Raw genomic sequence first — 144,179 nt, forward strand, 5'->3', positions numbered from 1 at the left:
GTGCTGAGGTCAGAGTCCAAAGGATGGACCCTTAGGAAAGGCTTTCAGGTAGGTGTGGTTTTAATCTGTATTGCCTCTATTCACAGTCCAAATCCAACTACATTTCCTTTGAAATTTTCCTGACTCTGGGATGGCCTTAAGAAAGTCCAGGCAAGGCTCTCCATTAGAACCTCATTATTTTCTCACATAAACCAATCTCCTGCTGAAATCCTAAAGTGGGATACATTTTTCCCTGGCATTTCAGCCTTGGTCATGTTGGAATTACAGAAATAAAGTCAGATAATCAAAGTCTGTAGAATTACTAAAGACATTTTTGTAGATTTTGGAGGTTTAGTGATGAAGGAGATTGGAGAGTCATCATTATTAAGGAGTATAAAGATTAATCATTTTCACTTAGCAACATATGCTAAAATATCTTGGTGAGCTTTGGGGTACCACTCTTTAGAATTTGTTTTAAGGAAAAACACAAGAATCAAATTTTGTAAAAGTTTTAGGGGTAAATAGCACTCAGATATATATTTTTTCCTCCAAAGATTGGTAGACCTAGTGTTTTAGTATGATGAAGGAAGGCAACTAGTTTGAAAATAATCACAGAATGAAGAAAAAAATAGATATATGATTTGTACTTTATAGCCACATCTTGCTAACCCTTCCTTGACCATGAAAAGAGAAAAGATTGTTTAAATCAGAAAACCCCAGAGTCTCTTCCACCCCCAGTTCAGAGACTTTCTGTGACTTGCCCAGCCCAGATAATATCTGACCCTATTAACCCCTCTCATCTCAGATCAGGTTCCCAAAGAAAGATCCTGAAAATATGCAGGGAAATAAGTTACATTTGAGTTGCAGAAATTTATTAGCTCTGTAATCTTAAGCAAGTTATCTTATCTCTCTTTGCCTCAGTTTCCTGGTCTATAAAGAGCAAAAAAAATGATACCCACTTCCCAGGGTTGTGAGGATCAAAATGATATGATTGTGAAGTGTTTAGCACAGTGACATATGGCAGGCACTATGTAAATGTTGACTATTGTAATTATTATTATTTCTTTAATTAAATAGAATTACTCTATACTTGATAAGTCTAAAGTGGATTTTAGACATGATTACTATAAAATATCAAAGGAAATAAGATGAAAGATTTCTAGATGGGATGATTTGGAAATGTACTGAGCTGAAATGATTATCATTTGACTGGTAATAAGTTTTGTTTCAAGTGCCATACTAGATGCCCTGTAAGGACTCTTCCAGCTCTAAAACTATACCCTCTGTGGGACTTCCTCTTCCCCAACTACAATGACTATAATAATTAACAGCCTTGTCTATCTTTTCCTCCTTTCATCTCCACCTCCGGTTTATGGTGGGTTTAGTTCCCTTTGTCTGCCCAACAATGGATTAGGTGGGGATCTGATCCTAGAAACAACCTTGATGGAGGTAGGTCTTTAATTGCTCTGGGGCTGGTTCTATCTGACCAGCTACTGAGTTAGAACAGGGAGTATAGCCAATGGAGCTTTATTCCACTCTCCAGTTACTGGGTCTTGATTCAGGGAGGCAGCAGGTGGATGAGGCACTAAAAAGTTGATCTGAATCTTATACACATACAATCAGCCCATAAGTATTCTGTAATTTTTATGCTTTAAAGTCTTTAATGTTCATTTAAACCCAATTTAAACTCTCTCAATGAGGCTGCATAATGTGGGATAGTAGTTTTCAAAGTGTGGTCTGAGGACTCTTGGGGGTCCCTAAGACCCTTTCAAGGGGGTCCATCAGGTAAAAACTATTTTTATAACAATATTAGATATTTTAATTGTTTAATATGGTAAATATTGATAGTTAGAAATAAACTGAAGCTCTTTGGGTATCCTCAGTGATTTTTTTTTTAGTGAGGCAATTGGGGTTAAGTGACTTGCCCAGGGTCACACAGCTAGTAAGTGTTAAGTGTCTGAGGCCGGATTTGAACTCAGGTACTCCTGACTCCAGGGCCGGTGATCAGGAGACCCAGGTTCTATGGCTGGCTTTTCTGCTAAGTACATAAGTGAATACTAGGAGGTAGGGTATTCCAGAGTTAGGGAATAGCTTAAGCAAAGGTACAGTGGTTTGAGGGAAGGCCACAAAGTCTGGGCAGAAAGCAGTAAAATTTGGTTGGAATATAGAGTCATTTATTTCATTGCTCATAGGATATAGAGATGGAAATGACTGTAGAGATAATCTATTCTAATGCTTTTATAAATGATGGAAGAAACTAGCTGCTTGAGCGTGTGTGTGTGTGTGTGTGTGTGTGTGTGTGTGTGAGAGAGAGAGAGACAGACAGACAGACAGACAGACAGACAGACAGACAGAGGCAGAGACAGAGACAGACAGAGAGAGACAGACACACAGAGTATTAAGCCAAGGATTAGAATTTAGGTCTTCTGATTCCAAATCCATTGCTTGCACTAAAGCTGAATGTCTAAACCAACCCTTCACCAACTGATGTACGTGTAGATGCTTATTAGTTCAGCCTAATCTCTCAGATCCTAAAACAATGAGAATTCTCCAGCAAGAAAAGGTCCTGCCCAAGTCCACTGATTTGAGCTGGTCAGACTGAGTAATGAAAGAAGCCATGGACAAGGAGTCCATGACATTTTAAAAAAAAAAGTTCTCCTTGTCCATGATGTGTATTGGGAGTCACTAGAGGAGTCCACCTTCATTACAGGTACATTAACGTTTACAAAACACTTTGCTAATAATCACTATTTTACAGATAAGAAACCTGAAGCCCAGGCAAGGGAAATGATTTGTCCACGGTTACATAATTGGTAAGTATTAAATCCAGGCCTTCTTCCACAAAGTCCACTGCTCTTTCCACTACATGAGGCTGTATTTTACAAGACACTTTAAGAGGTAGTAATTTGACTTCAGTCTTAGAAGTTCCTGGAGGCCAAAGAATGGAAATTGTCATAGAGAAGGCACTTTTCTTTCTTTCCTGTTCAGCTTTAAGAGTGGTCAGGAAGGGACAGCTAGGTGGTGAGGTAGATAAAGCACCGGCCCTGGATTCAGGAGTTCCTGAGTTCAAATCTGGCCTCAGACACTTGACACTTACTAGCTGTGTGACCCTGGGCAAGTCACTTAACCCCCATTACCTGCAAAAAAAAAATGGAAAAAAAAAAGAGTGGCCAGGAAGCAACAGACCTGGGTTCTAGTCCCAACTATCTTTCTCTGTCTTTGTTCACTACTCTCCTCAGTGCCTTAGTCTTTCCATCATCAAAAGAGAAGGGTGAACTAAGTAATCTCTAATGTGTCTTCTTGCCCTGGTATTCTTAGAATCTGAATTTTCTGAGTAATAGTGATGTGGGATGGAATTTAGGGTCAAACTGATTGTGAGTCATCCCAAAAGAATTACAAAACTCAGTGACTCAGTTTCCCAAGTTTTATTGCAATACTGTGAGTGACCACAGGGAGAAACCAGAAAAGTAGAAAGGTATCTCTCAAATAAGGAAAGAAAAGACAGTTATATTTATAGTATGGATAAATTGATTATCAGTATCATTATAATAATCTCCTCCTTAGGGAGGGCTTATCCTAATTTGGACTTCTAGGGGTCCTAAACCAACCCCCAGGTGGGTACCTTTTTCCATGGAGGTGTGTTTTGGGGGTTTACATGTCATAAGGTGAATCTGGGGACAAATTTGGCCTTTTCTATGCATGTCTCTTTTTGATTCCCATGTCTAGTTTCAAAATATTTTTATTTATCAGTTTGAATTTCTGTACACTGTCAGTGTATCATTGTTATAGTTAAGGTCTTTATGACCTGCCTCTTTATGTTTTTGTTATGAGCGCTGATTAATGTAGGTGGCAAGAACCTAGACTTGACTTGTATTAATGAAGAATCAAGTCTTAAGTTATTCATTAACTGGTGTCTGAATCCCTCTCAGAGCTCAGATCTAAATTAGAGCTTGGATCTTAGGTTTTTCTGTTAACCCCCCCTTTTTTTTTTTGCCTCCAACATCAATAGAGAGCCAGGATAGAAACAAGTAACATTATAAATTAGTTTTTGTGATAGCAAAGATGAGATACAATTACTACCTCTTGCATTGGTGATCAAAGATACATTGTAGAGATAGTTTCTGCCTAATTCTTTAAGATAAAATGGGGTAGGGGGCAGCTAGGTGGCACAGTGGATAGAGCACTGGCCGTGGATTCAGGACAACCTGAGTTCAAATCCAGCCTCAGACACTTGACACTTAACTAGCTGTGTGACCTTGGGCAAGTCACTTAACCCCAACTGCCTCACCAAAAAAAAAAAAAAAGATAAAACGGGGTATTTAGATATATCTGTGATTGTAAGTCCTTGAAGGCATGGACTGTCTTATTTTATCTTTGTTTAGGGAACCTGTTTATATGTGTTGTCCCAGAGTCTTGGCTTGTTTCCCCCTCTCCCCCCCACTACCTGTACTATAAGGAAATAAAAAATGTCGCTTATTACTGTTGTTGTTATCTCTTATACTTTCTACATATATATCTTAAATCCTGGGGCATGATTACTGATGTTCAGGACCTGCAGCCCTAAAAAGGTCCTCACTGGGAAATGAAAGATTTGTTGACCATTTCTCAAATTGGAGTCCAAAGGCAGAGCAATGGCTCAATCTCAGAGATGAGTCCATGACCCCAACCCATTTTATGTCATGAAGAGTCTAGTTTTTGGGATCTCTACATAAGATAAGTAATGCAAATAGTCCCTTGGTCACAGGGCATATGAAGTCAGAACCTTGTGAAGCCTGTAATAAGATATAATAGTGATCAGTCCCATTTATGTTTACCTTGTCTGTCCTCAGATTCATCAACAACTTAATTTGGTTTCCAAAGGGGGAGCAGGAGTACATTGTCATGGGGAAAATGGGGTAAGGGGTAAGGGATAGGGGTTGGGGTGGGGGGATTTGGGGTGGGGGTAGGGATTTGGGGTCCTTAGGAATTCCTCTTTAAAGAATTACACCCTATTGCACACAAAAGCAGTTAGAATAAGATGGTAGTTTATTTAGGGGCAAGGGAAGGGAGGGGAAGGGAAACCATGAAAGTCCTTGGACTTCTCATGGGGCAAAAGGCATGGCACAGAGAGAGTGGCTCTGAGATACCAATCTCCTTGAGCAGGAGACAGGCAGGTATGTTTATAGAGGACCGATGGGGGTGGCCATCTGACTGGAAAGTTCCCTTAGTGAGGGAGGACCATCCCCCACTGGTGGTGGCTGGGGGAATTGGGTGAGGGGTGGCTGCAGATCTCAAGCCATCTCCTCAGGACACAAAGGAAGCAGCCACACCTAATCTTATCGTTCCAGGGTGGAAGGAGACTAGAATGAAGGCTGGGGGTCCCAGAGCTAGCTCAGTCCTATCTGGTTCCACTTATCTCTCTAGGCCTGTCTGTCCTCTGGTTTAGTTTCTCAAGGAGAAGGTTCTTTGATGTGCCCATAACAACATGAAATTGTCAAAGAACAAAACACATGGGAGAGATCAAGAATTCAGCTTGTGGCTCAGAATCTTGAGGACTTCCTGGAAAACTCAGCTCCTTCCTTGCAGATTTGGCGCTAGAAAGAACCTTAGGCATCATTTAGGCCAAATCTCCACTTTTACCTAAGTTGAAACTGCAGTGAGGTTTAGTGATTTGTCCAAGGTCATAAAGGTAAGCAAATAAGAGTTCACAGCTGAATAGTGACTCCTTTCAACTCAATGCTTTTTCTCTGTTCATTCAGGGTGATTGATTTCTTTTAGATTTAAATTTGTGGACCACGGATAATGTACATTGCTGAATAAGAGACAGTGTGGTGTCCTAGAAAGAGATTTTGGGCTGCAGGATACTTGATCAGAAAATTGGATTGGAAAAAAGGCTCTGAAACCTAGGGCACAACATCTAACTTCTCTGAGTTTAGTCTATAAAATGGAGGATGATAATCCTTGTCTCTCTACCACATGGGATTGTAAGGAAAGTCCTCTGTGAAATGCAAAGTGCTGTGGAAATGGGAGTACGGCAGAAGAGCCCATAGGTAAAAGGGCAGATATATCAAAAGCAGTCATTCTAACAGGTCACAAGAGTAAGGGGACAGATGGAGAAAGGAAACTGGGAGGGGGGAAGGAAGGGGAGAGGTGAAGGGAAGCAAAGGGTGGGGACAAGAGGAGGGCAAGCAGGCGGGAAAGGAAATATGGAAGAAGGGGAGGAGACTGAGCCGGAGCCCGGAGGAGCCCGCACCCGGGGGCGGGTCCGCGCCGCCGCCTTGGTCCGCGCCCCGCCCCACTCCCCAGCAGCTGCTGCGGCCCCTTTGCCTCTGTGTCGGTCGCCCGCTGCTGCTCACGCTGTGTCCGCCGGGAGAGGAAGGTAGGGACGCCCCCCCCCCCCCATCTTCTCCAGCTATCCTTCCCCTGTGGCCGGGAGGCGTGTGGGTTGAGGCATGGACCCGCGGAGGCTGCTTGATTTTGTGCGGAGCTTGGGCTGCCGCTACCCCTGCCCATGCTCGGGTGAGCTGGCCTAGAGCCTCAGTCTGGGGCGGGGGCCGCAGGCACAGCTCAGCCCAGCCTGGTACAAGCCAGCCCGACCCCGCTGGGGTAAGGGAGCGCAGGGAATGAGTGGGGCTGCTAGGTCTGAAGCGGAGTGTATTGACCATGTTACACTGTCACCGCTGCCCTCTTGGTAGCCCCGGCCCGGGGTAGGGAGGGGCCTATGCCGGCGCCCCGTTTTCTGGCCCAGGCAGCCTTGCGCGCGTGCTTCTGGAGACCCTGCTTGGGGCTGCCCGGGGTAGGGGCCCGCAGTGGGGAAGGAGGCTGGCAAGCCGGGGCGCGGCGCCACGCCGCGCTGCTGGGGACGTGACCTTCCCGCCGGGGAGCTGCGAGGCAGCGCGTGCGGACCCCGCTGCCCGCCGGGCCGGAGGCCGCCGCTGGACCACCACGTTCTCACCGACTTGCTTCCCCTCTTCTTCATATCCCCAGCCGTGGGGACCCAAACCCCACCTGCGCTTGGCCTCTAGCCGGGCCTCTGGCGCTAATATTCCGTTACTCAGAGCACCCCGTGGACAGAGACTCCTCTTCCCCCCACCTCACACTATCGCCCACTCTTTGACCCTTCTGCGCATGAAATATTGCCCACAGGGTTAACTGGTGTTAGGTTGGCCAGCCACTCTCTAAGGCTGGCCCTGGGCAGCAGCAGCACATGACAGCGGCCCAGCGACAACAGCGGCACAAACAGCAGGCCACATGGCCTACTGTGAGACCGGGTGCGATTCTACCTCTGTGGAATCAGGGATGGCTTAGCTCGCAAATTATACTATGTTAGAGAGAGAAGGGATCCTAGACATAATCGGTTTTAACCCCTTCTTTGGTCCGGATGATGAAACTGAGGCCCAAGAAGGAAAAAAAGATTGGCCCAAGGTCACACTGTTCTGAGAAAGAGCAAGTCTCCAGCCTGGGTCTCCCGGCTTCCTGTGCAAGGCTATTTGCATTATCGGAAACGTTCTCCTTGTGCCTAAAGTGATTTTTCCTTTATGAAACAGGTCCCTAGAATTATTAGGGAAGATTTGCTCATCTAAATATTCTAACATTTTCTAGATTTGTGAATTAGTTAGAGATGCTCCACGGGTTCACCGAAGTCAGTTGGAGGAGGGAGAATTGTTCAAGGGGAAATGACTACTTGAAAAGAACATTTCTCCCCGACTTCCCCCTCCCCCTTCCCCCTCCTTCACTTGCTTAATGAGGATAACCTATTAAAGTGATAACTGCCAGGCAGCTGGAAGGAATACCTCGGACCTGCCGGCAGCAGGAGTTAAAATTCCTAAAAGCCCAGAAAAGTCCTTTGAAAGATGGTTTAAAAAATTCATTTGGTGGCTCTTGAGGAAGTTTCTAACGTGGTCAAGTCATACTTCTCTCTCTCTCTCCCCCCCCCCCCCCACAATCTCCCTCTCCCTCCCCATCAGTGCTTGACTCTATATATGTATTCAAGATCCTGTGGTTGGAACTGGGTGTAAAAAGATATATATATATATATATATATATATATATATATATATATATATGCGTGTGTATATGTGTGTGTGTGTACATACAGACACACACATATTGCTGTCAATAATGCTACAATCTAAGGGAGAAAGAAATTTACACAAATAACTAATGCAAAAAAGAAAAAAGATAAATGCAAAGAAGAAGGGTGTGCATATGAGTGTCTTGTGCACTTAAAAAATACTTCTGACCTCCTCTTTATCCCAAATATACTTTCCATGGAAAATTGAAAATAAATTACTGCTTGGTCAAAGTCACTTAGATTTTGGTGAGTAAGGTCAGAAACATTGAAAAAAACTACTTAAATTAGCTTGGACTGTCACTAGCTCATTTTATGACCTTGAGTAAGTCCTTCTCTGGTTCTCTGCCAAGGCATTGGACTTTGTGGTATTTAAGGTCCCTTTCTGCTCTGACACCCCATGATTTCACAAATACCTCCTCAGATTGTAGTGTTATTGATCTAGAGATACACACTTCTCTACAGTTTTTGAGTACTTGGCAGGATCCATGATGCACTAGTTTCAATCAGATGAGCCTTGGGTTGCTAGTTGGGTCAGTTCTTGAACTACTGGGGGTGGAGGGATCTTGCCTGAAAGGATAATCACATAACCAACAAAGATCAACTATACTCTTGAATAAGATGCTAAGAACCCAAATTCTTTTCAAGAATAGGCTACATATTTCCCCCATAATGACATTGTCTCTCTCTTTTTTTTTTAAGTGAGGCAATTGGGGTTAAGTGACTTGCCCAGGGTCACACAGCTAGTAAGTGTTAAGTGTCTGAGGCCGGATTTGAACTCAGGTACTCCTGACTCCAGGGCTGGTGCTCTATCCACTGTGCACCTAGCTGCCCTCAATGACATTGTCTCTTTAAACTAAGTGAAACACTAATTCTACAGACCTTCCCCAGGCCCCAGCCACAGTGGGGGAACTTGGTGGAACTGAAGATTTTGAAAGAGGCTAGTGAGTTTGGGTTTTGTATTCTCCCACTCATCTTGTACACCTGGAAATCTCTCAACCACTCTGGATGGCCAAACATCTTTCAGTTGAATCATCTTGAAACTAAGTATCCAGGTTTTCAAAATTCTTTTGCCTATCTTTCCTTTTTAAAATTTTATCCTTTCCTTAATCCTGTCACATAGCATAGTATTATTGTCTTTCTGCACATAGAAGGTAAATGATTTGCCCAACACCTCACAACAAATTTGTGGCAGAGCCAGGAGTAGGATCTTTGTCCTCCTAAGTACCAAGTTTAATGCATTTTTTGCTTTACAGTGTTACTAACTTAAATCTCTTATAAGAATATTCTCAATGTCTAATCAGAACTGGACTTGCATGTGGTTTTTTTTTGTGGGGGGCGGGGCAGGGCAATGAAGGTTAAGTGATTAGCCCTGGGTCACTCAGCTAGTGTCAAGTGTCTGGGGCCGGATTTGAACTCAGTTCCTCCTGAATCCAGGGCTGGTGCTTTATCCACTGCCCCACCTAGCTGCCCCCTTGAATGTTTTTATCCTGTAATTTTTTTTTAAGTGAGGCAATTGGGGTTAAGTGACTTGCGCAGGGTCACACAGCTAGTAAGTGTTAAGTATCCAAGGTCAGATTTGAACTCAGGTACTCCTGACTCCAGGACCTGTGCTCTATCCACCACACCACCTAGCTGCCCCTATCCTGTAATTTTGATAGACCTTTGCAAAACCCGTGCAAAGCCTCACTTTGCTCTTTGGTGATTGTTGGGGAAAAATGCTTCATCATCAGCATCACCCTCTGCATATTCTTCCAGCAGTTCCATATCCAGGTGACAAATCAGAATGGAGAATATCAGACCAGTTAATTAATAGATATTTGCAACCCTCCCCCCCCCACCTGTTCGAAGGCAGTTCTGCTTGTAGGCAGAAAAGGTGCCTTTTCATAAGAGTTTCTTCCCATGTAGTCCAGTGTGGGCTTATACATGTGTGAGCAAAAGAATGAATGGTCGTAACTTGAAAACCAGACATTTGAACCATTGACCAGCCTGACTTTTGGGGTTTCATTGAAAATGGGAGTTCAGCAATGACTTGGCCCACATTTTTTTGTCCAAAGTGCTTGGTTTGTCCATATTTTATAAGCGAAGATATAAGGATGGAGTTAGAGCTTCATGCTAACAGAACTGGAGGTAACTCATGGTGTGATTTTGGTAAAATAATTGTGATCTCTGAGCTTTGGTTTCCTTCTTGATAAAATATTGGAGTTGGATCAGAGATCATGGATCCTTAATTATTTTGTGTCATGGACCCCCCCAGGTAGTTTGGTGTAGTCTAGGGGTCCTTTTTCAGAATAATGTTTTTAAATGCATGAAGTAAAATGCATTGTATTACAAAAGAAACCAATTATACTGAAATACAGTTATCCAAATATATTAAAACATTTTTTTAATAGATCCCCGCTTAGAAATCCAAAGACTAGTGCAGTAGTCTGCAAACTATGGCCCATGCCTGTTTTTGTACAGCTGTGGGCTAAGAATAGTCTTCACATTGTAAACTTTTGTTGTATTTTAAAATGTAAAAAACATTCTTATCTTGCTGACCAGCCAAAAAAATAGGTAATCCTGCAGGTGCATTTGGCCCTTTTGCTGTAGTTTGGGGACCCCTGCACTAGACTTTTGCCTACCCATAATTAATAATCTATGAGCCTGGGCAGCTAGGTGGTGTAGTGGATAAAGCACCGGCCCTGGATTCAGGAGTACCTGAGTTCAAATCCGGCCTCAGACACTTGACACTTACTAGCTGTGTGACCCTGGGCAAGTCACTTAACCCCCATTGCCCCGCAAAAAAAAAAATAAATAAAAATAATCTATGAGCCTGTGAAGAAAGACCCGCAACTTTGTTGGTTAGGTAGTTTCACTTTAGTCCTCATACTGTTTCTTGATTCTATTCAGCTTTCATGAAAATGTGCTCTATTCACAAAAGGGTTGCACACAAAGCTCAAAGAGATCTAGATCAGGAATTGGGGAAACCTAGGTTTGTGTCTCAGGGATTATTCACCTTGCACAAGTAATTTTTAAGTCAACATTAAAAGTCTAACATGTATAGAGCCCTAAGCTAGGTGCTGGAGAGATCAAAGAAAGAAATAACATTTAGTCCCTACTATCAGAGACATTTCACAATTGAATTGATTCTAAGTTATTTCTCTTTCCTGTGCCTTGGTTACCTCCTCTGGGAAAATAATCTCTTTGCTGTCTGCCTTACAAGGTTTTTGTGAGGATCAGATGGGACAGTAGTGGTTTATTACCTTTCAGATTTCTTTTGCATTACAAGTGTTATGTCCCATGAACACTGTTCAACAAATATTTCATGTCTTGTAGATTCAAAGACGAACAAAAATTTTTGCCCTCAAAGCTTATCTTCTCTGGGGAGAACACAACATGTATGCAGATATCTATATTTGTGTGAGTGTATATATACACTAACTTCAGGAGGGAGAGAAAACTAACAACTGAGGGAATCAGTAAAGGGCTGTTGTAAGACAGTGCACGTAAACTATATTTTAAAAGAAGTTAGGGATTTCTTGAGGAAAGAACTATGCATTCCAGACATGGTAGGAGTGGGGGAGGGTGGGGAAACACCTGTGCAAAGGCGATGAGGACAGAGATAGAATATCATTTGCAAGGAACAGTTAGCTAACAGACCAGTTTGACAGGAAGAGAGTGGGTGAAAGGGAGTAATATAAGAGACTAGAAAGTTAGGGGAGAGTTATATTGTGGAGGGTGTTATATTTTAACTTAGGGATATGTCTTTAAAGGTGAAAGACAGCATGACTAGATAGGCTACTTTTTCTTTAGACTAAGAGACTAGAAGTATTAGGATTTGTATAAATATTCCATATGGCAGAATGGCTTGGATGTTCAACTAAGACACAGTCCTTTTCAGCCTTTAAGTCCCATTTCTTCCTACAGCCTTATGGAACCTGCCCAACTGGTTTACATTGGACTTTCTCTAGAACCTTTCAAAAATGTGTATTGGCTAGTTCTTGGTTCCAAAGGTGTTTTTTTCCATTTTTTTGTGGGGCAATGAGGGTTGAGTGACTTGCCCAGGGTCACACAGCTAGTAAATGTCAAGTATCTTCCGGATTTGAACTCAGGTCCTCCTGAATCCAGGGCCAGTGTGCCACCTAGCTGCCCCCCAAAGTTGTTTTTGAGATAGAAGCAATTTCTCCAAAATTATTTGTTGCTCATGTGAAAGAGATGGTCACTTGGTGGCTCTGGGCAGCTTCATCTAGTCCTTCTGGAGCCAGGAGGCCAATTCTGGGCCTGTCCTGGGGAGTTGCTCATGGCCTTATAAATTTATAGCCATTAGTGTGTCTTACCTTTTCTCCCCCTGGCTTTCCCAGGCTTGACCCACTTGAATGATTAGGTCATAGAATTCGTGGAAAGGTGGTATTAGCTGTGCTGAACTTACTGACAGGAGACCTAGGCTGTCAGATTGGGTTTCTTCAGTGGCTCATGTAGAAGTCTGCAATGGGAAGACACTGTTCCCTGCAGGCCTGATCCCCAGCATGCATGTGAGGAAGCCTTTTATGGTGAGTCGGATCCCAGCTGCCTCTGTTGGAACATGCCAGTGGTTAACAACCAGCCTGCTCAGCCTTCATTTTAAATTAAGTTGACTAAGGGAGGGGAGACACACCCACTCACATATCCACACACACCCATAGATTTGAGCAGCCCAGGCAGTTTGGTAATTGTAAATCCATTTGAGTGTTCACCTAGCATTCAAATATAAATATAAGCATATAAACACACATATGCATATGCCTGTGTGTGTGGTGTGGTGTGGTGTGGTGTGTTTAATTACAGCTGTATCTTGACAAGAGCTTTAGAGCTCCCTATTGTCCCTATAACCCACATTGTGTTGGAGATGATTCATTAGGCATGACTACTTCCTCCCATATGCCCAGGGGATCCTTGGGTAATCTAAAAGATAGTTTGTCCTCTGTAGTGTCACACAAGAAATGGGTAGAAGCCAAGGTTCATAGGTTCTGGATGGTGCTCAATTAGAGAAGGAAGCAAATTAATTTTAAGACTTGTCAAAAGTACAGACAGCAAATTAGTCTGGGCTGGCAGGTGCTTAGTAAATTTAGGGTATTTGTAGTATTCAGAGCTGCAAAAGGCACCTTAGAAATCATTGAAATCAAAACTCATTTTACAGATGGGGAAACTGAGGACCAGCAAGGATAAATAACTTGCCCAAAGTCACACACTAGTAAATAGCAGAATCATTTTATTTCCTCTAGCTCAAATCTAATTCCTTCTATTCCAAAGCCAGTGTTATTTCCATTTTAATAACTTTTTGAAAATTATTTTTCTTTATTTTTCACTGTTTATAAGATTTGATTTTTCACACATGTAAATTCATTTCCTATATATGATGCTAAGGTATTGTAAGTTAAAAACAAAAAAAATAAAGGCGTTATTAAATATTGAAACTCCCTTTGTGACTTTTGGCCCACACTGTACCAGGTATCAAGCACACTTCAGTATTATCTTTTTTTTTTAAGTCCTTTGAGCGATTTATTTTCTGAGCTGTCAGACGGTGCCTTTTTAGTATAGAAACCACTTCAACCCCTAGACACCAGAGTTTACTTATTTGCACCTACTTGAATTGCCTGTGTAGTATCCTGGAGTAAATAAACAGCCAATCAAGAGCTGTTTTGTAAGCCCAACTTTTACAGTAACTAGAGACAGAGAAAGAGAGAATCAAGATCTCCTCAAGGGAAAGATATTTGTAACCCAGGGCAAGTGTAGGCAGTGCTGTATTCTATTCTCTTGAAGACTAAAGGGTGCCAAAGGAAAACATGGTATCCCTTATTGGCATGAAGTTGTCAATTAGCCTTCCTTGTGAGGGGGATTTAGATCTCATTTTCTTCTGGACTGTGAACCCATTGAGGGCAGAAATCCTCATATAAATTTGGGTTATGTTCTATCTTGTAACACCATGCTGTGTATACAGTAAACAGTTTAATACTCAAAATGAAGCTTCTAGGTCTGTTCTCCTTGGTTTTGTTTTTTCTGTTTGTTTGTTTTTTAGTGAGGCAATTAGGGTTAAGTGACTTGCCCAGGGTCACACAACTAGTAAGTGTTAAGTGTCTGAGGCCGGATTTGAACTCAGGTCCTCCTGACTCCAGGGCCGGTGCTCTATCCACTGTGCCACCTACCTGCCCCTCTCCTTGGTTTTGAAGTGATGCTGTTTTTATCAGTACTCATTGGCACTATCTCATGTGTTTTGGATGCATGTTCTGTGTTAACAATAGCATATGTTGGGGCAGCTAGGTGGCGCAGTGGATAGAGCACCGGCCCTGCAGTCAGGAGTACCTGGGTTCAAATCCGGCCTCAGAAACTTAACACTTACTAGCTGTGTGACCCTGGGCAAGTCACTTAACCCCAATTGCCTCACAAAAATAAAAATAAAATAAAATAAACAATAGCATATGTCATAAGATCATAGATATAGAAGTAGGAGGGAACTTAGAGGTCTCTGAGTCCAACCCTTCATTTTACAAATAAAGAGATGGAGGCTCAAAGAAGTTACTTGCCCATGGTAACTAAGATAGTAAGTGGCAGAAACATTTTGTATGTAATTGGAGAGCCAGGTGGATGGGACCCAAGGACTTCTGACTCCAAATGCAATATTCTTTTTATAGTGATTTCATGGTTTACAAAGCATTTTTCATCCATTGTTTCATATACCTTAGTACGACCCTTTTAGGTGGGTAGTGCAAAGTGTTATCTCCATTTTTCAGATGAGGTCACTGAGAACGATGGTCATACATATATAATGAGGAATCTGAACTTTGACTTGAATTCATATCATCTGACTCTGAATCTAGTGTTCTTTCCAGGAAACCTCAGCTGCCTGGACATCTGTGTAGGTGAAATGCTGGCTCTTTTTTATGCCTTCCTGAGGCCCCTTGAGATCGTGGAAGACTCTACTTCAAGAACACCTAGGGTAATGAAATTCAAAATTGAAAAAGTCCTTTTGGGAACAGTCCCAGGCCTCTTTTTCCTCCTGTGTACAATTGAAGAAACTGGACTAGATGATCTCTGGAGGCCCCTCCAGCTGGAGCTGACCTTTGATGGTCCTTTGTTCTCTCTAGTGTACCTTCTTAGACAAGTCAAAGACAGAGAGCACAGTCACCTGTAAGATGACTGTCATAGTCCCTGATACTAGCAATACTTGTGATAGAGGGAAGAGGAATATTTATGAAATCAGCCTTCTTATCTTTGAAGAGGTTCCTTTATATTTTACCTAGGAGCATCTATAGACAAAATAGGCACTAATGATATTGGTGATGATAACATTTATATAGCACTTTAAGGTTTGTAAAGCACTTAACATACATTATCTCATTTGATCCTGTGTACAACCTTATAAGGTAGGTGCTATCAGTATCTTCATTTTAAGATGAGCAAACTGAAAAGTCAAGTGACTTTGCCTAGAGCTAGTAAGTATCTAAGGCAAGATTTGACTCCAAATACAACTGTTTGCCAGAAGCATGTTCTCCCCCCCCAACCCTCCAGGGTTAAGTGACTTGCCCAAGGTCACACAGCTAGTAAGTATCAAGTATTTGAGGTCAGATTTGAACTCAGGTCCTCCTGAATTCAGGGCTGTTGCTTTATCCACTACATCACCTAGCTGCACCCCAGAAGCATGTTTAATACCTCTAGTCTAGACCTCTTAATGTTACTTGGGCACCAGTAGAAAACATAGGATGTCCATCAATTAGGGGGGATAATTTATCTTTACAAAATCATCATTTACTTAACAAATGACATTATTGCAGGGTTCCTGTAAATCATGAGCTTTAACATTGAATTCAGTTTGCAAAAAATGTAAATTAATTCAGTTTTGCTCACAGGTAGGTGATATAAGTAGGTAGAGAGCTGGACCTGGAATCAGGAAGATTAATCTCCTGAGTTCAAATCTGGCCTCTGTGTGATGTTGGGCGAATCCAAATGAATTGGAGAAGGAAATAGCAAACCACTCCAGTATCTTTGCCAAGAAAACCCCAAATGGGATCCTGAAGAGTCAGAGTCAGACATGACTGAAAAACAAATGAAAGAAAATATTAAGTACCGACTAATATGCCTAAATGTTTGGAGGAACATATTTGTTCTGCAAAGTGAGGTACCTGTATCCTTCTGATCTCTCTAATAGTATCTCATTCAGTGTTGCAGGAAGCTTTCCAGTCATTTAGGGGAGAGGCTTGTGCAGTAGTGTTTTGGGGGTAGAGAGGGCTAACAAACTATGAAAACAACTTGTTCAGTGAATGTTAAACTCTGATGCTTACCGAGAAGAATTTTTGTATTTAAATCAGATTTTAAATTTTATTTTATTTTTATCAAGGCCTTAGTGGTAGAAGCAGGAAAGACTAGTTGTACAAACATTTTTGCAATAGATTCTCTGAGCTGAGGAACTTGCCTGGTATGCTGTAAAGGACTCTGGGAAGATTATTGATAGAATATAGGGGGTTATAGGTTCCCCATTTATGGGAGGATATACTGTATTACGGTAAGATTTGCAGGGATGGTTTAATTTTTAGGTTACATAAGTTTAGACAGAGCAGGCCAGGTGCTGCAGTGTCTCCCTTTAAGCTTTAGATTGGAATGTGGTGATGCCATTTCATATACCACTTTTGAGCCAGCAGATGGCGATTACGTGACTTATTTTGGGTCACTAGCGACGTGCTGCTGTGCAGGGAATGCCTTGAAACAGAAAATAATTATACTGGCCTTATCCACTGACTAATGCCGCCCTTGTCCTTCCCTTTGCACTCATATAATGCCAGTGCCTTCCTGCAGCAAGTTCACTCGGATGCCACCCTTCTCCCCGGGAAGCCAATAAAAGTCACACAGAAAGAGGACAGAGAGAAGAGATCTGTACTTCCTATCTGGACTATTGCCTGATTTGATTTTAAAAAATCTATCTGATCTTGCCTTGCCTCAAGTTAAACCTCCAGACTTTTTTTTTTTCCCAAACTGAAGGAACATCATGCCCATAGACATTCCTTTAGTGCAAATATTCTTGTGCTACTATAGGAACTGCTTAAGGACAAGAGATTAGTGATTCAGTGGTAAGAGCCCTGCAGTAGGAATCAAGAGACTTGGGTGTAAGTTACTTGGCACTCTTTGGGTCTCAGTTTATTACTATATAAAGTGGGACAATTGGACCAGATGATCTCCCTGGCAGTTCTAACATTCCAGGATTCTGCAGCTCTAATACAAGATGTTTACACAGGAAGGCAGCATAGAGCAGTAGAAAGCAAATGGGATTTAGAATCAGAGAATGAATTCTGGCTCTGCTTTTTGTTATTTGTTGGAATTTGGGCTTCCTACCTCTGGGCCTTTTTCATCAGTAAAGGGGACTAGACTAGATAAAGAAGATCCTTTTCCAGTTCATACACAATGATTCTCTCCCCCACCCCCCCAGGGCAATGAGGGTTAAGTGACTTGCCCAGGGTTACACAGCTAGTAAGTGTCAAGTATTGGAGGTCAGATTTGAGCTCAGGTCCTCCTGAATTCAGGGCCAGTGCTTTATTCCCTAGTTGCCCCTATATTCTATGATTCTACAACTGGATTATTCAGTTGAACACACTTTTTTTTCTGTTTATTTTTTAAATTTAAGAATATTTTATTTAAAATTTTTTTAGCAGGGGCAGCTAGGTGGTGCCGTGGATAAAGTACCGGCCCTGGATTCTGAAGGACCTGAATTCAAATCCGACCTCAGACACTTGACACTTACTAGCTGTGTAACCCTGGGCAAGTCACTTAACCCTCATTGCCCTGCACAAAAACAAACAAACAAACAAGCAAACGAACAAATAAAAACAAAAAACAAAAACAAAAAATAATTTTTTTAGCAAATAGTATTTTTCCAATTATATGTAAAGATAGTTTTCAGCATTCATTTTTTATAAAATTTTGAGTTCCAAATTTTTCTCCCTCCCTTCCATTTTTTCCTTCCCAAGATGACAAGCAATCACATTAAATATTCCCACATCAGTCATGTTTTGAAAGGAGAAACAGAATGAAAAGGAAAAGCCATAAAAACAACAAAAAAGTGAAAATAGCATGTTTCAATCTGCATTCAGATTCCATAGTTCTTCCTCTGGATGTGGAGAGCATTTTCTGTCATGAGTCTTTTGGAATTGTCTTGGATCATGGCATTGCTGAGAAGAGCTAAGTCTATCACAGTTGATCATTGCACAATGTTGCTGTTACTGTGTATGATGTTCTCCTGGTTCTGCTCACTTCACTAAGCATCAGTGAAGAAACATTTATTAAGCCTCTACTCCGTGCAAAGCACTGTGCTCAACACTAAGGATATAATATTGAAAGATAAGCCACTGACTTTAAGGACTTTATTATCTTATAGTGGAGTATGACTTATCTAAGTAAGTATGATACAAGGTAGAATATTATAAAAGGAAAAGAGAGAATAATGTCAGTTGTGGATCAGGATATGGATCCAAGAAAACTTCATGAAGGAGGTAGCCTGTGAGTTAATCCTTGAACTTACCTCACTTCCCACTACCCCTTTAATATGTTACTAGATATTGCTGATTTCTACTTTGTAAGAGTACGCTTTCCCTGCTTATACTATGTTCTAGTTCAGGCCCTTATTTATTTTTCTTTTTTTTTTTTTTTTTGTGGGGCAATGAGGGTTGAGTGACTTGCCCAAGGTCACACAGATAGTAAGTGTCAAGTGTCTGAGGCCGGATTTGAATTCAGGTCCTCCCGAATCCAGGGCCAGTGCTTTATCCACTGTTCCACCTAGCTGCCCCCAGGCCCTTATTTCTTTATTGGATTATTTCATTGGCCACCTAATTGGTCTCCTTTTGAATCTATTCTTCACCCTGCTGTCAGATTAATATTCCTGTATAACTTTCTTGCTTAAAAATCTCCAAGGACTCCCTATTACCTCTAGGGTAAAATAGAACATCCTCAGCCTGACATTTAAAGCCCTTCACAATCTGACTCCCACATAACTTTCCAGTCTTCTTCCCTATTATTTCCCTTCTCCCACTTTTATTCTAGTCATGCTGCCCTGCTAGCTATTTTTCTGTCCATGACAATCCATCTCCTGCCTTCATGCATTCACAGGTGATCTCCACAAGTCTAGAATATGCTTCTTCCTCATCTCAGCCTTTAGCTTCCTTCAAAACACAAAGGGCCACAGCCTCCCAGTTGTTAGTGCCTTCTCCTTGAAGTTATTATATATATACTTTGTGTTTACATACATATACACACACACACTTTGTATTTATATATTGTATCTCCCCCAGGAGAATGTAAGTTCTTGACAGGAGGGACTATTTCATTTTGTTTTTGTAAAGTCAGTGTTTAGCATAATACCATATTCACAGTAGTAGGCTGTTAATAAATAATAAGTGTGGAATTGAAGAGACAGAAATATAGAGACTTGAATTACAGGCACAGGGGTGACCTATCAGTCAACACAAATTTCTTAAATGCTTACAATGGCTCAGGCACTCTATTAAGTTTTGGGGATACAAAGACAAAAGTAAAATGACCCTTGCCCTCAAGAAGGTTACATTCCAAAATAGGAAATAACTTGTACATTTATAGGTATAAACCAGGTGGTTCAGTGGACAGAACATATTGCCTGGAGTCAGCAAGACCTGAGTTCAAATTTGTTCTCAGGAATTTACTAGCTGTGTAAAACTGGACAAGTCACTTAACCCTGTCTGCCTCAGTTCCATTCAGTAGAATGAGCTGGAGAAGGAAATGGCAAACCACTGCAGTGGTTTTCTTTATAAAGAAAATACCAAATGGGATCATGAAGAGTCAGATAAGACTGAAACACCTGAAACAAAAACAATAGCAATAACAAGAAGATATATACAAATCTTACAGTGTTACTCTGGAAGGGAAGACACTAGCAACTGGGGACATTAGAAAAAGTCCCTTGCAGTTGGTGGTACTCAAGCTGATATATGAAGGAAATAATTTCATTTTTTAATAAATGCATACAGTTAGATAGTACAAGAAAGGGAAGAGTTAGTGGTCTAATTTGACTGGAAAATACAGTATGTAGATGACTAATCCAAAATAAAGCTGGAAAGTTATGTGGGATTACAATTTAACATAGTTCTTTTTTTTTGCAGGGCAATGAGGGTTAAGTGACTTGCCCAGGGTCACACAGCTAGTGTCAAGTGTCTGAGGCCGGGTTTGAACTCAGGTACTCCTGAATCCAGGGCCAGTGCTTTATCCACTGCGCCACCTAGCTGCCCCTAACATAGTTCTATAAATGATAGCTATAGGAATGAGACAAGAAGGAGAAATCAAGGGAATATTCATAGGTAAAGAAGAAACAAAGTTCATTTTTTTGCCAATGATATGATTTATTTAGAAAATTATAAGGAGGGGGCAGCTAGATGGCTCAGTGGATAAAGCACTGGCCCTGGATTCAGGAGGACCTGAGTTCAAATCTGACCTCAGACACTTGACACTTACTAGCTGTGTGACCCTGGGCAAGTCACTTAACCGTCATTGCTCCATTCCCCCCCCCCCAAAAAAAAAGAATCATAAGGAGTAAAACCAAAAGTTAATTGAAATAACCAGCAAAGTTGTGGCATATTTTCCTTATAAATGTTAGTATTTATATATTACCAACAAAACCCAGCAGGAAAAGCTAGAAAGAGAAATTCTATTTAAAATAATATATGGAAGACAATACATTTGGGAGTATATTTACCAAGATTTGTCCAGGAAGTATATGATTACTATTAAACAATATTTGCAGAGATAAAGATAGACCTAAGTAATTGAAGAAATGTTAATTGCTTATGGGTAAGTTGAGTTAATATAATAAAAATGACAATACTACCAAAAATAACTGATTCAGGGTATACCAAAGTACCAAGGAATTACTTTTTAGAACTAGACAAAATAGTAATGAAATTCATATGGAAGAATAAGAATTTCAAGGATAATAATGAAAAAATCAAGAAGGAAAAGGGCCTATTAGTGCCCTATCTCAAATTATACCACAAAAGAGAGGTTGATCAGTGAAACAGCTTAAATATAATATAACAGAAGCAAACAAAAATAAATAGCATAGTTTTGATAACCCAAATAGCCCAATTACTGAGGGAAAGCCTCACTATTTGACAACAACTGCTGGAAAACCTTCATAGCAGTCTGGCAGAAATTAGGTTTAAACCATATATTAAGATAAACTCCAAGCTGATCTGTAACAGACATAAAAGGTGACATCATAAGTAAATTAAAGGAACAAGGAAGAAATTACCTTTTAAATAGGGGAAGAATTCATGACTAAGCAAGCAATGGAGAGGATAACAAGATAAAATGGGTAATTTTGACTATATAAAAAAGTTTTTGCACAATCATCTAATGAAGTTAAAATTAGAAGGGGAAAGTGGCAGCTAGGTAGCGCAGTAGAGCACCAACCCTGGAGTCAGGAGTATACTTGATACTTACTAGCTGTGTGACCCTGGGCAAGTCACTTAGCCCCAATTGCTTCACCAAAAAAAAAAAAATTAGAAGGGGAAAAAGGTAACTGAGAATCCATCTTTATAGAAAGTTTTTTTGATAAAAATTTATTTCTAAGATGTATAAGGAATTGATTCAAATTTAAGACTAAGATATTCCTCAACAGAAAAACAGGTAGTTTTCAAAGGAAGAAATCCAAGGTATTGACTCCCCTCCCCTATGAAGGAGTGTTCTAAATTATGATTAATTTGAGAAATATGAATGAAAACTTCCATTTCTATCCTCATACCTGTCATATTGGAAAAATTAACAAAAAAGGAAAATTACAAATGAGGTACACTGATCCACTGTTGGTGGAGCTTTGAATTGGTGTAGCTATTCAGGAAAACAATTTGGAAATATGTCTTCAAAGTTATTCAGCTTTCATCCAGTTGTACCACTTCTAGGTACAGCTCAAAGAAATCAATGAAAATGTACAAATGTGCAAAAAATTGCAATTTGTACAAATATTTATGGCAGCTCTTTTCTTAGTGGCCAAAATCCACAAACTAAAGGGGAGCAATTGTCCTTCTATTGGTGAATGGCTAAACAAATTATGGTATATGAATGTAATGGAATATTATTTTGCCATAAGAAATTATAAAATGCAGTTTCAGAGGAAACTAGAAGACCTCTGAACTGATGCTGTATGAAGTGAGCAAAAGTTTATACAACATCAAAGGGAAAAATAACTTGGAAAGATTTTAGAACTCTATCATTGCAATGATAAACCATGAATCCAGAGGACTAAAGATGAAACCTGTTTCCCCTCCTCCTTCCAGAGAAGTGATGGACTTAAAATGCAGAATATGATAAGCATTTTTGAAGATGGCCAGTTTAGGAATTTGGTTTGTTGAACTATGCATATTTTAATATTTTCTTTTTATTTTTTTCTTTGGTTGGAAGGGGCAGTAGGAGGGAGAGATAAAAAATACTTGTAAAAATAAATAATTTTTTTAAAAAAAAGCTATGTGGAAGCCACAAACCAGACTAAGATACATATATTTTATTCTGTAGACATCAGGAGGCTACTGGAGGTTTTTGAGGAAGGGAATATCATGGCAAAGCATTGACAACAGGGAAGTGATAATTGTGAAAGGCAGAGAGAGAAAGGGACAGGAGCAGATGATGATAAAAACACAACAGTCTGGAGTCAATTAGTGAAGGGGCATAACTCCCACCTTCAATACCCTAGTAAGGCAGTGCACCCCAGAGTTGTAGCATAGGACCAAAAAAGATATATTAACACTGATTCTTAGTCAGGAAGATGTCTGTGGATGTTCAGTCGACAAATGCAAGGGAATGATAGACATTTGAAAAAGATATTTCATTCCAGAGATTTAAACTAAAATCATTTTGGTGGTTAGAATTTTTGTTAGTCTGTATGTCAGTAAACATTTACTAAGTGCCTACTATGTGTCAGGCACTGTGCTAAGTGATGGGAATACAAATACAAAAAGAAAGATTGTCTTTGTTTTCAAGGAGTTTACAGTCTAATTGGAGAAAAGAGAACACAAAAGAGGGGGAGAAGGCAAGGGTACCTAGTGTGTGAGGGCATGATGAAGTCCAAAGGGTTGTAGCCAAATAAAAAATGACCTCATTTCCTGAGATGTTTGGAATCGCTACATGTCATTAATACTACGTCCTCCAAAATGTTTTTTTTTTTTTTAATAGCTATAGAAAACAAAACTGAGGGGAAAAGTGACCAGTCCGTGATCCTCAAGCATTCTTGGTGGTTGAGCTGGGGTCTGGCATGGTATATTGTATCTCTTTTTTGTTGTTCTGGGAACTTGGATGTTCACCTTAAGCATCTGCTTAGCTTTGGCTTATTGCTGGAGTTGGAGATGATGTGTCCGCAATTTTAGGGGAAGACAGGTGGTATTTTGGGGGGAATTTGGTGGGGAAAGAAGGGAGAGAAGGTGCAGTTCAGAGAACAGCAGAAGACAGAATTTCACTCAGACTTCTAGCAGTGAAACCCTTATACATCTGTCTGGACAAATCACTTAAACTCTAGAAACCCGTTTCTTCAATTGTAAAGTGGGTATAAATAATACTTGTACTAACTTTCTCATCTATGCTACTGGCTACTCTGGCTTCTTTCAGATCCCACCTAAAATCCCACCTGCTTCAAGAAGACTTTCCCTGTGTTGATTTATCCAGTCTATATCTCATTTGTACATGTTCACATGTTGTTCCCCCCTTTAGACTGTGAGCTCCTTGAGAGCAGGGACTGTCTTTTGCCTTTTGTTGTATCCCCCAACATTAGCACAGTATTTGATACATAGTAGGCACTTACTAAGTGTTTGTTGACTTGAGAGGCCTATTGTGAGGAAAGTCTTATGTAAACCATAAAGTGCTTTATAAAGTGGAGTTTTTATTGAAGAAGTCTATTGCCCCAATTAATATTCTTAATAAAGTATTTTATTTTTTTCCCGTTACATGTAAAAATAGTTCTCAACTTTTGTTTATACAAGCTCTCCAATTTCCGATTTTTCTCCCTCCTATATCAGATTACCTGCTAACATCTAACTGGATTTGCAGAATGAGAACCTAGATTTCAATCTTGGCTCGGTTTTACTACCTGCCAGTCAATAAAAATGTATTAAGCAATTAATAACAACAACAACAATTATCTTGCAGGGTTATTGTGAGTCTCAAATTAGATATTTATAAAGTACTTTGTAGATTGCTGGCACATAGTAGGCACTATAATAAAGTTTATTCCCTCCCTCCAAGTCCCACTTTTGTGGTGTCAGCTTGGAGGGGCTAGTAGACTACACTAATACCCTTCCTTTGCTGCTCTTGCCTCTTCCTTGGTGCTCCCTTGGATGTCTCTAGTTAGGCAAAATGATGTGGCCATCTCTTAAATGTTCTGATCTCACTGGCTCTGGCCAGTATTTCTGTGTACACACACACACACACACACACACACACACACACAATAACACCCAATCAATATTCTTAGAATATGTTTGGGTCTGTTGCTGGGACTAAAGGGACATTGGAAAAGAAATACTGGCCAGAGCCAGTGAGATCAGGAGATCAGAACATTTAAGAGATGGCCACATCATTTTGCCTAACTAGAGACATCCAAGGGAGCACCAAGGAAGAGGCAAGAGCAGCAAAAGAAGGGTATTAGTGTAGTCTACTAGCCCCTCCAAGCTGACACCACAAAAGTGGGACTTGGAGGGAGGGAATAAACTTTATTATAGTGCCTACTATGTGCCAGCAATCTACAAAGTACTTTTATAAATATCTAATTTGAGACTCACAATAACCCTGCAAGATAATTGTTGTTGTTATTAATTGCTTAATACATTTTTATTGACTGGCAGGTAGTAAAACCGAGCCAAGATTGAAATCTAGGTTCTCATTCTGCAAATCCAGTTAGATGTTATTATTATCTTCATTTCTGTGTAAAGGAAACTGAGGTAAACAGAGGTCAAGTGACTTGCCCAGGGTCACACAGCTAGTAAATGTGTGAGACCATATGAGTCAGGATTTCCTGGCTCTAGGCCACTGCTCTGTCCACTGTGCCAACAACTGCTTCTTTGGAAGGGCAGGAAAAGTTACAACTCGGAACATCTAGTTGTAACTAGGTATTAGGGAATGTCAAGGAACATGTTTTTCAGGCCATAGAAAGAGGAAGATATCCATGATAGTTCTGTGAAAAGACTTGGTGCATTGTTGATTACTCTCAGATCTTTTGCCCCCTTGTCCTTTCATCACTTATCCCTGGATTACTCCCACCATCCGCCTCCCCTGCTTCTATTCGAGTACTGCCAAATAAGAGAGCTGGGAAGTCACAGAGCTGTGCTGTCTGGAAAAAATAGAAGTTCATGGTATTCAGCTTCAGCTGGGAGGTGGGGGGGGGGCCCTCCCTGCAGCAAGAAAATCCTTTTATTCTTCATTAATTGATTTCCTTTTTCACTCCTTATCTTCTCTCCTATGAAGGAATTGGACTCAGTGGCCTTCTGAAATCTCTTCCAGCTCTAAATCTATGCTATTCTCATCCTATGAGATGCAGAGAGAAATGATTTGTTGGTGCCGTTAGCTAGTGGCAGAACTGGAGAAAATATATGTATGAAGCATTTAGTAGATTTAATTTTAGTTCTGTTTTCCATTAACAAATAGATTTCTACAGTTAGAAAACATTTACATTCTGATCATTGTTTTTATTCCTGCAGAAGATGGCTGTGCCACCTACTTATGCTGACCTTGGAAAATCTGCCAGGGATGTGTTTACCAAGGGCTATGGTGAGTTCTCTCTGGAAACCGGCCATTTCTGCCACTGGGTATCTGAGGCTTGGGCTGTTTTCTAGATACATTTTTACTTACCTTAGCGTATAAAACACATTCCAACTGCTCAGAGTTGAGAATTATTTTCCCAATCCACTTTTTTCCCCCCAAGTTGCCCAAAATAACTTATAATTGGATCCATGTTTTTATTGATGTAGGAGCTTCTTGTGCTACTACAAATTGTAACCCTTCCATGTCTTCCTAAGCATTTCTTGGCCATGTCTTTCCATAATTCCTCAATCGAGGCTCTACTAATGCACTAGAAGCTTTCCTCTGTTTTTAGAAGTTTGTCCATAAGAGCATAGCTCTTGAGTTGTCTATCTTCTATCTCTCATTCTTGCTACATGACCAATTTTTTCTGGTTCTCCATGTCTTTTATATTTCCTGCACTACTTTGTTCTGAAAATAATGTGTCCAAATACCCTGAATATTGGGTACATTAGTGATGATTAATGTCAACTGTTAAAATAAAAATTGAATTAGATGGATCTTAAGAGATTTAATGGTTCCATCTACCTGTGATAAGCATTCCTTCTATGTATTTGAGTAGGAAGTCCTTGGCATGTTCACTTTTTCTTCATTGGCCTAACCTGCGGCCAAGCTTTTCAAACTGGCAGCCAGAACTCAGTTGGAAGAAAAAAGCAAGGTCTGTCTTTGCCTTGAAGATAGTTATATGCAGAGTGCCAGAGGGAGATTTTTTTTTTGGGGTCTAAATTTAGCTTGTCATTAGACCTATGATCACTGGGCCCAATGACTGCTGCACAGCAGTGCCAGCTTCCGCCTGGGCCAACGGGGGAAAGCAGGGGTGGGGCAAGGGACCTCCCTAGGCTGGTGTTCTCTGCTGACAGCCCATTAGCAGTGATGGCCTGAATGTAAAATTATACAGTAGAAGCTTAGTACATGCAGTGTTGAAAAACCCAGTCTTTATGGTCCCTATTTTAAAAGGAATATTTAGAATGTCATTAAAAGAATTATTCTTTCTAGGTAATTCATCCCTCTTAATATCTTTCTTTTTCCTTTAGGATTTGGCTTAATAAAACTGGATCTGAAAACAAAATCTGAGAATGGGCTGGTAAGTCTTTCAGTCCCAATCAGCTGGATCCTGAAGATCTTTCCTAACATAGTCCCCTGTTATCAAAAGTGGCATCTTGGAAATGGTCTATAATTCTAAGTGGTAATTTCAGTTGTTGTCTGTCTCACCTCCCGCAAACATGAACTGAATCCGCTGCAAAGTTACCATTTTGAAATCATTTAGTCTCTTCATTTTGAACAGCTAATGAGGTGTGTGTGCGACGGGGCAATAAAGAACTAAGGAGAGGGTGGGCAGGACTTGTGGATAATTGGGCCATTTATTCTTTAGAGCTAAGAGATTTTGTCAAGTGCCAAACACTAAGGAATTCTGCCTGCTCTGTGAATAACAGAAGACAACTTTGATAGGGGGAAATATTACAGATTTTCAAGTTCTAGCAGATTTTCCATTGTTTAGATTCTCCATGCTTAACTTTTGGGGAGGCCTGACTCTGTGGGCTGGATTTCAGGCCAGGTCTCCTTTTCTCTGAAAACCATGTGAAAAACAAAACAAATTCCCAAGAACATAGATCTTTGATCTAGACTTGAGAGTAACCCAAACCATTTAGTCTATCCCCATCATACAGATGAGGAAACTGAGAGCCATAAGGGTTAAGTGACTTGCCCAAAGTCATAAAAATAATAAGTACCAGATGTAGGTTTTGAACCCAGGTCCTCTGACTCCAGTGCTAGTGTTTTTTCCCCCCACATCCTTCTAAGTCACCGTGCCTGCTCCCCATGAGGTTCTGGCCAGGCCACAGGAAAGAACACTGTCCAATCCTCTAGGTGAAAGTTGGTTAATATTTCTATTCTTTGTTCCTTCACTAAAATTGACCCAGAGGCATGGGTTTTTTCCAATAGGGGATTAAGTGAGGTGATTTTATTTTTGAAAAATTTTTTTCAAACATCACTTTTGTTAAAGTCTAGAAGAACTAATATTTTAGAAATTCTTGACTAGTTTGCATAGTGTGGTGGGGAAGAATGAGGACAGGTACTAAAAGAATAAATTCTCATCTGCCTTTTTTTTTTTTAAGTATTCATTTAAAAACTTTTTTGGTTGCAAATTTTCTTTCTCCCTCCAGACCCCTGAGAAGACAAGCATAAATGAGGTCGCTCAAATTATTTCCTTATTAGCCATATTGCTAAAGGAAAAGAAGAAAAACTTATCTTTTTTTGAATTATTTACAGAAACATTTCTATCCTAGGCTGACTTCCCCAGCCTCTCCAACATATTTCTAGGTCACTGTTCCTTCCCATTGGTTAGGATTTGCCCAGGGAACATGAAAACACTGATGCTAAACAAAACAAAATAAAATAAAACAAAAACCTCACATCATACATTCCAAAGCCAAGTCAAAATGATTTTTGGCCTACCTACCACTTCAGTTCTTTTTTATCATGTGTCCCTTGTGATGAAGGGATCTTCAAGGGTGGTCTGTACTCAACATGTTTTGCATTAGATACTAATTAATTTTTTATTTATTTATTTTTTGGTGAGGTGATTGGGGTTAAGTGACTTGCCCAGGGTCACACAGCTAGTTAGTGTCAAGTGTCTGAGGCTGGATTTGAAGTCAGGTCCTCCTGACTCCAGGGCCAGTGCTCTATCCACTGCGCCACCTAGCTGTCCCAGATACTAATTAATATTTAACCAAAAATTTAACTTCCAAATTTTTACTTTTCTTCTTTCTTTTTTAAATTATAAAACTTAACTTCTTTACATATTCTAATATGAGACCCTGTTTTTGATCTATACTCTGACCTAGTGAACTTTTTGAGGGCAGAGACAGCATTAAAAAAAAATATTCCCAGTGTTTAGCACCCTGCCTGGCACACAGTAAGGACTTAATAAATGTTTGTTGATTGATTGCTTGATATTAACAGTCACCTTTGTCAGGCATATGACTCACTTAATTTTGAATACCAGGGGGTTATTCACCAAAATTACCCTTTCATGTCTCTCAAGCAATGTTGCATGATTTTTGACCTGTAGCCAAGAACCAACAACTGAGTCTTTTTGTCACTTGTGAGACTATAAAGGTCTACCCTGCTCTAGTATAGAGTTTGCAAAAGCCTAGATGTTTCCTTCTTATTTCTTCCCAAGAGATGCAAGGGATACAGGATATAGAGCCTACTTGCTTCTTTGGTATCCGTGCAGGTCAGAAGAGCCGGAAGAAGGTTGCTGTCTTTATGGGTGGACTTCCCGTAAAGGATTTAAGGCAGGATGGAAAAGAATCCTGCAGTTGGAATGGCATGGATGGGTTAACTGTATCATTGATTGGGGTTGCTAGGTGGCACAGTGGATAGAGCCCTGGCCCTGGATTCAGGAGGACCTGACTTCAAATCCAGCCTCAGACACTTGACACTAGCTGTGTGACCCTGGGCAAGTCACTTAACCCCAATTGCCTCATCAAAAAAAAAAAAAAAGAAAAAATTGTATCATTGATGAGATAACAGGTTTATTTATCCACATCCTAACAAGGGGCTTAAACATTTCGAAAAATTGAATGTATGGTAGTTAAAAGTGTCATGTATCTCTTAATGGATCTATTAACAGAAACCATTAACTTTGGGTATGTAGGAGGCAGCATGGTAAATCAGAGAACCCAGGTTAGAGCCCTGCCTTCTGTCACTTACTACCTGTCTTCCTTTGGGAAGCTACTTACTCTTCCTGGCATCAACTTCCCCATCTATGAAATGGAGGGCTTGGCCTGGATGGCCTCTGTGTACCTTTCAGATCTAAATCTGTGATTCTCTGAAATTTGCAGAGCTGAAGTAAAACTTTTCAATTTGTGGTACTGAGAAAGCTTCAGTTGAAGCCTTCCTTCCAAAGCCAATTTAAGGCAGTTTACACAAGTGAGGAAGGACCCTGTCTCGTGCTGGTCTGACTAAAATAAGGAGGCAGTTGAGGCTCAAGCTCAGTTTAAGTTAAGTCAGTATGGAGCACTTATTGGTTTTTTTTTTTGTTGTTGTTGCTTTTGTTGAGGCAATTGGGGTTAAGTGACTTGCCCAGGGTCACATAGCTAGTGTCAAGTGTCTGAGCCCGGATTTGAACTCCAGGCCTGGTGCTCTATCCACTGCGCCACCTAGCTGCCCCAGTATGGAGCACTTATAAAAGTACAGTGCCTGGGATACACTGAGTGCTTAATAAATGCTTCTTCCCACCTCCCCCTTATGAAAACTGGAAGTTACAAAACAAATAAATTGGAGTGAGGTGATTCACCTTGCAAAGTAATTCTTTGTATAATTTCTTAGAATTGTGAATTCTCCTGGTGATGTTAAGTGTGTAGATTCATTTCATGAAGACATCATTTGAATACAACTAAGGATAGTTTTAGATCTAATAACAGATGCTCATGTTTTGGTTTACAAAGCACTTTAGTTATAACAGTACTAGTATTATCCCCATTTTACAGATGAGAAGACTAAGATTCAGAGAAGTCAAGTACCTTGCTAGAAGTCACACATGGTCAGTGCTAGATAGATCCAAGACTTGAACTCATTCTCTGGATGTAGAATCTAATATTCTTTCTACTACACCATGAAGTCTTTCAATAAGTTATACTTATTGTATAACATCAGGGATTGAACATTTTGCGTAACTAGTAGTCATTCTTCCCCATTTTAAGTCTGTAAGTATCTCATTTTGTATTCCCCACTCTCCAACTTACTTTCTTTTTTTTTTAAAGGAATTTACAAGTTCAGGTTCAGCAAATACTGAGACCAGCAAGGTTTCGGGCAGTTTGGAAACAAAATACAAATGGTCTGAATATGGCTTGACATTCATAGAAAAATGGAACACAGACAATACACTGGGCACTGAAATTACTGTTGAGGATCAGGTAACCATGTCACTGAAGAGACACCATTTTATCATTTTGTGTATCATAGCCTTCCTTGCAACTAAAAATGCAACTTGTGACTTTCTTTTATGTTCAGCTTGCACGTGGACTGAAGCTGACCTTCGATTCATCCTTCTCACCTAACACTGGGTAAGAATTAATTTAGTTGAATTGGGTAACAAGACTGCTTTGTGATAATGTCTGAAGCATAGCAGACACTAGGGGAGAAGGTGGGTATAGGATTCTGAGTTCTGAATGGCTTTCACAGTCTGGATATGTTCTGCATTCATCTCTGCTCTTGTGCAACATAAGACATGCTAGGACAAGGTATTTGTTCTGATATTATAATTCTATGTACATATGGATGTATGTATATAAATATCTTTTAGATCTGAATGTAATCTGTGAAAGTTACTAATTTTGTCACTAAATAATGTCTGATCTCTGTGTAAGTTAAATCCACTGTGTCATATGAACTTGACATCTCTCAAAGTCTAAATATTAAGTGAAGATACATGCTATTACCGAATGCTTTGTGAATTCCAAAGACTCAAGTAGCTCAGTAATTACTTTGGAAAATAAACTAATTAGAGTAATGTAGTAGGACTATATTGGGCATTGTGGTACAGTGGATAGAGTCTCAATTTCTTCATCTGTATATTGATGGTGATACCTGCATTACCATGGGTAAATCATATCATCTCTCTGAATCTCCATTTCTTCAGCTGAAGACATTTAGCATATTTAGTCTGGGGAGAGAATAATTAGGGAAGGGAGTTGGAGAAAACGATAAGTTGTCAACAAATACTTGAAGGACTTTCATATGGAAAAGGGATCAGATGCTTTGTCCTAGAGGCAGAACTAGAAAGACTCATGGATGTTGCAACAAGTAAAGTTGTCTAGATGAAATAGCTTGAATGGGAGGTAGTAGTTTCCCTCTCAGCTGAGATTCTTTTTTTTTTGTTTGTTTGTTTGTTTGTTTGTTTTTTTCGGTAAGGCAATTGGGGTTAAGTGACTTGCCCAGGGTCACACAGCCAGTAAGTGTTAAGTGTCTGAGGCCAGATTTGAACTCAGGTACTGCTGAATCCAGGGCCGGTGCCTTATCCACTGTGCCACCTAGCTGCCCCTCAGCTGAGATTCTTAAAATTATTGATGCTATTTCTTTTTAAAATGAATATATGTATTCATTATATAACAATTCATCTGCACCCTCCCACCCACTGTCCAATTGAGAAAGGAAGAAAAATAAAACCCCTCTTACAAATGTGTATAGTTAAGCAAAATACATTTCTATATCAGCCATATGAAAAAAATGGTGTAATGTCTTCTTCTGTACTCATAATCTTTTACCTTTCTATGAAGGAGGTAGGTAGCATATTTCATCATTAGTCCTCTGGAATTATTGTTGGCCATTACACTGATCAGATTTTTTTTTTTAAGTCTTTGAACGTTGTTTGTCTTTAAATAGTGTTGCCATTGCATACTTTTTGTTCTGTTTTTTTTTTTCACTTTACTCTGCATTAGTTCACACAAGTCTTTCCAGGGTCCACTGAAGCCATCCCCTTAACCCATTTCTTATAACACAAATAGTATTCTATCACAATATACCATAACTTGTTCAGCCATTCCTCAGTTGATGGGTACCCCTCCCCTCTAGTTTCCAATTTTTTACTATCACAAAAAGAACTATGCATATTTTTGTGCATCTTTATTTAGAGTTTATATTGCTTAGGAACAATCCCTTTTCAGATAATTTGTTGCTTGAGCAATGTTTTACATGTCTTGTGCCAAGCTTTTGATTTCCTTTTCAGTTCTTCCATAGCTCTCATTTCTCTTCCTATTTTTCTCTAGTGCTCTCATTTATCACTTGACATTTTTAAACTCTTAAAACTCTTTTATCTTTTCTAGGAATTCTAGTTAAATTTAATGTTATGGCCAGGCCTTGTATACTACTGGAGAAAATGTCTAAGCTGTTCCTGCTCCTGTTTTCTTGGGGGTTGTGTTATTCTAGGATCTCAGGGACAGCCCATGCTGGGTACCTACAAGCCTTCCGTATTCCCAAAGTGGTCTGATCCTAGGTAACATATGATCACTGCCCCGCCTGGTCAGAGCTTTGCAAGTTCCTGGCCTGGTTTTTAGGTCTAAGTGATAGAACACTGGGCTTACCATCTCTGAGAGTTTCAATAAACTGCTGTTGGACTCAGCCACTATCAGCCAGCTCGAAAGTTCTGCTGGCTCAAAATGGCAGAACTGTGGGCTTTTCTTTGTTCTGGGTTTAAGATTGACCTAGAAGGGGACAGCTAGATGGCGCAGTGGTTAAAGTGCTGGCCCTGGATTCAGGAGTACCTGAGTTCAAATCCGGCCTCAGACACTTGACACTTACTAGCTGTGTGACCCTGGGCAAGTCACTTAACCCCCATTGCCCCGCAAAACAAAACAAAACAAACAAAAAAAGATTGACCTAGAAGCTAGAACTGAGAATGCACTCCAGTCCTGGGGTCTGACCCATATAGCAGTTGCTTCCTTGTTAGGTACACAGCTTAGGATCCATAGTTTCTCCACACCTTGGAATGCTACCCATCATCATAGATCCTCTTCTCCTCATTCCCCCCCTTAAATTGAGTAGTGAATGCCAGAGCTGCCAGTTGACCCTTGTTCCTGCACCCTATATAAGATTGGGCCCTTCTTTACTGGATCTGGAACTTCTTGCTCTTGGGTACAACCTCTCCCTGTACTGGAATGCTCAGTTAACTCCTGGCCAGACCCTATCCCCAGTATTTGCAGACCATCCTATGCCTTCCTGAGAGGGAAATGTGACTCATTCTGATTTTTAAAAATTTCCAAATCAGTATATGATCTAGTACATTTTCTAGATCTTTGGAGGAGGGATTTTTTTTTTTTTGATGGGAGTATAAACTCACTGTACTTCCTCCTACTCTGCCATCTTGGCCTTTCCTCTAGTATCCAATGCTATTTCCTTTGCTATCATAGTAATATCTGGATATTAATACCTATTTCCCACTCTATTGCATTTTTTTTTAAGTGAGGCAATTGGAGTTAAGTGACTTGCCCAGGGTCACACAGCTAGTAAGTGTTAAGTGTCTGAGGCCGGATTTGAACTCAGGTACTCCTGACTCCAGGGCCGGTGCTCTATCCACTGCACCACCTAGCTGCCCCTATTTCCCACTCTAAAAATTGTATGCTCCCTTAAAAACAGCTGAGCAAAAATGACTGCATCTGACAACATGTAGCTTTTTTGTCCTTATGACTCTGTCGAGAAGAGGGAGATCTATGTTGTTATCCGTTCCCAGTACTGTTGCTGGTTTTTAAGTTATTCAGAGTTTATCTTCTTAGTGAGCTTTTCACTCACTAAATAATTTTTAATAATTGCATATGTTGTTCTTCTGGTTCGGCTTACTTAAGTTTATATCACATCATACAAATATTTTCCTGCTTCATTTCTTACTGCAAAATGATATCCTATTACAGTTACATATGGCAGTTTATTCAGCCCTGTGATTTATTGCAGGTTTCCTTCTTGGCTCTTGTGTCCTGTGAATAATTGAACATCTACTATTCTATTTCTTTTAAAATTGATGCTCTTTTTTTTTTTTTTTGCGGGGCAATGAGGGTTAAGTGACTTGCCCAGGGTCACACAGCTAGTAAGTGTCAAGTGTCTGAGGCCGGATTTGAACTCAGGTCCTCCTGAATCCAAGACCAGTGCTTTATCCACTGTGCCACCTAGCTGCCCCCAAATTGACGCTCTTTTAAAAATGCCACCCTGCCCCCTTCAGTCTTTTTGGTTTTTATCAATGTCTAGCAGAAAGAGATAGAAAGTAAAATTTCATTCAAAATTACAATGTGTATAATATTTGGGAGTCCACTTATAAAGACATACAAAGAAATTATATAAATGCAATCATAAAACTCTACAGAAACAAAGACTGACCTACATAATTGGAGAGTTGTTAATTGCTCATGGTTGGGCAGTGCTAATATAATAAACATGGCAATATTACCTAAATTAATTTATAAGATGCCATACTTATGAAACTACTTATTTTATAGAGCTTAAAAAATTCATCTAAAGGAACGGAATGTTCCTAGGGGAAATAATGAAAAAAAGTAGGAAGGAAAGGGCCCTATTAGTACCAGACCTCAAACTAGTTTACAAAGCAATAATTATACAAACTGTTTGGTATTGGCTAAAAAATACAAAAATTGATGTATTAAACAGATTAGGTACCCAAGATCCAAAGAGTATTTCACAAACCCAAGGAGTTTTTGTTTAGCAAAGAATTGAAAACTAAGATTATTTCTATCAATTGGGAATATATGGATGAACAAAAAATGTAAAAAGACAGGTATACACAGGGAAAAAAGTTTATTTGGTTTTGTATCAAGATGTGCTTCAATGAATGTATTCTCACAATATCAATTTTAAATGAAGATAGACCTCAGAATGTTTGGTTGTGGTGAATTTATTGGGGGATATGGGCAAGAGTTATGCAGAAAGGGTGGCAGCTAGGTAGTGAAGTGGATAGAGCACCGGCCCTGGAGTCAGGAGGAGCTGAGTTCAAATTTGACCTCAAACACTTGATACTTACTAGCTGTGTGACTCTGGGCAAGTCACTTTTTTTTTTTTTGGTGAGGCAACTGGGGTTGTGACTTGTCCAAGGTCACATAGCTAGTGTCAAGCGTCTGAGGCTGGATTTGAACTTGGGTCTATTCACTGCTCCACCTAGCTGCCCCTGGGCAAGTCACTTAACCCCAATTGCCTTTCTCTCTCGCTCGCGCTCTCTCTCTCTCTCTCTCTCTCTCTCTCTCTCTCTCTCTCACATACACACACACACACACACACACAAGAAAAAGAGTTATGCAGAAAGGATATGCATGAATAAGTTGTGCTCTACGTTGTTAAAAGGAATATGCCCACAATAAAATAAATAAAACACAAATAAATATAAAATATATAAATTTAAATCTAAAATATAGCCCACAGGACTCATAGCTACTGAAATTTCCAAAGTGTTCATAGATAAAAAATGTGTATGTTCCATAATTGATGTTTCATGTGGCTCAGTGGGACTTGTTTTAAAATAATAGTAGTAATAAATATTGTTTCCCAGTCCCACATTGGGTCAAGCAGAGTAATCACAAGTGCTAAGTGCCCAAGTTACTATTTAGCAACAGGGTACATAGTAGATTGGGTATGAACAGTGTTAGAAAACTCCTACAGGGTGCAGGGAACTGTAGTAATTGTTACATTATTGTCAGAGACAGTGTTGCTATTATGCTGTCACATCAGTGCATTTGTCTAATTTAGTTTCATTTTGGTTGTTAGATACTCTGTTTAAATCACTAGGATATGTTCATTTTCACAAATTAGGAGAATGATCTTCCTCAGAGAGGTTGAGCCCTTGGCAGATGTCAGCGACCCTAAGGTTATCAAAATTTGACTTCTTCATGTATACATTTTATTTCATGTCATCTTTGTGAATAACAGCTGACATTTTTATTGTGCCTTGGTGCACCTTTCATTGTCATCTCATTTGAACCACATGACCCCAGTCCCATGAGGTTGTTACTACAAGGCGACATTAACCCCATTTTAGAGATGAGAGGAAACTAAGGTTCAGAGAGTTTGAGGGACTTTGTGCTTATAGAGCTGGTAATAATAACATTAATAGCTAGCGGGGCGGCTAGGTGGCGCAGTGGATAAAGCACCGGCCCTGGATTCAGGAGTACCTGAGTTCAAACCCGGCCTCAGACACTTAACACTTACTAGCTGTGTGACCCTGGGCAAGTCACTTAACCCCAATTGCCTCACTTAAAAAAAAAAAAATATTAATAGCTAGCATTTATATAGCACTTTAAAGCTTAAAGTTGTTTTTGAGTCGCTTAGTCATGATTGACTCTTTGTGACATGCTAGTGCTGTCCGTGGGGTTTTCCTATGTTGCAAGTAAAAATTCTGAGAGACAAATTTCTGGGTAATAACAATGAATTTATTAAATAGATTGGCCTATCAATAAATTAATGGTCAGTGATTTGGTAATCAAAAATGCCCAAGGGAGACTCTGAAACACCTTAAATCAGGTTTCTTCCTTCTGACAGGAAACTCCCCTGATAAATGAAACTCAAACCTGATTGGTGGACTAGTGAGGTGGTAGGGTAAGAGCTCTCAGGCCCTCCCAATCAGTTCTTTATAGAGGTCAGCTGAGAATGTGGCCTGGTCACGGGGTATGAGACCCTTCAGCAATCTAGGCATCCTGATCAGGTTTTCTCTAGTTTAATTTCTCCTGCATGAGCTGGGTTGCCCTAAACTGTAATGAACGGGAGGAAGAACAGAAGCTTCCCTCTACCCTCTCCTCCCTCCCCTCCAGGGAAGGACCTAACTCTAATTGGATCCTGTTTATGCTGAATACAGAAATCAGATTTCCAGTTGGGTTGGGGCCCAGCTCAGGTACCTTGAAAAGCTTATACCATTCTTTAGTTGGAGAGAGGCTTTTCTTTAAGCCAGCCTTTTGATGAATGGAATATTACAAATTATTATTAATCATCAAATGATATAGTATTAAATTCATTTCTCTCACTTGGCAAAGATACTGGAGTAATTTGCCATTTCCTTCTGTGGATTAAGGCAAATAGAGGTTAAGTGACTTGTCCAGGGTTACATAGCTAGTGTCTAATACTCAGGTCATCCTGGCTCATCATTCTATCCAATGAACCACCTAGGTGCCTCTAAGGCTAACAAAGTGTTTTACAACATCCCTTCAACAACCCTGGGTGGTAGGTAGGTGTTATTAATAAATATTTAGAGTAGTGGAGGTTGGATTGGAACCCAGGTTTTGCTGACTCTTGAGTCCAGAAACCTACAGTTACTTTTTCCTCTAATGCTAAATAAAGCCTAGCCATTACTGGATTTCTAGGTTGTAATATACCAGCGCCTGTTGTAATATACCAGCGCCTGTTGTAATATACCAGAACATCCACTGAAATCTGCATATTTCCTATAACTGCTGCTATGCTATTTCACTGCTGATTGTGAAGCTGATGCCCCTCTTTTCTCTTCCTTTAGGAAAAAGAGTGCTAAGATTAAGTCAGGATATAAGCGGGAACATATCAATCTTGGCTGTGACATGGATTTTGATATTTCTGGACCTTCAATACGAGGAGCTGTTGTACTTGGCTATGAAGGCTGGTTGGCAGGCTACCAGATGAATTTTGAAACTTCTAAATCTCGAGTGACCCAGAGCAACTTTGCTGTCGGCTACAAGACTGATGAATTCCAACTGCACACCAATGTGTGAGTCAGAAAGGACAAGAAGCGTTGGTCCTGTCCTTTCCCCCTTTCTTTCCCATCCCTGGTATTTGTAGCAGTGAAGGAAGTTGGAAGGAAATGAAGATGGAAGGACTCACTTATCGCTTAATATTTTTTTTTGTCTCAGGATTAGTCCATGTTATCTTTTGTGGAGATAAAACTTCTAAGGGGTACTTTCTTTCTCAACTAAGAACAACCAGTGTATTACTTTGTAAACAGAAAATGACAGATTGGTTGCAAAAGCACCAGACAGATTTTAGACCGGAAGGAGGACCTAAATAATAGAAATTATCCTTGAGGAGGAAGTTGAGGTAGGGAAGAATAAAGTGGCAGAGAAACTTAAAAGTTACAGAAGTTCAGTTGACCTAAGGTGGTCATATGGTGGTAACATATAGGTGAGATAAGCATGTTTTTTTTTCCCTTTCCTTTCCAGTAGAGGTCACTAGAAGTTAGGTTTTTATTATAGTTGGAGTCTATTTGCTTCATAGAATTCTCCCTTCATATTTGGTGCCCATAAAAAAAACAAACAAAAAATTTTTTTGAGGGTTTTTCAATTCCTTCTGAGGTTTTTTGAAATGAAAAATAAAAATTTGTAGATAAACTTTGAGAAATGTGTTAGCTCTCCACTGACATAATGAGACTTGTGCTGTATAAAATCCCATCTCCTGTTACACCTCAAAAGGTGCAGCAATCAGTGGTCTCTTCTGTGATTCCTTTCTCCTGCCCGATTTACCTTAAGCAGCTTTGGGTTGATTTCTCAGTAGTTTTCAAATAATAAATGCCTGGGAACATGTAAATGTTTGGAAACCACAAGTTAGCTTCAAATTCAGTGAACAGTTTGTCTCTGTGACAGAATATCATAGTTTTACCAAATATCATAGACATTATAGAATTCTGGATGGAGTGTCTTTCAGCCATATTGGTAATCAGTAATTGATAATTAGTGATTGAGGGATTTTTAAGTTTTCAGATTGCAACCAGGATTTTGTAATAAAGGTATAACTTTTAAAGTAATAATAGTAGTTAATATTTGCATAGTATTTTAATGTTTGCAAAGCATTCTAAGTTTTCATTTGATTATTACAATTCCCTAAAGCAGATACTGCAGATATTATTAATACCCTATTATAGCTGATGAAACTGAAGTTCATAGAAATTGTGATTTGTACAGGATCACATAGTTTTGGAAGTGGGATTTGAACCTAGGTCTTCCTGATTACAGCTTGATGCACTAAAATGGGTTGGACAGCAGTCAGCTCAAATTTGTAGTCAGATCCAATCTTTTTTGGAAACTGTCAGAATGATTAACTGGAACAGGGGAATGTTTCTTTCCAGTTAAATTTATGGAAGTATTTAAGGGCCAGTTTGGGGAATTGTTCCTATTTTGGGAAAGAAAGAAAAAGGAAGCAAGTCATCCTTTTACAGGTTTGGTTGTTTTCCCTCAGAAATAAGCCAGTCAACATTAACTGGGTCTCAATTTCTACTTCTGCAAAATGAGGTCAAGTCCAACCAGACTAGATGTATTTTGAGACCCCTTCTACTTCTGACTTTTGATAGTATCACGAATAATATCTTTCTGTCTTTAGAATAGACCACTCCAAGAATAAAGAGTACACTGATGGAGCTGTCAGAGCTCTTGGGTGCTTGTGGGTTTTTTTTGTTGTTGTTGTTGTTTGTTTTTGCAGGGCAGTGGGGGTTAAGTGACTTGCCCAGGGTCACACAGCTAGTAAGTGTCAAGTGTCTAAGGTCAGATTTGAACTCAAGTCCTCCTGAATCCAGGGCCAGTGCTTTATCCACTGCGCCACTTAGTTGCTCCAGCTGTTTTTTTGTTTTTTGATTTTTTTTTTGTTTGTTTTTTGTTTTTTCTCTGGTGCTTGTGAAGTGACTGGCTTGGCCCTTGACACTAAGAATAAAAGAGATAAAGAGAAGACCCACTTTGAGAAACTCATGAGGGTTTGGAAGTGAGGATGTTGAGGTTTTTTCCTTATCTTTGAAGGGATTTCCCCCCTTATCATTGGGTTATCTTAGATTTTTGGGGGGCTGGGGCAATGAGGGTCAAGTGACTTGCCCAGGGTCACACAGCTAGTAAGTTGTCAAGTGCTGAGGTTGGATTTGAACTCAGGTCCTCCTGAATCCAGGGCTGGTTCTTTATCTACTGTGCCACCTAGTTGCCCCCTCTTTGGTATTGTAGATGAAATATTCACTTTGATTTTCAAAGCAATGAGCACGCCACTCCCCTCCTGGACTCCCTCCCATGTTCATTAAAGACAAAATCAATTGGGTAATGAGAGGTAACCCAAGTTTCCCAATTAGGCTGCAAGATGTGGATAGGAAAATCCATCAGGCAGGTAATTGGCTCCTGATAATCCTCAGTGGGCTTCAATGGAAAGAACAGTTTGGAGTCGGGACCTGGGTTTGATTCCTGTGTCACACTTTACTAACTGTGTGATTTTGAGCAAGTCACTTAACCTCTTAGTTTTCTTCTATCAAACGTGGGTCCTTTCCACCTCCAAGTCTATGGTTCTGTGATGTGAGCCTAATCCTAAACTAAGGACTCTCGGGAGTATGGAGGATGAATTCCCTTGTGGAGTCTACAGTTTTGTGGGAACAGGGCAATACTAACAAGAATCATATAGGACAAAATAAAATGGAAAAAATTAGAAATGCAGTAGGGTTTTTGAAAATAATAATATTTTGGAATTTTAGAAGTTTCTAGAAGCATGTTTAAAAATCAGATCAATGACGGAGAGTGGGGCAGGTTTTGCAGGTGGGTTTTTAGCAACATGAATAAAAAAACTCAACACCCTAATGTGGATATGAACCTGACGTGTGAGTACAATGAGGAAAGCAGTTTGAGGAATGTTCTGGGAGCAGTAGGAGATAATGGATTGGACCAGGCTATGGAGGGCTTTTAAAAATCAGTAGTTTGTTTCATTTGGGTTTTACAGAGTGGAAAAATGTTATAATAACAAAAGTTCCTGAAATACAGGAGTCTCAAAACTGTGGGAGCATTTATTAAATGGAGAATCCTGATTGGATTTTCATAGCCTTAAGTTTCCAATGTACCTAAGTGGTGACAACTTAGAGTAAGAATTAGTTTACTGCAGTGGCAGCCCTGGATAAATTTCATTGCCACCCTTCAGAGCACATTGCAGCTGCCCATTCTGGAGGTAGCTAACATGTAGCTAACATTAAAAACTGCTTGGAAACCCCCACTACAACTGAGAGCAATAGCTCAGAATGTCAATTCTAGCCAAGACAGGATTCCTGTGTCTCTTTTGTCCTACCATTTGCACTATCTGCTCCTGTACTTTTTGCCATTTTAGATGTTAACTTTGGTTCATATGGTTATTTGGCTTCATTATAAAAACCCTAGGCTGACCTCTAGCAGCCCTCATGTGGCTGAAATAATGTTCCTCTCACCTCTGATCCTCCCTGACTCTTGTCTTTGCCTAATTTTTGGCAGGATATCATTGCATACCTTTTTTTTTTTTCTTCTGGGCAATGGGGGTCAAGTGACTTGCCTAGGGTCACACAGCTAGTAAGTGTCAAGTGTCTGAGGTTGCATTTGAACTCAGGTCCTCCCGAATCCAGGGCCAGTGCTTTATCTACTGCACCACCTAGCTGCCCCTCATTGCATACCTTTTTAGGGAAGTTTGATAACGACTATGGTATTCAAAATTCCCAAGACTAGTTTAACCTATTAAAACATTTTCTATGATTAGCTATTTAAATTCAGCACAATTCCTTGTGTATTTATAATGTTCCTGCTACATTTTGTAGGTTTGTCTTCCAATGGCATTTTGCCTTTTGTTTTCTGTGTTTGGTTAACAGGAATGATGGCACAGAGTTTGGGGGCTCTATTTATCAGAAGGTGAACAAGAAGTTGGAAACTGCTGTCAACCTTGCCTGGACAGCTGGAAATAGCAACACTCGTTTTGGAATAGCAGCCAAATATCAGATTGACCCCGACGCCTCTTTCTCTGTGAGTACACGTGTCTTCACAAGCCTGAAAGGAAATGTAGAACTAATTGCTGTTTTTAAATTTAGCTGTTGTGGGCTCCAGGAACACTGGGCTTTGGTTTCAGTGACTAGTCCTTTATCTACCTTTTAATGAGCTTGCAGGTTTATATTAAGGTTTAATATACATCTTTTATTTTTTTAAATAAGAAATTTTATTAATTACTTTTGGTTTTAGATTATAGTTCTTCTTTGCTTTACCTCCTCCCCCATTTCCCATGAGCCTTCGCTAGTAACAAAGGAAAAAAAATTAAGCAAAATCACCCAATAGAATGGCCAGCAGTCATTAAATATTTAAAAAGCTCTCTCCTTGGGTAGATAGTCTTACAGGCAGCCCACTTATCACCATTAGTGAAATGTCTCATGTTGCCACATATGCTGTGTTAACAGTTCCTGTCCTGAATAGAGATGACCTCAGCCATGTATCCTTAGGATGGCTATAAGTGTGGAGGAATGAAGATAGCAAATGTCATTGTGTTTTCTACACTTTTTCCACGTTATTTCAGCCTTCTACCTATGCCTTCCAATCGATTCTGACCTACTTTATGCTTCACCAAATGACTGGTTTGTGTCTGCATTTGGAATGAATGCATAGTCATTATCACCTAGCTGGGCCATCTGAAGTCTTACCTACTTAGAAATTTTAAACAAGGAAATGCAGCTTTTAAAATAGCCTCAGGAATTTAAACACAGTCCTTCATGGGGTGACCGGCAAAAGTTATATTTCTAGGAACAACCAAGAAATGCATGGCTTAAAGTTTCCATGAATTCTGTTATATGTGTTCCATAAACATGAGAAGAAAGTCACTGTATACTGAAACCCAGAGTTAGTAGATGATTAAAACTAATTCACTTTATAACACTTAACCCTTTTCTTTTCCCTCTGTTTAGGCTAAAGTGAACAACTCTAGCCTGATAGGCTTAGGTTACACCCAGACTCTAAAACCAGGTAAGGGTTACTTGTGGATAAAACCCACCTTTTATCTCAACAGTAAGATTATAGAGTATTTTGTGTTGCATATTTATGGTTGTGGGATTTTTCTATATCATTTTGTCTTAAGGTTTGGTCTGAAAAAGTTCAGGCTCAGAAATGTAAATGTAAATGGCAACTAGACTAGAGCCAACATCTGCTGAGCCTAAATTCAGCGATCTTGACTCTATACATTTGGTCAGGGTAAATTCTAAGACTTGGTAATGGGTTCTAGTGTATTAGATATGCTGGGGGGGAAAGAAAGGTGGGGAAAAAACATGAAATTGATTGTTATAAGATACTTCTTATTGTGTTTCTGGGAGGGTGGTGGACCCAGGTGCACTTGGCTGTTCCAGACAGCACAGAGAATCCAGTGGGAATTCCAGAAAAGTAAGCTGAGAGGAAAAGTAACAGTTTGAAGGTTTAAGTGACATATAAATCTTAAAGCACCAGGCAAACATGAGTTAATTGTGGTGAATGTAAAGTAAGACCTTGACAAGAATTGTGCAAGACATGCAGACTTCAAATAGCTGTGATCTGCATTGTTCAAGGGTATCCACATCTGTGAGATCACTGTTGCATTTGAATATTATCATCATTAGGTAGCATAGTATAGGACAGAGGTGTTAAACTCACAGCTGGTAGGCTGCTTTGGCCAGCAAAACTCTAGAGTGCAACTTAACCCAGATTAAAATGTAATTGAGAAATGTTTGACAAAATAAATAAAAATATAGTAAAACATAGATAATATTAATTTGTGGTTTTCTAAGTCAGTATGCAGTCAGCAGTTTCTTTTTGTTTGACACCACTGGTTTAATGGATAGAAACCTGGCCTTGAAAGCACAAGAAGACCTGATATACATGTGCTGTGATCATGGACAAGTTAATTAACCTTTTAGTATTGTAGGCAACTGTCTAAGACAGATAGACCTGCACTAGTTTCCTATATTAGGGAGTTCTCAAAATTTATGTGCTTAGAATCTCTTTTCACTCATTTGATTTAGAGGGGCAGCTAGGTGGCACAGTGGATAAAGCACCGGTCCTGTATTCAGGAGGACCTGAGTTCAAATCTGGCCTCAGACACTTGTCACTTACTAGCTGTGTGACCCTGAGCAAGTCACTTAACTCCAATTGCCTCACAAAAACAAAAAAACCCAAAAATGATTTAGAACCCTAAAGAGCTTTTGTTTATCTGGGTTTTGTCTGCTGATATTTACCACATTAGAAATATAAATGAATCACTTTATTAAATATTTAATTTATTTAAAATAAGTCCATTATGTTAATGGAAATAACATAATTTTAATGAAAAAATCAACCATATTTTCCAAAAGAAAAATTAGAAGTGTCAATTGTTTTACAAATTTTTTACAAATTTCTTTAATGACTGGTTGAATAGAAGATAGCTAAAATCTTAATTTTTTCTCTATTCAATCCATTGTGACATTTTGTTTTGGTAGAAAATCTTTGCTTACAAAGAAGTGTAGTTGGAAAAGGGAAGGACATTTTAGTGGGCAAATAATATGTTAGTTAGAACCCCTGAAAGAATCTTGGTGATCCTTAGGAGCCAGTTGGACCACACTTTGAGAACTGCTGCTTTATACCAATGAAATTACATGTCTTAGACCCTGTCTCATAAGTGTTTTCAGTAAATTCTGGTCCATTTCCCCCCTTGCCTCTCCCAACTTCATTACATAATATACATATGTTTATACATGTGACCAGTCAACAAGAAAATATTTGTGTAAGTTGGTTGGGGGAAGTGCTTGGGCTTCTTCCTAAAAGATAAAGATGCTGTCTCTGCCCTCAACCCACAGTTCTAATGGGAGGTTCTGAATATTTTATGGTTTGCGTAAGTGCTTTAATCTTTCATTTATGAAATCTTCTTATCCTGATTGTTTGCTCTGTAGGTATCAAACTGACATTATCAGCTTTGCTGGATGGCAAGAATGTCAATGCTGGTGGCCACAAGCTTGGTCTAGGACTGGAATTTCAAGCATAAAAGAAGTTGTACAATCACTTAATTTTAACTATTTTGCAGGATAGCTACCTTCAGAAATTAGTGTACCTTTCCATGTTGTATGTCTGGGACGCAAGTATTGCTATGTATCAATCATGTTAGACCTCCAGGTTAAAGATGACGCAGCTTTAAAGTGTTATCCTTTCAGAGATACAGAAGAAACCCGACTCAGAAAAAAAGGTCCTTTCAGCTCCAGGCTTTTGAGGGGATACGTGATGATTCCCACAACAGCTTTCAGAATTCTCTAAGGATTGAAAGGGTGCATTGAGCCACCTTTTTTAATCTAGAGATAGCTGCTAGTGGAAGACAATGGCATGTAGGCACTTAGTGAATGTGAACTGATTAAATGAATGAAATTTTTTCTTCCTGAGAATTCATGGTCCATTGCAGTCAACTTGGCTACATATCTATCCTAAGTGGGTAGAAAGAGGCTCATTCATTGATGGAGTGAAAACTCGTCTGAAAAGGGGACTCTTTTTAAAAGTCAAAATCCTCATGAATTGTTCCAGCCTTGATTAGTTACTTCTTCTGCCAAAAGTTGTCTGCAGAGTCCTTTAGGTGTCCACTTGGAACCATTTTGTTGTGGAGCCAGTTTGATGTGATTAAGCCAATAATGTAGTACTTCAATTCCCATTCTCATTGTGGTTCCATTGACTTTGGCTGAGTTACATACAAAGAATGAGATTGCTAGGAGACAGAACCATAAGAGCAGGGAAGGGTATATGTAACTGTGCTCACATAGTGACATCACTTGGAATCAAAATTGGACTTCTGTTGTATTCTCACACTATTATTATTATTTTTTGCAATTAATGGATACATTTTAGAGTCTTCCATATTGTGTGGAATTAGACGCCTTCCCCTCCAAATGCTGTACTTACCACCACTTAAAAATACAACTTGAATAAAATATTGAAACCTCTGCCTTTCCTCCTTGTTTTTATTAATTTAATGTATCATAGCAGCTGTTAATAGAAATAGAAATGCACATGGGCTCAGAAACATGTTGTTGAATACTTTTGACCTTTTCCCCTAAGTATTGTTATATTATAAGTATTCCCATAAGGTATCATTTAGACAAAGGTTAAATAAAAAGAAAGCACTTGAGCACATATATTTGGAATGGGTTTCAGGCAGAAAGATTAATGCTCTTCCTTTGGTTCTAATGCATATCCTGCTGCATGTATCCCCAAAAGGACATGCATTTGTTGTGATTTGTCTTTATCTCAATTTGTTTATCAATGGATGTGGTCACACAGCTGATTTTTTTCTTCTTTATACCATGGCTGCATTCAAGGGATTTTGAAATAAGGGTTTGTCAGCTTTCATCACACACTAGCTGTTGGTAAGATCAAATGAGGTGGTAATAAACATGAAAAGTCTTTGAAACCAATGTCTTTGATTTGTTCATTAAAACGATTCTGTTTTTTTTTAGCTTTGTATCCCTGGGGGCTAACATAGCACCTTAAACAGCAGGTATTTAATTAACATTGTTGAGTTGAGTGCATTCTTGGATACTGCTTAATACATTTGAAAAATGACTGGTCTTGGAATCAAGAGACTTGGATTAAAATCCTGGTTCTTTCCATTATTACCTGTATGAGTTTGGGCAAATTATTGCACATTTCTGGGTTTGTTTTTCTTATCTGTAAAATGAAGTGATTTCTTGTAAATTACCTCTAGGATCCTATCCAGCTTTTTATGTCTGGACTAATTCAAATAAGGATTTAAAAGGATTTAAATGCCTTCGGTGTCCAAGGCACTGTGCTAAATGCAAATGACAAATAATAAACAGTCCCTGCCTTCAAGGGGCTTACATTCTATTGCAAGGATATAGAAGAGAAATATATGAGTATATATTTAATTTGAGGAAGGAGAGACCGACTGTGACAAGAAATTTTCTATTCTCTTAAGATTTTCCCCTATGTCAGTCAGCATTTATATTGAGCCTATGGGAACAATCCCCTACCTACCTCAATCCAGTTACCTAGGCGTAAGATGAAGCCTAGGGTTTGGTTTCCTCCTCTAAGCTATTTTTTCTCAGGGAAAGTAGAATGGCTTCTTTGTCCTAATCCCAGGATACACTATTGATTTAGTAAATTGAATATCCAGTGGACTTATTACAGTGCTTAGTTCCTAGAGTATATTAAGGAAACTTGAGATCCTTTTATGACTGTGTATAGCCACCAGTCTATTCTGGAGGATATTTTAGGCCATACTGGGTTTAAATGCTTAATAGCATCCACACATCCTCAAACCTTCCCAGATTGGTCAATCAGTGAGTCTGAGTGTTGTGCCAGGGTGTCCTAGTGTCTGTCTAAAATATATATAGTGGAAAGAACTAAACTCTGAGATGTGAGATGTAAATCTCAGTTGGGCCATTTACTAATCACAGTCACTTTATACTCATTAGCCTCAGTTTTTTTTTTTTTAGTGAGGCAATTGGGGTTAAGTGACTTGCCCAGGGTCACACCGCCAGTAAGTCTTAAGTGTCTGAGGTCGGATTTGAACTCAGGTCCTCCTGACTTCAGGGCAGGTGCTCTATCCACTTCGCCACCTAGCTGCCCCGCCTCAGTTTCTTTGCAAAATTGGGACATTTGTAATCAAATCTCCTATCAAATGAGATAATATGTGCAACAATACTTTGTAAACTTGAAAATTCTATATAAATATAAGCTCCTAATATTACATAGGAGCCATTATCCTTAACAGATCTGATCACCTTACACGCCTCTCCTGGAAAATTGTCAGCGTTGCCTCTAGGATAGATCCTTAGCCTGGCATTTAAAGGACCCCACAATCTGGTTCCTTTCTACCTCTCCAGTCCATTTCCTATTACTTCCTTTTATAAATTCTGAGTTCTTATCCAAATGGTCTTCAAGGATCCTGCAGACATTTCCTCTCTTCCTTGGTGCTCTGCACAAGTGGTCTCTGTTGCTTGGAATGAACTCGCTCCCACATTACTTTCCCTTTATAGAGCCACTACCTCCCTTCCAAATATGATTGGTGCTTTTAAATGAAGTGACTTATCCCAGGTGACAGCTAGGAAGTGGAAGTCAGGATTTTAATTATGGTCCACTTTATTTTAATTCCCACACTTACTATCTCATTGGACCGTGACTACTGCAAATGCCTTTTGTTGTTTAGTCATTTCCAACTCTGCGACCCTATTTGGGGTTTTCTTGGCAAAGATACTGGAGTGGTTTGCCTTTTCCTTTTCCAGCTCATTTTACAGATAAGCAGACTGAGGCAAACAGGTAAGTGATTTGCATAGGGTCAAAGTGAGGTCAAATTTGAATTTGAAAAGATGATTTTTCTGACTTAAGACTCAGCACTGCACCATCTAATCTAGCTGCCCTTTCAATAATTACTTAAATGTTTCTAGTAGAAACCTATATTCACACAGTCACTGTATAATAATGATAGCTAACTCAAGGAAGAATGAACTCAAGATAATTGACAATTGAGGTTATTGTTATTCACAGGACTTCGAGGTTGAAGAGACCTTAAAAATCTGTGTGTGTGTGTGGGGGGGGGGCAATTGGGGTTAAGTGACTTGCCTAGGGTCACACAGCTAGTAAATGTCAAGCATCTGAGGCTGGATTTGAACTCAGGTACTCCTGACTCCAGGGCTGGTGCTCTATCCACTGAGTAAGACCTTAAAAATCTAACCACCTCATTCAACATTTAAAGACACTGAGGCAGAAAAAGAGAGTGACTCACTTGAGGTCACTCACCCCAGTATCTAATATAGATTTGGCTCTTTTTACTAAAGCCAAACCTGTGCTTTTGATCCCATTTCCTTCTGTCTACCCTTACAATCCTTCCCTAATATTCAACTCTTTCTGTTCTTCCTTCCTACAAACATGTTCAAGTCTCCTCTAATCTTCCCTCAAAACAAAAACCCAAACTGTTACTTTACCTTACCATTACTCAGTTATCATCCTATTTCTATTCTCTCTTCATATCCAAACTAGAAAAAGCTGCCTACCCCTCACCGCTTCCACTTCCCTCCCACAGTCCTGCCCCACTTTCATTAACATCTCAATATCTTGCAATCTGGTTTCCTATATTACTAAACAGAAACTGGTCTCTTTCTGGTTATTTAGCAATCAAAAGATGGCTAAATCTTGGCCTTTTCTCAATCCTCACTCTTCAGAATTTGATAGTTGACTATCCCCCTTCTCCTGAATACTTTCTTTTGCTTGGATTTTCTTGGAGAGAAAAAAAATGTATTCCGGAGGGGGAGGTGGTCAATCCTTGCCTTCACTGTGAAGAGAACTGGTTGATTACTTACTCCCTCTGAATACTTTTTCCTCCTTGGATTTTCATGATAGTATTCTCTCATGGTTCTTCTTTTACCTCTGTCTTGCTAAGATCATCATCCATATGGGCTTTTCTCAGCCTGGGGCCATCTCCAGTTGTTCTGATGTATATCTCACCATTGGACCCAAATAGCTCTGGAGGAGGAGTGAGGTTGGTGACCTTGAACAGCCCTCCCTTATGTAAATCTAATTTAGTGCAAGTCATGACATCACCCCAATGTCCTCTTGGAGAATGAAGGACAAACAACATTTTTCAGCACTCTGTCCTGGGCCTTCTTTTCTGTCTACATTTGTTGATTTCAGCTCTCATTGGTTCAATATCTCCCAGAGCTGACTTCATCCCATCTGCCTTGTCACCATGGTCTGAATCATACCCCCTAGGGACCCTATTCCACATCCCAGAGGAGTTAATACACTCACCTTAGAAACCAGACCTGAACTGGAGCTGCTTGGAGAGGAAAGTGTCAGTACTCAAATCAGACCTATGTCTCTAGTTGACTCAGAACTCCAGATATAGCTAGCCATCCACCCTAGTGGATGAAATCATCTTGCCATCACCCCTGACATCACACTTGTACCTATATGTTACCTCTTCTCATTTTACCTCTCCCTTCTCAGACCATAAATCATTGAACATTCATTATCTTCCTAATAGAATGTAAGCTCCTTGGGGATAGAGGATAGGTAAGGGGTGTGGGAGTGTGTGTGGGGTGTTGGGGACAAACTTTTACATTTGTATCCCAGCACCTAGCACAATATTGGATGAAAAAGATTCTTAAATGCATTTTGATTGCTCACCATGCAAATGCCCCCTCAACTTATATCTTTAGCCCCAATATCTTAAGCTCCTGTCTTAAATCACCAACTGCTATCTGAACATGACTTTGTCCCATAGGCACCTCAAACTCAACCTGTCCCCAAATGGAACTCACCTCCACTTTCCCCTTCTCCCCAAACCCATCCTGCATCTTGACTTTCTCCAGTTAAAGATATCACCATCCTTGTCACCCAGGATTGCAAAGTTGAAATTCTCCCTGATGCTTTTTCTCACGCTCAGCTCAACTCCACTCCTTTCTTGCCATCACCCTAATTCAGGCCCTCAGTACCTCTCACTTGGACTATTGCAGTAGATTGCTAAATTGGTCTCCTGCCTCAAGTGGTTCCTTTCAATCACATAGCTAGCTATCAAATTGCTATTTCTAAAGCACAGGATTGACTCTTTAACTCCTCTACTCCAAAGTCTCCTGTGGCTCCTTATTGAGGGTAAAATATACACCCTGGCACATAAAGTTCTTCACAATCTAATTTCAGCCTAACTTTCCTAGTACATTATTTTCTTTCATGCACACTAGACTCCAGTTCCACATGCACTGGCTTATACCTCAAACTTGCTCCACCATCCATCTTTGTGTCCTTGCACAAGCTGTCCTATATGCCTAGAATACCCTTCTTTCTCCTCCTCCTCCTCTGTTTTGCCTCTTTGAATCCCTAGTTTTTCTTTAAGGGTCTGCTCATTCCATCTCCTATATAAAACCTATCCTAATTCTCCTGGCATATTACTTTGTATGTTCTTTGAATATGCCTGTGTACATGTTGATTCTGTCCCTCATCAGAATTTCAGTTCCTCCATTTTACTTTACCCCAAATGTTAAGCACATCACAAATTCCTGCAGAATAAATGAACAAATATCACACAGTTAATAAGTAACAGGACTTGGACTTGAATGTAGGTTTTCGTGATTAAATCTGGCTCTCTTTTTACTATATACTACACGAAAGGTGGTCTGGAGGTAAGGATGGAATTGACTGTACAGTCAGTGAAGTGGGACTTTAGAAGGTGTATTTGAAACAAGTATGTCTTGTTCTATACCAAACCCCATGGAATCTTTGAGAAAACAGATGAGGAAGGAAACCGGGAGTACTGGTTCTGACTGGGGTACAGTGGTTTCTCTGTATACATGAAACAAATGACACAGGACAGACATTCTGTATGAGGTTTCACATACTGGATAGCTGAGATGCAATAAGGAGGGCATTCAGGATTTTCTGGCATTATGTGGGTGAAGGGATGAATAAGGCCTCAATTACTGACATTATTGGATCTATATATTCTTGGTCACTCATAGCATCCAGAAAAAACTCAAATAATTAAATGTAGGGACAGAACTTTGAACCTTCTCCCTAAAAGATCTGCTTAGAGCTGGGCTCTGGCTTATAGTTTTTTCCCCAGGTTCAGAACTTTCACAGCAATAAAAAGGGAAGAGGATATGTACAGTTATGCTTCACTTTACATCATATGTGGATAAAAATTGCATATGAAATGAGGTTTTGGAAATTGTATCCTCCTTTTTTTTTCTTCTGGGGTGAGGCAATTGGGGTTAAGTGACTTGCCCAGGGTCACACAGCTAGTATTTGTCAAGTGTCTAAGGCTAGATTTGAACTCCACTGTGCCACCTAGCTGCCCCAATTGTATCCTCTTTTGAATACAGACAGGGCACGAAGAGTGTATTGTTTATTAATGCAAATCCCCACCACTCAAAGTTTTAAGTTTAGCATTTCTCTTTCTTTACATAGATAATAATAAATAATAATAATAATAGGTAATCTGTGGCCCAGGGCCCTCTGTAGACTTGGATCACAAGCTATAGATTGGGTCTGGGCTTGGAAGCTTAAGCCCCAAAAGTGTGATTTTCTCTCTTAGGCTCATTATGCCTTCACATTAGAGTTTTATGTCAGAGAAATCTCCAAGATAAAGTTTAATTATAGCTTGTGGCTGTTTCCCCAAATGTGGGCCCCTAACTCACATACAAAAGCTCAGTGTATAACTGACATTGGATGTGGGACAAACTTTATTTCACCACCATAGAAATTGCCTAAGATACAAAGGACTAACAGACAGATACAGAAACACAGGAAGCATTCAAATATCACACCCAGAAAGTAAATACACTTTGTGGGATGGGGCTTCTGAACAGGCAATCACCTTCCCATGTAACTGAGTTACAGAAGAGTTCATAATGGAGTTTGCAAGGTACAGATCTTTCACTTTCCTCATGGCATGCTCCCACATGGTTTTATCAATAAGGTGATTCTATATTTGTGAGCTCCTTTTGTCAAGAAGCACACTGTAGGAGCAGCTAGGTGGTGCAGTGGATAAAGCAATGGCCCTGGCTTCAAGGAGGACCTGAGTTCAAATCCGGCCTCAGACACTTGACACTTACTAGTTGTGTGACCCTGGGCAAGTCACTTAACCTTCACTGCCCCACAAAAAAAACCCTAAAAAACCAAAACCCCCCAAAGCAGCACACTGTTAAGGAGTGTTTAGGAGGCTAGTGCCCAAATGACCAAACTCATGAAGATAAATCTGCAATTACCCATGAAACATCTTCCAAAGCTGGTACTAGAAGACTGATGTGGGCTGGAATTTGGGGTCAAATTGATCCTGAGTCATCCCAAAAGAATTACAAGACTCAATGACTCAATTTCCCAAGTTTTATTGCAATACTGTGAGTGATCACAGGGAGAGAACCAGAATATTGGAAAGGTATCTCTCAAATAGTGAAAGGAAAGAGAGTTATATTTATAGTATGGATAAATTGATTATCAGTCTCATTATAATAATCTCCACCTCGGGGAGTTACAAGGGAGGGCTTTTCCTAATTTGGAGTTCCTGGGGGTCCTAAGCCAACCCCCCAGGTGGGTACCTTTTTCAGTGGAGGTGGGTTTTGGGGGTTTACACATCATAAGGTGAATCTGGGGACAAATTTGGCCTTGTCTGCGCATGTCTCTTTCTGATTCCCATGGCTAGTTTCAAAATATAATCATTTTTCATTAGAATTTCTATAGGTTGTCTTTTTCCTTTATTGTTATTTTGACCTGACCCGTTCTGGTCCGTTATGGATATTGATCACTATGGGTATGAGAACCTAACATAAGTTATCCATTAACTGGGATCTGACTCCCTTTTAGAGCTAATATCTGTACTAGAGCTTGGGTCTTAGATTATTCTATTAACCCTTTTTTGCCTCCTACATCAAAGACTAGGTTCTGGGATCATGCTGCCTGGGGAATTAAAAATTCTCCCTCCTCTGGAGAGGAATTTGGAGTTCACAAACATTATCCATGAACTACCCATTGGGGTTGAGCAGATATATACATGTCTACCTCTGCCAGGTTCTGCTAAAAGTAGCTACATGCAGCAAGGTGGTATAATAAATAGAACACTGGACCTAGAATCAGAAGGACCCGAGTTCAAATCTAACCGTGGACACATAATAGTTGTCTGAATATGTGGTAATGATCACCTGGCTTAACTTCTGTCTCACTTTTCTTATCTGTAAAATGAGGAATAATAATAGCACCTATTGTCCAGTGTTGTGAGATAAAATGAGATATTTTTAAAGTGCTTTACAAACCTTAAATCACTCTATAAACGCTAGCGATTATAAGCTACTTTTTTGAGAAAAGAGAAATCTTGTTTCCCCTGCCTGTTAAATTTTAAAAGAAGACCCAAGGGAAAAAGGAAAAAAGGAAGTTCTGAAAGTAAAGGGGTTCCCTGAATAGGTCTCATATCTTGATTTATACAATCAAGGAAGGGAGGGGTCACTCTTATCAAAAGATCTAGTGTTTCTGATTCTCTGTTGTCACAGGGGAAATTGGTAGTGTGTGGGGGTCCTTAGGTATTCCTCTTTAAAGAATTACACCCTCCCGCACACAAAATCCAATTAGAATAAAATAATCTTTATTTAGGCGTTAGAGAAAGGAGACCAAGAGAGAAATTAAACCTTTTGAGGGGAGGTAGTTTCAGAGACATGGTTCTCTGAGATCCCTATCTCCTCCAAGAGAAAGGCCACAGCTCTTAAAGATGGGGTGATCGCCTGAGCCCTTACTGTGGATGGGTTGGGAGAAGTCGGGTGGTTCTTCTGATTTCGGGAGTTATCTCTGTCCCCGGGCGCATATCAGGCAACAGCCACGCTTAATGGGTTTACCTCCCTTACTTCCCAAGGTGTGTCCATCCTTCAACTAGTAGGCCAGTTTAAATTTAAATAGTCCCAATCCCATAACATCACAGTTCATCTTGGAAACAGCTCTACTCACCGTAAACCAATCAGGGGAATGAATTATGCGTCTTCTTAGGAAAGACCTAGCTGCATACGAATCCCACTATGGGAGGGACCCTTCAGATACCTCCAAACACCCACACCCTGTACTTTTATCTAGTAAAATGGAGAACTTATTAAATTGATAAAAGCCCTTCCTGATCGGGACATGCCTGAAGTAGTTGGTAATAGAGGCTTCCCCCGCCCCCCCCCCCCCCACTCAATCTCCCTTCCTCTTCCACATTCCCACCATGGATATCAGAGTTGGGAGGAACTTCAGAGATCTTGGAATCCAGCAGAAGGCACGTTCTTCCACAGCCACGCCCCCCCCCCCCCCCCTTCTCAGGCACTTTCAGCACCAAGATGCCCTTGATGCCTTCTTTTCTTCAGGCCAAGGCAGGCAGGGAATAGGAAGCTTTCATCCGAGAAACACTTGGTTCCAGTTAAACCTCTGACACTTCCTGGCCGTGAGACCCTGGGCAAGTCCCTTTAATCGTTTAGCGCTCCAGACCAGAGGTGTTAAACCTACGGCTAGAACCAGGTGAAAATGTAATTAGATAATATTTAACCAAGCAAAATAAAATGACAATAAAACATATATGATAACATAGAATTTTAAAATTAAGTCAACAGGAGGCCCGAAGGGATCTTTATGTACGGATTAATGACACCCCCCCCCCCGGTTTTAACGGGGGTTAGACACCCCTACTCTAGGCGACATCTATGACTCTCAAGTTTGCACTGCGTTGGTAGAAGATTCCCCACTTGGGAGTACCAATGAAATCACGGGTCCACTCCCTAGGTCTTCCTACTAACTCCCTGCCGTCCGGCAAGTCTTTCCCCCCTCCTGTGGTCCTCAGTTTCCACTTTTGTAAAATGAAGGGCTTGGACTAGGGGATCTCTAGGATCCCTCCCTCCCACTCCCGTCAGTCCTAGGAAGGTTTCCCCCCCCCCCAGCAATTCCAAGCCTCCCAAGCCTCGCCCTCAGGTCGCAAGGGTAGGAGTGGCCCCGCCCTTCTGGCGATGACGTAATCACGCAGACGACGCAATCCTTAGCAACCGGCGCGCAGGTCGGCTCCGCCCGTCCCGGCCATGGCTTCAGTTCCCGCCCGCAGGACCATGGAGGTGGCCCTGCAGGAAAGGCCGCCGCCCCGGCTCCGCGAGCCCTTGCGCCGCCGCCCCGACCTCCCTGCCCGGACCTTGCCTCTGCTCCTCCTCCTGCTGCTGCTCGTCTTCCCGGAGCTGCTCAGCGGTGAGGGCCGGTTGAGCTCAAGGCAGGGGTCTGGGGAACCGCGGCCTCCCGGCCGGCCTAGCCCGGAGGGTGTCGGGGCCTGCGGCGCCGGGGCCTGGAGGGGGCCAGAGGTCATCGACCCGGGGGGGAGGAGCCAGGGGTGACTTGGGGAGGGCTCTGTGAGGAGGGGGCTAGGAGTGTGGGGGAGGAGAAACTTGACCACCGGGGCACCCGAGAAGTTTCGGGATGAAGAGGGGTGCAAGCCCAGGGGTGACTAAAGCAGGCTGGACCTTGGATGGTGAAACTAGGGTGCAAATCAGTCAGGGTCTGGAATAACGGAGGCATTTTGTGTATGTGTGGGGCGGGGTAGGACACATTTTAGAGTGAGGTGGGGGGCTAGCGTGCTTTTGCTTTTTGGGGGAAAGGGGTTCAGGGTGAGGAGCCAGGCATAGGAGTAATGGAAACTTGGGGCACTGTGAGGTCTGGAAAGAGGGACTAGGACATTGGTGGTGGTGGGTGGTCCTGAGGAGTTACACCCCCTCTCTCCCTGCGGGAGTAACAGCCAGAACAGCTAATGGAATTTTGAGCTATATTAGAGAGCCGTAACTTCTAGGAATAAGGAGGTGACTCTGTCTTGGGCAGATCATACTAGGAATAGTGTTTTGATTTGCGTGCTCCACACTTTAGGAAGGACATTGAGAAGAGGGAGGTGGACCGGAGGGATGGAGGTTGTTGTGGTTATTATAACTGTTTTTGGCTTCAGGGAAGAACTGGGAGCCCTGGGTGGAAGTTGCAAAGAAGCAAATTTATTTAGGCTTGATGTGAGGAAAAGAACTGTCTAAAAGGGAAATGTAGCTGCCCTTGGATGGTGTGACGACCTTTAGATTTCTTCAAGCATAGGCTGGATCACAACTTGTCTGGTGCGTTGTTGTAGTAGTAGGGATTCCTTTTTGGGTGAGGGTTGGACCAGATAACTGTTCTGTGATTCTGAGTCTGTGTCAGGGGTTAATAGAATCAAGAATAATGCTGCATTAGGCTTGAGATTTGCAGCAGGTCTGGGTTGGGCCGGACCACTAGGGGCCAAAGGGTTCTGAGGGAGTAGCTTCTGTGTGTATGTGAGAACAGGGGGCCTTCTTGGGACTTTAATGGAGGAGTTGCTTTCTTTCTAGGTGTAGAACTAAAGTATGTCTTTAGAAGGACAGGAATGGTGTGAGGTTGGGGGTATTATGTGGGGGTTCTGGAAAGCCCTTGGGAAGATTAGAAAATAGAAATGAAGAGTATCTATTTGTGGGGTGCACTTGGTTATCTGGGGGATTGAAGAGTGGGGATGGGTGAATTGAGGTTTGGGTATAGCTGAAAAAGCGGGGATTAAGGAGTGGGGTGATAGGAGGAATTGAAGGGAAATTATATCACTAAAGAAGTGCAACTCTTGGACAGTTCTTTTCATTACATTAAGCCTAAATAAATTTGCTTCTTTGTAACTTCCACCCAGGGCTCCCAGTTCTTCCCTGAGGCCAAATAGCAGAGGGTTATAATAACTAGCACCTTACTTTAGAGAAGTCAACCCACCTCTTTTTTAAGTTTCAGTTTATTAATGCCCTTGCCAAACTATGGAGTACAGAAATGAGTACATTGGGTGGGGACTGAAGAAGTGCAGACAGAGGGGACTGAGGGATAGTTGGGTTCACTAGGGAGAGGTTGAGTGATATTTGGGGAATTGAAGAGTTGGAGGTTTGGGTCTGAATATTGGAAATTTTTTGGAATTCTTTTGGGAGGGACTGAAGAATGGCTGTTGGCAGGGATTAGGGGAGATTCAGGACAGGTTGTTTAGAGGGCACTGAAGAGATGGAATAACTCATATGGGGAGTGTGGCTAAAGAGCAGGGCTTATTAGCTGTATGACCCTGGGCAAGTCACTTAACCCTCATTGCCTTGCAAAAAAAATTTAGTATATGTAAACTATAACAGAATACTATTTTTTAAAAAAGAGCAGGGTTTATTTTAGACAGTGGGAGAGATAATGGGAAATGTCTCTGGTAGAGAGGGCCTTAGAGTATTGGGAGGATGGTTTGGATATGAGCAAACTTGCTGTGTATAGGAAAAGTTACTTCACAAGAATTGAAAGGTGAGACATTTTGGTGACTGAAGGGCAAAGAAAGGGTCTGATGTTGAAGTTCCAGTTGTTTCTCCCTAACCATTGCCCCTCTTTTTACCCTTTTGTCAAACTTGATTTCTCAAGGACCATTCTTCTAATAAATTCCAATGAAAATATAACTTTGTAGATGGAGCACAAGATATGGATGTAAATACTATATGGAAAACAAACCCAGAAAAATCTGCAAATTGTGGCATCAGACTTTGGGGGAGAAAATAAGTCAGCCAACCAATTAGTCGTTTGTGACTGATTAAAACCTTTCCTTCCAGGACAGGATGTAGTTTTTGAAGAGTAATCTACTTATACTTCCCAAGCCTTTTTGGGTTATCAGTTAGAAACAACAAAGGGGTCAGAACAGATACACCTGCTCACTGTTGCAGGAGACAAGTTACCCACCCACAATGCCGCTCTGGCAGGGCCGAGACCTGGATGAAGTTTCCCTGATCCTGAAACTAGAATCTCAGTTCAGTTCAACAAGCATCTATTTAAGCATCTACTTACATAGAAGCCAAAATATGCGAGGAACATGCCTTGATTTAAGATTAGAGACAATAGGCAGAGTTTTCTCCTCACTTGTACAATGCGTTATGCCTCTGATTGAAACTCTATTCCTATTTCTCAAATGATGCTAGTCAGATTATCCTTTTGGATTACTAAATTGAGAAAAAGCTGTTTTTAGATGTGCATTTCTGTGGGAAATCTTAAATGGTCAGGTTTCTTTTAAGAGAAACTCAGTTCTTCCAAATGATTAGTGGAATTTTCCTAGGTTCAGTTTGGTCTTTTTTTGGGGGGGGGGAGGCAATGAGGGTTAAGTGACTTTTCCAGGGTCACACAGCTAGTAAGTGTCAAGTGTCTAAGGTCAGATTTGAACTCAGGTCCTCCTGAATCCAGGCCTGGTGTTTTATCCACTGCCCCACCTAGCTGCACCCTCAATTTGGTCTTAAGGGCCATCTTATATTTTTTGGAGGAACCTCAAAATAGAACTGCCTTCAGAATAAATGATTTATTAATATTTTATAATTATTATTTGTAATAATAATTATTAGGAAGAAGCCCAAAATATGGACATCTAAATTTTATGAAGAAAGGCAATTTCATGTAAAGATTGAGTCATTAAGCAATTATAGAAAGTTGTGCCATAGCGTAGATACCTAGAACATTAGGATTGGAAATGAGGAAAGGTAAGAAAGATGACTTGAGGAATTTGTTGTTGTTGAGTCATTTCAGTCATGCCCAATCCTCTGTGACCACATTTGGGGTTTTGTGGCAAAGACCCTGGAGTGTTTTGTCATTTCCTTCTCCAGCTTATTTTAAAGATGAAGGAACCGAAGCAAACAGGGTTAAGCGAGTCGCCCAGGGTCACACTAATAATTGTCTGATGCCACATTTGAACTCAGGTCTTTATGATTGACTCAGGCATGCTCTCTACCCACTTCCCCACCTAACTCCTCAACTTGAGGAATAAAGAATATGAAGTAAACTCCCTCTAGCAGTGCAGATCAGGACTTTCTCTCCAATTTACAATCGTAGAGAATTTTCTAGAGCATTAATTCTTTTTTTTTTTTTAAGTGAGGCAATTGGGGTTAAGTGACTTGCCCAGGGTCGCACAGCTAGTAAGTGTTAAGTGTCTGAGGCCGGATTTGAACTCAGGTACTCCTGACTCCAGGGCCAGTGCTCTATCTATTGCGCCATCTAGCTGCCCCCGAGCATTGATTCTTTAAGTGACTTGCCCAGGCTCAGGAAATATGTCTGAGAGAGGAAGATTTGAAGCCAGCCCTTCCCAGCCTATCATGCTATGCTGCCCATTTGTATTGGAGTGATTTCTGTGATTTGTACTGTCATGATCTGAGTTGGTTAGCTGTAGTTTCAATTGAATAATACTTCAGATGGGTTTATGGAATATTAGAATATTAAAGCTAGAAGGGACTTTTAAACAATATCTAGTGTATACCTCCCCTTTTACAAATGGGGAAATTGAAGTCCAGAGTGGAAAAGTGACTTTTGAAAATATACTACTAGTTAGTGGAAGAGCTAGTACTAGGTGTCCTAACTTCTTAGTACAGATTGAGTTTAGTATTACCTCTGTTTGGGTAATCAGGCAATGAGCAAACATTGTTAAATTTCTACTTAGTGTCAGGCATTTGCACACAAAGACAAACATTAACTTGTCCCACTCTCAAATATTCTAACCAGGGTAAATGTACACATGCAATTATATTCAAAATAAACCAAGGGCAATTTTATGGAAGAAGTCCTAATCTGAAGGTGGAGTAGGAAGTGACATTTGAACTGAATTTCAGAGGAAATTAGGATTTTGAAATGCAGCAGTAAGGATTTAAAAAAATATTTTCCCCCAATTAATATGTAAAACATTTTTTAACATTTGTTTTAAAAAACCTTTGAATTCCAAATTCTCTCCCTTATCCCTTTCCCTACCTCATTCAGAAGGCAAGCAATTTGATATAGGTTATACATGTGCAATCATGCAAGACATTTTCACGTTAGTCATGTTGTGAAAGAAAACAGACAAAAAACCCCCCAATAAAAATAAAGAAAAAGTATGCTTCAATCTGTATTCAGACTCCTATAAATTCTTTCTCTGGAGATGGATAGCATTTTTTATCATTAAGTCCTTTAGAGTTATCTTGGATCATTGTATTGCTGAGAATAGCTAAGTCATTACAGTTGATGATCAACTGTAACAGTATTGCTGTTACTGTATACAGTGTTCTGGTTCTACTAATTTTATTTTTATTATTAATTTTTTTTTGTGAGGCAATTGGGATTAAGTGACTTGCCCAGGGTCACACAGCTAGTAAATGTTGAGTGTCTGAGGTTGGATTTGAACTCAGGTCCTCCTGACTCCAGGGCTGGTGCTCTATTGCGCCACCTAGATCCCCCTACTAATTTTATTTTGCATCAGTTCTTGTAAGTCCAGGTTTTTCTGAGAGCATCCTGCGTCATTTCTCTCTCTCTCTCTCTCTCTCTCTCTCTCTCTCTCTCTCTTTTTTTTTTTTGTGGTGGGGCAATGAGGGTTAAGTGACTTGCCCATGGTCACACAGCTAGCAAGTATTAAGTGTCTGAGGCTGGATTTGAACTCAAGTCCTCCTGAATCCAGGACCTGTGCTTTATCCACTGTGCCACCTAGCTGCCCCTGCTAGTCATTTTTTATAACACAATAGTATTCCATCACAATCATATACAACAACTTGTTCAGCCATTTTTTTGCCACCACTGAAAGAGTTGCTATTTCTTTCCCTTTTTGTTTTTTATTTCTTAGGGATACAGAGCTAGTAGTAGTACATTTCCAGATTGCTCTACAGAATGGTTGAATCAGTATACAGCTTCACCATCAGTGCCTTAGTGTCACAGTTTTCCCACATCCCCTCCAATATTTGTCATTTCCCTTTTCTGTAATCTGATAGGTGTGGGGCGGTATTTCAGAGTTTTTGTAATACACAATGCACTAATCAATAGTGATTTAGAGCATTTTTTTCATGACTATAGATAGCTTTGACTTCATTTGAAAACTGCTTGTTCATATCCTTTGACCATTTATCAATTGAAGAATGACTCATTTCTATAAATTTGATCCCATTCTCTATATGAGAAATGAGCTCTTTATCAGAAACTTGTTGTGAATTTTTTTCCACAGGTATGATTACTATTTATTTCCCCTTGTTTATCCTACTCTCCTTTCAACCTGTCCATTCTCAAAAGTGTTTTGCTTCTGACTTTTACCTCCCCCAGCCTGTCCCCACTTCTTTCATTTGCTGCCCCCCTGCCCTGTCCCTCTACCCTTCTCTTATTCCCTTCCCCTCCTACTTTACTGTAAGGTGAGATAGATTTCTGTACATGACAGTGTATGTTATTCCCTCTTTGAGCCACTTCCCATTAGAGTAAAATTCACCTGCTCCCCCATGATCTCCTCCAGCACCTACTGCTGGTTTGCTGGGGTGCAGCCTGTGCTGAATTGTGCTCCATTCTCTGGTGCAACAGACCTTTCTTGACGACCTCCTAAGATGTCTTGGGCTGGAAAATTGTTTCACCCTGTTCTTTTGTGGCTTTGGCCACTCCAGAATTTGTTTTGAGGCATTATTTAAAGGTGTTTGGAGGGTTTTGGGGAGAGCTCAGGTGAATCCCTGCCTTTTCTCTGCCACCTGCCAATCAGTGAGAATATTAACATTTTTAATTGTGGGGGCCAAATTTAATATAGGGAGAGTTAATTGAGTGGCATGCCATAATATTGGGGTCCTGGAAATAATGAGGGACCTGTAGGTCCAAAGCTCCCTCCCCTCTGAACTGCCTTTTTAGAGATTTCTCCCAGGCCAATAAGAAAGGAGCCTAACAGCCTCTTTTCCACAAATGAATCAGGTTTTATTAATGGGAATAAAATAAACAGCAAAGGTGAAATTAATAAAATCAAAGACAAGGGAATAGGGGAAAAAAATGGATAATCCCCCTAACTCTAACCTAAGTCTATGCAATCCCCAAACTAGCTTCCAGTTCAGCTAATTCAAAAGAGCAGGGCTTGTATGTTAACTCACCACCTGGGGTCAGTAGCTTCAGTGGGAAACAGCTTTGCAGCCAGGGCCCACGGGACAAACTGCCAAGAAAGAACCTCTTTCTGCCTGCTCTCACAGCTCACACAAGCGGAAAGAAAGTGCACTCCCCTCATCGAGTGTTTACTCTCCCTCCCCCAAAAGGGGAGGTCCTTCAAACTCAGATGGGAGAGTGGTTTCTCCTGACATCAGCAGCATATGTCACTCAGGACAGGCCAGGAGTGCCCATCCCAATCAGTCTGCCAAATTCCATTATTTTACCACATAATATAAATAGCTGTACTCTGCAACTCCATACTATTTAATCCAGTTGAGACCTGAGATTTGTTTTTCCTACCTAAAGTTAACTTTTAACCAACACGCAAACTTGAGTGTTTACATAAACAAAGATATATCTGTTAGACTATTTTTTTTTTTTTTTTAGTGAGGCAATTGGGGTTAAGTGACTTGCCCAGGGTCACACAGCTAGTAAGTGTTAAGTGTCTGAGGCTGGATTTGAACTCAGGTACTCCTGAATCCAAGGCCAGTGCTCTATCCACTGCGCCACCTAGCTGCCCCTATCTGTTAGACTATTAATATTCTTTGTGAAGGTCTATGAATGATGATTCAATATACTATCTGATATATTACTTTACAGTAATTTAGTAGATGCTGGAAAGTCCTACTAAGTTTAACAGGCATTGAATATGGGGCTGGTAATAAGCTATATGTTTGTTTTGCCAGAACATAACTAGCTAAGTTCAGAGAGGCACATCATTAGTTTGGACTTTCCAGCTTCAGCAGCTTAGGGACTTATAGAGGGATTTGGATCTGCATTGCTGGGGGAGTAAATCTTTACACTGATGAAATTATATATCCTTGGTGCATAAAGCAATTTAGTATAAATATTTAGTTGGGTGTTTAATTTCCAGAGTTTGGATTGTAGAGTTCATAACTTTGAAAGTACAGAATTCCAGTGATTCCTACAGTAAACTACAAATTGATAACAGTTGAAAATTTGAACATACATTTTATGATTATGCCCTAAGTAAAACCTTACACTAATAAATAGAACTTTAGCTTTTATTTTTTTTGGGGGGGGGAGAAGGAGAGTCTAGTACCTCCTGATACAGCCCATTCTACTTATTGGTTAACCATAACTGTTAGAAAGTTTTCCCTGACATCTGGCCTGTATTTGGCTCTGCAACTTCCATTCATTGTTTTTTGTTCTGCCTTCTGGAGCCTAATAGAATAAACCTAATCCTGCTACAGGCCAAATAGCCTGATAGCTTTCATATATTTGAAGATGTTGCCTCTAAGTCTTGGGATGAGGTTTTGGGGGGAAGAAGATGACAGGTATTTTGCAAAGATGCCATACTTTTAACACTACAGTGAACAAAACAAAAATAGTTTTGACTTAATTTGCGTCATTATTGGTATATTGGAGGACAGATGACAGGGCCTAACATGGCAAGTTTATCCAAAGAAAAAACTCAATAAACACTTCCTCTGTACATGGCATAGTGCTAAGGGTTGGGTATGCAAAGACAGAAAGAAAAAACCTGAACTATCTTTGTCCTAGGGGACTTCAATTCTAAGGGAAATCATAAACTTATTCTGGACCCTCACCTTGACTTTTTGTAACTTGGGTGAGGGTGGGTACCTAAACCTATTCTGTTTACTTTTTCAGGGCTATTGAAAAGGGCTGATACACTTATATATTTATACCCAATAGCATATAATAAAAACAACATGTTAACATTTAAATGTACCTACCATGAAAGATAATCAAGATATAACATGCATTCTAAATATTTGTGATTTTTCAGTTTCTACCACAATGCATATTGTAGCCCATCTTTGTGGTTTCACACCTCCACCATTACTTTACTGACAGCTCTGTAGTGAACCCACTTGGTTAGGCTCATCATTGGACAGGGTGTACAGAATTTCTCCTTTGCCCATATTCAGAGACTCTAGTGTGGTGTGACCTACCAGAGCTCATGCTTCACTGGTTAATGTCTTTGAGAATCCTGGGTAACCTCCATGCTACAAAGTGATATCCAAGCTGTCCTTATTTTCAAACCTCTGGCCCCACAACAGCAGAACATCAGTATATGCCCATCCAAGATGGTACTTTGGTGAAGAAAAAGGGTTAGTATATGTGAATATGGCATGTACTGTGGTTTTTTTTTAATCATTGTCTTATAACTTTACAGTATCTTTGTAGAGTTTGCATATAATAATAGAAGAAAAAACCTAAGAGATTTGTAATATTTATGTGTAGTCCCTTGGATAGTAACTACCTCAGAATATAATTGTGCTTGATTGCATCATAATTGTCCTTTTGTCACTTTGGCCTCTCTGGGGAAATAATAGAAGAAATAGAATAGGTTTTTTTTCCCCGCCCCCTAACAACATTCATCTGCCATGTTAAATGCCTACTCTTGCTGCATACTCTTCTAGGTGTTAGAGAAGACATAAAGTGTAGCTTCTCACACGGATTACTGTCTAGCAGCAAAGATAGATAGATAGAAAGAAAGAAAGAATGAACAATAATATCCAGCATTACTTGGAAAGTGCATCTGTTTAAAAAAGTGCAATGCAAAGTCTAAGGGGTCAGGTAATATTTTTGGCTTAAGATGACATTACAGAACTACTGTTACTTAGATATATTTTTGTTTGTTTGTTTGTTTGTTTTTGTGGGGTAATGGGGGTTAAGTGACTTGCCCAGGGTCACACAGCTAGTAAGTGTCAAGTGTCTGAGGCCAGATTTGAACTGAGGTCCTCCTGAATCCAGGGCCAGTGCTTTATCCACTGCGCCACCTAGCTGTCCACTTCCCTTCTAATCTTAGTTGCACTGGTTTTGTTTGTGTAAAACCTTTTTTAATTTGACATAATCAAAACAGTTCATTTTATCTTCTGTGATCCTCTCTATCCCGTTTAGTCATGTACTCTTTCTCTTTCTGAAGATGTGAAAGGTATTTTTTTCTTGCTCCTCTCATTTGTTAATGATGTGACTTTTATGTCTGTCATGTACCCATCCATAGGTTTTATTTCCATAAACAGAGTAAACCTCTAGATTAGTGTTCCCCAACCATGGGGCTTTGGAACTTTCAAGAGGATCCATAAATCCATATATGGAACCAAATATAAATTTAAAATGTTCATTGCTTTAATAGATGTTTCATGTATGAAAACTGCAAAACAATACCAGACATCTCATTAAAATGGGTCAGTGGAATATCTAAGCTAGCATATTTTACATAGCCCGTATTTGTGTGTGTGTATATACACTCACATACATACATACATACAAACATACTACATATGATTTTTCTTGTAATTAATAAACTACAAACTCATTTACAAGTAACCAAATTCAGAGTAGCTTATTGTTTTCTCAGTCAAGAGATACTTAATAATGCATCTATCCTGTGGGTCTGTGAAATTTTGTTTAAAAGGGGGTCATCTTAATGGAAAAGGTTGGTTACCATTGATCTAAGACAGGGACTCTTAAACTTTTTCCACTCACAACCCCTTTTTGCCCAAGAAATTTTTATGTGACCCCGGGTTTTTAAGTATATAAAATAGGTATACATAAGCTTTTACTGTGGCCAAATTTTTCATTCAGACCCGTATGGGATTGTGACCCACAGTTTAAGAAGCAAGACTCTAGGATAGGTATTAGTCTCCTTTTAAAAGCTGAGTTGGGGTTTATTTGAGCCCTCTTCCCTTCCTCTCATTTTGGCAGAGTGAAAATGTCTTTTGCTGTGTTTATAGGTGGTAGAGCAGGTTGGGATCATCCTGTCCTACATCTTTGGACATTTAATGTTTTCTCTCTTAGAAGACACTAAAGCAATTATTATACTTTGGATAATGGTTTCTAATAAATTTACCTAAACTTTTTGTGGGAGCGAGAAACTGGAAACAAGTTTGGGTACCCGTTGATTGGGGAAAGGCTGAACAAATTGTGGCATGTGAATGTAATGGAATATTGTATTGTAAGAAATGATGACTATGAAGACTTCAGAGAAACCTGTATGAATAATGTAAAGAAAAGAATATAATATAAATGAATGTAATAAAGAAAAATAATGTATGCAAAGGAAAATAATAGTAAAAGACTCATACAAGTAGATTAATCGATCTTGACTTCTTAGGGCTGGTGATAAAACAAAACACAAAACAACATGCCTTCATCTAAATAGAGAGGTGGTAGATTATAGCAGTAGAGTAAGGCATATGTTGTCAAGGCATGGCCAGTGTGCCAACCTGTTTTGCTTTATTTCTTAGAATAAAGAAACTCTCTTACAAGAGAGTTTTATTTTGAGGGAGTAGGTAGACTTCCAGGAAATAACAGTGATATAAAAAGAGGAGCAGTATAACACTAAAAAATTAGCTTACTGTTGGCTGGTGAGAGAATCTTTAGAGCCTTATTAACTAGTTCTGGTCAATTAACTTTACAACTTCAAGGATACGTGATTTAATGGATTCTTTCCTCTAGGCCAGTAAGAGTCATCAGAATAGGCCTTTAGTGGAAGCTGGACAGTTAAAGCTATAGCAATTTAGTAAAATGAATAATATTACAAGAGGCCTATGAGAAATATAAATAAGAAATGCTTTCAGTTTTGTGTATATGAAAATAGACTTTACAGTTTAATGTTCCTTATTTTTCATTTGTTTCAGCTCAAGGTAATACAGTACAAACAGCGTCTGTGAAACAAGTTTTAAATACTGTGGAACCTGAGTTATCAGATGGGGTGCTATCTCATAACTACACCAAACTTATTGTTCCCACCACCAGTGCCCCAGCCCTTGCACCCAGTTCAGAAAAAAATGAAGTGACTACATCTGTATTCTCTCCGTCACCTACTGCCATACCCCAAATGGAAATTGATGCTACTGAAGATACTAGAATAGAGGACGAGGAACTTCTTACACTTAACAGTTCTCCATCTGTAACCAAGGATGTTTTGGACAATGGGGATTATGGAGAACAAGACTATGACTGGACTCCCAATACCAGAGATGATACTGATGAGCAAATGCAAGAAAATACAGCTTATGCAGGATTTGAACAGACTGTTAATCTGAACAATTTTCATGAGACAAAATCCTTTAAGTCTGCATCATCAAATGTAGAGGAGGAAGACAGCCATTTCTTTTTTCATCTCATTATTTTTGCTCTTTTGATTGCTATTGTTTATATCACATATCACAACAAAAGAAAGGTGAGCTTGCGATTTCTTCACCTCTAGCATTGCATGTCAGAATCAAGTTTTTTTCAAATACTCTTGAATATCAAGTTAGTTACTTGTGTTTTGACCCATGTTGCCTATATAAAGTTTTGTTTCTGAACAGACTTACTTACCTTTTTGGTTCATATGATTGATACTTTGTTACATCTCCATAAAAGAGGATTTGAAACTAATTTTAGTCAGAATGGAAGAGTAATGCCGGGACACATGACTACTCTTTTTTTTTTTTTTGGATAAAAGTATTTTATTTTTTTCCAGTTACCTGTAAAGATAGTTCTCAACATTTGTTTATACAAACTTGCCAATTTCAGATTTTTCTCCCTTCCCCCTCCCCTAGACAGCAGGTAATCTGTCTGATGTAGGTTTTATATTTATATATATATATATATATATATATATATATATATATATATATATATATATATATATATATATAAAATAACATTAAACATATTTCTGCATTAGAGAAACACGACTACTCTTGATGGTAATATTTTTGCAAGTGAAAAGAAAGTTAATTTCAAGGTGAAATTTGAGGATATCTAATCAGCAATCTACATATCTGCATTACCAGTCTTCTTTGTGTGTAGCAAAGTCATAGCCCAGTGGTAACGTGTGTATTTCTGATTGAGAGTTAAATTGGATCCTTAATGAGCAAATTAAGTAGATTTTAAAATTAAAGTTTTCTACATAAACTGAGCATGGATATGCTATAGAATTCATTTTCTTAAAAAGTATTTAACTTTTTCTATCTTTAAATTTACTTTGGCACTTCATGCCTTGTTTGATTTCTTTTTTTGAAGAATGGGTTGTTTAAAATATCTATTTCTTGTTTTGTTTTTGTATTTTACAGTTTTGCAGATCTCAATTTCCTTTGAATTCCCAGTATTACTGGCATATAATTGTGTTAGTAGTGTCTGATAATTTTTTGAAATTTCTGTTGTGAATTCTTGTTCATTATCTATTTTAGTAATCACTTTTCTTTTTCTTTTTTTAATCAAGTTGTCAAGTGGCATATTGATTTGTGATAGTCTAAAGTAAAAGTTTTTAGTTTTGGTTTCTAATTCTTTAGTCTTTTTAGTTTTATTTTCCCTACTTTGTAGGATTGCTGATTTGTTTATTTCTTTTTAGTATTTTTACTTACATTGATTCACTCTATTACTATTCTTCTTCTTATTCTATTTTATTAATGTGAGTTTTCAGAATTGCATCATTTCCTTTGAAGACTGCTTTAACTGTCCTAGAAGTGGTTCTTTTTTTTTTTTTTTTTTGCTGCTCATATTTACTTTATTCATTACTAATTTGTTTAGGTTGTGCTTGTAAGGAGACTAGGGACTGGATATATGATTTCATTGGTATAAATTTTCTTTATTAATCCACCTTCACTGGAACTTAGATTCTTAGAGAGAAGTTTAGAGCATTGAGAGGTTAAGTGATTTGCCCAGAATCACACAGCCTGAATGGATCAGAGATAGGACTTGGACCCTGGTTTTCCTGGCTTTGAGCCCTGTCTTTCTGTATGTAAAGGATCATTTATTATAGCTTCTTTTTTATATTCATGTACGATTTCTTTTTGTTTTAGCATATTGTAAAGATCTATGGGATACTGAATACAGTGAGTGTCCCAAAAAATCTTAATGCAGTTTTAAGCTATTAAAGGCTAATACATTTTAATAGCTTAAAACTGCATTAAGACTTTTGGGACACCCTGAATATGTGCATATTTTAATATTCCTATTTAAAGTTACCAAGAGTCATTCAAGTCATTGAGCTCTCTTGTTCCCTTCTTGTTTATCCTTTAATTCTAACTTAGTCTGCTATCAATATTTTCTTACGTATGCCCAGTTTTTCTTTTAACAATAGTCTGCTACTGGGTACATGTAAATTGATATTATTTTTTCATTGTCTATAGTAACTTTAAATATAATATAATTTTCTTGTTTTTTTCTTGACTACTAATTTTTCTTGATGCTTTATTTAAAATCATGATTGCAATTCTTGCTTTTTAAAAGTCATTTGAAATACTCTAAATATCTGTGTGTATACACGAATTTAGGGTTGTGTGTATACACACAAATGTAGATATTTGCAGAGTGCTTAAAATGACTAAAATGTATACATATACAAATGACAAAAATGTATACATATACAAATGACAAAAAGTGCATATACAGGTATATGTATGTTTTTAATGCATAGTGGATTTTGATTTTTTATCCATTCTTTATGTCTTTCTTTTCTTATTGGGGAATGAAATGATAATTTAATATTTAGGGTTATAATTATTGTTTGTGAATTTTAAAAATGAACTACTTATATAAATATACATGTACAGATATACATAATAGACATTTGCCTTCTCTTTTATTTCAGCAATTAGTTTCTTCCATTTGTTTTGTTTATAATAATCTGAATTGGATGTTCTCCCCTCAACTGCCTTCCCTTCCATTATACTGACTAATCCCAAACTCCTTGGATATACTTTTATTATTATTGTTTACTCTTTTTTGCTTATTTAACCTTTCCCTTTTCTAGCTCAGATAAATGTCAGTGCTTTCCACATCAGTGTTATTACTTTGCAATAGCCTTTTCTTTTTTCTTTCAATTTAAAAATATTTTTATTTAAAGTTTTGATTTCTAAATTCTATCACTTTCTCCTTCCCTCCCTCCCCTCCCCCCTTTCTGAGATGGTAAGCAATCAGATATGGGTTATGCACATGCAATTGTGTAAAACATTTCCATATTAGTCATTTTGTACAAGAAGACTCGAATAAAAGAAAAAAATGAAAGAAAGTGAAAAATAGCACGCTTCAGTCTGTATTCAATCAAATCAGTTTTTTTTTTTTAAGTGAGGCAATTGGGGTTAAGTGACTTGCCCAGGGTCACACAGCTAGTAAGTGTGTGTTAAGTGTCTGAGGCCGGATTTGAACTCAGGTACTCCTGATTCCAGGGCCGGTGCGCTATCCACTGCGCCACCTAGCTGCCCCCCAAATCAGTTCTTTCTCTGGAGTATGCTTCATTATTAATCCTTTGGGATTGTCTTGGATCATTGTATTGCTGAGAATAGCTAAGTCATTCACAGTTCTTCATTGAACAATGTTGTTGTTACAGTGTACAATGTTCTCCTGGTTCTGTTCATTTCACTATACAGTAATTCATGTAAGTCTTTCCAGGTTTTTCTGAAATCATCTTGCTTGTCATTTCTTATAGCACAATAATATTCTATTACAATCATATACCACGGCTTGTTTAGCCATTTCCCAGTTAATGGGCATCCCTTTGATTTCCAGTTCTTAACCACCACAAAAAGAACTGCTCTAAATATTTTTGTACAAATAGGTCCTTTTCCCTTTTTTTGGATGTCTTTGGGATATATACCTAGCAGTGGTATTGTTGGATCAAGGGTATGCACAATTTTATAGCCTTTCGGGCTTAGTTGAAAAGGCCTTTTCCAAGAAGTGTTGTTTTCCTTCTACTTCTTTCTTACATTTTATCCCTTGAATCCCATAGAATTAGTTATAGGGTAGAGAAGAAACTCCTCCATAATGCTAGTCCATGGGGTCCAGTCCTATTTTGTGTGGTCATGCCACTCTTGCTTTGAACTCTTTCCAAACCATGCTTCCTAGCTAGCTAATTACTTTCCCCCAGAGTGTGAGTTAAAACTAAGCCCTGTGACCCCATTTTGTAGTAGCTAATCCTTGACCAAAAGCATCATCCAGACCCTCCTCCCCACCCTGCAACTCTCAAATCACTTCCCTTCCCTTACTATCTCCTGTTTTAACCCAGTCTCACATGAAGATGTGGCCCTTCTCCATGCCAAGGCAAATATGCACAAATGATCCCAATCTGTCTCTTCTTCTCCAAGCAAATGTCCTCTTCTACCATCCTCATTCTCTTGCTTCCTCGCTGCCTACAAATATTCCCATGTCTCCCCCATACTTAAGAAACCCTCACTTCATCCAACTATCTTTGCTAGCTAAGGCCCCATATGTCTCCCAACATTTGTGGCTAAACTCCTTAAAAAAGTCGTTTACACTTGATGTATATACTTTTCTTGCTACCTTCTAAACTCTCTGAATTTGTAGACTTTTTACTTTTATTATTTGATGTGGATGGAAGAAACTTCCCCTGGGAAATCTTTCTGAGATCTCTTCCCAAGTTTTTGCCTTTAAATCGACCAAGTGTTGAGCTGAACTCTCATATTTTAAATGATCTGTTAGGGTATATGAGGGCAAAGGGATTGTAAACAATATGTGGTGATCTGTATGTTTAGAACATCTGGACTCCTTGCAGTTCCATAAGGGTGAACTTTCAAGACTTTCTAAATACTGTATAGGAAATTCAAACACTAATTTGTTTTGTCTTTAATAGAGTTAAAGTGTTATTCTTTCTGTTTTGTCTTCCTTCCTCTTTCATTCTCACATAAACACTACCTGTTTAGGGGGTGAGATGGGAGGAGTAGAGGACAGAAAAAATTTCCCAGCTACGAGAGCTAGTTAATAAAGAAAGCACTCAAGAAAGGCAAATGATGCCTATATGGTTTTTTCTAAGTGTTTCATGTAATTAGTATTTTAATTGATTATTACAATAAGAATTCTTTTAAGTTTAAAATACAGTTATAGAAAAACAATTTTCTTAGCTGTAGAGTAGAAAGATTTTGAGTTTTGTTTCTGGCTATTTACCACTATTCAGTATGTATTAATTTATAAAAACAACTTTAGGCAGGTCAGATTTAATTATCAAAATACTATATTCTAATCTTTAAAAAAAACCAGAAAACTTTCTGCTTCCATTTAATCATCCACTCATTTAAATAATTTTGTTTTATTTCAGATCTTCCTTATGGTTCAGAGCAGAAAATGGCGTGATGGTCTTTGCTCCAAAACTGTGGAATATCATCGACTAGATCAGAATGTTAATGAGGCAATGCCTTCTCTGAAGATTACTAATGATTATATTTTTTGAAAGTACTATGATCTGAGGTTACTTATTTAGTCATTTTCTTTGACTTTTTATATCATATTATGCAGATATTTGCCATAGACAGTTGGTACATAAATGAGAGTTTAACCTCTCTCATTTTTTCATGGTAGTTTGGAGATAAGGGATGTGTATAATTTTTTATTTTTATTATTATCTCTATTATTTTTTCAGTCAAAATCAAATCTGATATTGAAAACATGGCACTAAATATTATTTTGTGTACCCTGTTTTTTTCAGGTTTATTTATCTCGTATCTTCTGAAAATGTCAGTGAACTAATTGTTAAGTCCCTCAGAATATTTATGTAAATTTAAAATAGTCTAGCATCACTGCAGCAGTCTCTTTGGTAGCTGGATGTTGATTTTTTTTTAAGTATAAATTTCTTTGTGCTATCAAACTAATATAAATGAACATAACGGACATAATGCCTTGCATTTAAATAGAACTTTTCTTCAGGAAAAGTATTTTAGATATTTCTTAGAGGACGTCAGCAGTACTCTTAGACATTGGGATTGCTCATATAGGCCAAAATTCCAAGTTGATAATGCAACAAATATATTGAAATTTCTGGTATGACAGACTTTATAATTGCAATTTCTTCACTTAAGTGTTAAGAAAATGTAATTTATCCTTTGTGTTATTGAATTAAACCTAGAATTAGAAGTTTTGGGTCAATTGTAAAATATATGAATTTACCAAAGAGTGGGATTCATTGCTCAGTGGCAAGGAAGGATTGCCATAAAAAATGTTATATTCATTAGGTGGTTATTTTATAATAAGATTAGGGTGGGGAGGAGGGGGAGTTGGGATAAATCTTAAGGCCTATTGTATTGGACTGCATTTACCCAGGTCTGTCATATTCAAATTATACCTGAATTAAGTCACATAGATTTTTGTGGGTACACTGACTTTTTTTTTAGTGTTTCATACTCTTATTTGTTCACAGATAAAGAAAATGACTGATTTTCTTTTTGCACACATTTTAGTGATGATTGAAATTGATCACTATGTAAAGAGAAGTTATTTGAACTGAAAGTGACTCATAAGAATCATTGTATGATTTTTTTTTGGAGGGGGGATGTCCTCAGATATATTTTAAATTTATTAAGCATGGGAATAATCAGTAGGTGGGCTCTCTTATCTACTCAGATGAAGCAGTTCAGCTTTCTTCCTTCAGTTGAACACTTTACTCTTCTAATACTGAGAAAGTGAAGCACAGAACTATCAGAACTATTTTCTTGCAGTAATTTTTATCATATTTGAACTTGCATCATTTAATATTTTAAATTTTTTAAAAAAATAAATAGTAAGAATATAAATCTATGATGTCACAGTAACTTGTGTCATGTGTAGCATTTCAGCATATACTTATATTGCTGTTAGGAAGCAATAATTTAGTTGCACATAACCAGGTCAGATAACTTTATAGAACACTTTACTGTTAACCAAACTTTGTAAAGTGCTAACAAGTAAGTTAAACTCACAAATACTATTAGTCATGCTGTGTCAGATAATCTGAAGAACAACTCGGTGACTTGACTTCAGACTGAATTTGTTACAGAGTATTTTATAATAGCAGGTATTCTGCCTGCTAAATGAGTTTGTTGCTATTGATTTAGACTCTGACTTAGTTCTTCGCGGGATGTGGGGAAGTGTCTGTAAGTCATTGTAGGAATTTCTGCTTCTCAACTTCACAGTTTCTTCAGCATTAAGCAGGGCACTATCCCTGCTTGACTTCTCAGGTTCCTTTCTTTCAGCCCAGGAACACATATGATAACTGAGCCAAATGTAAATTAAAGGGAAAGCAAAAAGTTCTAAACAGGGTCTACAAGTTTCACTAGTTGGAGAATACCAGATGGTTGATAAGCACCCCTGAAGTGGGGTGAGATGGGAAGAAAAGAAGAGCAGACTGACATGAAAAGAAGCAGTCTGCAGGTACTTAATTAATCTCTAATAAATTGAATTGAGTCAGTCAAAATCGGTGCATTTCTTCTAGGCCATTACATGGAGTAAAACATGTACCATATATTGTGGCATACAAGCCCACCAGTCTGTCCCCTGTTGTCTAAATTAATGGCAGTTCTTAAGTGAGAAATGAACACTCCAATCTATTTTGACCATATAAGTCATTATTCCTCCGCTTTCCAGTTCCTCCTCTGTCCTCATTTGCAGGCCCAGACCAGGTGCCTGCTTGAGAAGGCTTACAAGGAAGACCTAAGGAAAAACCATCTGTCCAGCAGAAAGTGAAGCAGATATTAGAGGAAGTGCTGAAAACCATTGGGTAGTGGTGTTGAGAGGCATGGTGTGTCAACAGTGCAAATAAAATTCTAGTTTTGTTATAACTTGGTATTTTGTTTTTTCCCCCCCTTTTAAAATTGTGTGTGTGTGTGTGTGTGTGTGTGTGTGAGTGTGTGCGCGCGTGTGTGAAAGGCAATCAGGTCAAAAGAAGGTGGGTGGTTACAAGTTGAGAACTGTCTGTGTTATTTCACAAAGGAATCTCAAATTTCCTGAGTGAGACAATAGCTTTTTGTTTTAAACTTTCTGTCTAGGCAAAGGGTTGCTTTCTTTGCATGGTATATGAACGTAGGCTAGGGACAAGTGCAGGGAAGGCACTCCTGTGCAGGTATTCTGCCTAATGAACCCCTTTTGGAAGCAGTTGTGACAGGTTTTAAGCTAGTTGACTCCGTGGCTCTTTTCTCACAATTCCAGTCTTCCCATCCTTGCTTTACACATACCTCCTGCCTCAGGGCCCACCCAAGCCCAGAGCACTCCCTCTTAACTCCTAAATCTCCAAATTGCTCCCTTTCCCCAGACTTAAGACTTCTCAAAGACCCTAAATTATCCCTTCTTCTGCCTTCCTATTCCCCCATTTCTTGACCTCAAAGTCCTCATCCTTGCTTCAGGCCCCTCCTGTTCCCAGTACATTCTCCTTCCACCCTCCTCTCCCCCTTTTTGTTTCTTATTCTGGGCTTAGGCTGTCCTGGTTCCCTTCTGGGGCAGGAGAAGCCACCCCTAAAACCAAGGAGGTTAGGGGGCAGCTAGGTGGTGCAGTGGATAGAGCACTGGCCCTGGATTCAGGAGGACCTGAGTTCAAATCCTGCCTCAGACACTTAACACTTACTAGCTGTGTGACCCTGGGCAAGTCACTTAACCTTTGTTGCCCCACAAAAAAACCAAACCAAACCAAACCAAAACAAAAAAACCCAAGGAGTTTGAACAGTGGGTCCCTAGCTCAGAAACCTGACTCACAGTCTGCCCAGACAGCAAGTTTAAAAGCAAGCAGCTATTGTTTCACTAAGGGATGTTGATGTGGTAAGTCTCTTTAGGAAAAGATGCAGATGGTTCTCAGCTTGTCAACTTCTCAGTTCAATCCAGGTCCAGGGGCCCAGTGAAGGAAGTCCCTGGCTAGGAGGACATGGGCTAACTATATGGAGGAGAGGAGTGAGCAAACAGGATTAGAGATGGTTGGAAATGCTGCCTCTTCAGTTTCAAGCTGGGAAGATGAATATTATTACTAAAAACATTCTTTACCTTATTGATAATACAAGATAGCATAATATAGGATAATGCAAGTCAGGGAGTGATTAGGAACAAAGGGGAAAGCTAATATGAACGTAATATAGAATAAAGCTGAAGAGAGGTTGGAACCAGATAGATTTGTGGAGGCTCTTAAAAGCCCAACATATATGTTATCTGAAGGCACTGTGGAGCTCGTGACTTTGAGTGAGGAAGTGACATAGACCTGTGTCTTAGGAAGATGATCTTGGCAGTAATGGATAGGATTGGAGTAGGGGGTGGGAGAGACTGGAGGCAGGAAACTAAAGTAGGAGGTTATTTTAGTGTGGGTAAGAGGTAGAGCAGGAACTTTTTGATGTTCAGTTTCATTTATGTCCGATTTTTTCTGACCCCATTTGGGGTTTTCTTGGCAAAGATACTGGAGTGGTTTGCCATTTCCTTCAGCTCATTTTACAGATGAAGAAACTGAGGCAAACAGGGTTAATTGACTTGCTTGGGGTCATGCAGTGTCTGAGGCTGGAATTGAACTCAAGAATATGAGTTACTGATTTTAGGCCTGGCATCCTATCCACTGTGCCACCTAGCTGGCTAAGGGCAGGAACTAGGGTAGTGGTAATATGAATAGAAAGAAGGGGAATGATGGAAGTAAAATTGATAGGCCTAGGCAATTGCTTCTATATATGGCATAAAAGAGAAGGTAGAACTAAAAAGGATGACTGATGTCAATCTTGGTGACTGAAGGTAATGGTGGAATCCAAAAATCAGGAAACTGGGGAGAATTGGGAAACTAGGGTTAGGGGAGATGAATCAATTTGGGATTTGTGTGTATGTGTGTGTGTGTGTGTGTGTGTGTGTGTGTGTGTGTGTGTGTGTGCATGTGCGGGGCAATGAGGGTTAAGTGACTTGCCCAGGGTCACACAGCTAGTAAGTATCAAGTGTCTGAGGCCGGGTTTGAACTCAGGTCCTCCTGAATCCAAGGCTGGTGCTTTATCCACTGTGTCACCTAGCTGCCCCAAATTTGGGATATTTCAATTTGAGGTGCTGGAGGGACATCCAGGTAGATATATTTAGCAGGTACTTGGAGATACCAAGTTGAGTTCAGCTGAACATAGGTACAGAGTAAATTCAAGATTGAGAATGGATATACAAATCTGGAAGTCATCTGCTTATGGGTGATAATTTAACCCAGGGGAACAAGTGAGAGAGAGAGAGAGAGAGAGAGAGAGAGAGAGAGAGAGAGAGAGAAATAAGGAAATAAGGAAAAAAAGGCTTGCACAGTCTTGGGAGACATTCATGCTTAGAACAGTAGGAAATGGATATTGACCCAGCAGAGAGCGGTGTAATGGAAGTGAAAGAAAAAGAATGTAAGAACTATAAGATCAATGGCAACCTTTGAGAGCAGATTCAATTGAATCATAGAATCAGAAACCATATTGTAAGGGGTCTGGTGGACCTGCTAATAATAGATATGTCTTCCTGGGACATGTATCCAGGGTGTCATAGAAATCCCCTTAAACCTTGTCAAAGCTGATGACTACTACCTATTGCTGGTAGTTTATGTGGGCATGAATGATATAACCAGAAAACCTAGAGATAATTGCCAAGTAATATGAATGACATTTTGGTAGGAAACTAATGACCTTATGGGCATAGAATCTCTTTCCATCACTGCTATTGATCAAAGGCAAAGGCTTCAAAAAAGAGAAGCAGTTTGGTGAAGTGAATTGGTTAAGTTAAGACATTGAGAAGAACATTTTGGATTGAGAGGTGGCTAGAACACTGGGCCTAGAGTCAAGAAGTCCCAAGTTAAAATCTAGCCTCAGATACTAGCTGTGTGACCCTGGGCAAGCCACATAATCTCTGCCCAAGTTTCCTGAAATGTAAAGTAAGGATAATAGCACTTATCTCCCAAGATTGTTGTGAAGACTAAATGAGATATTTCTATAAAGTGCTTAGTAGGTACTTAAATACTGATTCCCTTTCTGGACCATTGCTTGATATGTAGAAATAATAGATTCTTGGCCAGGGATGGAAAGGTTCCTGAACAGTGGCTGATTTTTTAAAAAAAGTATTTTCTAAAAAAAAAAAGGGGGGGGGCAGCTAGGTGGCGTAGTGGATAGAGCACCAGCCCTGGAGTCAGGAGTACCTGAGTTCAAATCTGGCCCCAGACACTTAACACTTACTAGCTGTGTGACCCTGGGCAAGTCACTTAACCCCAACTGCCTCACTAAAAAAAAATATAATAATAATAATAATAATAATGAGGGTGGCTAGGTGGCGCAGTGGATAAAGCACTGGCCTTGGATTCAGGAGGACCTGAGTTCAAATCCAGCCTCAGACATTTGACACTTACTAGCTGTGTGACCCTGGGCAAGTCACTTAACCCTCATTGCCCCTAAAAAAAAAAAAGTATTTTCTAGGAGGCTAAAAAAGTCTAATAAAAAAGCTTTAAACTGAGAAGGAAGTGTCCTCAAACATATTTTCTTATCCACACACCATTAATTCAGTATATCAATTATATTACATGTACTACTGTATTAATAACTATATGCATTGCAGTATATAGAAACAAAAAATAGAAACTAAAAGGGATGAGATAAAGATGAAAAGGCATTTGATCCTAGGTTTAATAGGGAGCCACTGCAATCTGAGAAGGGGAGTAAGCTGTGTTGTAGAAAAATCACTTTGGTAGGTTGGAGAGGAGAAATGGGAGTCAGACCAACCAGCAGGCTATTGTGATGGTCTAGGAAAAAGATGGTAAGAGCTTCAACTAAAGTGGTGGCTTTTAGTGGAGTAAGGGAGACACATATGAGAGAGGGGGTAGCAATGACAAGACTCGGAAACTGATTGGATGTGTGGGGTAGGGAGAATGTAAAGTTGAAGAGAGCAATGAGGTTGTGAATCTGAGTGATTTTAAGGAACCAGAAGGAGGCTAAGGCACACAGGATGTAGAGCATTTGGGTGAAGCTCACTGGAGGGAGGAGAAAAAAAGGAGAAAAAGGCCTGGGACAGAGCCCTGTGGGGCATCTACAGTTAGCAGAGGTGACCTCGATGAACTGGGAGAGAGCAGTGTCACAAAAACCTAGAGTGAAAAGAATATCAAGAAGAGGGTGATCAACAGGTTCAAAGGCTACAGAAACATCAAAGAAAGTTGCAGAGTCCATTAGATTGGGCAATTTGGGGATCATTGGTAACTTTGGAGAGAGCAGTTTCTATTAAATGATGGTGTTGGAAGCCACACTACAAAGAGTTAAAAAGAGAATGAGAGGAAAGGAAGTGGAGTCATTAATTGAAGATAACTTTCTCAAGGAGTTTAACCACAAGAGAGAGAAATACAGGATGATAGCAAGCAGGGAAGGATGGAGCAAGTGAGGTTTTTTCTTTTAAGGATGGTAAAGACATGGGCATATTTTTAGGCAATAGGGAAGAAGCAAGGGAGAAATTAAAAAAGGAAGATGGAGAGATTAAAGATAACTGAAAGAGTGGGAATAATGGAATAAATGAATGGCTGGAGAAGACAATGGAATGGGATTACTTGTACATGTTGAGGGGTTAGTCTTGGCAAGGAGTCATTTCTTTATAATTTCTTTTTTTTTCTTTTTTTTTTGTGAGGCAATGGGGGTTAAGTGACTTGCCCAGGGTCACACAGCTAGTAAGTGTCAAGTGTCTGAGACAGGATTTGAACTCAGGTACTCCTGACTCCAGGGCCGGTGCTCTATCCACTGCGCCACCTAGCTGCCCCCTGCGCCACCTAGCTGCCCCTGAGTCATTTCTTTATGAGAGAGGAGAAAGCAGCAGAAGGCATCTCAGTGATGTGAGACAGGGAGGAGGGGAGAAGAGGGAGCTCTAGGAGAATGGCCTCAATATTTTTCAGTGGAACATGAGGCAATATTTTCAGCTGGGAAGATGAGAGAGGAAGAGCTGTGGGAGATTTGAGGAGGGGTGAATAGGTTTGAAAAAAAAAGCCACTGTGATGAGTGTATAGTCAATAAGGGAGGTATAAAAAGAATATGTGGTGCATTTTATCTTCAGCTACTTGTGGGCAAGGTTCTTAGCTTCAGAGCTGGAAGTGAACTCAGATGTTTTGTAATTCAATCCCATTTTACAAATGAGGAAACTAAGGCCTAATGAAGTGATTCCCATGATCATACAGATTATAAGCATCAGGGTCTGGATTTGAACATAGGTACTAAATGGTGTCTTTTATGACTTAGTATCTCCCACCCCCATAGAATCGTATACATGCCACATGCTCAATGAATTCTGGTAGGAGCCTCATTTCTTCTGTAGTTCTGTGTCATATTCCTCTGATTCTGTTGTAGAGGGAAGGGGGATGGAATGTATTCTGGTATAGTTGGTTCATCTAGGAAATCTTTTTTTGAAGCCTAGTACTAGGCTCTGAAAGAACAGGGACCAAATCTTAATGATCTTTGCCCAGCATTGAGAAGGTATAATTATTGAATGAAGTAAATGATTGAACATATGGACCATAAAGTCCAAGTTCTATTACTAGTTCTCAGTCACCTTACCGACCAATTCTATGCTATGTGTAAACTAATTTAGCAATCCTAGTTTGCCTTAGCTCATTTATTTCTTTTTGCTTGCTTCCTTCCTTCCCTCCTTCCTTCCTCTCTCCTTTTCTTTTTCTTTCTTTCCTCTCCTTTCCTGTCTTCCCTCTGCTCTTCTTTCTTTCCTTTCTCTCACTCCTTACCTCCATCTATCCCCTCTTTTCCTTCCTTCATCTACTTCTCCCTTCTCATCCTCTCTTACTCTCTTCCTTCTTCCACTTTCCTTTCCTTCTTTTCTTCCTGTCTTCTCTCCTTCCCTCTTTTTCTTCTTCCCTCCCTCCCTCTCTTTCTGCCTGCCTTTTGTCTTTACAGAAAATAATTTCCGGAGAACAAACCTCCCCCCCCCCCCCCCATTGTACCTTCTATTTGTAATAAAGAAAAACAAATAAAACACAGTGACTCCCAGCTAATAATGCATATAACATTCTGCTCTGGTAAGATTCCACTTCTGTGGATGAAAAAGCATTTATTTTTTTTTATTTTTTATTTTATTTTTTAGTTTTTTTTTAGTGAGGCAATTGGGGTTAAGTGACTTGCCCAGGGTCACACAGCTAGTAAGTGTTAAGTGTCTGAGGTTGGATTTGAACTCAGGTACTCCTGACTCCAGGGCCGGTGCTCTATCCACTGTGCCACTTAGCTGCCCCCTGAAAAAGCACTTATTAATTGTCTGTGTATTGGTCACTGTGGTAGGTGCTGAGGATACAATACAAAAATGAAACAGTCCGTACCTTCAAGAGAGCTTACATTTTACTAGAGGGATAGAATACATAAAGGGAGGTGGGGACCAAGCAAGGGAAATTTGGTTTGAGGTATTAACAGGGATTGTGAGCAAACCATTTCCAGGAGCAATGCATAACATTGATTTTATTACTATTCATAGACTAAGAAGTTGTAGGAGTTAAGAGGACTATGGGAGAAAGGCAAGTATTAAGTGGTAGGACAGGTAGCAAGATGCCTGTATTAGGCCCTATTGACTTAGTGGATGGTTGGTTTAGGTGACCACTTTCTCACTGACTCATTCACTCACTCAAATTTACTTTCAGGATAGCTCACTTCAGGATTGTTCTGGAGCCAGCTGTAAGGGGCTAAAATTCTAACTAATTTGTCTAAAATATCTAATGAGTGGTCGCCAATAAATTAGAAGCTTTAGCAAGAGTTTAGACTTTTAAGCATTTATTAAGGAGAATAAGAATTTGGTGAAGAAAGAGAGAAATGCCTCGATTCATCTATCTATTAAAGGGAGAGCACATTTCTAGCTCCCTTCTCCACCTGAGTCCCGATGAAAGAGAGAGTGAGAGAGCCAGACTGGCCCCCTCTTCCTCCCACAAGCAAATGTCACTTCCTGACGCCAAAGAAAAGCTGCATGGTCCTGCCCTCAGAGGCCTTCTCCTCATGGTGGAGCTTTCCTACAGTAAGTCTCCAGCAGGTGCCGTCATTCCAATTGTTACACAGCTAACCAGAGATCTAATTGTTAAATTTTCATGTGAGTGTTTACACCTCAGAAATCAGCAAATGCTACACATCAGGGCTTGGTTTATTGTTTTATTGATTGCTAAATTTAAGAAAGTGATAGATAAAATGTTAACAATGCAAATTAAAGTTTTAAAATATGTCTTTTTGGAATGCCAGTTATTAAACATTTACCAGCACACTACTGGTTTAGCCCCAGGATGTTGTGACAAAAAGGTGTGCATTAACTTGGGGAATAGGAACTAGTCACCAGAAGTCCAAGTTCCGTGTTGCTCTTCCTTGTGGGGAGAGGCATGAAGCAGTAAGGCAGATGTCAAGAGGAGGGAAGCATGCTTCTCTAGGATTATCATTGTTTTTTATGTAGTCAATTTGATTTTGCTTTAGTGACTTTTTCCATTTATATTATTGTAGGTATTTCTTTTTTTTTGTGGGGCAATGGGGGTTAAGTGACTTGCCCAGGGTCACACAGCTAGTAAGTGTCAAGTGTCTGAGGCCGGATTTGAACTCAGGTACTCCTGAATCCAGGGCTGGTGCTTTATCCACTGTGCCACCTAGCTGCCCCTGTAGGTATTTCACATGCATATTTATCCTACATATATTTATATTGAGTGAGTATGTATACATAACATATTTCTTTTTGTTCTTATTTTATTCTGCATCTATTCATGCAAATCTTTCCCATGTTTCTCCAAATTCTTCATACTTGTCATTTATTATTGCTCAATAATATTACACGATATTCATATACAATAGTTTTTTTCAGCCATTCCCCAGTTGAAGAGCATTTATTTTATTTCTAGTTCTTTGATATTACATAGAGTGCTACTATGAATATATCGGTATATATTCAACTTTTGTTTCTGTATTTGACTTCCTTGGGATCAGGATATGTGATTGAGGTAGATCTCCAGTAATGGGATCATTTTGTTTAAGGATATGGACAATTTGGTTGCTTTTCTTGAATAATTTAAGTGATATTTAAACAGTTTAATTCCACTGACAGTATATTAGGGCACTTATCTTACCACAACATTGACTATTCAAATTTTGTCATCTTTGTAAATTTGCAGAGACTTTTAGCTTCTTCTTAAAGTAGGGCACTGCTTCCAGGTCACACTGTCCCAAGCTTCAGGGGGTCCCAGGTAGTACAATTTAAGGAAAGGCACATTCTACACTCTCCTGGCCTATACTCTGGTTTGTAAGTACCCACAGGCCTGCTTGCTCTTTAACCCAGGAACAGAATTCTGTTTCACTGTGGTTGCAAGCCCTGGCTTGCCTGTGCCCCTTCCCCAATCTGGGCCACATCTCAAGACTGCTTCCTGGCTCTAAGCATGGCCAACACAACAGAGTTCCCCCTCAGTGCCAGCAGAGACCCCTGCAATCTCCCCCTGGCCAACCACTTGACCCTCTCACAGGTCTGTGAGCTGAGTTCCAGAAGTAGCCGCTGCCTCAGCTGGTTCCAAGGCTCTGGAGGCCTAATTCTCTGGGGATTGGGCTGGTTCTGTGTGGTGTGGCCCGGATCTGCACTGTACACGCATTCTGGTATAATAGACCTTTCCTGCTGACCTTCTAAACTGTCTTTGGATGGAAAAGGATCTCATCCCATCCTTTTGTGGGTTCTGCTGCTCCAGGAATTGTCTTGTGCCATTATTTGAAGGGATTTGGAGGGATTTGTGGGAGAGTTCCAAGGAGTTGCTGCCTTTCCTCCACCATCTTGGCTCTGCCCAGGAAGTCTTCTTATTAGTTATTTTGGAGCATATTTCAAATTGTCAGTTATATTTCATAATTCTTTAAAAAACTATTTATATCCTTTGGCCACTTGAGACACTTGAACCATTGAGGGATGACCCTTGGTGTTTTCATCAATTCTCTATACATCTTAGATATCAGTCATTTTCGGTAATTTTGATGAAACAATTTTTCACATTTTATAGTTTCTCATCTAATTTTTAGTGATATTCATGCAAATTATTTTTAATTTTATGTAATAACATTTTTCTATTGTCTTTTATAATGTCTTTTATTAGGTTAATTCTCACTCTATGCAAAGGTGTGAAATGTACCTCCTCTTATCCATTCTAAAATTTTAAATGATGTGTATATTCATTTGGAGCTTGTTCCCCCTTTCTTCCCAATAGAATTCAAAGACTTTTTGGGGGCAGCTAGGTGGCGCAGTGGATTAAGCACCGGCCCTGGATTCAGGAGTACCTGAGTTCAAATCCGGCCTCAGACACTTGATACTTACTAGCTGTGTGACCCTGGGCAAGTCACTTAATCCCCATTGCCTCCGCAAAAAAAAAAAAAAAAAGAATTCAAAGACTTTTTACTATACTGATAGCATAAAATATATTTGCAAAAAACAGCAAACCCAACCTTAAAGAATTGGATGCTGTCAATATGAAATATTCTGGCAAAAATACTTTTAAAAACTCAGTGTAATGTTAAATTATATAGCTTGCCCATTTAGCAAACATTCTGTTCTTTAGGGTCCTCCTCCTATCTTGCTAAGTTTTGTAAAATAATTGACTTTTATATAAATGTGGTGTCTTCTAGTTGTAGGATTATGTCACTTTTATCCTCAAAGTGGCTTTCCCAAACCTCATGACTGTGAAGAAAGTGCTGGGTTTGGATAAAGGAGTTCTAAGTTCTATCCCTGGTTTATGAAACTACCCAATCTGGTTCCCTCTTCTATTACTTACCTTCCTAGGAAGACGTATTATGAGAATACAGCAAATATGAGAGCATTTGTGCATTATAATAACAACTGAAATTTATATAGTGCTTTGATTTGCAAACATTTATGTCCAGTAATAAACTGATGAGATAGACACCGTGAGCATAATCATTTCTCTTTTTAGAATTGAGGAAACTGAGACTTAGGGACACTGACACTTCTCACAGCTAGTGTGAGAAGTGGGATCTGAACTTGGTCTTCCTGATGCCAAGTGCAACACTTTATATACAATATAAGGCTTTCTTATTTGACTGATTTAAGAACAGTCCCTAGATCTCCTTTAGTTTATTTGTTACTCATTTTATAGAATTTCTTTCTTTCTTTCTTTCTTTCTTTCTTTCTTTCTTTCTTTCTTTCTTTCTTTCTTTCTTTCTTTCTTTCTTTCTTTCTTTCTTTCTTTCTTTCGTGGGGCAATGAGGGTTAAGTGACTTGCCTAGGGTCACACAGCTAGTAAGTGTCTAGTATCTGAGGTTCGATTTGAACTTAGGTCTTCCTGAATCCAGGGCCAGTGCTTTATCCACTTCGCCACCTAGCTGCCCCCTAGAATTTCTTAATTGATTTTCAACAAACATTTATTTTATTTTCCATTTACATGTAAGGGTAGTTTTCAACATTCATTTTCATAAGATTTAGAGTTCTAAATTTTTCTACCTCCCTCCCTCCCTTTCCTCCCCCCTCCACAAGATCGCAATCAGGTTATATATGTACAATCCAAAAGTGTTCTTTTTATCAATTCTTTCTATAGGGGTGCATAGTAAGCTTCCTCATTAGTTCCTTGAGATTGTCTTGGATCATTGCACTGCTGAGAGTAGTTAAGTCATTCACAATTACTCATTGAACAATACTGCTGTCACTATGCACAATGTCCTCTCAGGCTGCTCACTTCACTATACATCAATGTTCATTAGTCTTTCAAGGTTTTTTGGGGATCATCCTGTTTGTCATTTCCTGTAGCACAAGTCCATTCCACTACAATCATATAACACAGCTTTTTTCCATCATTCCTCAATTGATGGTCATTCCCTTGATTCTCAATTCTTAGCCTCTACCAAGAGTTGCTATAAATATTTTTTGTACAATTTTTCCCCCTTTTCTATTTTTCATGATTACTATTGTTAACTGTTTCCCTTCCATCCTATTCCCTTCCCCATGATATTTATTCTATTATCCATCTTCTTTCATCCTATCACTCTTCAAAAGGGATTTGCTTCTGTCTGTCCCCTCCCCCACTCTGCCCTTCCTTCTTTTGCCCCTCTCTCTTTATCCCTTTCCCCTCCTATTTTCCTGCAGGGTTATAGAGATTACTCCACCCAATTGAGTTGTGTACATTATTCCCTCCCTGAGCCAATTCTAATGAGTGTTAGGCTCATTTACTGCCCAGATTAAATAGATTACTCCACCCAGTTGGTTGTGTCTATTAGTCCCTCCTTGAGGCAGCTCTGATGAGTTTAAGATCTTTGAGCCTTTTCTGATGAGTGTAAAATTCATTTACTGCCCTGCTCCTCTCCCATCTCTTCCCCTACTCTATAAGCCTTTTCCTGTTACTTTCATGTAGGACTTCACTTCTGCCCTCCCCCCTCCCCCAATGAATTCCCTTCACCCCTCAATTTAACCCTAAAGATGTTATCATCTAGCTAAGTGTCACAGTGGACAAATCATCACCCCTGGACCCAGGGGGATCCCAGCCAAAACCTGGCCTCAGACATAAGACAGTCGCCCACTGTATGACCCCAGGTATGTCCCCCAGCTCCAATTTTTTTTTATGGTTCTCTAGGGTCTTGTATTTGAAAGTCAAATTTGCCATTCAGTTCAGGTCTTTTCATCACAAATATCTGAAAGTCTTCTTTTTCATTAAAGTCCCATTTTTTCTGCTGAAAGATAATGCCGAGTTTTGCTGGGTAGGTGATTCTTGGTTGTAATCCCATTTCCTTTGCCCTTTGGAATATCATATTCCATGCCCTCCGGTCCTTTAATGTAGAAGCTGCTAGATCTTGTGCTATGCTGACTGGGGCTCCACAGTCCTTGAATTCTTTCTTTTTGGCAGCTTGCAATATTTTCTTCTTGACCTGAGAGCTCTGGAATTTGGCTATAATATTCCTAGGAGTTTTCTTTTTGGGATCTCTTTCTGGAGGTGATCAGTGTATTCTTTCAATTTTTATTTTAGCTTCTTCTTCTAGAATTTCAGGGCAATTTTCCCTGAGAATATCTTGGAAGATGGTGTCTAAGCTCTTTCCTTGATCATGGTTTTCAGGTAGGCCAATAATTTTCAAATTCTCTCTCCTGGACCTATTTTCTAGGTCGGCAGTTTTTCCTAGAAGATATTTCACATTGCCCTCTATTTTTTTATTAATTTGGATTTGCTTTATTGTGTCTTGGTTTCTCATAAAGTCACTGGCTTCCATTTGTTCAATCCTAATTCTTAGGCAATTATTTTCATCAGAGAGCTTTTGTACCTCCTTTTCCATTTGACTTTTCAAGTTGTTGACTTTTTTCTCATGTCTTTCCTGCATCACCCTCATTTCTCTTTCCATTTTTTCCTCTACCTCTCTAATTTTATCTTCAAAGTCCTTTTTGAGCACCTCTATGGCCTGAGACCAATTCGTATTTTTCTTGGAAGCTTTAGATATAGGGACCCTGATGTTGACATCTTCCTCTGAGGGTGCCCCTTGGTCTTCCTTGTTACTAAAGAGACTTTCTATGGTCCTCACCTTTCTCTGTTGGCTCATCTTGCCTTCCTTTTTACTAGACTTTTAGCTCCTTAAAGTGGAGCACTGTTTCCAGGCTGCAGTATCCCAAGCTTAATCAGTCCTAGGTGGTATGATTTAAGGAGAATCAGGTTCTTCCCTCGCCTGGCCTGTTTCCTGGTCCTAGATGACCCCAGACCAACTTGCCAATCAACCAGTTTTCTGTGTTGTGGTTGTTAGCTCTGACGAGCCTGTGCCCCTCCCCAACCTGGGCCACTTCTACTCGAGCCTACCACCTGGTTCTCAGTAGGGGTGTAAAATCCAAGTTCTGTCTTAGCACCATCATAGACCCCTGTAGTCTCTCCCCTGCCCAGGGCTCAGCCCACTCAGCAGACTGTGAGCTTAGTTCCAGACGACACTGGTGCTTCAGCGTGATTCAGAGGCTCTGGGGGTCTCCTTCTCTTGTGAGGACTTCCTGAGACTGGATCTGTGTCAGGGTGACTGTGGGGTTGTGCCCAACTCCTGTATCAGCACAACAGCTCCCTCCTTCTGATCTTCCAAGCTGTTCTTGCTTAGAAGATGATTTCAGCACCTTCTTCTGTGAGTTTTGCTGCTCCGGGCATTTTCCTATGGCATTATTTGGATGTTTTTTGGAGTGATCATGTCATGAGTTCAGGAGCTCACTGCCTTTCCTCCGCCATCTTGGCTCCACCCTGGAAGTCCCATTAAAGAAACTTGGGGTTAAGTGACTTTCCCAGGGTCACACAGCTAGTAAGTGTCAAATGTCTGAGGGCGGATTTGAACTCAGGTCCTCCTGAATCCAGGGCCGGTGCTCTATCCACTGCGCCACCTAGCTGCCCCCTAGAATATCTTAATTGATTTTCACAATCTTCCACCTTCTTGTGATTTATATTGTTGATCATCTCCTGGATCCTCTCTCCTCTCTAGGTTTTCATGACACTTATCTCTCTGATTCTCCTCCTGTTTAACTGTTCTTTCTTAGTTTCCTTTGCTGGTTCTTCATCCAGATCACACTTGGTAACCAAGGATATCCCCCAAGTCTGGGGGTCTCTTCTGGGGTCTCTTCTCTTTTCCCTCTTTGTTATCCCATTTGACAATTACAGAATCCTCTCATGGATTCAATTATTATTTTCATGCAGATGCTTCCCAGCTATATATAACCAGCCCTATGCTCTCTCCTCTGCTACAATCCCACATTTTCTTGAGCTAGATGTCCTATAGGGATCTTAAACTCAGCATGTACAAAACTTATCTTTCTTTCCCAAACCTTCCCTTCTTCCTGAATGTGGTAAAAATTATTTGTGGTAAAATTATTATTGCAGTTTTTAGCTGACTCATTTGGGAGGGGCCATGCCTGGTCCACCCTGAAGTTATGTATGTTACTGAGGTCAGAAGGAGAACTCTCCATAGGCAGTTTTTGAAGGACCTACCCTTTTGGGGGAGGAAAGATTGAATGCTCTCTAAAGGTAAGAGGAGGCTCTTCCAGAATGCACTCTCTCTCTGGCAGCTGCTCTCTCAGACTGCTCCCCTTCTGGTGGCACGAGTTCTCTCTCTGGTGACTACTGTTCCCGTGGTGCGAGCAACTGTAGACTGTCTGGGTTTTGGTGAGTTAATTACAGAAAACCCTAAATTCCTTTGAATTAGCTTAATTGGAAATGATCTGGGGATTGCTTAGATTAAGTTTAGAGTTAAGAGTATTTATCTGTATTTCTTTTTTCCTATTTCTTTATCTTTGATTTTATTACTTTCACCATTGTTATTTAATTAATTCCCAAGTAATAAAATCTGATCCTTCTGTGAATTAAAGCTGTAAGGCTCCTTTCTTATTGTTTGGGTGAAATATCTAAAAAGGGCAGTTCAGAGGGGAGGATGAGCCTAAAAGGTCCCTCACATTTCCGGGACCCCAATATTTAGGTGAGTCACCCAATTAACACTCTGTATATCAAATTTTGGCCCTTATATAACTATAGAGAGAACTGCCATCCTCCCAGTCATCTAGGTTTACAACCTCAGTGTCATCCCTGACTCCTCAAACTTACTCACCCCACATATCCAATCTATTTCCAAATCTTGTCATCTCTACTTCTGTAACATCTCTCATATATGTCTCCTTTTCTCTACTCTACCATAACCCTAGTTCAGGACCTCATCAACTCTCATTTGTATTCTTGCAATGAACTTCTTTTTGGTCTTGTAGCCTCACATCTCACCCACTCCATTCCATCTTCCATTCAGCTGCCAAAATGATCCTAATCAGTAGTCTCCAATGACCCCCTGGCATTTAGAGCTTTTTATAACCTTCATAGCTTTTTCCTATCTTTCCAATGTTCTCCTGCTTTCACCCATGCACTCTATAATATAGCTACAATGGCCTATTCATTGTTCCTCTCATACAAGACTCCATTGCCTATCTCCATGTCTTTATGGTGGTAAACTCCCATACCCAGAATGCTTTGCCACCTCACCTCTGTCTTAATTTCCCTGGCTTCCTTTAAGACAGTTCAAATCTCACCTTTTGCAGGAGGTCTTCCCTGCTTTCTCAAGGTGTTCTTGGCCTTCCCTCTGAGATTACTTTTAAATCTTGTATATATCTAGTTATTTACATGTTTTCTCTTCCATTAGAATGTGAACTCCTTGAAGTCAAGGACTGTTTTTTGCTTTTTTTTTTTTTTATCTCTAGTGCCTAACACAGTGCCTGGCACATGGTAAGGACTTAATAAATGCTTCTTGACCAATTGATTGACTTTTACAGTCTTGGATGCATCACAAAGCTTGCTGTGGACCCTGCAAGGGAAGGAAAGCAAGCATTCTTTTTCTTTGAACATTCCACATCTGAGTGCACTAATGAACTGTGAAACACTGGCTTTGTTTCCCCTCTTTAGGAAAGAAGGAGTCTTTCTTCCTACTTCCCTACCTCAATAAGTTCTACTTTCTCAACTACTCTGAAGCCCCAACTTCATTTTGGGAGAAAGCACAATTGCTCACCACCAGCAAGTCTTCTAGCCTCTCATAGGTTCTCCTTACACACAGAACCACCTTCTCACCCCATTCCAGGTCTTCCTGATGTATTTTAGAGATTTAAAATTACTTTTCCATAGTAATAGCATAGTATATAGGGGTGTTCTATGGAGAGTGACCATGTGAAAAAAGTTGAACAGGTAATGTGCTAATGATGTCAGAAGGATGAACTTTTCTTTAAAAATTGTCCTTGATGATTATTGCTCCATGATGAATTTTAGGACTAGATGTCTCCAAGTACATTAGAAGGAGATTTCATATATAATTAGCCTTCAAAACATTATCAAAATCACTGTTGTGGGTTCTTTCAGCCTATTTTTAATTACCAGGTTTATTGTTTTGTTAAATGATTTATTCGGATAGCTACTTCTCTTTGAATTTTTTTATCTTCATTAAAATTAAAATAGCTAGGTTGTGAGAACTGACTCATTGTTTTATCTGCCATGGACTAAATTAAACTGGGCTTGATCTGTCAATTTACATTTCACTCAAGAGATAGGCAGAAATGCACAGATTCCATGTGTAGCAGTGGTAGGGTAGTGTGGTAAGCAAAGTTGTTCAACCACTTCTGTTTGGTCCCTCAACCTGCCTCTGATTCACTGCCAGGTGGATTTCCTGCTATAATTATTCTTTCTTTACTTTGAAAAGTTGTAACAAAATTTATTATTTTATTTTATTATTTTAGCTTTGAACTCTAGGCCAGAAATAGAACTCTGCCAAAATACCTTAGTGTAAAATCTATCTTTCCTTCTGTCCTAGGGTTTCTCCTCTTCAGTGGATTCATCCAACTACATTTCCACATTTTCATTAAGTACACACACACACACACACACACACACACACACACACACACACACTCCTGTAGTTAACATGTTTTTAAAGACAATGTAAATATTGTTGTTGTTTGTCCTTTTGTTCCTGAAACAGACAAGTGACATCAGGAAGGTGATAAATAATATAAAATGAAAAAAAAGTTAAATAGACTTTCTCCATGCCCAGACAAAAGGGCTTCAGTATCCCATGAGGAAGCCCACCGGGAGAAAGAGGATACAGGTATACTATCTTGGGATCTGTAGTATGAAGAAATTTCAACATACAATATTGGTCCATTTTTGTTTTTGTAACCCCAGCTGCCCAATATAGTAATTACTTAATAAATATTCATGGGATTGAATTGAATTGTTTTTTAAAAGCTTTCTATGTTCTAGTCTTATATTCCCAAGTAGGCTGTAAGTACTTCAGATCTTTTTTTTTTCCTTTTTGCAATAAACTTCTAATTGGTCTTTCAGCCCCAAATTTTACCCCATTCCAATCCATCTTCCACTCAACTGCCAGTGATTATCTTAAAGTGTAGTATGACCTGTTTAGGCCAGAGCATCTAGATCAATTCTCTCATTTTATAGTGAAAACTGGCATTTAAGGAGGTACTTGTTCATGTTCACATAGGTAGAGAACATCATATGTGAGCATGTCAAAGGGTCTGAAGCCAAGCTCTCTTCTCTGGGACAAGTGCTCTTTCCACCATACCATGATCTCCCTACCTGCAAGACATTGACTTTCTCTGTTTTCCACACAGCAGCTTGCATGTAGTAAGTGATGAGTAAGTGTTAAAATGATCAACACCTTCCTGATTTAGAAGGGAGATTGCGATGCAGTGGAAAGAAGACTAAAAAGGACCAAAGGATTTAGAGATAAAAGGGGCCTTAGAAGTAATAAAATTCATATAGGTAGTGAACAACAGAGATGGGATCTGAAGCCAAATGCTCTACTCCTGGGTGAACATTCCTTACAAACACATATACAGGGTAATTCACTCATTCAGTTGTTTCAATTGTGTTTGACTCTTTGTGAGCCCGTTTGGGGTTTTCTTGGCAAAGATATTGGATGGTTTGCCATTTTCTTCTCTAACTCATTTTACAGATGAGGAAACTGAGTCAAATATGGTTAAGTGACTTGTCCAGGGTCACACAGCTGGTGTCTGAGACCAGATTTGAACCCTGGAAGATGAATTCTCATGTCTCCAGTCTATCTACTATGTCATCTAGCTGCACCACTCATTTTGAAAACAGGAAAATCAAGATCCAGAGAAGTAGAGTCACAAGTCATTAGAATAGCACCTCTTTAAAATCAAATCCTAAATCCACTCTGGTGCAGCTAGGTGGTGCAGTAAATAGAGTGCCTGTCCTGGTCGTAGGAAGACTCATTTTCCTGAGTTCAAATCTGGCTTCAGATACTTATTAGCTGTATGACCCAGGGCAAGTCAGTTTCCTCATTTGTAAAATGAGATGGAGAAGGAAATGGCAAACCCCTCCAGTATCTTTGCCAAGAAAACCCCAAACGGGATCACAGAGTTTATACCCGAAAAACTACTCAACAACAAAAACAAAAAACACTCCAAGAGTTCTAGTTTCCACTCTGCTATTTACTTGCTCTATGGCTTTGGGAAAATTCCTTCCCTTCTTTGGTCCTCAATATCCCCTTCTGTAAAATGAAAGGGCAGTTCTAGTTGATCTTTAAGGTGATTTCCAGCTTCGAGGTTGTTGGGTTTTTTTTTTTTAATTTTGGTTTTACTACCACTTATTTTCCAGGAGGGGGCAGTGTGACTACATGCTAAAAGGGACCAAAGCCAACACTGGCTGGAAGATTACTCCCCTCTGTTGCTGAATGCTGAAAGTCTGAAACCCAAAGTTTCTGATATTAGACAGAATCACCTAATTCAGAGAAAAGAAGACTGTTTTCTTTAGCTATTTATTTTCTTTAGTATTGCTAAGCAGCCTGAATAGGCCAGAAATAGACCAAGAAAAAAAAAAGAAAGACAATACATTGTAGGAATATATTTCTCAAGAGTTCTCATAGAGTTGTAAAGCTGAAAAAAAATCTTTGATCTATCTTGTCTAATGTCTGATTTCATAGAGAAGAAAACTGAGGCCCAGAAAAGGGAAGTGACTTGCCCAAGGCTATGTGGTAGGCTAGTGGCAGGTCCAAGACTAGAATTCAGGTATAATGACACCTAGTCTGGGGTACTTTCTGGATGGGCACATCACTGGGCTACCTTGCCAATCCCTTTTAAACATCTCTCCTTTCAATATTTTCCCTCAAATCTTTTACCTGCTTCCTTAGGCCCAAATCATCTCAGTATAGGTAAACAACCAGGTTTTTCATTGACTAAAATATTGTGAAAGCATGTGCTCTGCAAACATTGGCAGAGTCTTGTGAGCTATGGTTTTGAGAGAATATGAACACACAGAATATCTTCAATCCACAGTGGCTATTCTAAGGTCCTTCTGTGTGAGGAGAGATGCCTCAGGTACTATATCAGTAATAGCTGAGAAACCAGAAGAGTTAAAGACATCTGCCCAAGTTCCTTGAAGACTTCAGTCCTCTTTTCTCTTTTTTCTCCTCTCTAATTTTCCTTTTAATTAGAAACAGCAGCATCTTCATTTTTAAAAAATTAGAGTGACTTATTTTATCCTTAATGCTTTCTTGGGGTATCTGGTGCTACAAGAGTTCTTGGCATCTTTCCAAAAGTCATCCAGATCCCCCCCGGGAAAAAAAAAACAAACCAAAAAAAATGCCATCTTTTGTATTTGTATTAAGTACCTTTACATCTCACTGTGATTTTCACTGAAAACATATGAGAGAAGCAAAGCACTGAATGTCAAAAACCTATTCACCAGACTAAAGCTATCCTCTGATGTGTTACCATAGAGTAGTAAATAAAAACTCTTGAAAGTCCTGCTGATATGGAAATACTTTGCCTACAGGACAGGGACATATTGTGTGCCTGTAATCTTAGGGATAACACATCTTAATAAATTTGTAGAAACTAATCACCAGAAGCTCATCAAAAGATGATTTTTTTTTGCCATAATTATATATATGTATATGTGTGTGTATGTATACATACGTACACACACATATATACACATGTGTGTGTATAACCATAGACTAAAGTGTAGAAAAGCTGTGAGTAGTGTTGATGGAGAACTGCCCAAACTGATGAAATTATAGATATTTTGAAGTATTAAAGAATATTTATTTGTATACAAATTGTGTCCTTGAACAGAGGTTTTTAAATTGTGTGTGTGTGTGTGTGTGTGTGTGTGTGTGTGTGTGTGTGTGTGTGTGATAGACCTGTTTGACAGCCTGGTGAAGCCTACAGACAGACTTCTTCTAAGAATAACATTTTAAAATACATAAAATAAAATGCATAGGATTATAAAGGAAACCAATCATATTAAAATAAGGATATGATTTGTTTTTGCTCCATCTAAGTTCATGGACCACCTGAAACCTACCCATAAGGTCTGTGGACACACAGCCCTTGGTATGGAGAAAAAGACTCTGGACTGGGAGTTGAGAGAGCTGTGATTTAATATCCCATTTGTCACCTATTAGCTAGGTTACCTTGGGCAAATCCTTCCCTTCTCTGGGCCTCACTTTTCTCCTTTGTGAAGTGGAGGAGGAGGCCAGACTAGGTGATTACTAAGTTCTTTTATAGCTCTGAGACCCTCTGCTTCTGAATTAAACACTTGTTCACACACATATGTAGTTTTATAAGAAATCTGGGTTTCAGACTGCCTTGTGATGTAATGAGCTGTCAGAAACAGGTTGTCACCTCTGAAGGGAAGAGGGTAATTCTGGTCATGAAAGATTTATGGGCAGGCTGGAAGACTATTTCTGCTCTGAAAGAACATTAACTTTTTGAGAGTGGGGATTCTTTTTTTCTTTTGATAATTATAACTCCAGTGCCTAGCACAGTGCCTTGCACACAGTAGGTGCTTGATAAATGCTTATTGATTGATAATAGACAATTTTGCAGTGAAGCAGAAGTTAGGCAATGTGAGTTTTAGATATTTCACATTGCCCTCTATTTTTTATTCATTTGGATTTACTTTATTGTGTCTTGGTTTCTCATAAAGTCACTAGTTTCCATTTGTTCAATCCTAATTCTTAGACAGTTATTTTCTTCAGAGAGCTTTTCCATTTGGCTTTTCAAGCTGTTGACTTCATGACTTTCCTGTATCACTCTCATTTTGTCCTCTACCTCTCTTACTTTATCTTCAAAGTCCTTTTTGAGTGTCTCTCTGGCCTGAGACCAAGTCATATTTTTCTTGGAAGCTTTGGATGTAGGAGCCCTGACATTGATATCCTCTTCTGAGGGTGCACCTTGATCTTTCTTGTCACTAAGGAAACTTTCTATGGTCTGCATCTTTCTCTGACTGCTCATCTTGCCCACCTATTTCTTGACTTTTAACTCCTTCTTAAAGTAGGGCAATGCTTCCAGGTTGCATTGTTCCAAGCTTCAGGGGTCCAAAGTGGTATGATTTAAGGAGGGGCAGGTTCTTCACTCGTCTGGCCTTTGCTATGGTCTGTAAATAACCCCAAGCCTACTTGCTATCCAACCAGGAAACAAAATTTTTATTTCACTGGGTTAATAGCTCTGATGAATCTGTGCCCCTCCCCGACCTGGGATGCTGCCACTCAAGATTTTTTCCTGGTTCCCTGCTGGGGTAGAACAACCAAATTCTGCCTTAGGTCCAGCAGAGACCCCTGTATTCTCCGTGGTCAACCTCTCAGCCCTCTCACCAGACCGTGAGCTTAGTTCCAGAAGACACCAGTGCTGCAGCTGATTCGGAGGCTCTGGTGGTAAATTTTTTTGGCGTGGCCTGCCTGGAGCTGGATCTATGTCAGCACGACCATGGGGTTGGGCTCCACTTCCACCCTGGTACAGCAGACCCCTCCTGCTGAACTTCTAAGGCATCTATGATTGGAAAATGATCTCAGACCATCCTTTTGTGGGTTCTGCTGCTCCAGAAACTGTCTTATGGTATTATTTGGAGTTTTTTTGAGTGATTGTGTCAGGAGCTCTGAGTGCTTACTGCCTTTCCTCCACCATCTTGGCTCCACCTCCAAAAGCAGCAATGTGGATTTTAATCCTATCCGAGGGATTTGTTTTTTGATCTTACAAAAATCTCTGAGTCTCAGTGTAGTCATCTCTAAATTTTGGATTAAATAGCTCCTGTGTATTTCATAGAGCGACAGGGATCCTGAGAAGTCATCCAGTCAACTGTGCCAGAATGAGAATCTCCACAATACCTCCCAGTGGCCATCCTATGATCCTATCGTTTTCTTTTTCTTTTTTTCTTTTTTTTTTTTTTGTGTGAGGTGATTGGGGTTAAGTGACTTGTCCAGGGTCACACAGCTAGTAAGTGTTAATTGTCGGAGGCTGGATTTGAACTCAGGTCCTCCTGACTCCAGGGCCAGTGCTCTATCCACTGCGCCACCTGGCTGCCCCTGATCCTATCATTTTCTAAAACTCTGCAGTGAAGTCTTCCTTCCTGACTCTTAAGGTGGAACCACAGAGGTATCATATGAATAATGAGATAATGGCTGTGCAAGCACTTGGAAAAGTATCAAGCACAATTCACATCTAAGAGATAATTATTATTCTTTCTCTTGCTTAGTTAAATACACACACACACACACAGCTCTTCTGTGGGTCAGCTGGTTATTTTTTTGGTTATATACTTGCTATGTTTGCTTCTTGGACTTTGTTTAGTTAAGTGGGCTGAAGGCCCATAAAGCACTTTAAAAAATGAAAAATAATAATGTCACTCAGAGTATGGACTTTGTGCTCTAGAGATGAATTTTATTATTATTTTTGCTGACAAACTCCAACTCTAAATATGTGATCTCCTGTAGCAATTAGTTTAGTAATTCTGTTAAAAAGGAAACAAAGTTCTTCTTGTTGAAGCTATGCTAGTTTCTACTGATCCATGTCTCCCTTTTCATCAAAGGAGTTTGCTTATAGGGTGTTTCCATAATGCTGTAGACAGTAGGGTTCTAATGTATTATTATAATTATTATTATTGCAGGGCAATGAAGGTTAAGTGACTTGCCCAGGGTCACACAGCTAGTAAGTGTCAAGTGTCTGAGGTCAGATTTGAACTCAGGTCCTCCTGAATCCAGGGCTAGTGCTTTATCCACCTAGCTGCCCCCCTTGTCTCCCTTTTTAAATTCTTACAGACCATCCTTTTGAAAAATGCCTTCTACAATTTTGCCTAGAATAGTAGCTTGAAGAATTTGTATTCTTTCTTTCTTTCTTTCTTTCTTTCTTTCTTTCTTTCTTTCTTTCTTTCTTTCTTTCTTTCTTTCTTTCTTTCTTTCTTTCTTTCTTTCTTTCTTTCTTTCTTTCTTTCTTTCTTTCTTTCTTTCTTTCTTTCTTTCTTCCTTCCTTCCTTCCTTCCTTCCTTCCTTTCTTTTTTCTTTCTTTTTCTTCCTCTCAACACTTTGCTTTTCTAAGCTCATGACATTTTTAGTCTCTCAGGTATTTTTTTTAACTTCTGTTCTCTGTGCTCTTTGTAAGATCACCATCAGTAACTTAGCAATCACATCTACTAATTAGGAATATAATTTTATCAGTCCTTGGTGACTTGAACTCACTTAGGGTAGCTAGTTCTTTTCTTACCACCTTATTTATCTTCTATGAATTATTTTTTGTTCTGTTGGTATCAAGCAAAATATTCTCTTTGGAACCTAAAATAAGCAAGGTTGAAGATGAGTAATTCAGTCTTTTCAGCCAGGTACAGTGAATGAGTGTCGGTTTTGAAGTCTGATGACTGAGATTCAAATCTTCCTCAGATGCCTACTACTTGTGTGATGTTGGGCAAGTCACTTAACTTTCCTGGGCTGAGGTTTCCTCATGTGTCAAATGAAGGATTTGAACTAGAGGGCTTCTGAGGTCCTTTCTAGTTCAAGATTTAAGTTGTGTTATTATCTCAGTCACTCTGAACTCAAAAATGTTCTTCTCCTTGGGTTTATCATAATGGCTAGCATCAGCCCATTCTAGGTTTTATAGCTCTAATGCTATTTTTATAAGGCTTTGCTATTCTTCTGTATTAATCCTCAGTTACTTTCCATTGTCTGCAGAGGTGTGCTGGAACCAGATTGAACTGGTTCCCAAGAAGATTGTTAAATATTTGGTGTAAGCATTTACACCTTGGCAATTGCAAAAGGAAAATGCTACAAATCAGGGCTTGATTTATTGTTCTGTTGATTGTCTAGATTTAAGAAAGTGATGGAATAGTTAATAATGTAGATTAAAATTAAAAGTGTGTCCTGCAGTATATTCACTCCCTCTCTCCCTGAAAGCCTGGTTGTTAAATGTGTGCCAGCATTCCCCCTACTGCCTGCATCTTTTATGCATGTCTTTTAAAAATCTGCACTGGTGAACCCACATTTAAGTGGATTTTTCTTCTCACTGGAAACATTTTCTTCTCATTGGAAACAGTTATATCTTTAGTATTTTACTCTTGAGAACTTAACTATCCCAACTGGGCCAGATTCTTCCTATGCAATAGACAATTGGATGCCACTTATCTTGAGTCATTTGACATGTTTCCTCCAGAAATCTAGTATGAATTTCAGACTACTCCTGGCATTCTTCTCCTTTTCCATCAAGAACTCTATGATGGAATTTTCCCATTATTCCTGCTTTTAGTAGCTCCTGTCAGAATCAGGTCCAAACCTTTTGTTTCTTCCTTCTCCTTTTGAAGTATGAACTTATCATTAAAGCAGGTCAATAATAAATCAACTGCTCTTCATATTTCAACCAATCAATAGACACCTGCTTTGTGTCATCAATTAAGTATCTATCATGTGCCCAACACTGTGCTTAGTACTGGGGATACAAAAAGAGACAAAAGGAAGTCCCTGCACTCAATAATCTTGTAATCTAATCAAGGAAACATAAACAAATATATACAAAGCAAACTACTCAAAAGATAAATAGGAAATAATTAACAGAGGGAAGGCATTAGATTTAATAGGGGTTGGGAAAGGCTTCTGGTAAAAGAAAGATTTTAGTTGGGACTTAAAAGAAGTCAGGAGAGTCAGCCGGCAGGATTGAGGAGGGAGAGTTTTCTAGGTTTGGGGGGCAACCAGAAAAAAATGCCTAGAGCTGAGATCTGAGTGTCTTAATCAATGAACAGCCAGGAGGCCAGTGTCACTGGATCAAAGACATTTAGCAGAGACTGAAAGAGAACTCCAGCAGAAGTCTGGAGTTCTCTATTGCTCTGCCTCAGCTATATGCCTCAATGCCAAGTTTCTAATCTATTTCCTTATCTAATTCCTTCTTCTGTCTGGGTGGTCTGTAGTATTTTTTTTTCTGTACTTGTGGTTTCATCTTTGAAGAAACTCCATTTACCAATGCAGATCAGCAATGATTAATATGTCCCATGAAAATGTTGCTTCTCTTTCTTCTTTAGTTGATATTGACCTATATGCTCATTTTTTCCTTTCTGAGTTTCTGGATTCATTCACATGGGCACAAAAATGGCTAACAGGACATCTAGGTAGTGCAGTAGATAGAGTGCCACCTGGACTCAGGAAGATTCATTTCCTGAGTTCAAATCAGGCTTATACTTACTAGCTATGTGACCTTGGGTAAGTTACTTAACCCTGTTTGTCTCAGTTTCCTCATCTATAAAATGAGCTGGAGAAGGAAATATCAAACCACTCCAGTATCTTTGCCAAGAAAACCCCAAATGGGATCATGAAGAATCAGACTTTACTGAAAAATGACTAAACAGTCACAAAAAGTAAACCAAATTTCCCTTAGTGAATTGAAGTCATCTCCCTACATTCTTAGGTGCCAAAACCTGATACATCTGATTACTATTAGAAATATTCTATAAGCAACATTAGAAAGATTGGGAAGATGAGAGAAGTACCACAAGATTGGAGAAAGACCAATGTTAACCCCAAATGGGGACCACAAATAAACTATAGGTTTCATTTTGATTCTTCAGAAAATTCTAGAATAGCTCATCAGAGAATTGGTTAGTTGTTGTTGGTTGTCCTTCATTCTCTAAGGGGAGCAAAATGGCATCACCATATTAGAATCAAGTTATAGTGTGTCTAACTGTGGCTGGTCAAACTAATAGGAGCTCAGAATGCTTTACCACAGGTCAGGCACAAATACTCCATGTGAACATTTGGGGTGGATTCTCTAAATTTGCACATCTCATATTCCTTTTGAGCTACTTCAATTCTTCATTGCTCATAGAGCACAGAATCTTCTCTGATGAGGGCATACCATGCTGGGCAGTTCTGTACCAGGGTCTCCCATGTCATGCAATCAATTGCAAAGTTTTTAAGAGAAACCTTCAGAGTGTCCTTTTGACCGCCGTTGTTCTTTTTGTTCATTGTTCATTGCTTCTTCTTCTTCTTCTTCTTTTTTTTTTTGCAGGGCAATGAGGGTTAAGTGACTTGCCCAAGGTCACACAGCTAGTCATTGTCAAGTGTCTGAGGCTGGATTTGAACTCAGGTCCTCCTGAATCCAGGGCCAGTGTTTTATCCACTGCGCCACCTAGCTGCCCCCGTTCATTGCTTCTTTTTTGACCACCATGTGCGTGCTTACTCTGTTTGGCTTCTCCATAAAAGTCTTCTAGGCAAGCGTATATTTGGTATTCAAACAACATGGCCAGCCCATTAGAGTTGCACTCTCCATAGCAGAGTTTGAATGTATAGCAGTTTAATTCAAGAAAGGACCTCAGTGTCTGGTATCTTATCCTACCAGGTAATCTTTAGAATCTCCCTAATACAAATGGAAGTAATTCAATTTCTTGGCATGGTACTAGTATACTGTCTAGGTTTTAAGCATCTAAAAAGGGAAGTGGTGATTACAAAGAGCCAACATGGATTCATCAAGATGTGACATGGCAGACTAAACTTAATCCCTTTTTTGACAGTGAAACTAAACTGGTAGATGAGGGAAATTCTGTAGACAGTTTACCTAGAATTTAGTAAAGTATCTGATAAAGTATCTCATGCTATTTTTGTAGAGAATGTGGAGAGATATAGACCAGAGAGTTAAATGGCCAGACTTAGAATAATGGTTACTGGTTGAATAGAAACCTGGCAGGATGTCTCCAATGGAATACTCTAGGGACCTGTGCTTAACTTTGCTCCATTTAACAGTTTTATTCATAACTTGGATCAAGGAATAGATGGAACAATCTTAAATTTTGAAGATGATACAGAGCTGGGAGTAATGATGGACACAATGGATTCAGGATCTAAAAAGACCTTGACATTCTAGAGTATTGGGATAATAAGATGAAATTAAATAGGGAGAAATATAAAGTCTTACACTTGGATTAAAAAATCAACTTCTTAATTATAAGATTAAGGAGGAATGGTTAAAACAGTAGCTTGAAAAAGATCTGGGAGTTTTAGTGAACTGCCAGATTCAGTGTGAGTCAGTAGTAGGATATAACAATTAAAAATGCTAATGTGATCTAGAGCCACATTAAGAGAGAAATAGCTATTCGTGATAGCATTGCAATTTCATATGCAATCATCTCTTTTAATTTTATTATGTTATAGAAATGCTTGCTTTATTTATTTCATAAATTAAAAATAAAATATATACAGATTTTAAAAAAGAGAAATAGCTTCTAAGAATAAGGATGTCTCTATGTACTCTGCTCTAATCATACCACAACTAGAGTTTTGTGTTTAGTTCTGGGTGTCACAATTTAAGGATATTGGTAAGCTTGGAGAGTTTACAGATGAGGACATACAAGATGGTAAAGGACCTTGAATCTATTCCATATGAAGATTAGCTTAGGAACCATGGATGTTTACATTGGAGAAGACTCTCGGTAGGGAGAGGGGAGGATATGATAGTTGTGTTCAAATATTTGAAGGGCTATCATGTGGAAGAAGAAATAAACCTATTCTCGCTGCTTGGCCCCAGAGAAAAGGACTTTGTGCAAGGGGTGGAAGTCACAAAGAGGCAAATTAAGACTCAAAGTTGAGAAAGACTTTTTTTTTGGTGAGGCAATTGGGGTTAAGTGACTTGCCCAGGGTCACACAGCTAGTTAGTGTCAAGTGTCTGAGGCTGGATTCGAACTCAGGTCCTCCTGAATCCAGGGCCAGTGCTCTATCCACTGTGCCACCTAGCTGCCCCAAGAAAGACTTCTTAATCATTACAGCTGTCCAAAATTGGGATGGATTGTTTCAAGAAGTGGTGGGTTCCTACTTGTTGGAAGCCTTTAAGCAGAGACTAGATGACCACTTGTCAGATTATGTTTTTGTGGGGACTCGGGGTATATACTGGACTATGTGGCTGTGAATGTATCCTCTAACTTTCAAATTTTGTGATTCTATGATCCTGGGCTTATCATCTTTTTGTTTTTATTTTTAGGCAATTGGGGTTAAGTGACTTGCCCAGGGTCACATAGCTAGTAAGGGTCAAGTGTCTGTGACTGGATTTGAACTCAGGTCCTCCTGAATCCAAGGCCAGTGTTTTATCCACTGTGCCACCTAGCTGCCCCCTAGGCAAATATACTTTTACCAGATCTTATTAAATAGATTCCATCCCTGGCTAAGAGCTCATTTTTATGCCATTGTCTGGAAAGCCACATCCCATTCTCCAACATTATTTTATTAGCCATCTTAAATAAAAAAATTTGTTACTTCTGAGTATTCCATAATCAAATAGTTTTTGCAGTGCAAAACTACCTTTATCCCACGGCATTGAGATTTGGGAGTGAGTAGAAAGAATATCCATGTCAATGAGATCAGAGATGCATTGAAGTGTTAGAGTAAATCTTCCTCTAGCCCTTTTAGTCTTCTCTAGGTCAGAGATTAACTTGCATTTCTCATATATGGGTGTATTGGTAGAAGAGCAAACATTGGTTTCTCCCTAAGATTTTTGTAACGTTCTCCCTGCTTCTCAGATTTACCCAAATGAGATTCTAAATACTTTGTCTCCTTTTTTATAGCTTGCTTGGATAACTATCATGGCTAACTGCAGTGTCCAAACTGCCTGATTGCCATAGGATTCCCAGGTGAGGCTTAATTTTCTTTTTGTGGGCATCATCTTTTCTTTTGACAGGATGACAGCTATTTGCTCAAGTGCTCAATTGGTAAATAGCTCCATGCTGCTTCACCCTAAGTCAAAGTCAATCCAATTATCTAATTAGTTCTAATTATCTGCCTTGTTTCTCATTTCTTTTCCCAATTTTTCTTCTACCTCTCTTATTTGATTTATACAATTCTTTTTGAGGTCTTCCAAGAAGGATTTTTGGTCTTCAGACCAGTTCACCTTTCCTTTGAGGCTTCACTTGTAAGCATTTTGACAGTGTTGTCCTCTTTGGAGTTTGTATATTGGTCTTCCCTGTAGCCATAGTAGCATTCTATGGTGAGGGTTCTTTTCTGTTTATTACTCACATTTTAATCTATTTAAAACCTTTTAAAGTTGAGCTCTCCTCCTGGGGCACAGGGGGCACTGTCCCAAGCTTCTTTAGCTGGGGGCTAGGGGTTTGATCACTGGCTTTCTGCTCTGAGGCCTCAGTGGCTCATAGCTTGCTCACTGCCCTGGGGTGGCCCAGCCTAGTTGCACCTGTTGTGTAGCAGATACTCTAGCTGGCAGATTGCCTTCTGCATTGGGGCTGGGGGCCTCACAACTGCCTGCTGTGCCACTAGCCTGCTGATATGTGTTATGGCTAAGAGCCTCCTGCTGGCTTGCCCAGACAACCTCAGCACTGTGCTGCGATCCCCTTTTACCCAAGTGAGACAGACCTTTCCTGAAGTCCTTCTAAGTTATCTTAAGATGGAAGATTGTTTCACTCCATCTTTTTGTAGGTTCTGTAGCTCCAGAATCTGTTTAGAGGCTTGATTTAATGTTGTTTCTGAGTGAAATTTGGGAGAGCTCAGGCCATTTCCTGGCTTCTTTTTGCCATCTTGGCTTTGCCTCCTGCCTTGTTTCTCACTGTTCACTTTTTTTCCAGATGTCTCCAGATCACTTGGATCTCTGTTAAAATCCCTTCTAAGGGGCAGCTAGGTGGTGCAGTGGATAGAGCACCAGCCCTGGAGTCAGGAGTACCTGGGTTCAAATCCGGCCTCAGACACTTAACACTTACTAGCTGGGTGACCCTGGGCAAGTCACTTAATCCCAATTGCCTCACTAAAAAAAAAAATCCCTTCTAAGATGACGTGTCCAGATCTGAACTCAGTGCTTCATAGAATCATACAGTCTTAGAGTGGGAAACTTAGAGATCATCAAGTTCAAACTCCTTATTTTATAGATAAGAAAACAGAGGTCCTCATGTCTCAGGTATATAGAGAACTGAGTTGAATTTATAAGAATACAAGTTATTCCCCAATTGATTGGTTAAAGGATATAAACAAGCAGTTTTTAGATGAAGAAATCAAAGCTGTCGATAATCATGTGAAAAAATGCTCTAAATCTTTTTTTTTTTTTTTTTGCGGGGCATTGGGGATTAAGTGACTTGCCCAGGGGTCACACAGCTAGTAAGTGTCTGAGGCTGGATTTGAACTCAGGTATTCCTGAATCCAGGGCTGGTGCTTTATCCACTGCGCCACCTAGCCGCCCCCTCTAAATCATTATTGATTGGAGAAATGCAAATGAAAACAACTCTAAGGCACCATCTCATACCTTTCAGATTGGGCAATATGACAGCAAAGGAAAATGATAAATGTTGGAGAGGTTGTAGGAAAATTGGGACACTAATACACTGTTGGTAGAGTTGTGAATTGATCCAACCATTCTGGAGAGCAATTTGGAACTATGCCCAAAGGGCAAACTGTGTATAGCATTTTTTTTGTGAGGCAATTGGGGTTAAATGACTTGCCCAGGGTCACACACCTAGTAAGTGTCAAGTGTCTGAGGTTGAATTTGAACTCAGGTTCTCCTGAATCCAGGGCCAGTGCTCTATCTACTGTACCACCTAGCTGCCCCTTGTGTATAACATTTGATCTAGCAATACCACTACTAGGTTTGTATCCCAAAGAGATCATAAAAAAGGGAAAGGACCTACATGTAAAAAATATTTATAGTAGCTCTTCTGTGATGCCAAAGAATTGGAAATTGAGGAAATTGTCTATCATTTAGGGAATGGCTGAACAAGTTGGAGTATATGATTGTAATGGAGTACTGTTGTGCTATAAGAAATGATGAACAGCTGATTTCAGAAAAACTTGGAAAGACTTACATGAACTGATGCAAAGTAAGTTGATCAGGACCAGAAGAACACTGTATGCAGTTAACAGCAATATTCTATAGTGATCAAATGTGAATGATTTAGCTATTCTCAGCAATATAATGATCCAAGATGATTCCAAATGAAAAATGCTATCTACATCCAAAGAAAGAACTAATGGAATCTGAATGCTGATGGGAGCATATTATTTTTCACTTTATTATTTTCATGTTTTTTTTCCTTTTGGTCTTTGTCTTCTTTTACAACATGACTAATATGGAAGTATGTTTTGCATGATTGCATATGTATAACCTACATTGAATTGATTGCTACTTTAGGGAGAGGGATGGGGAGAGAGGAAGGGAGAAAATTTGGAACTCAAAACTTTTTTCCAATATACTTTTCACATTAACTATTTATTATCTAATTATATATTCACTATCCTATACTTGCATAGATGGGTTTTGGAGCTTAACAACAGGGCTTTGTGCTTTCCCCCATAGTTTCATATTTTTATATTCAACCTACTGTTTCCTCTAGTTAAAATATTTTTAGATCCCAAACTAGTCATCACATGTTTTAGCTGACTCAGTTTTGTGTCATCTGCAATTTTGATAATCATATCATCCCACACCTTTAACCAGATATTGAATAGTACAAACTAAAGGCAAATTCCTTGGACATTCTACTAGAGATATCTCTCCTGATCAGTATTAATTCATTTGCTACTACTCTTTTGGTCCTATTCAATTAGTTCTGGGTAGACCTAACTTTGCTACCATGTAGCACAGAGGTGTCAAACATGTAGCAAGCAGGCCCCACAAGGCCCACAACATTCCTTCTTCCAAACCAGATTGAAATGTAATTGGGAAATATTTAATAAACTAAATAAGAATACAATAAAACATAGCCAATATCACACTTAAAAACGAAATCAATATGCGGCCTGCAGGTATCCTTATGTATGGATTAGTGGTCCTATTTCTATTTGAGTCTGCTCTCATGAATCTAACCCAGATCTCAGCTTCTTCTTTATTAGAATCTCATTAGACTTTTTTTTTTTTTTTTTTTTTTTTTTTGCGGGGCAATGGGGATTAAGTGACTTGCCCAGGGTCACATAGCTAGTAAGTGTCAAGTGTCTGAGGCCAGATTTGAACTCAGGTCCTCCTGAATCCAAGGCTGGTGCTTTATCCACTGCGCCACCTAGCTGCCCCTAGACTTTTTTTTTTAGATGAATATTTTGTCCATGGGATTCCTTTATCAATCTAATGTCTGAAGAGAGGAGTCAATGAAAGGTGATTGGTATTTATAAATAATTTGCTTGGTGAACTACTTTAATTTTTATGCAGGGAGTTGAATTGACCTCACAGGTCTCTTCTAGTTCTGAACTCTTTAATGTTCCTATGTCTCTTCAGGGAACCTGTCTACTTGGGTTACTCAACCAGATTTTTGTGCTTTGAGTGATCCTGCCCTCACTCTCTGGGATTAACTTGGATGGGAAGTGTCATCTTTATTGGATAGTAGTACATGTTTGTTGAAACTTGTGGACATAGGGAAACAGCTATAAGTCTTGAACTGGAAGGAAGGGGTATTGTACATGCTATGAGTTCTACCAGAAGGGGTAAGTGCTGTGAATGGAATGGGGTTCTATTCCTCTGGCTTCCATCCCCTCCTTTTGCTCTTACTCCTCTCCACTTAATTAGATTAGCTGCTATTTGTCTTTGGCTGAAGGGGACATCATATATCATAGATTTAGAACTGGAAGGAAACTAAGAGGTCATCTAGTTCAATTCCATCATTTTACAGATGAGGAATTGTGGCTAAGAGACTTGCCCAAACTCACACAGATAAGTGTCTGCGGGGAGACTTGAAACCAATTTTTCCTGACTCTAAACCCAGAATGCTATACATTACACCATGGCACTTCTTAAGGCTTAAGCACATTTCTTACATTCTAAGAAACTACATATGAAAGATGGAATAACATAGCAAACTAAAAGTGGTGTATACATATAAAGTATAGGCCATTAGGTACTGGTATTTCTCAGCTATCTCTGACTCTTATTGACCTTTTTACAACAGGTTTTGTCTTTGAAATTAACCCAATTTGGAGGCAGCTAGGAGGCACAGTGGATAAAGTACTGGCCCTGGATTCAGGAGGACATGAGTTCAAATCCAGCCTCTGACACTTGACACTTATTAGCTGTGTGACCCTGGGCAAGTCACTTGACCCTCAATGCCCCGCAAAAAAAAAAAAATAACCCAATTTGAGGCCTAGCAGGGGGAGCTGGTGGAGAAAGCTTTGGGGTTTTTGGTTTTATGAGTCTGTTATCTCAAGCTCTAGGTATGAGAGTCCAGAGTTACTAGTGGGTAGCATAGTGAAAAGTGTACTATTTCTGGAGTCAGATTACTTTGGTTCAAATGCTGAGAAGGGCAATTTAGATGAAAAGCATTCTTTCTTTGGGACTGGGATTGATTGATTCTTCTAATCATTCCTATTTCTTATCACCTCACTTTTTGGAGGTAATGAGATTAACATGTGAGGGTTTTAGTATATGGGAAAGGTCTCAGTTCTATATGTTTTCCTTTATCTGCAAAGCTATAAAACTTAAAAATACAGATTATAAATACAATTCATAAACTGCTCTGTGGCCCCCAAGAAATGTAAACTGGAAAGTTGATGTTGGTGAAATAAATTATCCAGAGTTCCACTTCCTTCCCCTACTGTATCACACTCTACAGAAGAACTCTTAGAACATAATTAAAATTACTTTTCTTTATCTAGAAAACTATTGTTAAAAATAGAAATAACCAGTAAGCAAAATTTAAGATAATATAGAAATACTTAGTAATGAACTATGCTTCCCATTGTATAAGGCAATAAAACAGAAGGGAGAGAAACTGAGAGGGTAGTAAATCTACTTAGTCAATTAGGCTTACAATCTCCTGGAAAGTGCCCCCTTAACCGCCCCCACCCCATCTCCTGCTTATGCTGCTCCTCCTGCTACTTACTCTTTCCAACTTTCTGTTCCCAGTTTTCTCCCCTTATCTCTTTCCAGCTAGTTTTAAAAATTGCAAGCATAATGAAAAACTCCACTTCCTAGTTCCAGACCCTCAACAGCTTAATTTCTTCTTGATATTGGAAGAAATATAACTCCTGGGTTTTTAGTGACCCTTTGAAAGGACAAGCCTTAGTAGAATGATTATTATGTTTACAACTGGTGTGATCTTGGGCAAGTCACTTAATTACCTTGGGCTTCCATTTCCTCACCTGTAAAATGAGGAGATTGGATTAGATGCCCTCTGAGATCCCTTCCAATTCAAAAATATGTTTAGAATAATTCTAAAATGATTCCTTACTAAATCCTTTCTGCTCCAATCCCAGAAAATTTCTTTCTTCTGGATTTCATTCCCTCTCTGTTGACGTGACAGTAGCAGTATTTGCCTCAAAGTTGCTAGACGGGGGCTTTAATGTCCCTTCTTCAGTTACCTGTATGAGAGATAGGCTTCTTTATGTATTTTCTCAAGTTATTACTACTGAATATCAAGTCTCTGCCTCCCTCCATAGATCCCCATGCTCTAACCCTTGGGAGTTTCCAAATGTATCCACTAATTCATTTCCTTTATCTCTTTCTTTCTCCCTGCCTTTGCCCCCTTCTTCTCTTCCCCAACTCCCTCTCCTTTTCCCTTCTTATACTCCCCCTTTCCCTTTCTCTCTTTTTTTCTCTCTATCCATCTCCTCCTCTTTTCCTGCTCTCCCCTACAATTTCTCTGTGCTTTTCCCATCCTGCCTCCATCTTTTTACCCCCTGAACCCCACTTCATACCTGCCTAGCCCATCTAAAATGAATGCCTAGCCAGATTGTGGCTCTGACCTTCGTCCTGAAACTGCTTCTTCTACCTCTTGTTTTTGACTGATTGGATCTTGTAGCCTAGCCCCAGAAGAACTTCAAAGACATCCTCTTTGAGCTTTGTGTTCTGTATATTTTTCCCAGCTCAAGGTCTTCTTACACACTGACATACTTCAGTGATGACCCTGCCCTCCCTCCACTCTCACCATAGCCTCCTTCTGCTCCCCTCTCATTGACCAAACTGAGAGAACAGACACACCCACTGCCAATGGATCCTGGATCCATTAATGTAGTGATACTAATTAATCAGAAGTATTTTTTGAACATTTTCTAAGTATCTAGAACTAGTGTGGGGGTTATAAATAATAATAATAATAATAAAGACAAAAACAATGTATTCCCCATCCTCTGATGGATCTATCCTCTGAATTCTTCTGCTTTTCCCCAAGCCAGAGAATGGAATCGGAGGTTTGAGAGAATAAGGAAAGCTGACCACTGCAGAACTGATGCTTTCAAATTGTGGTGCTAGAGAAGACTTCTGAGAGTCTCCTGGAGATCGAGGAAATCAAATCAGTCCATTCAGTTAATTCAGGTTATTCACTGGAAGGTCAAAGATGGAAGCTGAAGCTTAAATACTGTGGCCACAGAATGAGAAGATGGGACTCATTGGAAAATATCTTGAAGCTGAGAAAGATAGAAGTCAAAAAAGAAAAGGGGATGGCAAAGGATAAGATAGATAGTGTCATGGAAACAATGAATATGAACTTGGACAGACTCTGAGAGATAGTGAAAGATAGAAGGGCCTGGTGTGCTATGGTCCATGGGGTTATGAGGAGTTAGACATGACTGAATGACTGAACAATAAACCCCAAACTTGAAGTGATAGATATCTCATAGGATTCTGCATCTAGAGTCAGAAGAGAGAACAAAGGCAATATATACAGATGAAGAAACTGGGGCCAAGGGAGGAGCATTGACTTACCCAAGGTCACACTAAATTGTTTATCAGCATTTGGGCTTAGGAGGAAAAAATTATATAGAATACTAATAGCTGGAATTTATATACTCATTTTTTCATCACAATGAGTACAATCTCATTTGTTTTTTTTTTTTTTTGGGTGAGGCAATTGGGGTTAAGTGACTTTCCCAGGGTCACATGGCTAGTAAGTGTCAAGTGTCTTAGTCCAGATTTGAACTCAGGTCCTCCTGAATCCAGGACCCATGCTTTATCCACTGTGCCACCTAGCTGACCCAACCTTACTACTTTCAAAATTTAAGTCAAGCTCCTTTTTTTCTATAGAATTTCTTTCCCGATATCCCCAGCTTCTAGTGCCCACCCCACCCCACGATTTGTATCTATTTTGCATTGATTCTGTATATCTTTTTATGTGTCCGTGTTATCTCCTCTCATACACTGTAAGCTCTGTGAGAGAAGAGACTCTGTTTTCATATCCCTAGCACCTAGTATAAGCATTTATTAAGCATCTACTATATACCAAGCACTGTGGATATAAATAAGAAAAAGAAAGACAGTCCTTTATCTCAAGGAGCTTACCAACTAATCAGGGAAGACAACACAACAAAGGAAATTGAAAAGGTGGGGAGAGGAAATATCTAGTGCAAAGGAATATAGTCAGGTGGGAAATGAAGAGATAGCTCTGGGCTGGGCACCCTCTTTAAACAGAGGTTCTGGGAGAGATAATAACTGAAAGCTAATAGAGAAAAGATAAATGCTTCAATTGGACTGACAGTATTGGGTAGTCTTCAGAAGACTGCCAGATTCTGTAGGAATTGGATATGATTAGTGGGGATAGCATTTTAGTTGGACGGAACAGTGAGAGCACTACCTATCCCCAGTATTCTCCCTGCTGGTCACCAAGGGGCCTTTTCCTGCGGATGGGATTGATCTAACACGTTGGAGCAAATTAAGGAGCTATTTTCTCTTGAGCAAGTGGAATGCACTTGTTGCTAATATATGAAAATCAATTCACAGAACCTGGGGACAAAACTCTGCTGGCACATGGCAGCAGATGGGAAACTGTCAGTTAGGCAGTCACTATACCCACTGAGATGCCAGAGGAACACCTACCTGCTTTCCCCAGCACTGCTGGCTTTAATTGCAAAGTCTCCATTACCTGGCTAAAGGTTGTAAAATGTGATTATGCCCCTTGGCTCATTTGAACCTTATTTGAAATGTCTCTTTTACAATGTAGCTCATTATATTTAAAACACACACATGTAGGAAGGATAAGTGGATAGAAAGAAAGTACCTCATCACTTCCTCCTTTCACTGAGGATTAGAATCCCCGCACAGATTAGAATAATGAAGATTTAAAAACCAATCTGAACATCCTTATGGTGGTTGGTTTGGTCTGTTTTCTCTATACTATGGTGTTAGCCTCTGGATGTTGAAGATGCTGCCGTGAATGAATTTGGCATGAGTTGGAAGGAATGGCATATTTCAAAATTAATAAAAATTATTAGAACCACAATCAATTCTCAGCTCTGGTGAATCTCAGATGCCACCACCCTTAAAAATAGCCTCTGAACACAGCTGTCGTCACTGCATTTTTTAGCACTAATTTGACTATTCACAAGTTTGTGAATATTTTTGACTCCTATTGGGGTGAACATTACAGATGTGTGAATCTGTATGGCTAATAGCAGGAGTGTAGTTTTTTTTTGAACTTTTTGTTTGAAACACTTAGGGGTTCTGGTGAAAGAGAGAGCGAGCAATAACTTGGGGAGGAAGGAAGAGGAATATTGGGTTAATAACCTTTATTTTGCCTTGGGGCATGAGATCTATAACAGCTCAGCTCTGCCCTTCTTGTTTGCCCTGGGATGATCAAAGTAACCATCCCTTTTTATGGGATGTATCTTTGAAGGTTTGGATGCATTTACAAGTATCCAGAGGAGATATACATCTAAAATTTTTCATTTGTCAAAATTCATTTTATTTTATTTTATTTATAAATTATCTGTAAATTACACAATTGTTATTTATTTAAATAATCTGTTGCTAATTTCTTTTGAGGGGCAGCTAATTGGCTCAGTGGACAGTAGATAGATCACTGGGCCTGAAGTCAAGAATACTCCTTTTCCTGAGTTCAAATCTGGCCTCAGACTCTTACCAGCGATGTGACCTTGGGCAAGTCACTTAACCCTCCATTCTTTCTCATTTACATAGTGGGCAAGTATCTCCTGGGAGAGGGAGGAGGGAGGGAACATGACATATACACACTCTCATCATGTTCATGAATGTGAAGGCTCATGTGTACCAAAAAGGGGAGAAAACAGTTCTCCAGTGAGAATCTATATATCTATGGTCCAAAAGTTAGATTGTATTTATCTCTTAGAAACTTTACACAAGCAAAATTAAGGTGACTCTAAAAGATTAGTCTCAGAGTTCTCTGAGTGAACTTTTGAGACCTTTAAACCCTTTTAAAGAACATCTTTGGATGGTTCCCTGAAAGGTTCTGGGGACTGTCAAAAGATAAGTTTTATCAATATCTCAATCACTTGTGAGAAAATATACTTTCAACTTCTTTTCTAACACTCTGGCTTTCTTCTCTCTGTCCAGGGAAGGCAAATGAATCTGAATGTTAGGCTGAGTGAAGTATAATTAGGAAAGGGAATCTTCCATAAAAAAGAGAAAAAAAGATCCATTAGTCTTATGTGCTCTGTCTTTTACCCCTTTTCATTATTCAAAATCATGGCCAAAAAGAATTGGAAATTGAGGGAATGCCCATCAATTGGGGAATGGCTGAACAAGTTGTGGTATATGAATGTAATGGAATACTGTTGTGCTGTAAGAAACAATTTCAGAGAAACCTGGAAGGACTTACATGAACTGATGCTGAGTGAGATGAGCAGAACCAGGAGAACATTGTACACAGTATCAACAACATTGTGTGTTCATCAACTGTGATAGACTTAACTGTTTTTAGCATACAATGGTCTAAGATAGTTCCAAAGAAGGACTCAGGATGGAAAATCAAAAATCTCCAAAAAAAAAAAAAAAAGAATTATGGAATCTAGATGCAGTTTGTTTTTTGTTTTTTTTTTGCGGGGCAATGAGAGTTAAGTGACTTGTCCAGGGTCACACAGCTAGTAGATGTCAAGTATCTGAGACCGGATTTGAACTCAGGTTCTCCTGAATCCAGGGCCAGTGCTTTATCCACTGCACCATCTAGCTGCCCTCTAGATGCAGTTTGAGCCATACTATTTCTATTTTTTTGTTTTTCTTCTTTGAGATTTTTCCTTTTTGCTCTGATTCTTCTTACACAGCACGGCTAATGCAGAAATATGTTTAATGTGATTGTACATATATAACCTATATCAGATTGCTTGGGGAGGGGGGAGGGAGGGGAGGGCAGGAGAAAAATTTGAAACTAGAAATCTTATAAAAACAAATGTTGAAAACTATCTCTACATGTAACTAGAAAATAATTATGACCAAAAGTAACTGAAATTTGTGATTTATTTTTCATTATTTTATCAGAGAGGCAGTATCATGGTAGGTGGAGAGTTGGCTTTGGAGTCAGGAAAGCCTAAACTCAAGACCTGCCTCTGATACATATTAGCTGTGTGATCTTAGGTGAGTCAGTTAACTTCTCAGTTTTCTAGATCAGTGGTTCTCAAAATATAGTCTGGGAACCCCTGGAGGCCCCCAAGATCCTTTTGGGAAGTCTTTGAAATCAAAACTATCTTTATAATAATCTTTAAAATTTCTAATGTGACAAATACCAATAAATATAACCCACAGAAACTCTTGGGGGTAGTGGTTCTCAATAATTAAAAAAAATTTTTTTGTGGGCAACAGAGGTTAAGTGACTTGCCCAGGGTCACACAGCTAGTAAGTGTCAAGTGTCTGACACTGGATTTGAACTCAGGTCTTTCTGATTCCAGGGCCGGTTCTACACCACCTAGCTGCCCCCCTCAATAATTTTTAAGAGTGTAAAAGAGTTCTGAGACAAAAAAATTTCAGAACCTCTGCTCTAGGTGACTCTCTAGGACTATAAATTGCAGGTAAGGTGTTTACTTTCATTGGTAAAGGGAGTTTTCTGGATCAATGAAACCACAGGTCCAGTCCTCCCATATTGCTATTATAATTTATTTTCTATATTCTATGCATATCATTATTATTTTACATATAACTAATTCTATTTTATCTATAAATTACACAATTGTTATTTATTTAAATAATCTGTTAATTTCTTTTGAGGGGCAGCTAATTGGCTCAGTGGAGAGTAGATAGCACACTGGGCCTGAAGTCAAGAATGCTCCTTTTCCTGAGTTCAAATCTGGCCTCAGACTCTTACCAGTGATGTGACCTTGGGCAAGTCACTTAACCCTGTCTGCCTCAGTTCCTCATCTATAAAATGAACTGGAGAAGGAAATGGCAAACCACTCTAGTATCTCTGCCAAGAAAATCCCAGATGGGGTCACCAAGAGTCAGATGTGACTGAAATGACTGAACAACAAATTTTCTGGTGTACTTTGAAGGCCGCCTTCTGTGATTACTGCCCATGACTTGAGGGTAAATAAATTAGGCTAAGTGAACAATTTAATTCCACTGAAGGTCAAATAAGGGCTTGAAATCATAGCTTCTGTTTCCAGCACATAGTTGGCCAGATATCTTAAACAGTGGTGGTTTCCAGTAGGAGAAGCTGTAGTTTTGATGGATGGCCATCTCTAATAGCTTGACATGAACTGGAAATCAAGGAGAGCAATAAGCATGACTTTGTTAGAAAGGGAAATTTTAATTCTGGCTTCTGGAGTTATTCTTTAAAATACAATTACGCGGGGTGGCTAGGTGGTGCAGTGGATAAAGCACCGGCCCTGGATTCAGGAGTACCTGAGTTCAAGACTGGCCTCAGACACTTGACACTTACTAGCTGTGTGACCCTGGGCAAGTCACTTAACCCCTGTTGCCCCACAAACAAAACAAAAAAACAAAACAAAACAAAATGCAATTAAGTTCTTAAGTCTTCCTTGATTGTAAGAAAGGGTTAAACCTTCAGCCTATGAACCCTTAGGAGAAAATCTTATCCTTACTCCACAAAATAGCTCTTTTGTCCAACCTCCCATTCCCCGTCTCCAGGCTTCTTTTCTTCAGGCTAAACAAGCATAGTTCCTTATGACAATTCCCTTGTGACATGGTTTCAAGACCCTTCATTAATGGAAGGCGAGCACTGGCAGAAGCTATCAAATTAGAAAGTCATCAAGTGTGGTCCTGGTGATAAACTTGTCTGTTACTTGAGAACCAGCCTAAATTTGGAAGGAGTCATCACAAGGTTGAATATAGTATGATGAATGCTTTGTCCACAGAAATTCTCAAAGGCAAGTCTCAGTTAATTTGCAAAACATGCCCCATATGACCCAGAGGAATATGTGTGATGGGAAGACAAGTACAAGCATACCTTAGAGATATCACAGGTTTAGTTACAGACTACCACAATAAAGCAAATATTGCAATAAAGTGAGTCACAAAATTTTTGTTTCCCAATGCAGATGAAAGTTATGTTTACACTAAACTGTAGTCTATGAACTGTTCAATAGTATTATATATAAAAATGTATATACCATAATTAAAAATGCTTCATTGCTAAAAAATGTCAACCGTCATCTGAACCTCAGCAAGCTGTAATCTTTTTCACTGATATTTGTTGTTAATGGTTGTCCCATCAATTTCTCATTCTTTGCCACTAGCTGTGGCAATTTCTTAACAGACAGCAATGGAATTTGCTACATGGGTTGACTCGTCCTTTCACTTGAACAATTAAAGGCTTATTATTAGTTGGCCTAATTTCAATATTGTGTCTCAGGGAATAGGGATGTCCAAGGAGAGGGAGAGAGACTCAGATGGCTGGTCAGTGGAGTGGTCAGAGTGTACACATTTATCAATAAAGTTTGCCATTTTACATGAGTGTGGATGCAAAACAATTACAATAGTAACATCAAAGATCACTGATTACAGATCACAATAACAGATATAACAACAATAACAACAATGGCAACAACAATAATAATGAAAAGTTTGAAATATTGTGAGAATTACCAAAATGTGACACAGAGACACGATATGGGCACATACTGTTGGAAAAATGGTGCCAATAGACTTGTTTGATGCAGGGTTGCAACAAAACTTCAATTTGTTAGAAAAGGGCAATATCTGTGAAGCACAATAAAATAAAGTAAAATAAAATGAAACGTGTCTGTAAAGTAAGGAGTGCCTCTCTAGACTCAATCACATTTTTTTTTTTTTTGGTGAGGCAATTGGGGTTAAGTGACTTGCCCAGGGTCACACAGCTAGTGTTAAGTGTCTAAGACCAGATTTGAACTCAGGTCCTCCTGAATCCAGGGCCAGTGCTCTATCCACTGCACCACCTAGCTGCCCCCTCCCTCTCTAGACTCAAAGACTCAATATAAGTTGCTAATGCAAGGAGGAAGTATACCATCAAGGTTCTGGGGACATTTGAGCAGTTCAAGAGAGGTTTGGGGCGTTACGTATAAAGAAACTAGAAGGTTTCTGAAGATTAGAGCTATTGGGCCTGGAGTCATGAAAGAATTACAATATTATGAGTTGAAGTGGCAGGTTAACCTTTCCAGAAGCTAGCTAATCAAGAGCTGGCTTCTTGAATAGACAGTAGCAGGTACTAGTGGAAGAGAGATTAAATTCAGGGAGCAGAGTTAAAGGGAGTGGGAGTGGAGGACAGTGACAGTGAAGAGGGCAAAGAGGATCCAGAAAACCTGAAAGGAGGAGAGAAGAGCTGCAGTGGATTAGTAGAACATGGTTGGGGAGAAGAGGTGAATTATAGGTTAAAGAGCAATGTGGTATAGAGTATAGATGAAGGAGTTTGAGGAAGAGCATCAATGTGAATGAACTCCACTCCAGGTTTTTACCTTCAGAGGGACTCACTCAAAGTCACTACTGTGAATCACAGAGACTATATAAGTCTCTAGGGGAGGGTGATTCATATGAATCCAAGAATTTTGATGCAAATCTTTTCTGTGCCCTTTAATATGCAAAGAAAACTATCCTATGTTTTGAGCCTTTTCAACTCAAGTGCTTTCAAGCTTAGCTGATAGCTATCTTTGGAGAGGGTGGTAGTGGAAATTAGTTCTAGATAATGAAATATTCAGTTTTCAAATAGGTGAAGAGGCAAAAGCCAGAAAATAATCCCCCAGACTATACCCGGGCCATTCATGTCTGGAAAGAGCTTCTGATATAAAAATTTAGGGAGTTTGCCTGGTCAAATAGCATTCATTACACACTTACAATGTGCCAAACATTGTGCTAAGCCCTGGGAAACAAAGAAAAGTAGAAGAAAAAAGCAGTTCTTGCTCTCATTGAGCTCACAGACAGCAGGTAAAAAACTGTGTATTAACAACATATTTACAGGATCAATTGGAGGTAATCTGAGGGAGAAAGCACTAAACTGCAGGAGGACTGGGAAAGGCTTCTTACAGAAAGTGGAACTTGAGCCAAAACTTGAAGAAAATCAGAAAAGCTAGGAGTTAGAGATGAGGAGCAAGAACATTCTGGGCACAGGGGATAGCCAGGGAAGACTCTTGGAGTTGGGAGATGAGTGTTGAACAGCAAGGAGGCCAGTGACATTCATTTCTAGAGTCTATAAAGGGGAGAGTAAGATGCAAGAAGACTGGAAAGGTAGGAAGGGCTCTGAAAGCCAACCAGGATTTTATATTTGATCCTGGAGGCAATACAAAGTCACTGGAGCTTATTGAATAGGGGGAAGAGGTGATACAATTAGATCAGCATTTGTAGAAGATCCATTTGACAGCTGATTGGAGGATGGACTGGAGCGGGGAGAGAGTTGAGGCAGTAGACCATTGCAATAGTCTACATGTGAAGTGAGGAAGACTTGTACCTTCACAAGGGTGGTTACAGTGTCAGAGAAGACATACACACATACACATATACATACACACATACACATACATACATACAAACACATATACATAAATACACACACATACAATCACTCAATATGTTACAAAGGTGGAAACTACAGGACTTGACCATTGACTGGATATGGGGTGAGAGAGTGAGATATTAAGGATGATGCCTAGGTTCAATAAGAATTTGATTTCTTTTACAGTACAGGCTTTCAAAATTAGAACTAGCCCAGCTGGGACAGCAATTTTGCAAGTGCCCAGGCAGGTATAAGCTTAGGAAGCTTTATACAATTGTGATGGATTGTATGTTGAGGTGGTGAACAACACATGTGTTATTAGAAGGTTGGTATGCAGGGATGAGTATGGATCTTAACAAAGGACCATTGATTTTGGTGGAGGGAAAGCACAAATAAAACTGTGATGAGGGTACCATTGAAAGCATTCTGTGGATTTCAATGAACCCTCTGAGTGTGTCTGAAGTACCAGGAAAGGTTTTTAGGAAGGAGGACAATGCTGCTGCCAACTTGTGTGAGATGTTTATGAATCCTTGAATAGCAATAATCATCTCTCTACTACAGATCCAAAATTCTTATGAAATATGGAGGAAAGATCGAATGTAGAGGATGTGGCTGGCTTTCTGGGGTGTCAAGTACCCTCCTCTTTGGTAGTGACTTTGTGCCAACAGAGATGTGGGCTCAGCCTTTAAGGTGGACCCTGAAGCAAGTAATCCCCTACAGACAATGATTGTTATCGGGGTTGAGGTGGGGAGTGACCTGGGTTGTTCACATACCTGGAGATGAACCCTTTGAATCAGAGTTGGAACATATTGCAGAGTTGTCAGGGCAATGGTAGGTACTTGCTTTAGGAAAGCAAGATTCTTTCCCCTTTCTCCATTAATTTTTTTTTTTTTTGCGGGGCAATGGGGGTTAAGTGACTTGCCCAAGGTCACACAGCTAGTAAGTGTTAAGTGTCTGAGGCCGGATTTGAACTCAGGAACTCCTGAATCCAGGGCCGGTGCTTTATCCACTGCACCACCTAGCCGCCCCTCCATTAAAATTTAATTTTACTTTTTTTCAACTAACACATTATTTTCTTTTCCTACTACTTTGCTCTCAATTTAAAAGAGAAGGGAAGAGAGGGGAAAGAAAAGGAAAGGAATAAGAATTTAGTAAGCTTACTACGTGCAGGCACTGTGCTAAGCACTTTACAAATACATTTAGTTGGGGCAGCTAGGTGGTACAGTGGATAGAGTGCTGGCCCTGGAGTCAGGAGGACCTGAGTTCAAATCTGGCTTAAGACACTTGACAATTTATTAGCTGTGTGACCCTGGGCAAATCACTTAACCCCAATTGTCTAACAAAAACCAAAATAAACAAATAAATTTAGTCACAACAACCATGTGAAGTAGGTGCTATTACTATCTCCATTTTGCAATTGAGGAAACTTAGGCAGAAAGAGATTAAGTGACGTGCCCAAGGTCGCACAGCTAGTTGGATTTCTACAGGTCTTAACTCCAAACTCAGTGCTTTATCCATTGTGCAACCTAAAAACCCTGGGTAACAAATATGCCTGGCTAAGCAAAACAAATCCCACTATTGTCCATTTATGCTTTTTTTTTGGGGGGGGGAAGGGGGAGTGGGGCAATGAGGGTTAGGTGACTTTCCCAGGGTCGCACAGCTAGTAAGTGTCAAGTGTCTGAGGCTGGATTTGAACTCAGGTCCTCTTGAATACAGGGCCAGAGCTTTATCCATTGCGCCACCTAGCTGCCCCCTCCCTATTGTCCATTTGAAAAAATGTATGTCTCATTTTGCATCTTGAATTCATCACCTCTCAGTCAGGAAGTGGGTAGCACAGATCAGCACAGATCAATCACTGTCGGTGATTGCATGGGAGTGAAAGCATAGACTCTTATGAGAGAATATCAGGGGACCTGCCTCTAATGGCCTTGGCAACTAAAAGATGGAATAGTCCAGTGTTAATGGACTTGAATGTTTTTATATACTGCATAGTGAACTCCAGGGTACAGAGAGGACAGTGGACATGCTTGTTAAATTCCTAACTACCTGCCATATGGAGGGAGAGAAAGGGATCTTCCTCTGAAAAGGCTGGAGAAGCTACTTCACAGAAGTATGATATAAAATACAGTGACTGTGGAATAGATGAAGCACATGACTAAAAACTGGCCCATGGACTCAGGGATACTCTCAGTGATGAGCTGTTACTGTGGCCTGAACATCAGCAACAGCCTTCTCTCTAATTTAGTTGATCAGGGAGGAAGAGGTGAGGTACATTGCCTAAGGAATCTAGTCAGAGATTCTATAAAGCAGCCCCTTGGCCCTCTGAGCAGTCCATCCATACATGAAGGACTAATTCCTGGATGGACATTATTTCCCCATCTGTGAAATAGGTGTTATTGGTCTGCCCACTTCCCAGGGTAGTGGCAAGGAAAACATTTAGTTAACACTAAAGCACTCTATCAATGTGAACTATTATCATGCTTTGTTTTTTGTTCAATCTGTGATTTTACTGGTGTAATAACACTGGTGGAGCTGGAGCTCCTACTGCAGAAATTCCCTCTACCAAAGTGCATCAACATTGGTTCTGCAACTAAAGAGAGTTTCCTGAACTGTTTCTATGGTTTTCTATGCCAAACCAGTGCCTTAAACCAAAAGTGAGCCCTTCCCTGGTCCCCAGTCCCCCCTCTTCCCCAAAGCACAGTATATAACTAGCTCATCCTAAAGCTGGCTCAGACCTGAACAGGGTCTGCTTGTTTGATAACCTTAGAATAAATTCAAGAATATAAAGGAAACTATGTGGGTACAAAGCAGTGTAATAAATGAACGGGGTGCTAGGTTTGGAGTCAGGAAGACCCAAGGATTCTAATCCTACCTCTCACTCTTTTTTTTTTTTAAATTTTTTTTTTTTAGTGAGGCAATTGGGGTTAAGTGACTTGCCCAGGGTCACACAGCTAGTAAGTGTTAAGTGTCTGAGGCCAGATTTGAGCTCAGGTAGTCCTGAATCCCGGGCTGGTGCTCTATCCACTGAGCCATCTAGCTGCCCCCTACCTCTCACTCTTAGCAGCAGTGTGTGACTTGGGGCAAATTTCTTAATTTCCCTTTTGTTGTTCAGTTGTATCTAACTATTTGTGATCTCATTTAGGGTTTTCTTGGCAGAGATATTGGAGTGATTTGCCATTTCCTTCTCTAGCTCATTTTACAGATGAGGAAACTGAGGCAAACAGGGTTAATTGATTCGCCCAGGGTCACACAGCTAGTAAATGTCTGAGGCCATATTTGAACTCAGGTCTTCCTATCCACTGTGCCTTAATCTAATCTATCTGCCCCTTAATCTCTCAGAGCCTGAGGCAACTCTTTAAGAGTTATTGTCTAAATCATATCTCATTTGTGATCTGCATCACAACTGAGGAGAGAAATTCCACAGTGGGGGTTCTTCCAAGTTACTGAAATTACAAATTCTTCGTGAACCTCTGTAGTTATGTAGTAGGGATTAAAAAAAAGTTTCTCTTTTCCTTGGTGAATGTATCTATACTTGGAATACCTGGATCAAGCACCCATCTCTTTCAGAGATTTTTTTTTTCTTTAAGCAGTCCCAGTGTAATATGAATAACCAAATCCAGACACCCTTGAGAAAGATGGGTGGTGGCAGGATAAATAGGGGGATAGTGGAAGTGCCCTTTCAAACTCCAATACTATGGAAGGATGCTGGTTTAGAGGCTGAAGGAGAGATTATGCAATTATTAACTCTGAATGAGGTTGGAATAGAGACCTATTTGAATATTGTACAAATGAAGCTGACTCTCCTTGCAATCTTTCTTTCTCTTCTTTTTCCTTCCTTCCTTTGTTCCTTCCTTCATTCCTCCCTCCCTGCCTTCCTTCTTTGTTCCTCCCTCCCTCCTTTCCTCCCTCCCTTTGTTCCTTTATTCCTTCCTTCTTTCTTTCCTTCCTTCCTTCCCTCCTTCTCTTTTTCCTCCCTCCTCTCTTCCTTCCATACCATAGTGCTTAGAGTATCCTAGTGTCCAGGCCTTCTGGGAGTTCTACTAAGAAACCTTAAGTTATTATTCAGCACTCCCCACATTTCACAGACAGAGAAGCTGAGCTACAGAAGAGGCTGTTGTTCTTTGTTCTTTGTTCTTAAAGAGGACATGACTTTCAAAGAGTCATGACATCCAGTGACGTCATGACTTTCAGTGAATTGTATTTAAGTGAGGGAGCGCTATGCAAAGTCAACAATTTCACTCTCTTCTCCAAAGCCATCTGGGTTCAGTGGCCAGATAGAGATCAGGACAACTGGAGGTGGTCTCAGATGTTTAAAGCAATTGGGGTTAAGTGACTTGTTCTGGGTCACACAGCTAGTAAGTATGTGAGTTGAGATTTGAAATCAGGTCCTCCCAACTTCAGGGCCAGTGCTCTAACCACTGCATTACCTAGCTGCCCACAGAAGAGGCTCTGGTGTTTGGAAGAACAGTTGGGGCTATGGCCTCCCAGGTGTTTATTCTGACATTGGGACCTTTGTTTGCAGGTGCAATATTTCTTATGTGATCTTGCAAGACTTTTTGGCATGAAAATGTAGTAACCTGGGTGTACAAAGGAAGGATTCTCAAAGGAAGAGAGTTACTGTGTTCCTGAAATGTGTTTCAAGCTATAAACACAGCCAGATGAGGCAAGGGTTCTTTACTCATTGCTGAATGAGTTAGTTAAATCAGTGTTAGAGTTAGTTAAATCGGTGGTTAGAGAGCTGGTCCCTTGGGGAAGGAAACAAACTTCTCTGGAGAAAGAGGGAGGCAGAACTGTGGATAGTGACAAAGGGGCTAAACCACAGGAAGCAGAACTGCCTTGGTCCTGGGAGCAGAGCTACAGGAAAAAGAAAGGAATAGGGGACAGGAGCTAGGTACACTACTAGGGAAAAGACAAAGTGCAGACAATGGAGACAAAGGGGTGTCAGAGAGGGTGATGATATGGGGGAATAAACCTGGATTTTGCACCTTAATGGAGGCATAACCAGTGTAGTACTTAAGTACAGAATTTCTATAGGGACTATACAAGTCTCTGGGTGGAGGGTTGTCCATGGAGGTGAAGGTGGGGTTTGAAAACTCTCTGTGGGCTTGGATTAGAGTCCTTTCTATGTCTATACATTTACAAGTACAATTTGTATGATTTGAGCCCTGTGAGCCTGAGTCCTTGTAAGTAGAGCTGCTAGCTACTCTTGAGGAAATGTTACATATTGATGTTCCACCTGGCTGGATCAATGAACCAGAAAGGTGAGATGTTCCTAATGTAAATCTGGGCTCTTTGTATTAGGAGGGTAGAGGTAGGGTAACATTTAAATACTAGAAATTAATATGTTACAAATAGATATGTTACAAATAGTTTCTTATAGAAGTTTGGACTTAGTGGCTAGAAACATATATTTTCTATTTAGTGCTGGTCATGAAGGCTTGAAGTAGAAGAGTCAGGGTAAGTGTGGAAGGTGAGTAGCAGCTATAAGCAGAAGTCCCACTCCTATACCTCCTTCAACCTTCAAAGGAAAATGATACTGGATTTTTTTTTGTTTTGTTTTGTTTTTGTTTTTACCACTGGATCCTAAGGGGTCTTGGGATGGTGGTGTAGCCATGGAGATGAATCTTACTTGAAACCATAGGCTATTGGGAAGAGAACAGAAGTAAAATTCACCCCTTCCATGGTTTTTCTGAGGAAAAGATGGATTTCAACAATCCACTGTAAAATTCCTGCAGAAGAAAAACAGAAGCCAGATGATGTGTTATTGCTTGGCAAACTGAGCTCCTTCTGCTCTATGGTAAATTTCCCCCAGTAATTTTTCCCAGGGATAGGATAAATAACTTTCTGATCCCAACTAAGGGGGGGGGGCTACCACTGGCTCTTATATGTAGTACCAGAATCTCTTGTATGATTTAACTTCTTCATCTGTCAAATGGTGAGAGTACTGGATAATAGTTTAAGGATTTAATGGTTTTGGGGTTTGGGGAAAATGAATGAGAAGTCTCTAAGCAAGAACAAATAGGGAATAGATATGGATTTAGCTGGAGGGGCTTCAGTGGCCTTATATGCAAAAAGGGGAATAATAGTCTCTTTCCTGTCTGAGGGTAGAAGGAAGGCTGGGTCTAAGGGTATGCTTAAGGTCATTTCCAGTTTTACCCCAAGACTTTGTTTCGCATCCTCTTTTTTTCTCTATACCCTCTCTCTTGGTGATCTCATCCAATCCCATGGATTCAATGATCATCTCTGTGCAGATGACTCCCAGCTCTATCTATCCAGCCCCCGTCTCCCTTTTGTTGATCTCCAGTCCGATATCACAAGCAACTTGTTGGATGTTTTGAACTGGTTGTCTCATTGGCATCTCCAACTGCACATGTCGAAAACATCATCTTTCCCTTGAAACCCATCCCTCTTACTGTTGAGGATACCACCTTACTTATAATCACTCCGGTTGAAAACTTCAGTATTTTATTTGACTCTTCAACCTTGAATCGCTGCCCCCCTCAGCCATATCCACCCAGATGCCAAATCTTGTCATTCCCATCTCCACAGCATCTCTCAGATTTGTCCCCTTTTCTCCATCCACACAACCACCATCTCACAAGCTTTTACTTGGACAATTGCAAAATAATTTTCCATTTGGTCTCCCCACTTCAATCTCTTTCCAGTCTAATCTTTTTTTTCTTTTTTTCCCCCCCAGGGCAATTGGGGTTAAGTGACTTGCCCAAGGTTACACAGCTAGTAAGTGTTAAGTGTCTGAGGCTGGATTTGAACGCAGGTCCTCCTGACTCCAGGGCTGGTGCTCTATTCACTGTGTCACCTAGCTGCCCCTTTCCAGTCTAATCTTTCCTCCACATAGCCACCAAAGTGACTTTCCTAGAGTACAATTCTGACCATGTCACTCTCTGCCCCCATGTCAAAACAATCCAGGGGCTCCCTCTTAGTTCTAGGATTGACTAATTAACTGCTGTAAATTTCTCTGTTTGGTGTTTAAAGCTCTTCACAACCTGCTTCCTTCTACTTCTCCAGTCTTCTGACATGCTTCTTCCCTCTACACCCTGGTGCCATCCTGGCCTACTTGCTAGTTCTTCTACATTCATCACATTCTATTTTCTGCCTTCGTGCCTTTGTTCTGGTTGTCCCTCATGCCTAGAACGTGCTCCCTTCTCACCTTTACCTCTCTGAAGTCCTGGTTTCCTTCAAGATTTAGCTCAAGAACCACCTAATGTGGAAGGATTTCCCTGGTTCCCCCAGCTACTAGTACTTTCCCTGTCAAAATGACCTCTTGCCTCTTTTGGATATACCTCTGTCTAATGTATTATCTTTCTATTAGAATGGGAGCTTCTTGAGGGTAGAGATTTCTTTGCTTCTGTTTTTGTATTCCCAGAATTTAGCAATAGGGACTGGACCTGTGATTTCATTGATGTAAGCACATAGTAGGTGGTGATTAAATGCTTGTTGAATGGCTTATTGATAAGATTTGCACTTGTGATTCTAATGCTCACAGTCTACTGGACCAAATGATGTGAAAATACCTTGGAGGGGCAGCTAGGTGGCACAGTGGAGAAAGCACCAGCCTTGGATTCAGGAGTACCTGGGTTCAAATCTGGTGTCAGACACTTGACACTTACTAGCTGTGTGACCCTGGGTAAGTCACTTAACCCCCATTGCCCTGCAAAAAAAAAAAAAGGAAAATACCTTGGAAAGGTGAAGATGCTGCTGCTCTGATGGGAGGTGGGGTTCCCCTTTTATTTGAGTTCTGGGACTTGACTGGGTTTTGATTGGGCTACATGGAAGAGGTTCATTCTGTTTTTGGGGGTGGGGTAGGGCAATGACGGTTAAGCGACTTGCCCAGGTTAACACGGCTTGTGTCAAGTGTCTGAGGCCAGATTTGAACTCAGGTTCTTCTGAATCCAGGGCCGGTGCTTTATCTACTGCACTACCACCTGCCCCTGAAGAGATTCATTCTTGACCTGTCTCCTGTTTACTTGAATACAGTTTTCAGTGTTATCAGTTGAGTGATTCCTGAAATCTCTTCCTACAGATTTTTACTTGGCTCTATAGCCCTAAAGTCTCCAAAGCCACATCGTGTGTCATCAAGGAGTTCTCATTGCATCCCTTAAGAGAGCTCCACAGCTGGAGACAGATTATTTAAAGATTTATATTTGGGAGGCCCAGGGATATTTCTGGGAAGGAGTGGGAGAGGGAGAATGAGGGAATGAACTGGGGGAAAAAGCTGTCAAAGAATTATTCTGCCTAGTTACATTTCAGTGATCTGGATCTCTAGCATTAATTTGAATATTAATCATTTTGAAATACATACTCATGCAAATATAATATTTGCCTTTTCAAACACCTGTCACTGAGGTTCTGATAAATGACTCCTCTCATCAGCAATTTTCTTCTCTGGAAATCTCAGTTCTAAATAGCCAGATCCGGTCTTTTCAGTCACTGGCCATTCAAATCTTGTATATTCTTCCAGTCATATCTTGGCTAGGAAGCCTTTAACCTGACTACTTCATCCTCTATGAGCATTTATTATCTATGTCACACAAATTATTCACCACTCTAGTTCAAGCTTTCAGCCAGGCCATTGCTGTAGCCTCCTAAATGATGTCCTTGTCTCAAGTCTCTCCCTACTCTAATTCACCCTCCATATAGCTCCCAAAGAACATGATTTTCCTGAAGTGTCTGTCTAAGTCACCTCCCTTCCCCCAGTAAACTATAGTGACTTCCTATTACTTCCCTGGATCCATTATGAACTCTTCTCATGCATTTAAAGCACTTTATAACTTGACCCCAACTTACCTTTCTAGGATTATTACGTATTACTTCCCTCATAGAAATTTGGGCCAGGCAATCTGTCCTTATTCCTCCTCATGCCTTCAATCTCTGGAGTAGAGAGAAGAGGACATATGCAAACAATGTTATGGAGATAGAAATGCCTTTGTACTGTTACCCACATCAAAAAATTACTCTTTTCTTACCCGGACTCTTAGAATCCCTAGTTGCCTCTAGTTCATGTACCCTTAATGTAAAACCTTTCTTGATCCTCACCTCCCTCCTGCTCCCCATGGTAGTACCTCCCTAAATTATCTTTTATCTACTTTGTACTGGGGCTAATCAGGGGACTGACCCCCCCACCCCTTATCTATTCTTCCAGGGATACTACTCATTGAAGTATGTGCCTATGATAGCATTACTTCTGATGACCCATGTGCCCTGGTCTCTTGCTGAAAGGAATATTCTTGGTTGGTCCCTTGGTTCCCATGAAGGGGTAGAAAAGGGTCATGGCAAAAAGGTTCAACCACTGAGCAGGAAGAGCTGCCCACTCATTAGACTTGAAAAAAAAAACAACTTCTTCTATTGCCTTTTCTTCTCACCTGTTGAGTATGTCAGGACACTTGAGGATGAGCCCAAGCCATGTTCTACCTTTCCAGGAGATGTGGACCTTGAGTTACTCATAACCAAGATGGAGGTGAAATGTGTGTTCTACAGTCCCCCAAAGTATTTCTTATGTAATGGTACTGGTTCTGGGCTCATTATACTAGGGGGCGGGGTTGATTACATTGCCTTTTAGGGTTCTTGGATTGTGTGTCTTCTTACTGCTATTGACTTCAGTCCACATTCTGTGTTTTCCCCCTGTTTGTACCTCCCAGTTCTGTTTAACCACTTAATATTAATTAACTTTTACAAAGGGACATTTACTTTAAAGATAGAGCAACAACAGAACAAGCATTTCCCTTGATACTGGGGTACATTCTGTCTACTGAGGTAGTTCTACCTCAGTCTTTGTGGAGAATAGGCTCAGACTTCACATAGAATTGATCTCACCAAATTCTTATACTCTTGTGGAATAACTGCTTGATGAATTTTTATCTCAGCTACTACTGTACTAGGTGCTCTTGATCTCCAGGGCATTGGTTCTGGGCTGGCTACAAAACCCAGCATAAACAAACTTCAAGACTCTTGGTCTCCAAGCTCTTGAATGACATACTTTCTTGAACTTTCAAAATTTACAAGGTTGTCACTTTGAACTTTCTTCACTTAAAATGAAAGAACAAACATGGAAACAAAGAATCAAGCCTTTTTTCTTGGAGCCAAATTTTGGCTTTGAATGGGGAGAGGACCCAAGTCTTCTTTCTTTGAAACATGGTCTCTTATAAAATGCAATTTATCAGGAAGTCAAATGAAAAGAAAGTTCTGATGTCAGCTGTAGCCAATCAAGAGGCTTCTATTCAATTGTAGTTAGCAGATTAGAGCCAGGTACAGAATGTCTATCCATGCTCCTAAGTCTTTCTAAGACACTTCCATTACATGCCATCATGATTTTCCTAGAAGTAGGCTCCCTAGTCTCTTCTATATGAGGAATTACATCAGAGGTATGAAGTGGTGGGTACTTGAAAGGACTGGACTCATTGACCAGTATTATTACACGGTTCAATATTTTAGGTATCAACCTTCTGGAAGATTGCAATAGGAGTTATAGATTACTGTTTTTAAGACTTCTTCAATGCACACTTTTGAATCTTTGGTACTTTAACATTTCTTTTTGTGATGGAGTATATAAATATTTTTCCTATCGCTGATAATTGCAATTTTGTACATTGAGTGTCCCTGTTAATCCCTTTTTGGGATGATCCTAGTGAGCCAATCCTAAACTTTCCTTAAAAGATTTTCCCTGGAAAAATATTTCTTACAGAGGTGGGGACATATGGAAGCAGAAAGTATGAGAAGAGCCTGATTTACCTTTCTTTTAAAAGTCAGGATCCCTTAGGAAGGTGCTTAACCCATGGGAATCCAGATTTGGGACTTCTCAGTGAAGAAGTTGCACTTTATTCATCGTCATTGTTCATAATCAAAGAGGACCAAAATGATATCATAATGTTGGGGTCAATGTACAGTGTTTCTGATCAAACCAATCAGAAGCCTCTACCACAGGTCAGACACAGTCTGTATGAACATTTGAGAAGGAGATGTCTCTAAATTTGTGCATCTCATGTTTCTTGTGAGCTACTGCAGTTCTGCTTTACTCATAAAGCACAGTGCCTTCTTTGATGCAGGCATGCCATGCTGGATGGTCCTTTGCCAGTGTCTCCCATTATTTTACAACCAATATCACAGTTCATCAGAAAGACTTTGAAAGTGTCCCTGTATCCCTTCTTCTGACCTTTGTGTGAATGCTTGCCTTGTGTCAGTTCTCCACAAGAATAGTCTTTGAGGCAAACATACATTTGGCATTTGGACAATGTGACCAGCCCATCAGAGTTGTGTTCTCTGTAGTAGAGTTTGAATGCTTGGGCAGTTCAGCTCAAGAAAATGTTCTGTATCTTATCTTGTCAGGTGATCTCCAGAATCTTCCTAAGACAATTCAAATGGAAGTAGTTTAATTTTTTCATTTGGTACTGGTGGACTATCCAGGTTTCACAGACATACAATGATGAGGTCAGTACAGTGAATCTGTAGACCTTTGGTTTGGTAGGCAGCTTACTACCTCTTCTCTTTCTTTTGGAGCCTCCCAAACATGGCTCTGGCCATGTGTGCATCAACCTCATCATCTTTGTGAACATTCCTGGAAAGTCTACTGCCAAGGTAAGCATTCAAAATTTCTTTATTTGCTGTAACTCATGGTTCCACACATGGCTGGTATGGTGCTAGCTGGTAGAGAATTCTGTTTTCTTGGCATTAATCATCAGGCCAAAATTAGAGCAAGTAGCATATTCCTACTCTGTTGCATTTCAGTTTAGAGGCTGCAGTGAGTGCACAATAATCTATGAACAAAAAGTCATGTACCAACTTTATGTCCACTTTAGGCTTGGCTTGTAGTGTTTTCAAGTTAAATAATTAACTTTAAGTGTGGTACCTGATCTTTGTTTTTTGTTTTGTTTTGTTTTTGTTTTTGGTGAGGCAATGGGGGTTAAGTGACTTGCCCAGAGTCACACAGCTAGTAAGTGTCAAGTGTTTGAGGCTGGATTTGAATTCAGGTACTCCTGACTCCAGGGCCAGTGCTCTATCTACTGTGCCACTTAGCTGCCCCCTGGTACCTGATCTTGATGGGGTTTTCATCCTAACTGGAGGTTTATCTGACAACATACATCGTTGAAAACATCATGGAAGCAAATGCACATCCCTGCTCTACTCCATTAGTGACAGAGAAAGCGCAAGAGCATTATCCATTATCTAGAATGCCTGTAAACATGCCAACATGAAACTGGAGTACAATACTTATGAACTTCTCCTGGCAAACAAATATCACCATGACCCTGATAATATCAAAGGCCTTGGTTAGATTGATAAATGTTGTGTACGGACCTGTTCTGCTCCTGGCATTTCTCCTGGAGTTGTTGGGCAGCAAACATCATGTTCCCTAGTCCTTTCTGAAGCTACAATGGCTCTCAGGCAGATGACCATCTTCCACGTGAAGGATCAGCTGATTAAAGTGGTCTCTGGCAAAAATCTTGTCAGCAATAACTAAGAAAGAAACTTCCCTGTGATTGTCACAGGACAATCTATTTCCTTTACCTTTACAGAGATGGACAATGGAGGTGTCCTTGAACTCCTGGGGGATAACTGCCTCATGCCATATAACCAAGAAGATTTCAATCAGCTTTTCTATGAGCAGTGGACCCCCTGCCTTGGAAATCTCAGCTGAAATAGAATCAATACCAGGCACCTTGCCACATGAAATAAGTCTAATGGCATTCAAAACCTCTTCTTCTCTTGGAAGTTTGGTTAGAGAGGGATTACTGCAACCTGAGGTAAAATGTCGATAGCTTCAGCATTGATTGATGATGGTCTGTTGAGAACACTATGGAAGTGTTCAGCTCATCTCTCCAGGATCAGTGTGGATCCATCATCACTGAGTAGTTACTGTCAATTTCATGTGTGAATCTTTCCTCCCTAACTAGGTGCTAAACTCCTTGAAAGCAAGTCCACATTTTGTCATTTTCCCCTATCCCTTTAAAAACCTAGCACATATTCTAGGTGGGCACATGACAGATACTATAACTGGTACTTGTATTAAATTTTCCAAAGTTCACCCAAAGCAGGAGTCATCCATGATAAAAAAGACAACATAGATTGGAGGAAAGGGGGCTAGACTTGGATTCAGGAAACTTGTGTTCAAATCACTGGGTGACCATGGGCAAATTATTCTTTCTTTTTTTCTTTCTTTCTTTCTTTCTTTCTTTCTTTCTTTCTTTCTTTCTTTCTTTCTTTCTTTCTTTCTTTCTTTCTTTTTTTTTTGGGTAGGGCAATAAAGGTTAAGTGACTTGCCCAGGGTCACCCAGCTAGTTAGTGTCAAGTGTCTGAGGCTGGATTTGAACTCAGGTCCTCCTGAATCCAGGGCTGGTGCTTTGTCTACTGCGCTACCTAGCTCCCCCTGTTCTTTCTTCCTAAGTCTCAGATTCCTCATCTGTGAAGTACAGGATAATATTACTTGCACTCCCTATCTTGCAGGGTTATTATGAGAAAATAACTTTGAAAACCTTAAGGCCTGTAGAAATATGAGCTATTATTATTATTAAGATTGTTACTTAGAGGAATTTCAGCTGAATCCATATGTCTGACCACAGAGAGAAGAGCATTGGAATTATTAAGTAGAATTTTTCAAAGTTCATTAAAAAAAAACTCACTGCCCAGAGCCAGTAGAAATGATACATTTGGGGCAGCTAGGCGGTGCAGTGGATAGAGCACCGGCCCTGGAGTCAGGAGTACCTGAGTTCAAATCCAGCCTCAGACACTTAACACTTACTTACTAGCTGTGTGACCCTGGGCAAGTCACTTAACCCCAATTGCCTCACTAAAAAAAAAAAAAAAAAGAAATGATACATTTTTAGGGAAGGACCAGGATCACTAATGAAATTGATTGGGAAGTGCTTTCCCAATAAAACAATCACTTCAAGTACTTAATAATGATGGGCTAATAGTGAAAGACAGGGAAGGATGGATTCTGTAGAGGCAGGAGGCACCATGATTCTTCGGAGTGTGAGTTTATGTTATCAGAAGATTGTAAGTGGACCAACTTCCTTTCTTTAGCTCTCCAGTGATAATACTTATGTGGCAATATCTAGTCAAAATCATATGGATGAAGGCGATCTAGCAGCTTCTGGGAAATTCATGGAGGAGAACCTGGAGGACCCTTTAGTCTTGGCTGTGTTCCATTCATTCTGTGACCAGAATCCCTTGGACAGGTTACTTGGTATTTTCTCAAGGACATAGCCCCTTGTTAGATGCATTATGGAGAGGCTAGCAAGGGCTGCATTTGGTAGCTTCTATCTTCTCTGAGTAGTCACTGTTGCTTTCAGGAAATCTATTAGTTCCTGGAAAGCCTTTGCTAGAATCTTAAAATATCTCCACTTTTGCCCCTGAATGTAAACTTTTTCATCAATGGGGAGTCATTTACAGGGTCTTGTGTGGGAATTTAGGCCAAATAAATGCCCCATAAATAGTAGTAGATTGTGTAAAAATGCATATATATATACTAGTATGAAATGTCTTATAATTTGTAATGTGTTGTAATATCTTTGCTGGGTGGTTTGATTTTTCCTGATAGCTCCACCAGTTAGTGATCAGGGATGTCTTCCTCCCTCTTTCCTTATTGAACAGGTAACTCCTTTCTTTGAATCTAAGAGTTGGAAAGAACCATAAAAACGATAGCTCCGCCCCCCCCAGATGTTAAGTTATTTACTATCTAGAAATTTTAAGTGTTTCTTGAGAGTGAATTAATTCTAGATCACAATAAGATTTCCTATTATCTCCAAAGGAGGCCCAGAGAATTGAAGGGATTCTCCCACAGTTGCATATATAAGTTTTGAGGGAATCAGGGTGAAGGATGTAGGGTGGAATTAGTCAGCAAAGCTTTCTTTTCCTAGGTGATTCTTGAACCTTGAAGGATAAGATTTGTTTGGTAAAAATCTGGAGGGAGAGTAGGAGAAACATCAGGTGAATTAATGAAAGTACAGAGGCAGGGATATTCAGATGTAGAGATAGGCTGGACTAGGTGAGAATAAAGAGAAATTGGGGTAAGGGTAGGTGTGGAGATTTTTCCTTCATGGGAGAACCCAAATGTTATGTTGTTTAACTTGCTACTTTAGAAATATAGTTTGCTTTTGTGTTTGGACATAAATTACACACATACAAAAATGGGATTCTTTGGTTTTATCTGTCTTTAGGGAGCCTTGATGTGACAAGACCTATAACTCCTGAGCAGGATGTGTGCTGAAGCAGTGTGGAAACAGATAGAGATCATGGTTTTTGGTTCTCATTTTGAGTCCTTTGGGGATAATGGGAAATCTTATTGTGATTTGAGATCAGTTCACTCTCAGGCAATGCTTAAAACTTCTGGGTAGTATATGACTCAACAGATTTTCTCTTTCCAGGGGAAGTAGAGCCTGGTCACTTTTCTCTTTCATTTAAGTGAAGTTTTTTTATGGTTTGGTTTCATGAGAGTAGAGATCCACCATGTACCAACCCCCTGCTAGGGAGTCTGCTTTGCCAATTCCCTTTGTCAGAAAAGCAGAAGCTAATTTATTCAAATGTATGACAGCTAATAGCCTTATTGAACTACAGTTAAAATCATTTTTTGAATTATTCATGTGATATTTGAAATCATGATGGTGTGAACAAATTAGCCAACTGGAAATTAACACTGCTTTATTAATAATGCATGAAACAGGACAAGAGATTGGGAGAGTGGAGGGCTTGATTTCCAGCATACAAATGTGAAGTTTTCCATTTCACAAGGACCCTTCCGGCCCCAAGGAAAATACACACAATCCCTGGCAGTCATTGGCCTGTAGCAGGGATTGTAGCACGTCAGGATTTTAATCACTAAAGTTGTGTAATAGGCAGTGTGGTATGGTAGAAAGATTGCCTAACAGAGGGCCTTATACATAGTAGGCTTTTAACTAATGTTTGATGACTTGAATTCAATTGAAAGAACCTAGGGTGGGAGCCAAGGAACCTGAAGTCAAAGCCTAGCTCTGCCAAAAATTTCCTATGTAGGGGCAGTGAGGTGGCACAGTGGATAGAGCACTGGCTCTGGATTCAGGAGGACCTGAGTTCAAATCTGGCCTCAGACATTTGACACTTACTAGCTGTGTGACCCTGGGCAAGTCACTTAACCCTCATTGCCCCACAGGAAAAAAAATCATTCCTATGTGATATTGTGTCTGTGTTGTTGTTAGTGGTGGTTTTTTGGTGTCTTGTTTTTTTTTTTTATCTATCAAGTGGAGATAATGATCACCTCATTTTTGTGCCTCCCTTTTTTTCCATCTCTCAAGTGAAGATAAATAAGGATTTCCTCATTTTTGTGCCTCAGTTTTTTTCATCTGTCAAGTGGGGATAATAATAGTAATTGCTTGATCTCCCTCTTGAGGATCAGATAAGATAGTGAGCGTAAAATTCTAACTGTAAAGCACTAGATAAAGGTTTGCTATTTGAGTCAATCAATCAATAAGCAGTTATTAAGTGCTTACTATGTGGTGGGCTCACTGTGCTAAGTACTTGAGATACAAAGAAAGGCAAAACAGACCCTGTTCTCAAGGAGTTTATAGAATGAGATAATGAGTAAATAACTACCTACATACCAGATACATACTTGTAATACAAAGAAGTTAGTATCAGTGAAAAGGTGCTAACAGGATGGGGGAACTAGAGAAGACCTCTTTCAGAGGGTAGAGTTTGACATTTGACCTGGAGGAAGCCAGGACAATTAAAAGATATGTCTTAAACACCATGTGCAAGATGGAGAGGCATTTGTGCATAATAGATAGAGGACTGGCATACCTGGGTTCATGTCTTGCCTCTGAAACATCCTGGCTCTGTGACGCTGGATAGGTCACTTAAACTTCTAGTGCTCTACACAAGAGAAAGTACCCACTTGCATTGATAGAGGAAATTCCCTTATTCATCCCTTCCCTATATGAATGAAAGCTCAGTGATTGGCCAATAATAGGTCCTAGCCCAAGTCTCACTTGCTTATTGTTTGGGTTTTGATGGCTCAGAGTGAGTGACTTGCACTGAATTGGATTAAAGTGAGGGAGGGTAAGGTCACCAACCTCACTCTCTCCTCCAGAGCCATCTGGATCCAGTATATATATACATATATATGTGTGTGTGTGTGTGTGTGTGTGTGTGTGTGTGTGTGTGTGTGTGAGAAAGACTGGAGATGGCCCTGATTGTTTAAGGCAATTCGGGTTAAGTAACTTGTCCAGAGTCACACAGCTAGTAAATGTCTGAGGCGAGATTTGAACTCAGATCCTCCCAACTTCAGGGCCAGTGCTCTAGCCACTGTGCCACCTAGCTGCCCTAATTCTTTTTCTTTTTTTTTTTTTTTTTAGTGAGGCAATGGGGGTTAAGTGACTTGCCCAGGGTCACACAGCTAGTAAGTGTTAAGTGTCTGAGGCCGGATTTGAACTCAGGTACTCCTGACTCCAGGGCCAGTGCTCTATCCACTGCGCCATCTAGCTGCCCCTAGCTGCCCTAATTCTTACCTAGCCTTTAACCACTGAATGGGTTTTATCTCAGACAAACTGAGACCTGGGAAAGACCTTAGCTTAAAAACACCAAGATCTCCCACTGCATCTGGGGCCATCTTCAGTTGTTCTGTTCTATATCTTGCCACTGAATTCCTATGACCCTGGAGGAGAGAGTGAGGCTGAGGACTTTGCCCAGCCCTTAACTTAAATCCAATTCACTTGCAAGTCAAGACATCACCCTCCTTATATCATTGGTACTCTTTGAGAATGAAGAATGAACAACAACAATATGAATGAAAGCAGAGGTATAGTCCCTATCCCTGTCCTACATGCAAAATACTGTGCAAGGTGCTGGGGATATAAAACATCAACATAGGGGCAACTATATGATAGGTACCAGTGATAGTAAGACAAAAATGAAACAGTCCATGCCCTCAAGGAGAATATGTTTTTCTGGGGAAAGGAAACCACTTTTACAAAGATAGAAAGAATACAAAATAATGTGAGGAGGGTGCGGCTAGGTGGCTCAGTGGATAAAGCACCGGCCCTGGATTCAGGAGTACCTGAGTTCAAATCTGGCCTCAGACACTTAAACAAAATAATGTGAAGAGTGAGAGTGTACTAATAGCTGGGGGAAGGGTGGTACTTTTCAGGAAGTTAAAGTTTCTTTCTTTCTTTTCTTTTTTTTTTTTGCAGGGCAATGGGGGTTAAGTGACTTGCCCAGGGTCACACAGCTAGTACATGTCAAGTATCTGATGCTGGATTTGAACTCAGGTACTCCTGAATCCAGGGCTGGTGCTTTATCCACTGCGCCACCTAGCTGCCCCCGGAAGTTAAAGTTTCTTAAAGGCAGAGATAAAGTGAGATTTAATAAAAATAAAATGTTTTATAACTGTAAAACATTATTTTAATGTGAATTCACTATATTCAATGTATAAATGTGCATTGTTATGGTATACTGAGGAAGTTCATCTTATGTTAATTTTCTTAAAGGGTATTATTTCATAGTTGTTTGTGAGAGCATTAGTGAAACACCCAACACAGTTGACTTCTGTGCACAAGAAAGTCTCCAGGCATTTTTAAAGATGAGCCTAATATTGGGTAAGTTAGAGAGTTATATGTAGGACCTAGTTAAGAACTATCTATGTAATTTCATAGATGCACTCTTTGTGGAGGCAGAAAACTGGAAACAAAGTGGGTGCCCATAGGCTGGGAAATTGCTGAATAAACTATGTTGTGTAAATGTTTCAGTGTAACAGAGGAGTTGTTCCTTAAGGGGTGACATTACCATATGGTCATAGGAAGAGAACAAATATGAATGGGAAACAATCTTAGCATCTCAGAAGTGCAGGGGCTTTGATTTCATGCCAATTGGGGCTCAAACGTATATAGAGTTTCAGATAAAGTAGGGGTAGGGGAGAGAATAATTCTTTATTTAGCACATTTATATTATATAGAATAATTTTGGGGGGGTGGGGCAATGAGGGTTAAGTGACTTATGCAGGGTCACATGGCTACTGAGTGTCAAGTATCTAGGGTTGGATTTGAATTCAGGTCCCTCCTGAATCCAGGGCCAGTTCTTTATCTACTGTGCCATCTAGCTGCCCCCTAGAATAATTCTTTATACGAGCAAATTGAGGCAACAGAATTAAGTGACTTGCCCAGGGTCACACAATAAGTGTCTGAGGCCAGATTTGAACTGAGGAAGATGAGTCTTCCTGCCTCTAGGCCCAACACTCTATTTATTGTACCACCTAACTGCCTCACTCATGTCCAGAGGAGGGGAACTAGCATGGTGACAGTACTAGAGACTAGACCATGTTGGGAGCAGTTGAAAGAATTGGGAATATTTGGCCTTGAGGAGAAAAGGCACAGTCATTCAATACCTATGGAACCAACAGTCTTTGATGACAGAGAAGGATCTCCCTCTAAACATCAGTTCCCTAACAACTGAACACACATGGTACTTTTAAAAAGGCAGTATCAGTGACAGTTTTACAATTATCACTTCAAGAATAAATTGCAAAGTTTCTTTGATACTTTCACACGATATAATTGTGATTTCTAAGTCAAATGGACTAGCTTACAAAAGGCAGAAAAGAAAACCTTGTCTTTAATAATAATACAGGGCAGGGATTCTTAAACTGGGGTCCTTGAATTTATTTTGTTTAAAAATATTTTGATAACTGTACTTCAATATAATTTGTATCCTTTGTATTTTTTGTTACACTTTAAAAAATATTCTGAGAACCCACATGTACAAAAATATTCGTAGCTGCTCTTTTTGTGATGGCAAGGAATTGGAAATTGAGGGGCTACCCATCAACTGGGGAATGGCTGAACAAGTTGTGGTATATGAATGTAATGGAATTCTATTGTGCTGTAAGAAACAATGAGCAGGTGGATTTCAGAGAAACCTGCAAGGACTTGCATGAACTGATGATGAGTGAGATGAGCAGAACCAGGAGAACATTATACACAGTATCATCAACATTATATGTTGATCAACTGTGATAGACTTGATTCTTCTCAGCAATACAATGGTACAAGATAGTTCCAAAGGACTCATGATGGAAAAGACTCTCCAAATCCAGAAAAAAAAAAAAAGGACTGTGGAATATGGATGCAGATTGAACCATACTATTTCTCTTGTTTTTGGTGCTGTTGTTTTTCTTTTTTGAGGTTTTTCCTTTTTGCTCTGATTCTTCTCTTATAACGTGACTAATGCAGAAATATGTTTAATGTTATTGTACATATATAACCTATATCATATTACTTGCTGTCTTGGTGAGGGGGAAGGAAGGGAGGGAGGGAAAAAATTTGAAACTAGAAATTTTATAAAAACAAATGTTGAAAACTATCTCTATATGTAACTGGAAAGTAATAAAATACTTTCACAATTAAAAAAATATTCTAAGAATAGGTCCTACGTTTTGCCAGATTACCGAAGGGGTCCATACACAAAAAACCAGTTAAGAACTGGTTTCAGTAAACAGAAAAAAAGAAAAAAATTAAAAGGAAAAGATTTTCAATGTATTCCTAAAATGATAGAATATCAAAAAAATAGAGATCATGACTGAATTCCCAGAACATAGCACACATATCCCTCAAATGTTGTTTCCTGAAACCTACACTCAGGTTCAGAACATGCTAAGAATCTATTCAAAAGAAAAGCTTAAAGACCCTTATTTAATGCTGCCACTTAAAATGAAACCCAGATCAAACCATAAGACACTTTAGTTTAAAACAAAAGCAATTTAATTAGAACAAAACAGTAAAATAAATAACCAAGAAAACATCCCCATTCATATTGGGATACACTCTCCCACAGATTCCCATGACATCAGTGGGAGAGGGAACACATATGGAGAATTCATGGCAGAGGAACCAGGCATAATCTGGATAATTTCCATATTTAGAGGCAAAAAATGCTTTATTTCTGAAATTCTGACTTGCTGTTTTCTCCAGAGGTGCAAGCTGTTGGTATCATGGACTGGGCTGTCTTCTCTTCTGCACTGCCATCTGCTGGTTTTCCACTGATTGTCAACTACTGATGTCATCTGCTTTGTGGCTGCTAGTTAGCATCTTCCCCATAGTGAATGATCAGAGCTGACTTAATGAAACAGCACATAGCCCAAGGCTATTTCAAATTTATTTTTTGGACAGGGGAGAGAGGGGAAGGAAAGGGATTAGATCCATAGCCACTCCTAGCAAAAACTCATTGTCAAGTCTGTCTTCTGAATTCTTCTCTTTCTGGCCCCAGTGTTCACTCCCCCTGGTTCTTTGGGGTAGGGCTTGCAAATGTTTTTTTTTTTTCTTTTCTCCCCAGCTCTTGTTCCGTCTCTGGTAGCTAGCACCAGGCATGCAGGTGATATATTGGAGCTTTAGTAAGGTTGAAATGAGACTTCTGTTTAAGATAATGTTGTGAAAGGTCACAGAAAAGCTCAATTGTCCCACATAAATGCCAGAAAATATCACAAAAGAACCTCAGAAAGACAAATGAGAAAGAAAACTGAAAAGAATCAGAAATAAGTTCCTCTACCCAGTTCAACACTACATAAAAAGATGGCCAGAAGCTGTCAGAGGTGGGGAGCAGATTCTCTTCGGGGAAGTCAATTTGAGATCAGGAAGACAAGTTGGAAGCCAGTTGAGTCAAGGAGAGGAACCAGACTAAGAAACTCAGAGGAAGCCCCCATATGTGGATCTTAATTTAGTCACTCAGAGAACTGAGTTTTAGGCTTGCAAATAATGATGAACTTTAGTAGTCAGGGACCTGAAAATAGATGATAATGCTGACTTGTCAGCAGAGAAGCAAGAATAGAAATAGCCCTCCTAGATTACTTTGAAGAAAGACACCCGACTGTTCACTCTTGGATGCACTGGGAGGCACAGGACACAGAACCAATTTAGCACCTGTGCATCAGGGCTAGAGGTGATGCAGGAGGCCTGAAACCAATGTGATTTCCAACAATCTCTTAGGGACACAGTAGAGAATGAAACCTAATCCTGAATAGATATCATACAAGAAGAACAAAAGTCTGGCTAAGATCAGAACCTAAACTGGACCATAAAGAGACAGACAGAAACTAGGAATTCAACCAGAGAGTGAGTCCTAATTACAGCCACCTCACCTGGATTAGCAGTGGCAGTAGCCTCCAGGCTATAAAGGAACCAGGACAAAGCAAGTCATGTCCAATCTATCCAGGAAAGCCTGAGGGGACTGACCAAAGCACAACATTCCTTGAAAATAAAAATAAGCAAGAAAAAAACTTTAGACACAATGAAGAAATACTGTGGACTGAGGGAAGTTCTACAGGTGAGCCCAGAAGAGAGTAAACTTACAAAAACTATAAGCAGAACCTAAGACAAAAAAATGACTTGGCCACAAAGACTACAAGAATGACTTGGAAAAAATGAATAGAGAAAATGAAATTAGAAATGATATTGGGGGCATCTAGGTGGTACAGTGGATAAAGCACCAACCCTGGATTCAGGAGGACCTGAGTTCAAGTCCAGCCTCAGACATTTGACACTTACTACCTGTGGGACCCTGGGCAAGTCACTTAACCCTCATTGCCCAACAACAAAAAAATAAATCCATATATCAAATGGCCTTTGCCAGGTAACTCACAGCTAGATCTTGCTTTCTGGAAGTCATTTCCCCCCCCATTATTGGGATGCTCAGAAAATTTCTTTCACTGCTGTCAGCTGATTCAGGGTTTCCTCTAAGACAGAGGTGTCAAATGTATGGCCTGTGGATCACATGCACACTCTTGAGCGTGGCCCAAACAAGATTAAAATGTAATTTGTAAATATTTAACAAAATAAAGACATAATAGAACATAGATGATATGAACATGTAGTTTTCTAAGTCAATATGTGGCCTGTAGGGATCCTTGTATATGGTTTAATATCCCTTGTTCCTATTTGAGTTTAATACCACTGATTTAAGACATTAATGGGAAATCCAAAATCTTCCAGATCCTCTGAAGCTCACGATGCTCTCCTTAAGTCAAAAGGGAGAAGAGGTGAAGGAAAACTGGCCAAGGGTTCTCATCTCCCTCCCCCATACTCCTCATCAAGGATGTGTTGGAAAGCCCTTACTCAGATTCTTGAAATTCGTTCCCTTCTCAACTTGCTTGATAATCTATAGATGACACCTTGAATATGTGACCAAATTTCCTCAGCCTTTCCAAACATTGATTCTTGTGGATGTTATTCCAGTTCAAAGACATTTTAGCAATTAATCTAAGGGCTGTGTATGATAGAGCTGAATGAAATATGTGAGATTCAATTATCAAGGCTGAAAGGGGGTAAGACGATTTCAATTTCACCTTTATAGATGTACAGGACTTTTTTTATCATAAAAGTATTTTATTATTTTTCCAGTTACATGTAAAGATAGTTTTCAACATTTTCATAAGATTTTTAGTTCCAATTTTTTCTCCTTCCTTCCCTTCTCTTCCTCCTCCCCAAGACAGAAAACAATCTGATATAGGTTATACAATCACATGAAACATGTTTCTGCATTTATGTTGTGAAAGAAGAATCACAACTGTTAAGGGCTAAAATTCTAGCTAAACTGTCTAAAATATCTAATGAGTGGTCGCCAATAAATTATAAGCTTTAGCAAGAGTTAGACTTTTAAGCATTTATTAAGGAGAATAAGAATTTGGTAAAAAGAGAGAAAGGCCTAGATTCCTATCTATTAAAGGGAGAGCACATTTCTCACTCCCTTCTCCGCCAGAGTCCCAAAGGCAAGAGCCCGAGAGCGAGCGCCAGTCTCTTCCTTCCTCCTCCCACTAGCCCGCGTCACTTCCTTTTCCAAAGAAAAGACTCCTGGTCTTGCCCTCAAAGACCTTCGCTTCATGGGTGGAACTCTTCTACAGTAAGTCTCCAGCAGGTGGCGGCATTCCAATCATTACACAACACAAGGGAAAAAACTCAAAAAAGAAAAAACAACAACAACCAAAAAGCAGAAACAGTATGGTTCAATCTGTATTCAGAATCCACAGTTCTTTTTTTCTGGATGTGGAAAACATTTTCCATCATGAGTTCTTTGGAGTTGTCTTGGAGCCATCTTGGCTCTCGCTCCTGAACTCTGAATGCTGTCTCTTGGTGCTTGCTCTCCTCTTTTTTCCCCCCAGGGCAATGAGGGTTAAGTGACTTGCCCAGGGTCACACAGCTATTAAGTGTAAAGTGTCTGAGTCCAGATTCAAACTCAGGTCCTCCTGAATCCAAGGCTAGTGCTTTATCCACTGTGCCACCTAGCTGACCTTGCTCTCCTCTTAGGACAGAGTAGGTAATGTAGGGCTTCTGAATTCTGTTTGATACCATTTGCTCTCTCTAGACAACATGGAGCTGGGGTTTTCCTCCTGCTTGTGTTAAATGCCATGTGGTCAATACTTTACTAATATTTAATATTAATTAATAATAAATGCTTACTGCCAAAAAAAGGAGAATCTTCTGTTGATTCCCTATTACTTGTAAGATATACATTCCTTAGGTTGACATCTGAAACCCTTCACAATCTGACTGCAGCCTACCTTTCAAGACCTGTTTCACATGTATTACTTCTATAGACTCTATGTTCCTCCAAGACTGGCTTACTTGATGCCTCTGAACTATGCATTCTATCTTCTGCTCTATGCCTTACCACACCTCACGTTTCTCCTTCCAGGATTGCACTCACTCCTCTACCTCCGCCTCTTTAGAATCCTTGGCTTCTTCTAGGCTCAGCTAAGGTCCTACCTTCAGATAGGAAACATGTCCTGATAGCCTAGTTGTGAGTGTTCTCCCTCCCTCTCTATAATTATTTTATATGTAACAAAGCTGTTCCCAACACATAACAGATGTGGTTTGAAGGGAAGCAAAGAGTAGATTATCTCTGGCATCTTCTCTCCCCCTCATTCTCCATAATTTCTGCCAGGCAGGGAAGTGGATAGAATATCTGAAGAACTATGGATGGAGGTCCACAATATTGTATAGAAAGCAACAACAAAAGTATCCAAAAGAAAAGGAAGAGCAAGAAAGCAAAATGGCTTTTTGATGAGGCTTTACAAATAGCTGAGGAAAAAAGAAAGGGAAAGGTAAAGGAGAAAGGGAAAGCAATACCCAACAGTGCAGAATTACAGAGAAAAGCAAGGAGAGAGAAAATTTTCTTAAATGAGCAATGCAAAGAAATAGAAGAAAACAATAGAATGGGAAAGACAAAACATCTCTTCCAGAAAATTATAGATATCAAGTGAAAGTTACATGTAAAAGTGGGCATGATAAAAATAGTTGGGACTTAACAGAAGTAGAAGAGATTAAGAAGAAGGGGCAAGAATATCGAGAAGAGCATACAAGAAAGATCTTAACATTACTGATGACCAACTAATAACCACCAATGATGTGGTTACTGATCTAGAGCCAGACATCCTGGAGAATAAAGTCATGAGCCTTAGGAAGCATTAGTTAGTGAAGATGATAGAATTCCAACTGAGCTATTTAAAATTCTTTTTTTGTTTTTGTTTTTGGTTTTTTTTTGCGGGGCAATGGGGGTTAAGTGACTTGCCCAGGGTCACACAGCTAGTAAGTATCAAGTGTCTGAGGCCGGATTTGAACTCAGGAACTCCTGAATCCAGGGCCGGTGCTTTATCCACTGCGCCACCTAGCTGCCCCCGCTATTTAAAATTCTAAAAGATGATACTGTTAAAGTACTGCATTCA

General features: G+C 39.7%; 2 protein-coding genes across 3 annotated transcripts; both read left to right on the top strand.

Annotated features, from left to right (window-relative positions):
- The first annotated feature begins 6,196 nt into the window (after nt 1–6,196).
- Nucleotides 6,197–46,010, top strand: VDAC1 (voltage dependent anion channel 1). 2 transcript variants are annotated; one of them, XM_043984345.1, is made up of 10 exons: nt 6,274–6,337; nt 14,878–14,984; nt 25,738–25,807; nt 26,872–26,921; nt 30,604–30,756; nt 30,854–30,906; nt 37,836–38,063; nt 41,913–42,063; nt 42,990–43,047; nt 44,979–46,010. In XM_043984345.1, exons 2-10 carry the CDS (start codon nt 14,913–14,915, stop codon nt 45,068–45,070), a joined length of 927 nt encoding a protein of 308 aa, XP_043840280.1. In that variant the 5' UTR covers nt 6,274–6,337; nt 14,878–14,912; the 3' UTR covers nt 45,071–46,010. The 2 variants fall into 2 exon arrangements, with proteins under 2 accessions (XP_043840281.1, XP_043840280.1); XM_043984346.1 differs by lacking the exon at nt 14,878–14,984 and having other exon boundaries at nt 6,197–6,337.
- A 9,552-nt stretch (nt 46,011–55,562) lies between these two features.
- Nucleotides 55,563–75,023, top strand: C2H5orf15 (chromosome 2 C5orf15 homolog). Its single transcript, XM_043986824.1, has 3 exons — nt 55,563–55,764; nt 67,128–67,672; nt 72,533–75,023. Exons 1-3 carry the CDS (start codon nt 55,605–55,607, stop codon nt 72,662–72,664), a joined length of 837 nt encoding a protein of 278 aa, XP_043842759.1. The 5' UTR covers nt 55,563–55,604; the 3' UTR covers nt 72,665–75,023.
- The last annotated feature ends 69,156 nt before the right edge of the window (nt 75,024–144,179 follow it).

The sequence above is a fragment of the Dromiciops gliroides genome, chromosome 2 (genome assembly GCF_019393635.1).
Source record: "Dromiciops gliroides isolate mDroGli1 chromosome 2, mDroGli1.pri, whole genome shotgun sequence".
Lineage (NCBI taxonomy): Eukaryota > Metazoa > Chordata > Mammalia > Microbiotheria > Microbiotheriidae > Dromiciops > Dromiciops gliroides.

Bases quoted from the DNA above. Each gene is read 5' to 3' on its own strand.
- VDAC1 (XM_043984345.1), top strand. From the start codon at position 14,913: ATGCTGGCTCTTTTTTATGCCTTCCTGAGGCCCCTTGAGATCGTGGAA. The intron at 30,757-30,853 runs GTAACCATGTCA...TTTTATGTTCAG, and splicing joins AAATTACTGTTGAGGATCAG to CTTGCACGTGGACTGAAGCT. The intron at 30,907-37,835 runs GTAAGAATTAAT...CTCTTCCTTTAG, and splicing joins TCCTTCTCACCTAACACTGG to GAAAAAGAGTGCTAAGATTA.
- C2H5orf15 (XM_043986824.1), top strand. From the start codon at position 55,605: ATGGCTTCAGTTCCCGCCCGCAGGACCATGGAGGTGGCCCTGCAGGAA. The intron at 55,765-67,127 runs GTGAGGGCCGGT...CATTTGTTTCAG, and splicing joins CTTCCCGGAGCTGCTCAGCG to CTCAAGGTAATACAGTACAA. The intron at 67,673-72,532 runs GTGAGCTTGCGA...GTTTTATTTCAG, and splicing joins CATATCACAACAAAAGAAAG to ATCTTCCTTATGGTTCAGAG.